We start from the raw sequence: 117,502 nt of genomic DNA, 5'->3' as shown, positions 1-117,502 counted from the left end.
CTACCAGGCTATTCTGGGGTGCCTGTCTTCCCGGTACGGCCATTCTGGGGTGCCGACTACCCGTGCGGCCATTCTGGGGTGCCGTCCTACCCGTGTCAAGCCATTCTGGGGTGCTGACTACCCGTGTCAAGCCATTCTGGGGTGCTGACTACCCGTGTCAAGCTATTTTGGGGCGCTGACTACCCATCGGTCCTAACAACCGATCCTCGGGGACTATTTCACCCCCTACTGCTACTTACACACATATATCATACATAACATCTTATCAGACATATCTGGGGTATCTGGGCTACCCTTCGGTCCTAACAACCGAACTCGGGGACAGGTCCCCTCCTACTACCTCTATCGCATATAACATAACAAGCCAGCATACAAACATATCATCACGTACTGTCAGACATTTCTGGGGTGTCTGCACTACCCTTCGGTCCTGACAACCGATCTCTATTTATATAACATATCATGCTAGCATATAACATATCAGGTAGTAGCAACCTAGATGATATCACAAAGACAATCATCTAATCATACGACTCCTATTGGTGGGCCGACATTGTGGCTGTAGACCCACCGCTACTGGAAGGTAACTCACCTCGAAGTAGCTGCTGATCTGATCGGGAACTGACTGTCTACTGCTGCTGCTGCTGCTCCGGAAATCCTCCGACTGCAATTCCCACAACATACTCAATCAAACACTGCTAACTGACCTTTGGGTAAAATGGCCATTTTACCCCTGATCATGCCCTAAGTCAAAGTCAGAGTCAACTTTCAGTTGACCCGACTTGCCGAGTTGGCTCGCCAACTCGCCGAGTCCCTGTCCAATCCACTGGCCTGGATTCCGTTTCTACTCGTCGAGTTAGGCATTGACTCAACGAGTTCTCCTTCCAAGTTGATGTTCAAGTCCTTCATCCTACTCGCCGAGTTGTATGAACAACTCGGCGAGTTCATCTTCATCCGATGAACACTTATGCTGCGACTCGCCGAGTTGTATGAACAACTCGCCAAGTCTGATCTTGATCTAAGGAGATTGCCTTGAACTCGCCGAGTCAGGGCAATGACTCGCCGAGTCCCTTCATGGATGAGTTCGGCTTCCAACTCACTGAGTCACACCCCGTGACTCACTACTCTACTCGACACAACGAAAAGGGGACAAACTCGGAGACTCGCGAGCAGACTCGTCGAGTCAGATGAACGACTCGCCGAGTTGCTACCATGCAGTCTCTAAATGGTCCATTTTGCTTGGATCCAGCTTATGTTATCCACATATATGGGGCCCTGTGGCCTGGTTTACACGTAAAGTTTCCAACTTTACATGTAGATCACCACCAATAAAGGTTCTAAGGCTTAAAGTGCCACAAAAGGGGTAGATCTAGGGCTTTTGTGCAATATGACTCCATAAAGGCAGTAGATCCAAGCTCCAGGGACTGAATAGGGTCTAGATCTAAAGGATAGCAACTTGAATCAACCAACAATGCACAACTAAGCTTGGGACATGGTTCAAGGAGGTCTTTAATGGAGTAATAAGCATAGAAACAGAGGAAAACGAGTTATACCTCCAAGAAACTACTGAGAGAACACGAAGATGCTTGGCTTCCTTCCCTTCCTCTTCATCTACTCCACTTCCTTCTCAAATTCTTCAAGAAACACACTAAAAAGCCTCAAACTCACAAGAACAAGAACTAGAACGCATGGAGAGCTTATGAGGGTGAATGGGGCGGAGTTGGGGCGCAAATGGTCGTTTAAATAGGGTGCAAACCCTTGGAAATTAGGGTTTCTGTAACGACCCGTCTCCGGTATGATGATTCCTTGGTATTTATTTTGAAGTTTTGCAAGAGGGACTCGGCGAGTTCATAGCCTGACTCGCCGAGTAGGGTCGGGATTTCGAGCACGTGTTAGCTGGCGACTCGGCGAGTCCATATTCTGGACTCGGCGAGTCTGTCCGTCTGGGAGAAACCCTAAATCCCCGGGTTGCCCACTATTTAAGCCACTTTATGGCCTCCATTCTTGCCTCCTTCACCCTCAGTAAGCTGTGAGAAACCCTATTTCGACCTTGAGTGTTTTAAGTGATCTTGTGTGCAATTTGTGAAGGCTTGAAGAAGGAGAAGAAGAAAGGAGCAAGGAGAAGGATTGTAGAGCAGAGATTCAAGGGAAAACAAGAGCTCTTTGAGCCGGGAAGATACCGGAGCAGCAGCAGTTAGCTTCCAGAGCCACACACACAGCAGCCAGTTCACGAGGTGAGTTTCCTTCCAGTAGGAACGTGTCTAAGGCCACAATGCCGACCCGTTTAGCTAGTGGTAGTATCCGGATTTTGATCCGATGCAGTAGTTAGCATGTTTGATGCCTTCATGGCTCAGACAGGATTTATGTGTGTTCATGCTAGTGATATGTTTATGCTATGTTCAGTCAGCTTCGGACTTCGGTCCGATGTCAGCTTCGGACTTCGGTTCGATGTAAGGGACAAGGTCCCAGTCAGCTTCGGACTTCGGTCCGATGTCAGCTTCGGACTTCGGTTCGATGTAGGGGACAAGGTCCCAGTCAGCTTTGGACTTCAGTCCGATGTCAGCTTCGGACTTCGGTCCGATGGAGGGGGGGCAAGGCCCCAGTCAGTTAGCTTCGGACTTCGGTCCGATGTAGGGGACAAGGTCCCAGTCAGTCAGCTTCAGACTTCGGTTCGATGGAGGGGGCCAGGCCCCAGTATGTGCTTGATATGTTATTGTATGGTAGGTGGTAGTTTGGGGGAGCTCATTAAGCTTCGTGCTTACGGTTTCAGTTTTGGTTTCAGGTACTTCCGCAAGCAGAGGGAAGAGCTCGGGGTGATGGCATCGCACACACCACAGCTTCAGCTTTTATCCTGGGAGTTGATTTAGTTTTTGATTTGATATGACATAGTTATGATACAGTTTTTCCGCACAGTGTTTTTATTATGTTTGGGATACATCACGTATGGTTTTATGATATGACACTCAGATTATGGTTTTTGGTTATATTGGAAAATAAAATTTTTGGGTCGTAATTTTTGGGTTGTTTCAAGTTGGTATCAGAGCCCTGGTTTGAGGGATTCGGATACACTTCCGGGTGTATCTGAACTCAAACTAAGGGGAAATAAGAAGATTTAAAAAAAAAAAAGGAAAATGTTTCTAAAGAATTTTGAAAAGCACTTAGAAAGAAAGAAATTTTTAAAAACGAGATAAGGGTGTGGTGCATGCGATCAGCCGAGCTCAAGTAAGTACTCCCAAATTACCCATACAAGTTATTTGTTCAGTTTCAGTTTCAGTAGAACAGCATGCTAGTATAGGACTAAGGATCTAGGAGGATGCCTTATGTGCCTGCTTTATGTGTTACAGCTTTATGAGTATTGCATGCTAGTATTGAGTAGACAGCAGTAGGATAGCCTGTTTAGGTTATGCCTGATAGTATGAGCTTAGCATTGTATGCTAGTACAGTTTCTCGTTATGAGAATAGTTTTGCCTGAGTATGTTTCCTTTATCCGAATGTTGCTTGCTTCGTGCTTTGAAGGGTGCTGAGTAATGGGAGTTAGCCATTAGGTGAACACGTCACACCACATGTGATCAGGGTTGAATAATCCCAGAGTGCTGGAACTGGCCCTATTGCGCAGCTCTTATTTGAGTCCAACCGTTATAGGGACGAGTCTTTTACTTGAAGGATTATCTGATCCTCGTCACATGTGACAGTGTTCAGGTGGTGGCTAATTAGCATTATAAGGAGACCTTCAGCAGCTGAGGACTAGTTGAGGTGAGCCTAAGGTTTTCCTAGGGCAAGCCTAGGATGAGAGTAGCAGAGATCAGTAGTAGTAGAAGTGACTTGGTGGAGTCAAGGCAGTTCTTGAAGAAAGTACGGATAGATGTGGAAGGTAGTATGGGCCCGTACTACTGAAAGCAGAGGATCCGTACTCGAATCAAGAAAGGCTGAGACAAGACCAAGGAGCTAGTTGTAGTATCAATGATCCCTTGAGATATTTCGGTTTTCTGATGTAGTTGTGATGTGTTTCAGAATGGTGGTTTTACGTTCGAGACCAGCAGCCAGCAGTGGAGGTGCCGGGGACGGATCAGGTTCAGGCTCGGGGGATGAGCGCATGGATGAGCAGACCCGAGAGTTTCTTTCTTCGGAAATTACACGCATTATTATAGAGCAGACTCCTGTGATCTTCGGTTCGATCAAGGAGGGGATTCTAGAGCTGATGGATGAGAGATTGGGCACCTTCCGTGCCGAGGTGGCGGCCATGATGGGGTCGCGCACCCTTACTTTCAGGGAGTTTAGGGCATGTGGAGCTCCGGACTATCATGGGGCGCGGGACCCCATAGCGAGTACCAGATGGTTGGCGGATGTGGCCAACGCTTTCCGCACTAGCAGGTGTCCCGAGGGGGACAAGGTTAGATTGGCATCCTATCTTCTGAAGGACAGGGCACGGGATTGGTGGGAGGAGGTCGGACACTCCGTTGGAGATGACGCAGCATTGGACGCCATGACTTGGACTGATTTCTCTACCAGGTTCAGGGCAGAGTTTGCACCGGTTATTGAGGTGCAGCAGTTAGCTAGGGAGTTTCAGGACCTCACCCAGACTACAGAGACAGTGGCGGAGATCACCGCCAAGTTCAGGGAGAGGGATCTTCTCGTTCCTCAGTACGTAGCTGATGAGGAAATGAAGAAGGCCCGTTATCATGAGATGTTGCGGAGCGATATCCGCCAGTTTGTGAGCCGGTCCAGCTGTAAAACGCTGGAAGATATGATTGCTAGGGCTCGGGAGAGGGAGATTGATCTCGAGATGGAGAAGAAGAGGAAACCGGAGGCGGTTTCGGGTTCAGGCGGTTCGGGCAAAAAGCCCAGGGTTTCAGATCACAGGTCCAGGGGACAGCCGAGCCACGGTCGATGTGGTAGGTGTGGGAAGATGCACGAGGGAGCGTGCAAGGCAGGGAGTTCCGGCTACTACAAGTGTGGTCGGATTGGACATTTGAGTGGGGATTGTACGGCTCCTGCTACTGCCGTTGCAGCATTAGATCTTATTTGCTTTCAGTGCAATCAGAGGGGACATAAAAAGTCCCAGTATCTGAGCTTAGCCGCAGCAGGGAAGGTGGCTGCACCTGCCCCTGCTACTTTGAGGATTACAGATGGCCGGCAGGGCCGAGCTGATGCGCCAGTGGCGAAGAGTAGAGCGTTTCAGATGACAGCAGAGGAGGCGCGAGCGACTCCTGATGTGGTGACGGGTATGTATCTTCCCTTCATCTCTTTATTATTATTATCGTTTGAATATTGCTTATGATTGTATGTTTTATTTAGGGTCGTTCTCTGTGAACGGCATTTCTGCTATGGTATTGTTCGATTCGGGGGCTACCCGAGCATTCGTATCGCTTGCGCTTAGCAAGAGATTTAGTAGAGCTCCTGGGGAGCTGGATTGTCCATTAGAGGTTGAGATAGCAGATGATAGCACCGTGAGGGTCGGCAGAGTGCATAGAGGGTGTTCCCTTCAGTTGTTTGATGAACAGTTTTCAGTGGACCTGGTACCTATTCCCCTGCGAGGGAATAAGGTTATTGTGGGCGTGGATTGGCTAAGCCCCAATGGGGCGGTGATTGATTGTGAGCTTCAGCTAGTGAGGGTTCGCACTCCCAGTGGGGGAGAGTTAGTGATTCAGGGCGAGAGGCCATAGCGAGGACCGGCCTTTTGTTCCGCCGCAAGGGCGAGGCACTATGTTCAGCAGGGTTGCGCCGGCTTTGTAGCTTACGTCTTGGATGCCCGGGAGAAGGGCAAGACGACAGTTGATGATGTTCCTATAGTGCGAGACTACCCGGATGTGTTTCCCGAGGATTTGTCGGGGATACCTCCTGAGAGACAGGTTGAGTTCAGGATCGACCTAATTCCTGGTGCGGCTCCGATAGCCAAAGCACTGTATCGACTAGCTCCCCATGAGATGCAGGAGTTGTCTGCACAACTGCAGGAGCTGTTAGACAAGGGTTTCATTCGGCCGAGCAGTTCGCCTTGGGGAGCGTCGATCCTGTTTGTGAGGAAGAAGGATGGGTCGCATCGTATGTGTATAGATTATCGGGAGTTAAATAAGGTAACGGTGAAGAACCGTTACCCACTTCCGAGGATAGATGATTTGTTTGATCAGCTTCAGGGAGCGTCTTGGTTCTCCAAGATCGACCTACGCTCCGGTTATCATCAGATGCGGGTTAGAGATGAGGATGTACAGAAGACTGCTTTCAGGACCAGGTATGGTCATTATGAGTTTGTGGTGATGCCATTTGGGCTCACCAATGCTCCAGCCGCGTTCATGGATCTCATGAATCGCGTGTGCAGGCCGATGCTGGATCGGTCAGTGATAGTATTCATCGATGATATCTTGGTATATTCCAAGACGTAGGAGCAGCACGAGGAGCACCTGCAGGAGGTGCTGGAGGCTTTGAGGAGGGAGAGACTTTACGCAAAGTTCTCCAAATGTGAGTTCTGGTTGCGCGAGGTGCAGTTCCTTGGTCACCTCGTCAACCAGAAGGGTATTTTGGTAGATCCGGCCAAGATAGAGGCCGTGATGCAGTGGGAGGTCCCGAAGTCTCCATCTGAGATTCGGAGCTTCCTAGGGTTGGCAGGGTATTATCGGAGATTTATTCAGGACTTCTCCAAGATAGCAGTGCCGCTCACCCGACTGACCAAGAAGTCGGTGGTATTTCGTTGGGGGCCTGAGCAGCAGGCAGCGTTCGAGACCCTCAGACAGAGATTGTGCGAGGCTCCGATCCTTACCTTGCCAGAGGGAGTAGAGGACTTCGTAGTCTACTGTGATGCCTCGATCACAGGTATGGGAGCAGTATTGATGCAGCGAGGCCATGTGATAGCTTATGCCTCGAGACAGTTGAAGCCTCACGAGGCTAATTATCCTACCCATGATTTGGAGCTGGAGGCAGTTGTGTTTGCCCTCAAGATTTGGAGGCATTACCTTTATGGGGTCCGTTGTACTATTTACACGAATCACAAGAGTTTGAGGTACCTCATGGATCAGCCGAGTCTGAACATGAGGCAGAGGAGGTGGTTGGATGTGCTAAAGGATTATGATTGTGAGATCCTTTACCACCCAGGGAAGGCCAACGTGGTGACCGACGCCCTAAGCCACAAAGTGTCAGCAGCCCTTATCAGAGATATGTGTTTGAGGATGACAGTGATCACTCCGTTGTTGGAGCAGATCAAGGAGGCTCAAGTGGAGGGCCTCAAGGAGGAGAGACAGAAGTGTGAGAGGATCGTGGGCCGAGTAGCCTCGTTTGATTATGATAGTCGGGGATTGCTGACGCTTCACGGGAGGGTGTGGGTACCGTACTGGGGTGGAGTACGGCAAGTGTTGATGGATGAGGCTCATAAGTCTCGGTTTTCTATCCACCCAGGGGCGACGAAGATGTATCGAGATCTTCGACCTGATTATTGGTGGCCCTGCATGAAGCGGGACGTCGCATGGTACGTTGAGAGATGCCTGACCTGCCGGAAGGTCAAGGCGGAGCACCAGAGACCTCACGACAAGATGCAGCCGTTAGACATTCCCGTGTGGAAATGGGAGGACATCACCATGGATTTTGTCACCAAGCTCCCCAGGACCGCACGAGGAGTGGATTCGATATGGGTAGTAGTGGATCGGTTGACGAAGAGTGCCCATTTTATCCCGATCCAGGAGAGTATATCGGCGGAGAAGTTAGCCGATATCTATGTGCGAGAGATTGTGGCATGTCATGGAGTGCCGGTATCGGTGGTGTCAGACCGAGATGTCCGTTTCACATCCAGATTCTGGAATCGGTTCCACGACGAGATGGGTACTCATCTCCATTTCAGCACCGCTTTCCACCCTTAGACGGACGGGCAGAGCGAGAGGACGATTCAGACTCTCGAGGACATGCTTAGGGCATGTGTTCTAGATTTCGGTGGCAGTTGGGATACGTATCTTCCGTTGGCAGAATTTTCGTATAACAACAGTTATCATGCGAGCATTTTCGTATAACCCCGATTTGTTGGGGCGAGGTCGGTCAGCGGGTCATCGGGAGCACGGAGGTGGTGCTCAAGACGACCGAGTTGATCTAGCAGGTCCGTAGTAGACTGCAGACTGCGCAGAGTCGGCAGAAGAGCTACGCCGACAGGAGGCGTTCGGACTTGGAGTTCCAGGTGGGGGATATGGTCCTCCTGAAGGTCTCACCTTGGAAGGGTGTCATCAGATTTTGGAAGAGGGGCAAGTTGGGCCCCAGATTTATTGGTCCTTTCAGGGTTATGGCCCGGGTGGGTCGGGTTGCTTATCGGTTAGATCTTCCTGAGGAGCTTAGTCAGATCCACAACACTTTCCATGTGTCTCAGTTGAGGAAGTGTTTGGTGGATGAGTCAGCAGTCGTTCCCCTAGAGCATATTCAGGTTGATAGCAACTTGAATTATATTGAGAGGCCGGTCGCGATTCTGGACCAGAAGACCAAGACCTTGAGGAACAAGGTAATTCAGTTAGTGAAGGTGCAGTGGCAGCACCGGAAGGGGTCTGAGTGGACGTGGGAGGCTGAGGAGGAAATGAGAGAGCACTAACCAGAGATATTTGCAGATTCAGCCGTAGCAGACTTCGAGGACAAAGTCTGAGATAAGTGGGGGAGAATTGTAACGACCCGTCTCTGGTATGATGATTCCTTGGTATTTATTTTGAAGTTTTGCAAGAGGGACTCGGCGAGTTCATAGCCTGACTCGCCGAGTAGGGTCGGGATTTCGAGCACGTGTTAGCTGGCGACTCGGCGAGTCCATATTCTAGACTCGGCGAGTCTGTCCGTCTGGGAGAAACCCTAAATCCCCGGGTTGCCCACTATTTAAGCCACTTTATGGCCTCCATTCTTGCCTCTTTCACCCTCAGTAAGCTGTGAGAAACCCTATTTCGACCTTGAGTGTTTTAAGTGATCTTGTGTGCAATTTGTGAAGGCTTGAAGAAGGAGAAGAAGAAAGGAGCAAGGAGAAGGATTGTAGAGCAGAGATTCAAGGGAAAGCAAGATCTCTTTGAGCCGGGGAGATACCGGAGCAGCAGCAGTTAGCTTCCAGAGCCACACACACAGCAGCCAGTTCACGAGGTGAGTTTCCTTCCAGTAGGAACGGGTCTAAGGCCACAATGCCGACCCGTTTAGCTAGTGGTAGTATCCAGATTTTGATCCGATGCAGTAGTTAGCATGTTTGATGCCTTCGTGGCTCAGACAGGATTTATGTGTGTTCATGCTAGTGATATGTTTATGCTATGTTCAGTCAGCTTCAGACTTCGGTCCGATGTCAGCTTCGGACTTCGGTTCGATGTAAGGGACAAGGTCCCAGTCAGCTTCGGACTTCGGTCCGATGTCAGCTTCGGACTTCGGTTCGATGTAGGGGACAAGGTCCCAGTCAGCTTTGGACTTCGGTCCGATGTCAGCTTCGGACTTCGGTCCGATGGAGGGGGGGCAAGGCCCCAGTCAGTTAGCTTCGGACTTCGGTCCGATGTAGGGGACAAGGTCCCAGTCAGTCAGCTTCGGACTTCGGTTCGATGGAGGGGGCCAGGCCCCAGTATGTGCTTGATATGTTATTGTATGGTAGGTGGTAGTTTGGGGGAGCTCATTAAGCTTCGTGCTTATGGTTTCAGTTTTGGTTTCAGGTACTTCCGCAAGCAGAGGGAAGAGCTCGGGGTGATGGCATCGCACACACCACAGCTTCAGCTTTTATCCTGGGAGTTGATTTAGTTTTTGATTTGATATGACATAGTTATGATACAGTTTTTCCGCACAGTGTTTTTATTATGTTTGGGATACATCACGTATGGTTTTATGATATGACACTCAGATTATGGTTTTTGGTTATATTGGAAAATAAAATTTTTGGGTCGTAATTTTTGGGTTGTTTCAGTTTCATCAGACAGCGCGGACTCGCCGAGTTCATAATATGGACTCGCCGAGTCGCCAACTTAACCGCGCCCCAAGTCTCGTCTCTACTCGGCGAGTCGGGCCCCCAACTCGCCGAGTCCACGGCCAAAAATACAAAATACTCAGATATATCTTACGTACCAGGAACCAGGTGCTACAAATCTCCCCCACTTATTTTAGACTTCGCCCTCGAAGTCTGCTGCTCGATCCTAAAACAGCTCGGGGTAATGCTCCATCATCACTTCCACCGGCTCCCAAGTCCACTCTGAACCCTTGCAGTGCTGCCATTGCACCTTCACTAGCTCCACCCTCTTGTTCCTCAAATCCTTCGACTTCCTGTCGAGGATTGCGACTGGGCGCTCAATGTAATTCAGGCTGGCATCAACCTGAATATCCTCCAACGGCACTACTGCTGAATCGTCCACTAGGCACTTCCGCAGCTGAGAAACATGGAAAGTGTTGTGGATCTGGCTGAGCTCGACTGGCAGATCCAGCCTATACGCCACCTTGCCCACCCGGGCTACAACCCTGAACGGTCCGATAAATCTCGGGCCCAACTTGCCCCGCTTCCTGAATCGAATGACGCCTTTCCAAGGCGACACCTTCAGGAGAACCTTATCCCCGACTTGGAACTCCAAGTCGGATCGACGCTTGTCGGCGTAACTTTTCTACCGACTCTGACCAGTCTGAAGCCTGCCCCGAACCTGCTGGATCCTCTCGGTCATCTTGAGCACCACCTCGGTGCTCCCCATGACCCTCTGGCCAACTTCACCCCAGCATATCGGGGTCCTGCACCTCCGTCCATACAACATCTCGAATGGGGGACGGTCAATACTCGCGTGGTAGCTGTTATTGTATGAGAACTCGGCCAAGGGAAGATAGGTATCCCAGCTACCACTAAAATCTAACACGCATACCCGCAACATATCCTCCAAAGTCTCGATGGTCCGCCCGCTCTGACCATCCGTCTGCGGGTGGAAGGCGGTGCTAAAATGCAAACGAGTGCCCAACTCGTCATGAAATCTCTTCCAAAACCTGGAAGTAAAACGCACATCCCTGTCCGAGATAACCGATACTGGCACCCTGTGCCGCGCCACGATCTCCCTGATATAGATGTCGGCCAATTTCTCGGCCGATATACTCTCCTGATTCGGGATAAAGTGAGCACTCTTGGTCAATCGATCCACGATGACCCAAATCGAATCTACTCCACGTGCGGTCCTGGGAAGCTTCGTGATAAAATCCATCGTGATATCTTCCCATTTCCACAACGGGATATCCAACGGCTGCATCTTCCCATGCGGTCTCTAATGTTCGGCTTTGACCTTCCTGCAGGTTAAGCACCGCTCGACGTACCATGCCACATCCCGCTTCATGCAGGGCCACCAATAATCTCGACGAAGATCCCTATACATCTTCGTTGCCCCGGGATGAATAGAGAATCGGGACTTGTGCGTCTCCTCCATCAAGATCTGGCGCACGCCTCCGTGATAAGGCACCCACACCCTGCGGTGTAGTGTCAATAATCCTCGGCTATCATAATCGAAGCAGGAAACCTGACCCACCACACGCTCGCTCTTCCGATGTTCCTCCTTGATAGCCTCCTGCCGAGCCTCCCGAATTCGCTCCAATAGGGGAGTCACTACGGTCATCCTCATGCAAACGTCCTTGATCGGCGCCGCCTTGCGGCTAAGCGCATCGTCCACCACATTGGCCTTCCCCGGGTGGTATAGGATCTCGCAATCATAATCCTTTACCACGTCCAACCACCGACGCTGCCTCATGTTCAGATTCGAATGGTCCATGAGGTACCTCAAACTCTTGTGGTCCGTGTAGATGGTACATCAAACCCCGTAGAGGTAATGATGCCAAATCTTGAGGGCAAAAACCACCACCCCCAACTCCAAATCATGTGTCGGGTAGGTCGCCTCGTGAGGCTTGAGTTGCCTCGAAGCGTAGGCAATGACATGCCCCCTCTGCATCAGTACCGCACCCAACCCTGAAATGGACGCGTCACAGTAAACCACAAAATCCTCCACGCCCTCTGGCAGGGCTAAGATTGGCGCCTCGCACAGTCTCTGTCTCAGCGTCTCAAACGCAGCCTGCTGCTCGGGTCCCCACCGAAAGACCACAGCTTTCTTCGTCAGTCGCGTCAGGGGTACGGCTATCTTGGAGAAATCCTGAATAAATCTCCGATAGTAGCCTGCTAATCCTAGGAAACTCCGAATCTTAGATGGAGACTTCGGAACCTCCCATCTTATCACGGCCTCGACCTTGGCCGGATCGACCAGAATCCCGTTCTGGTTGACAAGGTGTCCGAGAAATTGCACCTCGCGTAACCAAAACTCACACTTGGAGAACTTGGCATACAAGCTCTCCCTCCTCAGGGTCTCCAACACCTCTCTCAGATGTTCCTCATGCTCCTCCTGAGTCTTGGAATAAACCAAGATGTCATCAATAAAGACTATCACAGACCGATCCAGCATCGGTCTGCATACGCGGTTCATGAGGTCCATGAACGCGGCAGGAGCATTGGTGAGCCCAAACGGCATCACCACGAACTCATAGTGGCCATAGCGCGTCCGAAACGCGGTCTTCTGCGTATCCTCCTCCCTGACCCTCATCTGATGATAACCCGATCGCAAATCAATCTTGGAGAACCAAGATGCTCCCTGAAGCTGGTCAAAGAGATCATCAATCCTCGGGAGTGGGTAACGGTTCTTCACCGTTACCTTGTTCAGCTCCCGGTAATCTATACACATCCGATGCGACCCGTCCTTATTTTTCACGAACAGAATCGGGGCTCCCCAGGGTGAACTGCTCGGTCGAATGAATCCTTTGTCTAACAGCTCCTGCAGCTGTGTAGACAACTCCTGCATCTCAGGAGGAGCCAACCGATACGGTGCCTTGGCTATCGGAGCCGCACCAGGAACGAGGTCAATCCTGAACTCCACCTGCCGCTCCGGAGGTATCCCAGGAAGCTCCTCTGGAAAAACATCTGTGAAATCTCGCACCACCAGAACCTCACTCACTGTCGCCTTACCCGCCTCCCGGGTACCCATCACGTACGCGACATATCCAGTGCATCCCTGTTGAAGGTATCGTCTAGCCCTCGCTGCTGAACAGACTGAGGGTCCACCCTGCGGCCTCTCGCCATGAATCACTAACTCTCCCCCACCTGGGGTCCTGACTCGCACTAACTGCTACGCGCAATCTATCACCACCCCATTAGGGCTCAACCAATCCATGCCTATAATCACCTTGTTCCCACGCAGCGGAATGGGAACCAAGTCTACCAAGTAGCGCTCCTCAAACAAACGCAATACGCAATCCCGGAACACCATCGATGCTCGCACCGATCAATCATCAGCAATCTCTACCTCCAAAGGGCAATCCAACATGCCCGAAGACTTAGTGAACTTCTTGCTAAGCGCAAGAGAAACAAACGATCGGGTAGCACCCGAGTCGAAAAACACCTGAACTGGGATACCGTTCACATGGAACGATCCTAACACACACACACGTATATATATATATATATATATATATATATATATATATATATATATATATATATATATACCGAGCACATATCAATATCATAACATCATACAAATAAATGAGAGGGAAAGAATCATACCCGTCACCACATCGGGTGCGGTGTGTGCCTCCTCGGTAGTCAGCTGAAATGTCTGGCTCCTCACCACCGGAGCCTCCGCCTTGCCCTGCCGGCCATCCGTGATCCGCAGGGTCGCTGGAGCTGGCACCTTCACTGGCGCTGAAACTGTCAACTGGGGGCAATTGGCCTTCTTGTGGCCCCTCTGGTTGCAGTGGAAACACAGCAACTCAGACGTCTGAATAACTGTTGCCAGAGCAGTGCAATCCCTGCTATAGTGCCCAGACTTGCCGCACTTGTAGCAGCCTGATGATCCCAACCTGCACGCCCCCTCGTGCGGCCTGCCGTATTTCCTGCAGTGGCTCGGTCCTGACTGGCCTTTCGGCCTACCATCTGATCCCTTGGGCTTCTTCCCCGAAGCCCCTCCTGTCTGTCCCTCCTCTGACTTCCGTTTTCGGATATGCTCCAAATCTATCTCCCTCTCCCTCGCCCTGGCAATCATGGAGTCCAAGGTGGGGCAAGCTGAAAAACCAACGTGCTCCCAAATATCAGCTCAGAGCATGTCATGGTAGCGGGTCCTCCTCATGTCCTCATCGCCCGCATATTGGGGCACCAACAGTGCCCGCTCCCGGAACTTGGCGGTGATCTCCGCCACAGTCTCCGTCGTCTGTCTCATGTCCAAAAACTCCCTGGCCAGCTGCTGAAGCTCGACATCCGGTGAAAACTCTGCCCTGAATCTGGTCACAAAATCTGACTAAGTCATAGCCTCGATAGCTGAGGCTCCCAACGAGTCACCTACTGACTCCCACCAATCTCGATCTCGGTCTCGTAAACACCCTGCTGCATACCTCACCTTCGACCCCTCGGGGCAGAAGCTAATCAACTGTGCAGACTCGATGTCTGCAATCCATCACCTGGCAACAATGGGGTCCTTCACCCCGTGGGAATCTAGCGCACCATTGCCCCTGAAGTCCTTAAAGGACAGCGTGCGAGATCCCGACTGGCCAGATGCCATGTCGCTCCTGAACGCCCTGAGGCGATCTTCCATCAACTCGATGATCCCTTGCTTGATCGACCCGAAGATAATGGGGGTCAACTCAAGGATGCCTCTGGTGATCTCTGACGCGATGAACTCGCGTAGTCCCTCATCCACTGGCTCGGAACCTGATCCCGAACCTGACCCCTCTCCAGAACCGCCATCTATCGGCCTCGATCGTAGTACCACCATTCTGCAATACATAAATAACAATCATTAGTGATACTGACACTTCTTGAGGGATCACAACCACTTACAAGTTCCCTGGTCTTATCTTGGCCTTCCTTGGTTCGGGTACGGATCCTCTGCTTTCAGTAGTACGGGCCCATACTACCTTCCACATCTATCTGTACCTTCTTCAAGGATTGCCTTGACTCCACCAGATTCCTTCCACTACTGTTGATCACCACTATACTTATCCTAGGCTTGCCCTAGGAAATCTCAGGCTCCACCCTACCAGGTCCTCAGCTGCTGAAGGCCTCCTAGTAATGCCAGTTAACCATTACCTGAATACCATCACATGGGGTGAGGCTCGGATAATCCTTCGAGTAACAGACTCGTCCCTATAACGGTTAGACTCAAACGAGAGCTGTGCAATAGGGTCAAATCCGGCACTCCAAGATTATTCAACCCTGATCACATGTGACGTGACGTATTCACCTAATGGCTAACTCCCACCACTCAGAGTCCCACAAAGCACAAAGCAAGCATCATTCGAACTAAGGGAACAATCTCAAGCAAAACCGCTCTCATAGAGAGAAACTGATCTAGCATACAGAGCTAATACTCATACTCTCAGGCATAACCTAACAGGCTATCATACTGCTGTCTACTCAATTCTAGCATGCAATTTTCATACACTGAAGCACATAAAGCAGGCACATAAGGCATCACTACTAGATCCTTAGTCCTATTCTAGCATGCTGTTCCACCGAAACTGATAAACACAACATAAGCTTGTATGGGTACTTTGGGGAATACTTACTTGAGCTCGGCCGGTTGCGCACATCACACACTTCGTTCTTTCTCAAACCTTTTTTTCTTAATTCTTAGAAAACATTTCTTTTTGGAAAATCTTTTACTCCCTCGATTTGAGTTTAGACACCCCCGAAGGTGAGTCCGAATCCCTCAAACCAGGGCTCTGATACTAACTTGTAACAACCCAATTTTCACGTCCAAAAATTTCGTTTTTAAAAACATTACTTTAGAAAACGTTAATAATTGAAAACATTGTTTGATCAAACCACATCACAACGTAGACCATGTCTAAAAGCCAAATCATACAACCATTTGAAATATCAGAGTATAAATCCCAGAGAAATCTAGTAATGCGGAAACCAGTGTGTGTGTATGATGTGCCGCTATCGCACCAGCTCCTTCCCCTTTGATGAAGAGGTACCTGAAACCAAAACTGTAAACTGTAAGCACAAAGCTTAGTGAGTTCCCCCATCGTACCACATACCATACAAACACATAACATACATACTGCCAGGCTATTCTGGGGTGCCTGTCTTCCCGGTACGGCCATTCTGGGGTGCCGACTACCCGTGCGGCCATTCTGGGGTGCCATCCTACCCGTGTCAATCCATTCTGGGGTGCTGACTACCCGTGTCAAGCCATTCTGTGGTGTTGACTACCCGTTTCATGCTATTCTGGGGCGTTGACTACCCATCGGTCCTAACAACCGATCCTCGGGGACTATTTCACCCCTACTGCTACTTACACACATATATCATGTATAACATGATATCAGACATATCTGGGGTATCTGGGCTACCCTTCGGTCCTAACAACCGAACTTGGGGACTGGTCCCCTCCTACTACCTCTATCGCATATAACATAACAAGCCAGCATACAAACATATCATCACGTACTGTCAGACATTTATGGGGTGTCTGCACTACCCTTCGGTCCTGACAACCGATCTCTATTTATATAACATATCATGCTAGCATATAACATATCAGGTAGTAGCAACCTAGATGATATCACAAAGACAATCATCTAATCATACGACTCCTATTGGTGGGCCGACATTGTGGCCGTAGACCCACCGCTACTGGAAGGTAACTCACCTTGAAGTAGCTGCTGATCTGATCGGGAACTGACTGTCTACTGCTGCTGCTGCTGCTCCGGAAATCCTCCGGCTGCAATTCCCACAACATACTCAATCAAACACTGCTAACTGGCCTGGATTCCGTTTCTACTCGTCGAGTTAGGCATTGACTCGACGAGTTCTCCTTCCAAGCTGATGTTCAAGTCCTTCATCCTAATCGCCGAGTTGTATGAACAACTCGGCGAGTTCATCTTCATCCGATGAACACTTATGCTGCGACTCGCCGAGTTGTTTGAACAACTCGCCGAGTCTGATCTTGATCTAAGGAGATTGCCTTGAACTCGCCGAGTCAGGGCAATGACTCGCCGAGTCCCTTCATGGATGAGTTCGGCTTCCAACTCACTGAGTCACACCCCGTGACTCACTACTCTACTCGACACAACGAAAAGGGGACAAACTCGGAGACTCACGAGCAGACTCGCTGAGTCAGTTGAACGACTCGCCGAGTTTCTACCATGCAGTCTCTAAATGGTCCATTTTGCTTGGATCCAGATTATGCTATCCACATATATGGGCTCCTGTGGCCTGGTTTACACGTAAAGTTTCCAACTTTACGTGTAGATCACCACCAATAAAGGTTCTAAGGCTTAAAGTGCAACAAAAGGGGTAGATCTAGGGCTTGTGTGCAATATGACTCCATAAAGGGAGTAGATCCAAGCTCCAGGGACTGAATAGGGTCTAGATCTAAAGGCTAGCAACTTGAATCAACCAACAATGCACAACCAAGCTTGGAACATGGTTCAAGGAGGTCTTTAATGGAGTAATAAGCATAGAAACAGAGGGAAAACGAGTTATACCTCCAAGAAACTATTGAGAGAACACGAAGATGCTTGGCTTCCTTCCCTTCCTCTTGATCTACTCCACTTCCTTCTCAAATTCTTCAAGAAACACACTAAAAAGCCTCAAACTCACAAGAACAAGAGCTAGAACGTATGGAGAGCTTCTGAGGGTGAATGGGGCGGAGTTGGGGTGCAAATGGTCGTTTAAATAGGGTGCAAAACCTTGGAAATTAGGGTTTCATCAGACAGCGCGGACTCGCCGAGTCGCCAACTTAACCGCGCCCCAAGTCTCGTCTCTACTCGGCGAGTCGGACCCCTAACTCGCCGAGTCCACGGCCAAAAATACAAAATACTCAGATATATCTTACGTATCAGGAACCAGGTGCTACATCAACGCTTTTGCTATTATTCTAAATATGTGACAGACATTATTACACTCATTCTTGTATATATTACAACACAAAAGGCCAACTTTACCTTAAATATTTGCATAGCATCGAGTGATTTGTTATTGCATGGGATTAATTAGTGCTATAATACAACACAGGTACGCAGTCCAACCAAAAAAATTTGGCAGAAGTCATAACAGAAGGCAGAAGGCGTAACACAAATAAGAAGAAATTGGGTAACAAACATAAGGCAAAAGCCTAATCAGGTAGAATACAGAAGAATAACAACCAAACCAAAAAAAAAGAACAGTTGAAGAAGAAATTGGGTACCTGGTGTTTGTAACAGAGAAGAAGACAAGGCAGAAGTTGATCGATTAGTAGAATTAGGGAGCATATCCTTTTATTGTTAGGCTAAAGGATATTTTAGTCATAATCTAACCTTTTATCTTCCAGCCATTTTCTTTCTCTCCAATTCCGTCCATTTTGGGAGGAAAGTTTGGAACGATACAAATCCTCCCATATCTGTTCTCTTCATCTCTTCTCTTCAAAAAAAAAAAAAAAAAAAAAAAACTAGGTAGCACCCAAACTTCTCTTCTTTCCTTCCAAATCCTCTCACTTTCGTTCTCTTCTTTCGTTAAGTGATACTCAGGAGCAGGGTGTAAAGGGTAAAGAGTAAATTACACAAATCGTCCCTCGTGCAGGTGTCAACAGGCACGTTTGGTCCTTATTTTCAAAAATTAACTCGGATCATCCCTCGTTTGGTTTAAACTTACACGCTTCATCCCTTGTTAGATTAAATATACACAATTCATCATTTACCATACAGAAAATGACTATATTATCCTTAATAGTTCATTTTGTATTTATAAAAAAAAAGGAAAAATAAAGGGTTAATGTTATAAAAGCCCTAAATTTTTAACCTGTAATTGGAAAAAGCCCTAATATTTTTATTATTATTGCTATGGTCACAACTTTTTCACAGATTATTGCTCTAGCCCACTTAACGAGTTTTATGGTTAACTTGGTTATATTTTTTGCAAAATCAGTCCTAAAATGTTTCAATTTAGTCCCTGAGGTTTGCAAAAAATTACACCACATGGCTTTTTAACTTTATTTTTCATTTTTTGTATACTTTATTTATTTTCAGTTTTTTTATAAATATATATACATTTTTATTTGCTTTTTCTATATACTTTATTTATTTTCATTTTTTAACTTTATATTTCAACAATTTAATTTTTTTTTATCTTTTATACCTTTTGTTTTCTATTTTATAGTGCATATATAGAGTATATTAGAGTTTTTTTTTTTGTTTTTTTTCATATTTCTCTTCATATTATATTTTAATTTTTTCATCTTTTTATTTTTTTCTTATTTGTTTTCCAATTATTTGTTTTTATTATTATTATTATTTTTTGTATTTTTAACTTATATGGACCGAGTATTTTGAAAATCTTCCAAATTTAAAAAGCATGCACTTCCTAAGTCATTTTACAATGTAATATACAAGAAAAACCGATACTTATACATGAAATATATAATATAATTCCTACATAATATATGAACTAAAAACACACATGACTATTTGGTTTCCTAAATGCTCAATTTTTACTTTGCAAATCGTTGAGTCCATTCTGCAGCTAATGCATCATGTTTACTTCTGTCTACCAAGTACAAATGTGTCTACCAAGTACAAATGAGCAATTCCTGGAACTTGAGGTTTATCTGCAACGATTGAAAAACAAAATTATCAACTTTATCCAAATTTCAGATTTTTAAAGATGCTAAAAGATTATAATATAACAATTCAGCTAGGGAATTTAAGGATTAAACTATAACAAAAAGAATGAAATACATACAAGGGTTAGGGTTGGTGAAGATTGATCTCAAAGCAAGTAGCACCTTTGAAATTGTTTAAGCACGACTCCAACTATTTTCTTCCAAGATATCCAAGCTAACATTGCCTGTTGAATCTACATTGCAATGATATATTCGTGTTTTGAAATACAAAAAATAAAAACAAATAAGAAAAAAATATAAAGATGAAAAAATTAAAATATAATACGAAAAGTAATATGAAAAAAAACTAAAAAAAAAAACTCTAATATACTCTATATACACTATAAAATAGAAAACAAAAGGTATAAAAGGTAAAAAAAAAAATCAAATTGTTGAACAATAAAGTTAAAAAATGAAAATAAATAAAGTATATAGAAAAAGGCAAAAAGCAAATAAAAATGTATATATATTTATAAAAAATCCGAAAATAAATAAAGTATACAAAAAACGAAAAATAAAGTTAAAAAGCCATGTGATGTAATTCTTTGCAAACCTTAGGGACTAAATTGGAACATTTTAGGACTGATTTTGCAAAAAATTTAACTAAGTTAACCATAAAACTCGTTAAGTGGGCTAGAGTAATAATTCTGTGAAAAAGTTGTGGCCATAGCAATAAAAAAAATATATTAGGGCTTTTTCCAATTACGAGTTAAAAATTTAGGGTTTTTATAATATTAACCCAAAAATAAATTATAACTCTTATTTTCATATTTATTTATATCTTTTAAATAATTACACATATAAGCTCTACCCAACCCCCACCCAATTACCTAAAACTCGTTGAATTACCCTAACCCCTCCTCTCCCGTTCCTCCACCTTCTCACCTCCCCCTTGATGTCAGAATATGGCCACGGGAAGTCTTCGCCTCCAATCCACCACCGTCCTCCCAGCAAACTGACCTAATCTACAGGTTTCAGGCGAGCGTTTCTCTCTCATAACGATGGTTATTTGCGCCGCTAAACTCCGTCATCACCACATTTGAACCTGTCGTCAATGGTTACTCCTTCTGGCGAACCTTCTCTCTTCACCCATCACCGTCTCCAGCCCACACTTTCACATTCTCACTCACAAATCTGCTCAATTTATACACAATCGTCGCTCGATTTGTGGTTCGATTTTCAAATTTATGGTTTTACAGGTTTCAAGTTTCTTCTTTTCATATTTGATTTGGTTTGGTTTAGTGAGTGTTGATTATTGACAGTTTTCAGAAGTAGAGCATGGTAGTTACTACAAGTAAGGATGGTCGTTGTTGGATGTTGTTTTCATGGGGGCAGAACGGAAAGGGGAAAAAGAAGGGGGAGAGGTGGGTTGGGTGTGGTGAGTGAGGGTTTGATGGCGTCGCCGGAGGTGTATTAGAGCGGCCGAAGTTGTATTGGTGTCGTCGGAGTATTGGGGTCGACCGATGTGGGTGGTAACGGTAGATCGTAGATGTACGAAATAAGAAACGGGGGTAGAGATGAGTTTCATAGTGTGTAGGGTTTGGGCCCATTTATTTTTTATAAAGTAATAATAATAACTATTTTTAATAATAAATAAATCAATAAATAATTAATAAATGACAAATAAATAGAAAATAAATCAAAAAAGAAATAAATAAGGGCAAAATGTTCATTTTATGTCTAGAGGGATGAAGCGTGTAAGTTTTTAACTAATGAGGGACAATCCGAGTTAATTTTTGAAAATAGGGACTAAACGTGCATTTTGACATCTGCACAAAGGACGATTCGTGTAATTTACTCAAGGGTAAATTACACTAATCACCGCGGTGCATGTGTCACGCATGCGTCAAAACATAGTGTGTTTTTTCTTGTATGTTTAGTCCCACTACACATAAAAATACCATTTTGTCTTTATTTATTTATTTATTTTTTATTTATTTTCTATTACTTGTTATTTATTAATTATGTATTGATTTGTTTATAACTTATCAATTATTTTTTTATTTAATTTTTAGAAAAAGAAACAATCCTTAAATTGGTTCTAACCCCTTTGGCCATCAACTACCAACAACTATAGCCACTTCCGGCTACCAGCCACCATCCACTTCTGGTTATCAGTCACCTTCGACCACCACCCATTAGCATCGGACACTACAACTTCTATTCATCTATCTATCTCTCTCTCTCTCTCATACACACACACACCTCTCTTTTACATATCCCCTATTTAAAATTCGATACCTCCACCTTACACCACTAACACCTCATAAACAACCCCCAATCGACTACCACTAGAAACGCCTATCCATCGCTACTTAACCAAACCAAATGTAACAACCGGATTTTAGGGATAAAGGTTAATCTTGGTTTTCAAAGGGGGACTCGACGAGTTAAGGGTCCAACTCGCTGAGTCGAGTCGGGATCCTTCGGGGGATTTAATGAGTGGACTCGACGAGTCGGAAGGAACTTATGACCTTGGGTGCGCCTCATATCCTCTGTGAGAAACCCTAAATCATCATGGGAGCTTGGGGTGAGTTCTTATGATGAAATCAAGTGATTTAGTGAGTTATGTGGAAGGAAAGGTGCATGAATCAAGCAAGGAACGAGATGGAGGCTATGGATCTAGCTTATCTTCTCATGGAGCTGCTGTGGAAGGTATGACCTTGCATCCTTTTCACCTAATTGTGATTAGACCTCTAGATCTTGGGAGTTTTAGGGCTTAACTCACCTCCTTTTATCTTTGAGCTAAGTGAGACATGATCTGAGGTGGGAAACCTCATATCTGAGCCTTGAGAGGTCCTTAGAGGCTAGATGCCTCGGCTTTAGTGGCCCAAATGAAGGTTGTTGAGAAAAAACATTCATGAAGAGTGTGTTTTGGTGTTTTGGAGCTATAACACCGTGCATTAGCGTAAAGATCAAAACTTTACGAAAGTATTAAGCCTTCGAATGGTAGATCTATAGATTAGAGTGTTAGATCTGGTTGAAATCGTCTAGATAAGAAAAAGTCTGAATGGACTCGCCGAGTCAATGAGCTGACTCGACGAGTCGGCTAGGGTTTCATGTTTGGACTGAATCGCAATTTAGCCCGGCGAGTCGTGGGGTCGGCTCGATGAGTTAAGCTGGATCTTCAAGAGACTTCGGGAAGGTGAGTGAACTCGACGAGTCACAAAGGTGTACTCGCCGAGTCGGGCCAAGTGGGACTGTTGACTTGAGTTGACTTCTGTTGACTGTGGGGTCTTGGTCAACATAAGTAATAGAGACCATGGAGGGGTAAAATGGTCTTTTATCCACTTCCCAATTAGAGAGGGAAAGAGTAATCGTCGGTTTAATTAAAGTTGAGATTTCGAGTGTTAATTAGAGATATTTGCCTTATGTGTTAGGCGGTGGCGATTTCGAGATTCGAGTGTGAGGATAGCTGCTTTCTGCTTGTCAGGTGAGTCTTCTCACTATACTTTACCTAGAGTGGTAATTAGAGTTATATGACAGAGTATCTTGTATGCTATTTATGTGATTGTGATACACTGCATTATTTCTATGTGATTCATGTCGTGTATGTTCCAAAGTTTACAGAGTTAGAACCGGAAGGTTCACAAAGTTAGAACTGGAAGGTTCACAGAGTTAGGACCAGAGGGTCCACAGAGTTATAGCCTCGAGTGGCTAATATGTGTTGTATGTGGTATTTTGGGGAACTCACTAAGCTTCGTGCTTACCGTGTTATGTGTTATGTGTTTCAGGGTTTCCTCTCGGAATCGCGGGATGACACCGGATTGATTGTACACACCAGAGAAAGAGTTATGAGGATCCTGGATTATTAATGGAGTTGTTCTTTGTAATGGAATAAAAGAGATTTTTATACGATATGTTATGAAGAGTATGCATTTTAAAAATGAAAAATTGTTTTAAATTTTCACGTCGTTACAAGTTGGTATCAGAGCCTTGGTTTGAGGATTCGGATGCACCTTCGGGTATGTCGGAACTCAAACTGAGGAATTAAGGAAAGTTTTTCAAAATAAATGATTTTTCTAAAACGAGCAGGAGTTTTAAGAGATAGCGAGAAAGAGCAGTGTGTACAATCAGCCAGATCCCGAATGGTGATTTCCCAAAATACCCTTACCTTATGTGTTATGAGATATTATACATGCTAGAGACAGACTAGGTATTTCATATTTTAGGACTAGAGTGGCCTGATTTGTGATGCCTTAGTCTAGGAGTTGTTGTTATCTGTGATGCGCTTTCGAGTATGTGATGACGAAGAGTATCCAACGGGAATCCTTGTAGAGAAGGGACTTGAGTAGAGAAGTAATCTATGAGAGATACCTAGATGAGCATTTATGGTACCTACTGCGATAATAGTTAGACACTTGCGAGGGGTAGAGTTACTTGATTTCGGTGATATCTTTTGAGCGTGAGTAGAGCCAGTGGAGTTGTACCAAGAGTGGTTTCTCGTGTTGGTAGAGATTATTCAATGCCCGAATGCTGCTTGCTTCGTGCTTTGTAGAACTCTCAGTGATGGGAGACAGCTACTAAGTGAATATGACGATATTCAGGAGGTAGGTGTTTGGCATCATTAGGAGTTCTTCAGCAGCTGATGGCGGAGAAATGTGAGAGCCTAGGAAGAGCCTAGGAAGTGACCTTAGTCAGAAGAGTATGCTGGCGGAGTAAAGCCTTTCGCTGGGAAGCGAGTACGCGTATGGGGATTGGTGATTGAGAAGGTTGAGCAGCTACTTAGGGAATTTGGGATAGTCCGTGTAGAGAGTATGGGTAGATGTGGCAGGTAATATGGGCCCGTACTACTGAAAGCAGAGGACCCATACTCGATGCAGGGAGTATTCCAGACATTCTGAGTAGCAGATCGAGAGGTAATGTCATGGTTCGGGTACCATGATCAGTAACAGATCGAGAGGTGATGTCATGGTTCGGGTACCATGATCAGTAGCAGATCAAGAGGTGATGTCATGGTTTGGGCACCATGATCGGTAGCAGAGCGAGAGGTGATGTCATGGTTCGAGTACCATGCTTCGTAGCGGATAGTGTTTGTGATTTTTCCAGTTATCTTGTCGTGTTTGGGTTATTCTATGATCGGATGCGATAGAATATGGGGCCAGAGGGACATGTTGAACGAGTGTCAACGGAGCATACCTTGAGAAGATATTTGAGTTGATTTCCGAGAGATTTTTAGTGAGATGTCCGTTAGAGTCGCAAGACTCGAAGATGAGTGGAGATGATATTATATGAAGGATTGCGGCCTAAGTTGAGCAATCAGCCGATAGTGGAGACGTCACCTTCTGTGATCTAAGTGGTACTATTTCTGTTTCCTGTGGGAAACATAAGAAGTGTCGAGATTTTCGGTTTTGAGATTTGGGGGTAACCCCTGCGGGGTAGCAGTGATGGTGATCTTCCACCGGAGTATTTGGCAGTATGTCTGCCGAGAGGTAATGATATAGCATGAGCAGGCCGACGGTGGGAACTAAGATGGTCAAGGACCAGGACACACCCTACTCGAGCATAGCAGGGCACGTGTTAGTTGTAGCAATGGATGATCAAGAAGAGTATATGGGGGCGATGGCTTTTTGTCTATGATGGGTATCGAGAGTGGAAGGGGAGTCTCTGCTCTTATGATGAGTGATGTGATAGAGCATTGGTTGAGGAGTCGTGTAACGTTCCAAAAATCCGTACCAAAAATTTTTCTTTAAATCATTACAAAAACCATGTTTATAAAAACATATCATAAAGCATAACATAATTCAGAGTATTAATCCCAAAACATGATTTCATTATCAGAGTAAAACATCCCAGGCTGACTAATCAATGGTGTGTGCCATGCGATCACCCCGAGCTCTTCCCTCCGCTACCGGAAGTACCTGAAACCAAAACTGAAAACCGTAAGCACAAATCTTAGTGAGTTCCCCCAACATACCACATACCCTACATGAACACATACAACATATACTGGGCCACGCCCGCTACAACGGCCCTGCCGCTCCAGGCCCTGCCTGGCTTCGAGCCCCGCTCGAATACATATATGTTTCTCTTAGGCCTCGCCTGTCACTGGGCCTCGCCCGCTAACATATATTAACACATAAACATATCACAACACATAAGCTAACATATACTAATGAATCCTATCCGGAGGCCTCGCCTATCTTGGGCCTCGCCCTTGTCCTGCTACTGATGAGTCATGGAACCCCGTCCACGCTCTTACTGATAGTGAGATACGGGCCCAACCCACATTCACTCTTTCCTTAACTTGGGCCTCGCCCCTGCTCTACTACTAATGAGATGAGGAACACCGTCCACACTCTGATATTGGTGAGATACGGTACCTCGCCCACACTCACCTCCCTACCAGGCACATACAAGTATCACACAGACAACAAGTATACTTTATCATGAAAACCATTCCTTGGGCACCTGCCCGCTATCAATGGACCTTGGTCCTAAATATCATACTGGCATACTATGCCTAGGGCTAACCCCTGGGTCTTCTTACTCATATATACATGGGTCGGCATTGTGGCCTTAGACCCATTCACACAAAGGGAAACTCACATGTACTGCTGAACTGTGCTGATAGCCCTCTGCTGCTAACTGGAACTTCCCCGATTGCTGCTTCTTCGGCTCCCCGAGCTACCAAGATCACAATATCACTTAGCCCAATATCATAATCACCCTCAGGGTAAAATTACCATTTTACCCTTACCCCATAATGGTCCACAACTAGGGTCCAAAACATACTATAAAAAGGTCCAACATTAGGTAGGCTTTCCAAGCCCACTATTGACCCATAAATGGCCCAATTTGCTACACTGGGCCCAATCCCCTTATTGGGTCTTACCTTAAGCCTAATACATATACTTGGCCCATAAACACTGACTTTGATAGCCCACCAAGGCCCAAGGACCTATAGTCCAAAACAAAGCCCACACTGAGGCCCAAATGCTCAAAACCCAACTGGCAAAATTACATGGGGCGTTCTCCTATGTATACTTAGCGTACAGGCTTGACAACGCGTACGTTGGGCATACATGCACGTACGCTCAACGTAATACCCTGATAAGCCAACTTTCTAATAAGTGCTTAATACCTCGATTTAGAAGCTACAAACTCATATCCAAACCTTATTCCATGTCTTAAGCCATAAAGTCGCTGAATTGGTAACTTTATATGGCCCAAACCAACTCAAACTCCCAAAATAATCTTCTACTTCCATAAAGGGGACTAGATCTCATGCATGGACTTAATAGAACCATAAAGGTTGGAATTTTACTGCTTATGTGACTCATATGACTCTAAAGGAGGCAACCCTGGTCTTAGAAACGTGCCTAAGTCTCAAAGACCCAATCTTGGGACCAAAAAGTCCATAAACTTGAACTAAAGGAGATCTAAGAGATTAATCATCAAGCTCAAAACTTTTTACCTTGAATAGGTCCGAAATGAAGCACTTATCCCAGATCTACAAGCTCTAGCCTCCAAGGTTCTTCCTTGACAACCTTCTTATTTTCTCTTTTAAGCTTTAAACCACCAAAATGGGTTCTCCAAGGTCAATATCTCACCAAATGAGGGTATGAACGTTCTAGGGTTTCTTCTGAGGTTGGGGAGGCTCATATGGGGGCTAAGGTTGAAACCATTATGTCCTTTATATAGTGCTCAATCCCAAAATTAGGGTTTCATAACTTTTAGCGTACGCTGGGCGTACGCCTTGATCATCCGCGACCAAGTTGCCCCAGTACGCTGGGCATACCCACGCGTGTTCCAAGCATGCATGCATGGGCTTCCATGCGAACTTTTCTTCATAAGGGCCATTATTTCCAAATCTTCAAAGTTCCATAACTCCTTCATTCTAAATCTGTTTCTGATGAACTTTATATCCACAGAAAGGTGGAGAGAAGCCCTACGCTTCGCACAACACGCCCCGGCTCGGAACCTTCTCAAATAATACCTCTAAATTTCATAAAGGACTAAAACGCCTCTGGCCTTGGCCACCGAACTCCATAAATGAATATTTTAGAACAGGGCGTTACAAGTCGAGGATGAAGAGAATGATAGTTAATTATTTCCAGATTAAGAGTCAGAGTTAATACTGGACAGTTGGGGAGGTCTGGTGATGGGAGGGTGTGAGTTTCTGAATGACTAGAGACAGTCATGATGGGAAGTTCTGAGGATTTCATCTAAGATTGGGGTTATTTGGGGTTGCTTGATCATTGCCGGGAGATCATTGAGCGTGCGTAGCACCTTCCAGGAGTAGGTGCGATGTTACTGGTGGGAACAGTCTGTGGGATAGATTGTTGGTGCATCAAATGATGATGGTTCAAACCCTGAGTGGGGGAGAACCGGGTATTTTAATGAGAGAATCAGAGGTTGGTTCAAGAGCGGTTAGAGAATTGGATATAGAGACATGTGGTACGGATTCAGAATACCAGCATTATTGGTGGTTAAGGTGAGGTGCGGAGTAAGTTTATGCATGAGGCTCGTGCTCATGAAAGGATGAGTGTCTCCACGGCTAGTGGCCGGTGGTCAGGGAACTCGTAGTGGTTAGAAATTCTTCGAGGTGGTTTGGCTTGTAAGGTTAGTTCGGCGGTTGGTAAATTTCGGTCCGATGTATGGGCTGTTATATGTAGTTTGGGAAGAGCAGATGTGGAATTAGACGACCCACCTCAGGGTCGGTCAGTGTATTCTTGCATGAGTTTTGAGCAATAAAGGAGGGAGTTTCGGATGGTTGTCATCATGTTCCGAGTCATTGTCGATTCATCAGTGTTTCAATTGAGAGTTGGGATACTCTGAAGTTGTGCATTGTGTGAAATGAAGGATAGTTATGATATCCCGAGGGAATGCATGGAGGTATTCGTGTATGATGTCGTAAGTATGGGATCGGTGGTTGAAGTAGGACATTGTGATTTTCTGCGATGGTGTTCCGGGGTATCCGAGTATGATGCCCTGAATTCCGAATTATTTTAGAGTCGTAGTTTGAGGCGGCAAGTGGTGAATTAAGTATCTACGGTTCCAGTGGGAGCCCTTCGGGTATTAACATCAAGAAGGATCATTTAAGAAGGTGGATTGCATCAGGGAAAGGTGTTTTGTTATGGCGGTTGTCGTCAGATATTATGATGCGTAAATTGGATGAGTGTGGGGTACCTATCTATGTTAGTCCGCGGAGCATGAGTTAGAGGATGCAGTGTGGTGTTAACGTGAGTATGAGACTGTGGGATGATAAGAGAGAGCACTGTTAGTCAGTGAGAGGGTGTTGTGATACTGTGGGGAGTCGTAGTACTCACTAGTCAGCGAGAGGGTGTTGTGATATTGCGGGGAGCCGTAGTATTCACTAGTCAGCGAGAGGGTGTTGTGATACTGCGGGGAGCCGTAGTACTCACTAGTCAGTGAGAGGGTGTTGTGATACTGCGGGGAGCTGTAGTATTCACTAGTCAGTGAGAGGGTGTCGTGATACTGCAGGGAGCCGTAGTACTCACTAGTTAGTGAGAGGGTGTTGTGATATTGCGGGGAGCCGTAGTATTCACTAGTCAGCAAGAGGGTATCGTGGTACTACAGGAAGCCGTATTATTCGCAAGTTAGAGCATGACGCAGAGGAGTGTTAGGCTTGGGTAGCCTTATTATTGAGTTTTTGGGACCTGGTGGTCGGATCAGGAGCGAGACTGTGGTCTCCTTAATGATCAGGGATCGTTATATACTAAGTTAAGGTGTGGTTATCACAATTAGAAGGAATTGGGGAAGTGACGTACGCATGGGTTGCAAGTCATGAGTCATGGGTTGAGTGGTTCATAAGGACGGGTGGTTCCAATTCTGGGTCGGACCAGACTCTCGAGTTTGAGTTTGGCTCTAGTGGTGCCTTGAGTAGGCGAGATGAGATTCTAGATTCTGAGATGGGTCCCAAGTTGAGAGGTGTTGTTATCCAGCTCATGCCTTAGACCTGTGTAGGTCAACACTCGGGTACGGGAGGTACCACGAGGCGCATGTATCTAGGGAGTGGTGTTTGACAGAGGTCGAGGGTGAAATGATTTAGTGAGTTTGTGTTATTCGTTGGGGTAAAGAGAGCTTCGTGACTTGTGTGTCACCGGGCCGAGATTGTTGTGTGAGTAGGAAGTCGGTGAGACATTGCGGGGCATGTTATGGGTGACCTTTGGAGGTGCAACTGTGGAGTCAGGAGTTGACTTAGTGCCCAGTATTGAAAAGGGATACGAGAAAAAAAGTTGGGGCTTTTGAATGTGATGTCTGAGGACACGTCTGAACGAGTATGGTTTTTCCCTTGTGTCCGAGGGCAGAGTGTTAAGGATTCTACGTTGGATGGGTTCTGATAGCAGTTTAGTGGATGAGCCCTAGTGAGGTGTGGACCCTTCCGTTTCTTGGGGTGTGATTCGGATCTTTTAGCATGTTGGTATGAGTGAGCGGTATCCGATTGTTGGATTCGGTCTTGTGAGAATCAGAGGATCAGTGGGTTATCAGGGTTGACATTCGAGGAGCGAATATCATGGTGATCGCTTAAGTAGGTGGTCTGGCGGCGAGTTAGGCCACTAGAGTTTCCAGATATTGGGAAAGAGTGTATTGCGGCTGAAGAGTTGGAATAGTTCTGGATTTAGGAGTTCTGTGTGATTTCAGTTGTCCATGGAAGAAGATATCGGTTTGGCATGAGATCCTTTCGGCGGTGCCTTCGGGTGGTTGGGTGTAATTCATATGTGGTTAGGGAGTGATTTCGAGGGCGAAATCAAATTCAAGTGGGGGAGAATTGTAACATCCGAATTTCAGGGATATTATTGTAAAGGTTAATCTTGGGTTTCAAGGGGGGACTCGACGAGTTGAGGGTCCAACTCGCCGAGTCGAGTCGGGATCCTTCGGGGGATTTAATGAGTAGACTCGACGAGTCAGAAGAGGGACTCGCCGAGTAGATACTGGTCCGAGAAAAACCCTAAGTTCCGGGTTTGGAGCGTATTTAAAGGAACTTATGACCTTGGGTGTGCCTCATATCCTCTGTGAGAAACCCTAAATCACCATGGGAGCTTAGGGTGAGTTCTTATGATGAAATCAAGTGATTTAGTGAGTTATGTGGAAAGAAAGGTGCATGAATCAAGCAAGAAACGAGATGGAGGCTGTGGATCTAGCTTATCTTCTCATGGAGCTATGGTGGAAGGTATGACCTTGCATCCTTTTCACCTAATTGTGATTATACCTCTAGATCTTGGGAGTTTTAGGGCTTAACTCCCCTCCTTTTATCTTTGGCTAAGTGAGACATGATCTGAGGTGGGAAACCTCAGATCTGAGCCTTGAGAGGTCCTTAGAGGCTAAATGCCTCAGCTTTAGTGGCCCAAATGAAGGTTGTTGAGCAAAAACCTTCATGAAGAGTGTGTTTTGGTGTTTTGGAGCTATAACACCGTGCATTAGCGTAAAGATCGAAACTTTATGAAAGTATTAAGCCTTGGAATGGTAGATCTATATATTAGAGTGTTAGATTTGGTTGAAATCGTCTGGATAAGGAAAAGTCTGAATGGACTCGCCGAGTCAATGGGCCGACTAGACGAGTCGGCTAGGGTTTCATGTTTGGACTGAATCGCGATTTAGCTCGGTGAGTCGTGGGGTCGGCTCAACGAGTTAAGCTGGATCTTCAAGAGACTTCGGGAAGGTGAGTGAACTCGACGAGTCACAAAGGTGTACTCGCCGAGTTGGCCCAAGTGGGACTGTTGACTTGAGTTGACTTCTGTTGACTGTGGGGACTTGGTCAACATAAGTAATAGAGACCATGGAGGGGTAAAATGGTCTTTTATCCACTTCCCAATTAGAGAGGGAAAGAGTAATCGTCGGTTTAATTAGAGTTGAGATTTCGAGTGTTAATTAGAGATATTTGCCTTATGTGTTAGGCAGTGGCGAGTTCGAGATTCGAGTGTGAGGATAGCTGCTTTCTACTTGCCAGGTGAGTCTTCTCACTATACTTTACCTAGAGTGGTAATTAGAGTTATATGACAGAGTATCTTGTATGCTATTTATGTGATTGTGATACACTGCATTATTTCTATGTGATTCATGTCGTGTATGTTCCAGAGTTTACAGAGTTAGAACCGGAAGGTCCATAGAGTTAGGACCGGAGGGTCCACAGAGTTATAGCCTCGAGTGGCTAATATGTGTTGTATGTGGTATTTTGGGGAACTCACTAAGCTTCGTGCTTACCGTGTTATGTGTTATGTGTTTCAGGGTTTCCTCTCGGAATCGTGGGATGGCACCGACTTGATTGTACACACCAGAGAAAGAGTTATGAGGATCCTGGATTATTAATGGAGTTGTGCTTTGTAATTGAATAAAAGAGATTTTTATACGATATGTTATGAAGAGTATGCATTTTAAAAATGAAAAATTGTTTTAAATTTTCACATCGTTACACCAAACCTGAAACCTAGGCGGCGGAGTTAAAGAACCCTCAGAAGGTGGCAGCATTCCAACCCTGAGATGTGTAGATCTGAGACGATGAACGTTTTCAAGTGCGTCGATAGTCACGAAGATAAAGGCGATGATGACGAAGACAATGATGGTGTAGAAACTCAGACGACGTTCGAAACGGTAATCGTCGATCGAAGAAGAAGTATTCAGATCTGTGAGCTTTGACGAACTACACCTCCATCTCCAAATTAATGAATCCAACGAACCATCACTACAAGATTTGCAAGCTCCAACGAACCAGCACCTTAATGAACCCTTAAATCAAAGAAGAATGAGGGAGAAAGAAAGGATGAGGGATTTGTTTGTCCGACAATGTTTCTCAAAGTTGAACTCAAACCCAAGGAAAAAGAAGATGGTAGGCTTTGTTTCTGAAAAAAGGAAGCAGCAATCGACGATGGTGGCCAATGGTGACATGAGATGGTGGTCCGGGAATAGTAGTGTCCCTTATGCTTTCTTGAGCTAATAGAGAAAAAAGAAAAAATGGAATTACTTTTATTATATATATATATATATATATATATATATATATATATATATATATATATATATATATATATATATATATATTAAAGTTATGATAAATTTCAATTTCAACAGTAAACTGTTGAATTTTCACCAAAAATGGTCCTTAGAATGTTTTAACTATTTTAGTCGTCCAACCTAATTTATTTGGAGGCGGGGTTTTGGAAAACTATTTTGGTCCCTTTAGTTGTTCCTATAGGTTTGTTTGTTTCCTTCTTTTCCAGGGTCCTTTAGGTCATTTTTAAAACTGGGGATTCACACGTGTTCTATTTGTACTTCTCCGCCAGTGTAATCCAATCGGATTAGGATCAGTGTCGTTACTTCCTTCTTCTTTTGCTGCTCATTTCCATTGATGTCCATGTCGAGGCTGTCATGATATTGTTCTGCATCTAACTTCTCCGAGCATCGGGTTCCGGCGAAGGATGAAATACAACTCGTAACTTGGCGGGGCAGCACAAATGGTGTTGCAGCCATGGCGGTGTTTGATCTCCTTTCTCCGGTTCCAAACTTCCGATCCATTTTCCTTAAAACGCTTCCATTTTCAATTGATTTAGATCGTTCTGGTAGCGTTGCCTCTGATTTCTTCCGATCATCTCTGTACACATTCTGATTTCTTCCGATCATCTCTTCCGATTTCTTCCGATTCCAATCCTATAAACATTTCAACTGAACTGCAAAAAAAACATCGCAGGTACCTTCTCTTTCTTTTTCATCTTCTACGCGATTTCTTCCGATTTTTTCAGAACATCTATTCTGATTTCTTCCGATTTTTTCAGAACATCTATTCTGATTTCTTCCGATTCCAGTCTTATAAACATTTCAACTGACCTGCAAAAAAATTGTCACAGGTATCTTCTCTTTCTTTTTCATCTTCAACGCCATTTGACCCTGTTTCTATGCTGTAAATTCCCAAGATTCCTTGATTATTTTCTCTTCCACAGGTCTGATTTCTATTTCTCTTCTTTATTATTTGTTTTATAAACTCAAACCCACCGGATTCAAAGCAGGAAAGGGGCAAAGAGGGTATTTGGCTAAAGCTCATTTAGAGATTGAGGGCATGGCCTTATGGAATGAGATGTCTTCTCTTGTGGAACGTCGTCCCACTACCAACTTTAATTCACGGAGGTAAGTATCGTGGCTTTTCAAGTTTCATAGAGATGATCCTATATGCTTGCTTTGGTATCCAGTGGGTTGTGCCTTGTCAGTATTAATCTGTTATGTTATGAAATCAAATAAGGAGGCTCAAAATATCACCACCCCAATACAACTACTAATAAGGACATCAGAGCTCAAGCCTGAAATAAAAGTCCAACAATTGAAATTATTCCAAAACAGCAAGAAACTTTCAACAGTAAAACAGATTGGTGACTTTTCATTTATTTGGTACCTCCCAAGGAGCAGGAACGTTGAACTTAAGTGGCTGTATGGTATATTACAGTTACAAGGGATATAGATTTATTCCAGTTTTTAAATCTTATATATTTTTGATATAAATGCATTGATGTGGGATAACAGGGTATATCAGATAAAAGTTTGCAAATGGTTGGAGACAATTATCAGCATCTGGACTTGCTAGATATCACTAGGTATGTTGTGTTGGTCAAGGCTTTTACCTGATTCTTGAAATAAAAAGTTTCAATCTTTTTCATCTTAACAACTTTATCAAAGCAAATATTAAACTTTTATGAACTCATCATTGAAAATATCCATATAAAGGTCGTCTAATGTCCCATATTTACTTATATATATTACTTCATACCGTGTTACTTCACTTACTTGATTTGATGATTTATGAAGAGTTCGTTTATTTTTTTTAGCTTTAAAGATGAAGCTTATAAGAACCTGTCACTCTTCAGCAATCTTAGATTCTTAGATCTCTGTGTTGTGTTGCTCAGGTATATTATATGATTGTTTTACTTTTTACGTATGATTCTCCAAGAAAAAATAATTTATTTTTTTCATTTTTTTTACAAACAGAATATATCTAATGAAGGCCATTTCTCTAAAGCCAAATGCAACAATATTTGTATCCTCAATTTGACATGGTAATCTATATTAATCATAAATATTCATAATATTTGTGTTTTTAATGTTTTTGTATTGTGCTCTCACTCCAAATGAAGATGTTTTGGTTCTTAGTAAGTATATAATCATTTTGCATATATTGCTTTTTTTTTATACTGTTTGTTTATTATATCAAACGCTTATAATATTATATTTATTTTAGCCATTGTATTTTCTTCTTTTTTTGTAGTTAGATATACAGCTAAGCTATAAGATGGAACTGTGTTTGAGAAAAAGGGTTTTGATGGAGACACTCCATTAAACTTCATTACAGATGAAGGTTAGTTAGTTACATGAAAAAAAATTTGTTCGTTGAAAAGACATAAATACCGTCTACATTGTATATATGTGACAACCGTCAATTTCCGGTCAAGTTAAAGTCAACTAAAGTCAACAAGTCAAACCGGTCAGCTCAAATAACCCTTATGTACTAGGGTTTATGTTAGGTAATTACTATACAACTCGTTGTTCTAATGAGAAATCATAAATTGAAAAGTACGTACATCTAGATTTCCTTAACCTAAAACTGTGGTAAGTAACAAACCAAACCGATAAAACAATGTTGCATACTCATCGGGAGTGTGTAAGATCCTTAAACATGGTTTAACGGAGTTTACGTACCTTGCGTTGCGAAGCCGGACACTCACAAATGTCACACACGAAACCTCTCTCAATCGTTTTCACTCTATCTCTCTTTATCGAGATTCTATCCTAAATCTCTCCACGTATGTCAAATCTCTCCCAAATCTCTCCAAGAAGGAGGAATCTCTCCCAAATCTCTCTCCATATGAGAAATCTCTCCAAGTATGTGAAATCTCGCCTAAATCTCTCCACGTATGTCAAATCTCTCCCAAATCTCTTTCTATATGAGAAATCTCTCCAAGTATGAGAAATCTCTCCCACATCTCTTCACGTATGTGAAATCTCTCCCAAATATCTCTTAAAAGTTCCTTAAACTTTTTGTAGTCTTTTGGGCCATCCCGACCCTTAACCAGGTCGAAAACCGCTTAAAACGGAGCAAAAACGGATAAAAAGGACTTAAGGACCCGAAACCCCTCTTAAGGAGCCGAACCCTCTTAAGGACCCGAAACCCCTCTTAGGAACCGAACTTGTCAGAAGCAAACTACACCCCTCGGACCGAAGGCTCGCATAGACCAAACCCGAAGGTCCCTTCGGACCAAACCTCCCTTTGGACCAAGCCTTCCATTCACTTTCGCTCCATTTCGCTTTCGGCCCAGCAGCAGAAGGGACCGAACCTTGGCCCAGTACCGAGAGGTCTCGCAGGGAAGCCCATTTCATCCCGGTTTTCGATTCCAACTTCGTTTTGGCTTCGTTTTTCATCGTTTTAACGTGGATTTTCACCAAAAACTTTATTTTGTCAATTAAAGCCCCATAATTCATTAATTCCCACGTTTTTGGTGCAAATCTTATCCAAGAAATGAGTGGGTGAAGTACAAAGGTTGAGTGTTGACTTTGCTTTACCTTATGACACAAGCAACCACCCCCACACCCACTCTATGACCAGCCACACCTCCCCACCTTACCTAGGTCACTTTAATGTCTTTTCCACTCATTTACCAGCCCCCCCCCCCCCCCCCCACACACACACACACGTCCTTAGGGATGGAACATCCATCCTCTCTCCTCACTTCTCTCATTTGCTCTCATTTCACCAAAGGTCCAACTCCACTTTTCTCTCAAACTTTCTCTCTCAAATTCGAGATTCCAAGGCTGATCATCAAGTGTTCTCCCACTCTTGGTAAGTATAATTCATCCTCCTTGTGATTAATACACTTCATTCTACTCCAATCATCGATTTCTTACACAAACTCCATCATTTTGATGTTAGATTCTCAAAAATCTTCAAGGCATCTTCAAGTGTTCTTAAGTTGAACACTTCCCTTCTCCAACATTCATCTACTGAAATCACATAAGTGAGTTTATACCCCTATATTTTCATGTTTTCTTAAGTTTTAAGGGGGGGAATACAAGTTAAAACACCAAGAACACAACTAAACTTATTTAACAGCCTTCATCAGAAAAATTCAACTCCATTCACGGACTGTTTTGGGCAATTTAAACAATTTAGTTTTCAAAACTGTTTTAGGTGCAAGTAGTTCCAGTTCTTAGCTTTAAAATGACTACTTGCACATCTCCATACGATTTTTCTACAATTTATGGTGATTTTTACAAAACTGCCTATCGTTTCAAGAGCAAATCCGGACCAGTCTGTGATTATGAACATTTTAACACAAGTTAAAGGCTTCCAAAAATCATGATAAAAATTATGAACAAACTAGACACATTTTAGGAACTCCCAGAATTTATGGATTCACTTTTCGATTTCGTATGATTTTTCTAAAACAGTGCAGAAAGGTTAAAAACTAGTTAACAGCTTATAACTTTCATAACACTTTGTATTATGTTGAACAAAATGTATAACAATAAGTTCTAAATATTGAATGTGTTTTCCTCGTTAGTTTATCATCATAACTGAAATTTAGCCATTCATGATAAGATTCTTCATTCATTTATAACACATATATTAAGCTATAATAAGCATAGTTTATGGATTCGTAGCACTAATGTGTTTTCATAAAAGAGTTCTTATACATTACAAACGTTTTGGATAAACTATAGGTATAGTTTATGTATCATTTACTTTTCAAATTTATTTATCAAAGATTTTCAGTTTAGTTCACGTAAATCTGTTAATGAATAAATTTGTGAGTCATTCGCTTCGGGTTACTTCCAAAGTAACAAAGTCAAAAAATCCTGTAAATTGTAACTAGAGTCTCTTGTAGGGAGAACGTGATAGTTGTGTATAGATCTATATTGGGTTTGACAAACCCACACCTGAGCTGCTTGCAACAGCTAGACCGACAGGTCTATGGTGACAAGTGTCATTTAACGGCGACGCCTGAAGAACGTCGTATTACGAGGCCGTCTATGTCAAGTATGGTTATGATAGCTCACATGTGGTATTAACAAATCATAAGATTTACGGGTTCTAACTTTAAATTAGCGAGTTATGTCAATTTAACTCACATAAATTACCTTAAGTATGGAAAAATACTTGTACGCCTTCATATCAAAAAGGGTTTTATGTCGATTTAAAATCAATTTTTACACCAATAATTACAGATTTTATTGTATACTTTCGGTCTTGGTATTTAAGATTACACATCATTCATTACGGGATTCTTCTCAAACTAAAAAGGGTTTTACGCCAATTTAAAACCACTTTTATATCTTTAAGTATTACAAATACTTGTTCATTCCCGGTCCTGGTATTTAGGACCACATAACTTTTATAAGGAAAATATTGGATTTTTCTTGGTAACATACAACTCATTACAAAGATCGATTTTCAAACTCTTACTATCAAAAGCTTATGAACTCACCAACCTATGTGTTGACACTTTTTCAAAACTACTTGTATTCTCAGGAATTCAGTGAAACAGAAAATCAACAGCGTTTTGAGGATGGGACGATGAATCGTCAAACAGTTCATTTTGTTATCATAATATAATTGATTTGAATCATGTAAACATATACTTTGGTGTAACTTTTTCAATTATATTTATGATGGTTGTATTTACTTTGAGCACTATTATACTCGTTGTTGTGATACTATACATGAAGTCCTCCACCCCCGGATGTTTCCGCCATCCTTGGTTTGGGGGTGTGACAGATTGGTATCAGAACATTGTTTATAGTGAACTAAGTATATCGAACCATATAAGATATACAAACTATAAATGCATTGGGACTAAGGTCTCTGATTTAAAGTTTTCAAAACAACTATCCTTTTAGAAATAAATAGTTTCTTGTTAAAAGTATACATGCATGCATACATACTAAGGTCAGCAGCATTCTAGAACAAAACAAAAGTAATGATTGTTGAATATCACAGGCAAGCTCAGGGATGTATGGTCAGTCTTGGGAGTGGCATAGCCTGATCAACTATGCTGGTCCGAGGAGTGATTAGCACATGCCCAAGAATGGTTGTGATATGGCGACAAGTCTACAAACTTACCAACACTACCACAATGAGAACATTAGAACAGAACATGAGTTTAAAATACTATAGGAGTATTTTGTAATATCATAACTTATATGAAAACTAACTAGATCCTTAATAATAGGTCTATAGTCACTAAATGGATACTCTAAGGTTATATATAACTTAGAAATCATAGACTTAGAATTTGTGGTCATTGCCTTACTTCCTTTTCCTTGTTTGGATGTGGACCTAGGGTAGGATCACTTATTCGAAGGTCTATCATATCTTGTTATATGTAATTAGTATGCACTATGTCATTATAGAAGTAACTAATAAGGATCACCCCTATAAGTAATTAATTATAGAGTTAGACGCCTAGTAATTATCTCTTCCACTCTTATTCTCGCATGTACAACATAGCAAGATCCTACTTACCGGGCGACCCCTACTTTCCCAATCCGAACCCGAGAAACGGTGAATGGTTATGAGAAGAATCAGAAGCGGAACTGGAGGTAATCAATCCTCCATGCATAACAAGGGTTTCCGCGAACCGTTTCGACTACATCGAACCTGTGCCCCGTTGGGCAACCGTGATCGAGGGTTGAATGTCGACAGCAATGACAGCAACCACCATGTGGAGACTAACGAGGGTGTTATGACCTCAACCATGGGGGACCGACTGACAGAGCCCTCCCGGCGAAGACCCGGCAAATCGCGAACATCGGGGATTAAAACAGGAAGACTACAACCCGAGTTCGGAAATTGCGCGCTACTACAGACCCTACTGTCTCACGTACCCGAGACTCGGAGATAGACTACTATTTCAGAGGCCAACATTCTTTTTAGAACCTTATCGCAGCTCGGGCAGAGGCAAGAGAGTAACAGGATAGACACACGACATCCTAAGAGAGGAGGATTGCAGCCAAGCATTGATTGGCAGAACTACAAGGTGCATCGACTTTGCCTCAGGCATCGCAAGGGACGCATCATCGTGAGTAGAGTTCATACCGCTCACAAGACCTCGTAAAATAGGTTCATGAGTATGTGTTGGTGCTACTCTATTCTAGGCGTAAGCACGACACTGCGATTTAAGCGGTCATACTAATCGAGAGATCTAGTTGCCATCAAAACTTTTCCTTGCATGGATGTGAGACAGACCTGCATCGAGGTCAAAAATGTTTGCTGAGACCACAATCACTAGAATCATATTAACAAGATGGGCTTAGGACCTAGCTTGGGTCAAATTACAAGGTTTCACTTGGATACAGAACTACTAAAACACATGAGTTTATCATATAAAGACTCTCGTTATGAACTGTTTACAAAACACCCTTAACAACCGAATTACGTTACAAATTGATATAAGATAAACTTAGTTAGAAAGCTCGCGATGTATAGTCATCCTAAGAACTCATTTCCGTCTCACCTTTAAACACCTTGGTTGAGAGGTGCCTTCTTCGTAGACCTATAGGGTGCGATCATACCAACGCTAATGCACCGGATCCCATCAAAACTCCTCAGCTAAGTGTGTTTGAACAAACATGATCTTAAGATGAGTAAATCTTAAAACGCCCGTATGAAACCTACTTCTACCCACTACCATAACTCTGTCTCAGGAACGTTAGCAGAAACACCGAGAATAGTTCAGTAAAGTGAGAAATTTATATGTGTATATAAATGGTAAGGATATAACTAGAGATAATCGTCCCTACTCACGACATCTTTTCTCCTCATGCAACATGATTATGTCTTCACAAGACGGTAACCAGCCAACTAGCAAAGCGCCAACCCTGCAGATAGACTCTGCTACTTTTCAAGCTGCAGTCACGGTAGCCATGACAGCCGTCATGGCGCAACTCAATGCTAACAACGCCAGTAGAGATGGGAGCGGTACCGACAATACAGATTGTTGTATCAATCAGGAACACCGGCAGGTATCTGCCAACGAAGGCGCCTCAGGCCACAAACCTACGAATAAGAAGCGAAAGTTTTGGGACAAAAAAAAGTGTAACCTACCTCAAGAATTCGCTGGAAGAAAGCAATTCGTGGCTGCACCTGCCATTACAACAACAGTTACGACACATGCCTCGACACTAGTCACGGGGTCTGCCACCCAAACGCCGACCAGACCATATAAGGGATCACTCCTAAAGTGTAACCAATGCGGCTTCCTTCACAATGGGGTTGGCCTAGTGATGCACTGTAAAAACTGCGACAAGAACGGACATACGGCCCGCTACTGCAGAAACCAAACCTAGCACCTCTCTTCAATCACCAGCACCAAGGTAGGACCAGTATGCTTCCTATGCGGTGAAACGGGACACTTCAAGAGAGAATGTCCAACCGAGAAGAATGACGGGGGAGCAGGAGAAGTGTGATGAACACACCAGCAGGAGCAACAAGGGAACCATATTAGGACTTTTGTAATGTTTCCAACAACAAAAACGTTTAAGTACCATATGTTTGTAACGAATTTGGTATGCTTGCTAAAATCACCGTCTTTCTAAAAGTAGTTAAAATACTCTCTCGTTCAAATCAAACCAAAGGCACTCATATATGACCTTAGGATCATCACCTGTAAGCTGTGATGATTTTTTATATACATCGGGGTTAATTATAATCAAAATACTAAAGACTTGAAACAAATAATTCTAACCTGACTCCTGTTCCATGTCTAGTAGTGGGAATTGAGTGGAGCCACCCACTCGACGATTTCACCAATATCAAATTACAGACGACGTACATATACCGCTCGATCACAAAGTGACCTGTTGGGGATCATGATATCAAGTATCATTACTAGCTATCGAAACACGCCCACTACCAGTGCTAGACACTGTGGTACGAATCATCTACAGTAATAATAACATCGAACAAAACGGAACACACTGAAAAGAAACCCAAGATACTCTATCACTCTAATAAGCACTTCTTACGAATACAACTTAACACATGTTTTATCTAAAAAGATACTGATGTCACCATTCAATTTCGATTGGTATAGTCCTCATCTTCCCGGTTTAACGGCTACGAAAGGACCCTTCACCTAACCCACTGAATATCGAAACCTTTGGGGGTGTGACAATATAAGGGTAACCTGGTCATTTGGTAGGAAACGGGTCCATGGGAGATGGATGTTCATGAAAGAATCGAAGCAGCTGGGAGGAAGAAAGAAGAAGGAAATATTCTTTGTAGGTGCTTTCAATTCACCAATCTGTTTTACTATTGAAAGTTTCTTGCTGTTTTGGAATAATTTCAATTGTTGGACTTTTATTTTAGGCTTGAATTCTGATGTCCTTATTAGTAGTTGTATTGGGGTGCTGATATTTTGAGCCTCCTTATTTGATTTCATATTACTGAATTTCTGATACTGAGGGATGTGAACGTTGTACAGGCAATCTTCTCTATAAGGTAAATCTCTTGACATGTTTCTCTTCCATATTTAACATAAACATGTTGATATGCAAATTTCTTATCAATGCATTCTACTTAAAAAATGTACCCAGATGCACTTTCAATTTGTGTCTTATATGCACATGTATTTTGAAAAATCTACCAGTAGTAGCAGTAAAAAATTGCTTTCTATTTGAATAACATTCTTATTATTGGATAGATGTTCAAAGTACAATGTTGTAAATTGTATTAGAAAGCAATAAAAAGTAGGATAGTGTGATAAACAAATCAATGAAATTACATCATTATTTCTTGCATTTAACCCTTGATTTTACCACTTCAATTCTACCTTCCAGATACACTACAAAGAAAAGCATCCGAACATCAAATTTGTGTCTATTCCCAACGACCCCTTCATGTTCATTGGAGCTGCAATCTTCTCCCCTTTCCCCAGGACTCAGCATCATTAGGTTATTTTTTTTATCAAACCCACTGGCATTTTTTTTTATTTGTATATTTTCTCCATTCGTGTGTTTTTTTGGAGTTTTACATTAGCTGTTGTATAGGTTCTGGTTGCTAAACCTACAAATTTAGTTAATTTCATGTGAAGATCGGCTCAATTAGTTAAAACATATGAATTCTTCCTTTTTGTTGCTTTAATATATAATCTTTCAACAATTCATATATTATTAATTATTCTTAATTTCTTACTTTTACTGAAAGATTTACACTTCCACACTAGATACACTTGGGAAGGCAAGAAAACCTGCGGAATGAATCATTAAATGTATTTCACACAATGCAGGTAACAAATACAAGTTGTGAGTGAATTTTATAGTTTAAAAATGAACATTCATTTTATAAATTTTAACTTTTTGTTCTATTTCTATTGCCTACTGTAGCAAAAAATCACCCATATTCAAACCTTGTAGCTTATTGTTTCATAGTTGGCACCCTTGGAGAAGCAGGTGATGTGAGAGAACTTTTTCAGTGATCAGGGGCGGATCTGTAAGTCGATAAGGGTATTTTCTACTTATTTCAAATAAAGTAGTATGGAAATTTGGAATTTACACAATATTTGAGAGGTAATATTTAGCTTTTCTTATTTTTTTTACGGAAACATGTGTTAAAAAAACAGATTTTTTTGTTTACTTGACTTTTTTTAACAGGTTTTTCTATTGCACTTCCTGTTTACTTTGCAACACAAATGGTTCGTTATTTTATAGCATACAACATATTTGACAATTATGCATTTGTAAACGGGCGAATGTACTATACTTTCACAAAAAGACGACACATTCCAACCCCGCAACGCGGGGACACCTTTTTAGTTGTTATTATTATTATTATTATTATTTTAATATAAAATAAATTATTATTAAATTAAAAGTAAAACAATGGGGACAATATGATCATTTTTTGTCTTTATTGGTAAAGGACATTACATGCAAACTTAAAAAAGAATGAGGGATGAAACATGTATGTTTCAAACAAGTGAGGAACGATCTAAGTTAATTTTTAAAAATAATGATTAAACGTGCATTTTGGCATATATACGAGGGACGTTTGGTGTAATTTTTTTTAAACGAGGGAACTATGCAACTTCTTAAAATCTATCTACAGTACACTTGTTTTAAATAATGGAATTATGCAACTTCTTAAAATCTAGGGATAACGATTTAAAAGGATAATATATTTTTCGATTTGTACACTAAATGGTCACTGAGATTTTTTTTTTCATCAACATTTACCTCTTCAACTTGTTAAACCGTACATATTCAGTCCTAATGACCGACTACTCCAAGTTAGCCGGTAAAAATGACCAGCTATTCTAGGTTAGTCCTTAATATTTTTGTGCACATTTAGTCCTTATATTTTTTTTGTTGCAAAAGAAGTCATTTTTATTTTTGTACTCAGTCAGTACTTATGAATGATTTATTTAGGTTTTTCTCACGACATCTTACGTGGGAAAATCATTAATGAGATGTTTGAGATTTTTGATGTTTATGTCCATCGCAATCTCGACTACTTGGTTGCTTATGTCATGTGTTCTGAGCATTATAACTTCTTCATATGATCTCGGATTTTAACGATCTTTATATCGATCTGTTTATAGTTTAGTCTAGTACAATTTTCTTTTAGCTTGCTCTCGTTAAAAAGTTGTAGTAGAGTCAAAAAACAAACGCGTAGATATAAAGATTGGTAAAAATTTGTTTTTAATTTGTTTAGACAATTTGATGGTCCCGATGTTATTGATAGCCATACTTGCTGCAGTTGTTGGAAACCAATTTCAAGGAAGAACACATAAACGTTGCATTACAAAAGGATGATCAAAATTTTGGTTTTTCTCTTTTACTTTCGGTATCAAAATTTAACAAATTACAAATGTGAGTTATGGTTCTTTATGTTAGAATACATTTATGCCTCTTTATTTTGGAAGAAATTTTAAGGATTACTTTATTTACTTCTTTACTTATTTACCTGTGATTTTGTTGAATACTAATTTAGCATAGATTTTTTTTAACCTTTATGAAAGTGAAATTCCTTTAAAATGGAGCTGGTATTGTGCGGCCACTGGCTTACACTCCTGATGACAGAACCTGTTTCGGTTAATTTCAGTTGAAATGAAGAGAAAGCCACTCCTGATGACAGAACCTGTTTCGGTTAATTTCAGTTGAAATGAAGAGAAAAATCACGACTTCAGTTTGGACATTAAGAAATTTTATTTATTATGCTATTGAATCAAGGTGAGGAATTTAGTATCTTAATTATATCTTTTAAGAGGAAACATCTCAACATGAAGTGATTTGTTTGTTGATTGTGTTATGCACCCTAACAATAGAGAGAAAGATTATAAGTTTGGGTTTAGGTTCATGTATATATTCAGTTTATTATTATTATTATTATTATTATTATTATTATTTTTGTGAAAATCTACCAACATATATCATTGTATTTTTAGAAATACAAGGTATAGCATATAGAGCATTGTAATTTGATTCTTTGTAAAATTACAAACATTTAACATTACATAAGTAAATCATTGAAAAGTTTGTTGCTATTTTCAATATTTTAATAATAGACTATGAAATACCTCTAACCACCGCAATTCCAACACCCACAATACGGGATTCTTCCATAGTTTTGAAAGAAAATGAAACCAACCATACATGAAATGAAACCAACTGCATAGATTTTTTAATAGTTATACATGAAATGAATACCGATTTGAATAAAAACAAAAATTGAATCCTAAAACGAGATATACAATTTGGTTCGGTTAAGTGGTCCACATTGCTTGACCCGGTGGAAGTCCTAGTTTACATACAAATTGCCAATTTGGCAATTTGGTATTAGTAGGGATGAGCAAAAGGACCGAACCGGACCGGACCCGGGAATCGGTTTCGGCCAAAATCAAGAGCCGAACCGGCCCGGCGGTTCTACCGGTTCTTGTCATGTCATCAAATGTTGGAACCGGTCCTTAAAAAATAGCATCATACGGTTCCGATTTTTACCGGTTCTATCGGTTCCGGTTATATCGGTTCCGATTCCTACCGATTTCCGGTTTCAAAAATCCACAAAAATAACGTCCTGGTCCCGGTCCGACCGGTTCCATCAGGTTCCGGTTCCGGTGCTGGTTCCGGTTCCGGTGCCGGTACCGGTTCCGGCCGGTTCCCCGGTCCATATGCACCCCAACGTATTAGGAATTCAGGATCCGGTTGGATGGATCAGAACCCGGTTTATGAAGTTTGTTGAAAAGAGCAATGGGCCTTTGCGGGCTCACCGGAAACTTCAAACCCGATACAAGTTTGGTAAGATTTCACAGTCGATTGTGACAAAATCCACAATTTCCTTCGGATAATCGTTATCTATAGTAGCAATACCTGCAGTCTGGTCTGTAGATGATGAAAATGGCGACCCTCGCCGGAATCGGGATCGGCTGTGGGACTCGAGTGGTCGTCCCGGAAGTTTTCCCTCAATCAAAGTTCATACTCCGTCCTTCTTTGTTACAAACCCGTAAAACCAGCAACACTTTTATCAGCATCTCCCTTGTTCCAAAACGAACTTTCTCAATCTCCGCGTCAGTTTCAGACGATAGCAATAGCTTCAACGACCGACAAGTCCGCGTCCGTTTCGCCCCTTCCCCCACCGGTAATCTTCACGTCGGTGGCGCCAGAACTGCTCTTTTCAACTACCTTTACGCTAGGTCGGTTGCTTTCTCCTTAATTTGATAAGAAGGTTCTATACTTCTATAACGAAGATTTCGAATCGGAACAGGTCTAAAGGCGGGAAGTTTGTACTGAGAATAGAGGACACGGACCTGGAGAGATCAACCAAGGAATCGGAGGAAGCTGTGTTGCGAGACCTCTCGTGGCTGGGCCTTGCTTGGGATGAAGGTTGTAGAATCCCTCCCATTTTCTTTCTCCCAAATTAGGGTCACTTTCAAATGGATCAAGGTTCAGCTTCGAAATCTGTATGAATTTTCATGGTTACGGAGAAAAAACCAACAAAATGTCATGCGATTAGAAGAATTTTTTGTTTAAAACTGAATTCTATTGGAAATTCTTTGAACTTTGATTCAACATTTGCTGTTGATCTTATAGGCCCTGGAGTTGGTGGTGATTATGGTCCATATAGGCAATCAGAAAGGAATGATTTGTACAAACAATACGCTGAGAAGCTTCTACAATCTGGTGAAGTTTATCGTTGCTTTTGCTCAAATGAGGTAAGTGTCCTTGAACTTGAGAGACATGTGTATGATGGATGTGAATCTTGAACTTTGTCATATTTATTGATGTGCACTGCCGCCACTGAAAGAATCTTATCCTTTTCCAATCTGCAATCTTATTTTTCACTTTGTCTTCTTTCTTCATGTTACAATAATGAACTGTAGAAGTGACAAGTGGTAGATATTGCAAGGAATTAACATCTGCCTATGCAACCCCTTAAAATCAAGATACTAAAACATGAATTTTGTGAATGGATTGTCTTTGATTCAAATCATACTGCATGTCCTTTCTATATGATGCTATGTTGGTTTTTATCCTGTTAAACCTTTTAGGAACTTGAACAAATGAAAGAAATTGCAAAGGAAAAACAACTACCTCCTGTATACAGTGGAAAGTGGGCCCATGCTACAGATGAAGAAGTTCAACAAGAGTTATCAAAAGGAACTCCATATACTTACAGATTCCGTGTCCCTAAAGAAGGGAGTTTAACAATTAACGACTTGATTAGAGGAGAGGTAATTAAATTTTGTACAAAAATTAATTTAATTACTTGTTAGACATTAAAAATTTGATATTGTTTAATGATATTGTGTAAAGGTTAGCTGGAATCTAGACACACTTGGTGATTTTGTAATTATGAGAAGTAATGGACAACCAGTTTATAATTTTTGTGTCACTGTTGATGATGCCACCATGGCAATAACACATGTTATAAGGTAAATCACTAAATCTATATATTATTATATATCTAATATTATTATTATATGATTATATTATATAATTTATATTACAGTATTGTATTAAACACTTGTGCTTCAGGGCAGAAGAACACTTACCTAATACACTAAGGCAGGCATTGATATATAAGGTAGTTTTATTTTAATATTAATAAAAATTTGATATGATGAAATTATTAATCTTTTCTTTTGTTGTTTTTTTTCTCATAGGCTCTAGGGTTTCCAATGCCTTCTTTTGCACACGTGTCATTGATTCTTGCCCCTGATCGAAGCAAACTGTCGAAAAGACATGGTGCAACTTCAGTAGGACAGGTACAAATGACCATTTTACCCTTGTATCTAGAAGTGATGATGAGTATTAAGTATTAACTTTTGAGATTGACATGACAGTATAGGGAAATGGGGTATTTACCTCAGTCAATTGTGAATTATTTAGCATTGTTGGGTTGGAGTGATGGGACTAATGATGAATTTTTTACCCTTGAGCAACTAGGTTAGTTCATGTAATCTAATCTGGTGTTAATGTTATACACATGATATGCCCTTTTTCGTCTTTTTACATAAATGTATTTCTTTTTTGTGTTACAGTTGAAAAATTCTCGATTAATCGTGTCAACAAAAGTGGAGCCATATTTGATTCAACCAAATTGAGGTAATGCAAATAATTCATTGTATTATTAATTTTCATCATACGCATTTTATAACTTTTGTATTTAAATTTAAAAAAATAAATAAAGATGGATGAATGGGTTGCATTTAAAAGCTCTTCCCATGGAAGAGCTGATAAAGACAGTTGGTGATCAATGGAAGAGCTCTGGCATCCTTAAGGAATCAGAAGGAATCTTTATAGAAGTAAGAAATTATTTTATTATATTAAAAAAAATATATCAATTGACATTACATTTAATAATTATAATTATTGTTTTTTGTATACAGGATGCTTATAAGCTTCTAGAAGGTGGGATTGATGTGATAACAGATGCAGAAAAGTTACTTTCTGATTTACTATCGTATCCATTTCATGATACTCTATCAAGGTATAAAATAAAATAATGCAAATTTTATAAAATTTACGTGTCATTTATATAAATTGTATTGTTTTTTTTTAGTTCTGAAGGTAGAGAGATGTTGGAAGAAGGGCTTATAGTGGTTGCAGAAAGCTTGTTAGCTGCATATGATAATGGGGAGTTTATGAGTGCACTTGAAGAAGGAAAATCCGGGTGGCAGAAATGGGTGAAAGCTTTTGGGAAATCATTAAAACGAAAGGTTAGATTATAATTATAATTTATAAAAAAAAATGGATAATTTTTTTTTTTTATCATTATATAATGATATAATATTTATAATGTGATAGGGGAAATCGCTGTTCATGCCTTTGAGAGTTTTGCTGACTGGAAAGCTGCATGGGCCTGACATGGGAGAGAGTATAGTTTTGATTCATAGAGCTGGGACCAATGAGATTGTGACACCTCAGCTTGGGTTTGTTACACTGGAACAACGCTTGAAATCATTGAGAGAAGTTGATTGGGAAGCTTTTAGAAAGGTGGATGAGCCTGCTACAGTTGCTTCTCATTGATTATATGTTTTTTTTTTTTGTGTTTGATTTTTTTTTTCAAATAAGTAATTCAGATTTTGTAGCTTAATAGGTCTATTATTGTATGTTCTTGTTGAGTTGCTTGCACTTTGCTAATAGTGGAAAAACATGAATACTCATGATATTGATATTGATATTGATACACCTTTAATTTCCATTAACAGTGGCACTTGTTTTTATATGGATTATGTAATTATTGATATTGATACATCTTTAATTTCCAGATTCCTAATCATGTGCCTCTAAAAGAAGCTGCTCATAGATAATAGCTTTCTGGACGTGTATGTCATCATATCATATCCTCCGACTACAACCATTATGCTGCTATTGTTAACTAGATGTTCTTGTCAATTAATGGTATTCTGGTATGAAAAAAATGGTGTTTGTATATGATTAGATAAAATTTGAGAAAAATAACTTTAAACTTGAGGAAGTAGAAGTAAAAGGTTGAATGCAAGAAACAACTACATATATTTTTTTTTATTTGTTTGTTATAACATTCTACTTTGATTTATTCTTATTACATTATTGTACTTTAAATAAGTTCATGAGACTTTTGATGCTTTTGTTTGTTCAATTCTTTATAAATTTAAATTATTTGTAAGAATAATATAATTGATATTTTTTTTTTTTCAATTTGATAAATTTTATTCAACATTCAACACAGTTAGTCGGATATGTAATAAAAAAACATAGTTTCAATCAAAGACAGATGTTGTCAGAGCTTCTGTCCATGTTAGGCTCTGACTCAGTCAACAACTATAAACAACCCCTAAGTTTGGTCATTGTGCATCTCTACCTCTGAATTGTTTGATTAATTTCGGGAAAAAACGTTAATTGTTTGGCTATTTTTTTGCAAAATGTTTAAGAAAAATGGCTTTTTCTTCTTTTTTTTTAATCATTTAATCTTTATTTTACATCCATAATAATACTAAAAATCAAAACTCACATATGTCAATTTTTTTTGTCACACCGAATGTCCATGTTATTGTCTTAGATTTCAAATTGGTTATAGTTACTAATACTATGTTGATTGTGAGAACCAAACAGTCCACATAAACTAAAGAACTGAGTCAAAGACTTTAGTCTTTATTATGTTGTGATTATTTTAGTTTATGCTTAATGCTGGTTTGATATGTGAGTTGACATGCCATTGAAGTTTAAGTAACATTTTTTATTAAAGTGTTTAGGCTAATCTGGGAATTTTCGATGTTAAAGTTAGAGACTTTTGTTATAAAGCAAACATTAAATTGTTTAAAATTACAGAATTTACGGATGTCACGTTGTTCCCGTAAGGGGACATTGGATTAACGATCAATGTGGGTTCATTTTACGTTTCTCCCACCAAGTACGATTTGTATGAGTTACTCTTATATATTATCTGTTAAATTGTAATTGTTCATGTAACGACACGACTTTTCCATCTAAATATTCTAGGGATTTATTAGAGTACTCTATAAAAATGCGGAATTCTAAATCTCAAAAACACTTTACATCCTAGGCTATAATCGGGTTTACGATAAATCCTAACCATAATTTAAAGCAACAAGGAAATACCAAAAATAAAAGTGACTTCTAGTCCAAGCCCTCGGTGCTTCTACCTCCTCTTGTACAACGACTACTACCTTAACTTGCAATAAATGAAAAATCTACAGTATCAGACCACAGATCTGATGAGTTATATCATACTTTGTTTTCATGTAGTCATACTTTATCTCTCTCCTTTCTTTCTTTTCATACTCTACCATTCTTCTCTTTGTTTCTCATACTCTTTAACTCTAATCTATTCTTCTCATCTCTTCTCATCGTCATCTACTCTATTCTTCACATACTTTTTGTTATCTCATCTCTTCTCACCTCTTGTCTCTCTACTCCCATATCCACTTGCTTTACCATTCTATTCTCATTTAGACACAAATAGTCTAATCATATATGATATTTCATCTATCATATAGGGGGACAACATAGTTCTGACTTACCGGTGTACAATAATTCAGACTTAGTCCTTTACTTTGATCCATCATAGATCCTTGTCACTTTTCTTTTCTTGAATTCCTCATGGATCACTATGATCCCTTATGGATCATCTACACTTAATCCATGCCAGATTATATACAGGTTCTTTAAAGAAACTCTTACTTTGTTCCATTCATGGAACCCTTTCTCAACCTTCTCCAACCACACATAATCTCATTCCCGCAGGAATCATCTATCTACATTTCCGAAGGAATCATCATCTTATTCCCGAAGGAAACATAATCTCATTTCCAAAGGAATCATAAGCTCATTCCCGTAGGAATCATCCTTATATATTCCCATATGAAACATCTTTTTATTTTTCTCATAATCTTTCATGTGAGTGATATGGTATCCCCGTAGTCTTATACCTCACATGTCTCGTAGCATTCTATCTCATCATGTCATTAATAGATCTTCCACTATCAATCTAGTACTTAATTCATTAAGTACTTAATTTAAATATTCATCTACTAACATATATGTATTTAACACAACACCACTAGCATCTAGCCATACATCCATACTCTATCATCATCTAATATATGATGGGTATTTAACACAATACCACTAACATCTAACCATACATATCTACTCATTTTACAAGATTAAAATTTATGTAATCACATTCCATCTTTACATAATATTTTGTAGGTATTTGACACATTACCATCCATATATAAACATGCATACATATACATTCATAAGATCATAAAACATATCATTATAATCCAGAGAGAGAGAGAGAGTATAACCCACCTTGTTAATTAGTGAAGACAAACTACCATTGGCTTCAAATCTCCAATTGATGCATCTTGATCTGTCTTCTTTGCTCAAGGCCTATTCATACAACATATTACGCTCCTTAAAACTTGTCTTAACCTATTAATAGCTTAATAATTCTATATACCAAAATAATCACTCAGTTGATCATAATTATAACATCTTATTTTCTATCTCTAAATCTTTTATACCTTAATGAATTAAGCAACACATACTACCTAATTCATTACAATCTGAACTCTATTGCATAAATTCATCTTCCTCACTAGTTAGGGTTAACCCTAATTTCACCTTGAAAATCACATAAAAAACATCTAAACACTTTCAATAACATACAAATCGAGTTATAAGTCGATTAATTCAAACAATCTAACTAATCTAACAATTTCACCATTAAAGCTCAAAGCTTCATAAAAGGAAGAAATCGTTACCTTAAGGGGGAAAGGATGTTAATCCTTGTAATCCATCATCTCTAGCTCATTTTAGCACTAAAATCACCATTCCTCAACTTTCAAACGATTTAGGAAAGTTTTTGGTCCGAGAATAAGCCCTTAACTAATTTAAATCTATTTTATGGTCTGCGAAACCGCGCGGCAACAACATGCCTACTGTGTTGTGGTGCGCACTATTAGGTCGCGGTCTCCCTTTGACCGATCCATGGTGCCTTTCTCAAACAACATCCTACTTTTGCCACCACAATGTGGTACCCATATACCACACCACAATGCAAAGTACATTGCCCTATATTTACGATGAAACTCTAATCCATTTATCGTTCTGGAAACCATGCTGCGGTGGTTGTACATCAACAACTTCTTAGCTGATTCCATTCCATTTTGGGGCATTTTTCCTCTAATCTTTTGACACTCATATCTTCTTCGTTTCAAACCAGTTTTCTATGATCTTTATATCCATGTGAAGGTAGGGATGAATTCTACAACTCCATTAAGTCACTTCTGACAGACTACATACATATCATAATCTATTAAGTCACAAACTTGGCCCTAAAAACATAAAATTCCCATTTTACCCTTTATAGCCTAAATGCACCATCCCTTGCATTTCTTCTCTTAAACTCACTTATCTCATCTTATAAATGCGACTTAGACTTATCTTGACTAATTTCATGAGATTATGTCTTCTCAGTTCATGAAATTCCTCTAAATGACCGATTTGCCCCTTTGGTCAAATATTGATCCAAAATCAAATCTCTCAAATTTTGGGTTCTTACAATTTAGCTTTAAATTGTCTGTTGATGGCTCAAAATACAAATTGTGGCGTTGTATCTTTATTGACATGTGCAAATATGCTAAAGTTCCTAACTATATAATCGAAAATTCTCAACCTAAAGGCGATGATAATGAGGATTGAGATGCCATTAACTCTCAAATTAAATTTTGGTTTTATTATACTTGTGATGCTAATCTCTTACAAATCATTACTAGTGACAATTGTGCTTCCAAAGATCTTTGTGACAAGCTACATGAGTTCTTCCTTAATGACAAGATGTCACATATGCTTTAATTTCAAGAGAAATTTCACAACACGAAGAAGAGTGCCTCATCCATAACTCACTTTTGCACGTCCTTTAAGATTGATGAAATGGAAGTGGTAATGCAAAATTTACGTCAACTTCCTTCAGGGGCGGAGCCAAGATTTAAGAGTAACGAGGGCTGACACGCTCACATCGTAATAATATATTAAAATATAATATTATATCCGAATAAAGTAATGTACTTTGAAATTTTAAAAGAAATTGACAAAGAAAATTTTGTCGATATAGAAGCTCCATCGACCATCATAGTATCAATTTTCAAAAAATTTCAACATACCATAAATATCGACTCATATTCATCTTCGAATTTCTTGAAAAAAAATCCACGATTTTTTCTACTAATAATTTACCATATGATTATAATAAACTAAATTATCAAACATAATCAAATTATAATTTATAAGTAACAAGAAATAAAATATACGATAAGAATTAGAAATTATCTTCTTAATTAGAGAATTGAAATTGTGTCGAATCTTGAATCGATATCTTATTGAAAATTAACCTTGTCGACGAGTAAAAATAACTACACATTATCTTGGTGATTAGTGAATAGTCAATTAACAAAAGTTATTTATGAAGAAATGAATATATAATCAACTGCTAATTAAAATAAGATAAATAGGTGGAGGCCGTAGGATTTAATATTTGATGAGATTTGTAATCGAGATTAAAATCAATTCAAGTATGAATTTAGAAAGAAGAATAACGATGAACACGAGAGTAAATATAATATTTGTTCAGCTCATATTATGCTTTTGATTTTACAGAGTACAAAGAATAATCTGTAAAAGTTGAGAGAAAAAGTTCTTCTACTCACTTAGTACAGGCCCCTATTTATAGGAGAACAAAAGCATAACAATACTAAGGACTAGACATTAAGACTACTCTTTATAATGCCTTAGTACAAATAACATTACATCCGAAGACCCTTCTTACGAAGACAAAATAAACTTCGTAACAATCTAACTGACACTTCGACTATTACAACATATAAGCCCTAACATTCTCCCCCTTTGGAATAAAGATCGAAGTCTTCAAGATGTCAGTGATTGAACGGCATACATCAGCACTCTTCGGATTTCCATGTACCAAGAGATAACTTTCTTTATCACTTTCTTATCTCCTTCCGAGTTCTTCTTGCAATGGTTCATACGAACAATTAAGTTCGTATATTGTGAGTTGGTGTATCTCTCCACTTCGCAAGTTTGAAATAAAAACCTTTTAGCTCTTCCAGTTTTGTCTTTTCCTGCAAAAACAATCCCCAATGTCTTTAAACAGATTTCACCGTCTTCGTAATTTTTCAATTCATTCTGCTTCTTCGAAGGTGCCATTGGTGCAGTTATGTCGAAGCCTTTGACAGTAGCAAGTTCGACATCTGTTTGAGCTAAGCACTCAAAATAATTCTCTAAAAATATTTTTATGTGCTTACACCCAAGACTGAAAACATCTGGTTCTGTTTCTTGGAGAAAAGAAAATGACTTATCTTTAAGCATCAAGGCAATGTTGATGAGATCATATGTGTTCATCAAAGGAAAGTCTGCCACTGTAAATTCCTGTAACTTTCCACTTGCTCTTGCCATAGTGTACTTCAAATTTTGAAACTTCCCTTCAAAAATGACATCCCTTTTTATAGATATCACCTTCTTGATCTTCTCCAAAAACCATACTTCTTCTTGAGCCTTCGCTAATACAGCATGAAATCTTATCTTCATCTTCTTTCCCTCTTCAATTTCCATTGATTTTGTTTCAGCCTTTAACTGTGGCATAACGAACATCATTTCATTGACTGGAAAGTCAAGTTGACCAAAATCTGTGTTCGTCACCACAAAGCTCTTCTTCAGAACCTTTTCAAAAGAATACATGTGATCAAACATCACCCTGGATTCTATTGTTTCGTAATTGAAAACTTTCGAAGGATCACCCTTATCAACATTCGAACCCTCCAAAGCTCTTTGTCTCATTATACTTTGAACATGTCTCATTCTGTCAACCTCAGCTGCCACCTCAGCTTTCTTCTCTTTATTTGACTTCTCAACCATAACTCCTTTTCCCTTGTCTTTAATATTTGACGGAGTCATATTCTTTGAAGAAGAGACATCACTCTGTTTCTCAATTACAATACCTTTTGATATAGGTTTTGAAATTGGAACTGTTGTAGTCACAGTCGAAATAACTGGAGCAGCTGAAACAACAGTTGGTTTTACTACCACTTTCGAAGGATACACTTTTCCAACTACCTTCGTATCTTCAGTTGTCTTCACTTGTTCCCCAGCCTTTGTATGACCAATCTTTTCTCCCCCTTGCACCCCTGTGACAGCAGGTGGGGCATCTGATACGTTTGGTAAAAGGCTTGAAATACGAAGTAATGGAGCTAAGTGTTTGTGTAGGATAGCTTCGAAATGAGTAAATTTGTGAGAAAGAAATTCTTCAGAAACAATTGGAGAGATAGATTTCGAAGACAGGTCTTGGAGTTCTTTCAACAACCTGACCAACTCTCCAAAATTTTGTTCTTCTTTGGCAAAAAGAGAGGTCATTTGAGGATTCATCTGCTCGAACATTTTGACACATTGTACAACCGCATCACAAATAATGTCGATCTTCTGATGTGCTGATTCATAACCTTGTTTAATATTCTGAACCTCCTTCGTCATGTCTTCACGAAGTTCACAAATTTGCATGTTAACATCTTCACGTACCTTCTTGACTTCTTGTACGAAGAGCACATGACGCTCATTCGTAACAATCTTCAGATCCTTCACCTCCATCATAAAATCAGACCTCAGGGAATTGCTTCGATTCTCTGTAGAAATATCATTTTGATCAATCTTCTCAAGAACTCTACTTTCTGAATCACGAATTAATCCTGATGCCTTCGAAATTACTCTGCCTTCCATTTCCTTCATTATTGAATCAACTTCCATGGTTGTAACTCCAGCACTGTCCACATCTGCTTGAGATTGCAAGATAGAATTCAATTTCGAATTCAAAATCTTGAACTGCTTCATGGTCATCAGCATATGATCAGGAAAATCTTCTTCGGCTTTATCAAAATGAAGAGCTTCGAACGTTCCTCTAAAGCCTTCGTTATCAGTTTCATCATCAACAGCCATGGTTTCATCAATAGGTGAGGATGGATGGGGTGGATCAGTTGATTGAGTTGAGAATATTGTGGTAAATGGTTGATCCATAATCGATTGAAATGTTGGAGAATCAGTTGTTGATGTAACCTGTGGTAAAGAAGTTGGTTCAAGAAGCTTCACATCATCAGGCTTCGAAATATCAGCAGGCTGACTGATATCTATTGCTTTTGGAATTTCATTCTCGGGTGTCTCAGGAACTTGCTCTACCTCTTCGATTCTTTGGTTTTTCTTCAAATATTTTGCAAGATCTTCAGCCCTTCGTTTCTTAGACGATGGAGATACCGGAGCTGGAATTTCCCTAACTGTGACCCCTTGATGTGTGACTTGTGTTGTCTTCACCAGCTGAGACTTTCTCTTGATTTTGATACGTCGAAAAACACCCGTCTTTGAAGGAATCGTTTCTTTCGATGGAGACGCTTCGATTATTGGTGTATCAACCACTGAGGTTAAAATTGGAGACACCTCATCGACAGTACCAGATGTAGCTATTGGCATTTGGTTCTTTGTTTCTGCCTTCACCCCTTTTTCCGAAGACCCACCCTCTGTCTTCTTCGATTTCTTAGACTTCTTCTTTTCTTTGTGCTGTAACATACCAGTAACAACAGTTGTGTCAATAGATTGCAAATATGACACCAAAACAGCATTCGTCGGATCCACCTTCTTAAGCATTGCATCCGGAATGCTAGCTATTGTTGTAAAGATAGCCGGATCATCATGCACCTCCTTCGGACTACCATACATGTGAAATACCGCTTTTTCTTCGTATTCTGGAACTTCGATTTTCTCCTTCTGATAAACATATTGTACTATCAGACTCCAATAACGAGCACAAGAAATCCCCTGCTTGGCACTCGTCTTCGAAATGCTAGTTAAAAACTCTGTCCACATTGTTCAGAGTAATCTACTTGCAGATCGTAATACAATCCAGCTACCATTGCATACACCTCCATCCTTCCTTTATCAAGACCCACAGTTCGTCCAGTAAGACATCGAAGGAAAATGCCAAACAAAAAATTCCATACCGTAGGTAACCCAGACTTCTTGAAATCACTGATACGCGTCAAAGGGGGTTGATGGCCCATTTCGTTGAACATGAACACAACTTGAGAAGAAGAAAGTTCATCATAAGGACTAGAATTTGGAATTCCCAAAATCTTGCAAAATAAACGCTTGGATACCCTAATTCTCGTATCATTCACCATAGTGAATTCCACACAACCTGTCTCCTTGTTGTATGATGCAGTAGAACCCGCCTTTGATAGCCAAGACATTGGAGCAGCAAAAGAATCAAACATTGCTTTAGAAAGAACTGAATTCTGTAAAGCAACCACAAGCATTTGGAGTTCCTCCGGATATTTTGACAAATCCGATTCTACTTGGTAGTTTGAACATTGGATTTTCAGAATCGGAATGCTAACAACTTCGTCTGTGGTTGGTGATGATGTAGTCGCCATTGTTGATGAGAATAGCAAAGAACGTTTGAAGAAGATGAGTTGCAAAGAGAATTTTGTGTTACAGAAGGTTTGATCGCATAAAGTGTTATTGATTTCTGATTTCCCCTTTTATATGTAACCCTAGAATTTTGAATTTGAAGCGGGATACAATAAATGCTTGCTGACATGGCACCTTGAAATACGGATTGTACTCATCAAAAAGTAACAAACGTAACTATCAACACGCCTTACACACTTATCATACACCATGCGTCACCAAGAGACAAGACTGTTTGGTATTCCCCAAGAGAATTGTAACCGTCGGATGCCTTCGGAATAGAGGTTAGGCTCTTTTACTTTGAGGTTTAGAAAGCGAAGTCATATGCCAGAATTTCGAAATCATCAGTTTAAGTTGGTTTTACTCAAACCTCAAGGATTTCGTATGTGCTGTGTTCCAAAAGAAATTAGTTGAGAAACAAAGAAAAAAATTTGAAAACTTGTGATGTCAAAAATTTATTTTGACACAAAAACAGTTTAATCCCAGGCAAAGATATCTTCGAAAATTATCAAGAGAGATAATTGGCAGCTTGCTAGGTTTCCCGTGAATTACAATCGATAACTTGTAGAGAAGTTTCGAAGGGTTTCTTTTATAGGGCAAATGGGTGGCTTCGAAAATTTCGTTACATATCAACCTTAACATAAGGTGATAAATTGTAAACAAAATTAGTTGTATAACCAATGTAGTCAGTGACAACTTGGTTGCGAATGATATTCAAAGTAACTAGAATTTTTGAAATATACTCACACAGAAATCATATTCATAAAAAAAAACTTTTATGCTGGATCTTGTTGGGAACAAACATCGTAGTTTTCAAATGTTTGATTAAGATCACTCAAAAGAAATGAATATGATTTTGAGTATAAAAGGTACTGAAACAAATGTTTCGTAATTTTTGGAACATGGTTTCACCGTCAATTCCTTAAGGTTTAGGATTTTTGGGTTTCACTTCCATCACGGACTCATGATGTTAGATCACAAACACAGACTTGTGATTTGTCTAGGTTTTGATTATTTTGATCAAAGACCTCAAGGACAAATCGCTTCGAAAATTTGGAATGTAAGAATTGTTTGGTATAAAAAGATTGGATAAGAATCGAAGTGTACCTCTGTTATAATGGACAAAACAGAAAACTCTTAACTCATTTGAGAAGAGTAAGGTAGCTCTTGATGATTTATGCAAATACAAGCCTTGTTGGGAAGAAATTTTCATGAGATAATTTCATCAAGGCTTTCAGTTCCCATACATAGAATCATACGAGGCTTGAGACAACATGCAACAACATGCTTCTAGGGACATCCTAACTAATCCAAAGTGTATCGAGATCATACCTTTCCATAGAAAACAGACACATAAATCCTTCGTATTTGAAACTTGACAAAACTTACAATACACATGTTAAAACCGAAGAGAACAAAAAAAATATTTTTGGTATATTTGAATTTTTCAAAAAAAAATTAAAAACAAACCAAAACAAAATCTTTTTGGATTTTTAATTTTTCAATAAAAGAAAATATTTTTGATTTTTCAGGTTTTTCACAAGAAAAAAATAAACAAACTAAAAGTCTAACCTTAGTTGAAATGTGTACAAATACGAAGCATTCGAACCGTTGACTTGAACAGTAATCTCTGATTATGTACTTCAACAAGAAATAAAGCTTCCGAATACGAAGCATTCGAAGCGTTGACCATGAACAGTAACCTCTGAACACTTAATCACCCTGTTCGTCATTGTACCAAATCATTCAGACCCATCACTCTTCGCTTTTATCATATGTGATTGAATTTCCATTAATCATACCCAATCCTTCTATGATACGAATAAATGATTTTTCATCCAATGCCTTTGTAAAAATATATGCCAATTGTTCCGTTGTTTTTACAAAATGAACTTCAATATTCCCTTCTTCAACATGATCTTTGATGAAATGATATCTAAGAGCAATGTGCTTAGTCTTCGAATGCTGCACAGGATTATGAAAAATTCTTATTGCACTTTGTGAATCACAATATAAAGAAATCTTTTTCATATTAATTGCATAATCTCGTAATTGACTTTGAATCCAAATTATTTGTGATGTACACGCAGCTGCAGCCACATATTCAGCTTCAGCTGTAGATATCGAAACACATGTTTGCTTCTTCGATTGCCAACTGACCAATTTTCCATCTAATAAATGACACCCACCAGTTGTGCTTTTACGATCAAGACTGCATCCTCCAAGATCCGCATCCGAATAAGCTTGTACAAAGAACCCTGTTTTCGAAGGATACCACAAACCTAACGAAGTAGTGTCTTTCAAATATCGAAAAATATTCTTCACTGCTGTTAGATGTGGTTCACGTGGATTCGATTGATACCTTGCACAATTACAAACATAAAACATAATATCAGGTCTACTTGCAGTTAAATACAATAAAGACCCAATCATGCTTCGATACAGATTGATATCAACAGCAGATTTATCTAACGAAGGAGTTAGCTTTATGCCCGTTGCCATTGGTATTCGTAACCTTGTGCTATTCGTCATTCCAAACTTTTCTAACAAATTCTTCGTATATTTCTCCTGATTAATGAAAATGCCTTCCCTGTTTTGACGAATATTCAAACCCAAAAAGTTATTAATTTTGCCCATCATACTCATTTCAAATTTGCTTTTCATCAAGTCTTCGAATTCTTTAGATAAAGCAGGGTCAGTTGAGCCAAAAATTATATCATCAACATAAATTTGAACAAGCATCAGATGATTTCCAATTTTCTTTCGAAATAAAGTGGGATCAACTGATCCTTGTTTAAATTTAGATTTTTTCAAAAATGATGTTAAAGTTGCATACCATGCTCTTGGTGCTTGTTTTAACCCATATACGGCTTTATCTAAAATATAAACATGATCAGGATGTTCTGTATTTATAAAACCTGGTGGTTGTTCAACATATACCGTTTCTTCGAGTTCCACTTTGCGAGTTCGCTTATTTAACACTCTATAAGCAACAAAATTGTGTGAATATCCCAAGAAAATTCCTTCATCAGCTTTTGTTTGAAACTTCGAAAGATTATCCTTAAGATTCATTATGAAACACCTACATCCAAAAACATGAAAAAATTTGACATTAGGTTTTCGATTATTGATTATTTCATAAGGAGTAACATTAAACCGTCTATGAATGAATGATCGATTTTGAGTAAAACAAGCAGTTGAAACAGCTTCAACCCAAAGATATTGAGGTAAATTCGAATAAGCCAACATTGTTCTTGCAGCTTCGCATAATGATCGATTTCTTCTCTCAACTACACCATTTTGTTGTGGTGTATAAGGAGATGAAAAATTATGCGAAATTCCTTTCTCCACCTAAAATGAATCAAAAAGATGATTTTTGAATTCGGTTCCATGATCACTTTTAATTTTTCGAACTGACTTCTTCAATGAAACCTCCATTTTCTTGATAAAATCAATCATCATTTGTGAAACTTCGGATTTTAACCTGAGAAAATAAACCCACGTAAATCTTGAAAAATCATCTAATATTACTAAAATGTACCTTTTCTTGTTAAGAGTAGCAACTGTTGAAGGACCACATAAATCAATATGCAAGAGTTCGAGGGGTTCAACAATCTTCGAATCTATTGTGATAGGATGACCTTGTTTGTGTTGTTTTCCTACTTCACAAGCTGCACACAAACTGTCATTATCATATTTAAGAATGGGTAAACCTCTTACCAGATCTTGTCCGACAAGTTTGTTGATGTTTCGAAAATTGAGATGTGATAATCTCCTGTGCCATAACCAGCTAACATCGGCAGCAGCCTTCGAAAGTAAACACACAACAGGTTTGCCTATAATAGGAACAATATCCAATGTAAACATATCACCTTTTCGTTTTGACTTAAGTAAAACTTCCTTTGTCTCAACATTCGAAATGACACTGCCTTCTTCATTAAAAAGAACTTGATTTCCAGTGCCCACAACAAGTTGTGAAACACTTATCAAATTGTGTTGTAAACCTTCAACAAATGCAACTCGGTTGACGGTGAAATTTTCATTCGTTATCTTTCCATAACCCTTGACTTTGCATTTGTGATTATTGCCAAACTTAACCACTCCTCCATTTTCTAGGCTTCGAAAATCACGCAAGTTTTCCTTCTTCCTAGTCATGTGACGTGAGCAACCACTATCAATATACCACTTGTTATCATATTGCTCGTCACAAAGTACCTGTAATTATTGAAAAAATTTAGGTACCCAAGCCTTGTTGGGTCCATTCATATTAGGTTTGTTTTTCAATTGTAAAGTACAACCATTAACCCAATCACAAACTTTTGTTTTGAAACTGTCAATAAATTTAACATTTTCATTCGAAGGGTCAGATATATGAGTTTTTATTATTTTCAAATTTTCACTAATTATACCCTTCGCATTTTGAGTTTGTGATGTTTCACTTTTTGCTTTTGTGACCGGCTGCCAAACTTTAACTGAAATATTTGATTCTTTGGATGACGAACTACCATTTGTTGAAGGATTAGCATACTTGTCATACGCCTCATGTATCCGTTCTTTTGAAAACTTACTTGATTGATATATTTTTCCTTTTCCTTCCAACCAATGATCAATATTTCTTTTCGTTGTTATTCCCTTCGCATATGAGACTTTGTCAGCTTGTTTCTTCAAAGGATTATAACATTTTGCTGAACTTGGAACATAATCCACTTTTGGTTTTGAAATATATGATTCATGATAAGATGTATTGATTTGTGATTTTGAAATCTGTGTTCCAACCTTTTTCTGAAAAATTTTTCTTGGTAGTGTTGTTTTTGTTCCATTTGAAACTTTTGTTTTAATATTTGAAAATGAATCATTTTTCTTTTCAAAACTTTGAGACTTTGATTTTTCTCTAAAAACTTTTCTTCCTCTTGAAAAATTTGTTGATATCATATTTAATGATTCAATAGTTTGCTAAAAAATTGTTTTTCTCACTTGACGTTTCGAAATATTATTTTCCTTTGAAAAATTTTCAACCTGAGCTTTAAATTCTTTTGAATTTAATTTTATTGCTTTGTTGACTGTTTTAACATCTGTTTTAACACCTTCGTGCTTTATAAACACATTTTCAGTTGGGTTAACTTTCTTCTTTTCAACTTTTGACTTTTCAACCCATACTCTTTTTGGTTTTTGATATTGAAATTTATATGAATTCTTTATAAGATTGTTTTCAACTGTGCTTTGATTCGAAAAGAAACCTTCATTTGAAGTTTGCATATTGTCTTCCTCAACCATCTTTTTGAATTCAGGCTTTATATTTTCAACATTACCTGTTGTTACGAAGACTTGATTTGGGAACACAATATCATCAGTGCATTTGAAGATTGGATAAACAACAATATTCGATTCAAGATAATGAGCACCTTTTTCACTAAGAATTTTCTCAAATTCTTGTGTATCCAAATAAACTTGATCAACCACCACTCGAGGAATTTCAATTTCTTTCGACCTTTGAATTGGCTTCGAATTTGTGTTTTCTTCCTCATTATCACTATCATCGGTTTGACTATCATGTATTTCCACAAACTCCATATCACAAACTTTCGAAGTTGAGGGTTCATCAGTGTCAATTTTTATGAATAAATCTTCACATTTTTCTTTCCCTTTAAACAAATTTGCTACATTTATGACAGACAATTGAGAACAATCTACATCTTCTAAATCACTAATATTATCAGAATTATCTTCAATATCAGCAAAATTAGTTTCACAATTAGATGTATAATTCTCAGTCTTTTTCAAAATTCGAAGTTGTTTTGATTTAGATAAGGTCTCATTTACAAGTTTTACTAAATCATTAGCATCAAGATAGTCTTCGACTTTAGCAATTCCAAATCTAAACCTATCATCTGGAACTTTGTTGAAATCAGAAATTTCTTTTTCACAGTCATATGAAATACTATCTACCTTAGCTCTATCATAAGCTAAAAATGGTAGTAATTTTCTATGTTGTTCCTTACTTATTTCACTCGAATGATGTAACTCAGTTAATTTTCCATACAATCTTTTTGCAGAATTACAAAAAAATATTTCTTTGTGCTAACAACAAGTTTATTTCCTTTGCTAAACTCTTCCTATCCTCCATAATATTCGAAACTTGCAATTCTAAGTAATCAATCCTAGTGACTTTTGAATCCAATTTTTTTCTTGTCTCTAGTAATTGATCACTTAACTTTTTCGCTTCATTGCTAGCAGATACAACAATTGAATCAAAGTAAGTAACAGTTTCATCAAAAGATACTAACTCAGAATTATATGCAGAAACTGGAATGTTAAAAGATTCAAGAATGTTACGTACCTTGGTAGTCATGGGCGACCTGTCAGTAGACTTCGAAACGAAGCATTGCCCACATACTTCGTAAGTCTGTTCTTCATCTGAATCCTCTTCCATCTTTGCATACATAGCTCCATGTGATGGATTTTTCATCTCTTCATCATCTGAACCCGAAGACCATATTTGATATGTGCCATCCGATTCAGTTTCTCCATGAGCCACCAATGACAAATTCTTTGCTTTCGACTTTACTTCCTCTAGTTTCTCAGTGTAATAAGCTTCATCCTTTGTTTTATTTTTCTTTTCCTCCTTCTTCCTCAACAAGCAATCTACTTCCAAGTGATTTGCTCCATAGCAATAATGTCAATTAATCCCTGTATCACCTTTCAACATCATCTTCATTTGCTCCATTTCACTCTTCGAATCAGTCTTCACTTCTTTCTTCTTCTCATCCACTTTATTTTTGTTCTCAAAACTACCCTTCGAATCCGATGACTTTATCTTTGGATTAAAAGGTTTCTTGAAAAATTTCTTTACTCGATTGTTTGAGTAAAATGCAACAGCCTCATCATCAGAATTCATCAGAAAACCTTCTTCTTCATCAGACTTCGATTTTTCATTCTCTCTTTCTGAAACCTTCGAAACAAGTGCCAATGGTCCACCAAGACTTGCAATCGCTTCCTCAGCTATTTCATTAACTTCATTTTCATGAGATTTTAATTGATTGTACAGGTCATTCAAAGTCGAAGTATCAAAACTGTGTTGATTTTTCACCATCATACTCACACTCCTCCACTCCTTTCGAAGTCCCATTACAAATATCAAGTTGTATTCCATTGATGACCTTGTAATACTATAACGATTACAACGATAGATTAGCTCGTTGAACCGATCATAGTATACTTCAATGGATTCAGATTCTTTCTGTTTGAAATCTTTGAGTTCCACCAGGCATTTTTTCACATATGTGATCTTCGTCTTTTCACTTCCTTGAAATTTGTCTTTGAGATTGTTCCAGATTTCTTTAGCTGTTGTGCATGTTCTGACATAATTGTACACAACAGGAGGTAAGGCACCTCTTAATTCCCTCATGTATTTCTTCTCCAGTTGTTTTAAACGATTGGATTGATTATCTACTTCCGAATTGCTTGAAGACACACCGATTGGATGAACTTGTGCAGGTTGGTTGATTTCTCCTGAGATGCATTTCCATAATTCTTCATCCAATCCGTTCAAGTAATCTTGCATACGATCTGCCCACTGATCGTAATATTCTGGAATAAGCATCGGAATCTTTGTGGATGAACCAAGCAAATGAGAAAATGATGTTATCGATTTCAGATTGAATGACGCCATTGTTGTACGGACAAAAACTTCAAGATGATACAAAAACTTTGAGAATATTGAAATCAAATTGTATATTTCAAATCAGAATCACACAAAGAACACTCGATTTACAAATATTTTTGCAGAATCAAATCCTAGATTGAGATCAAGAAGAATTTTTCACACTAAAAAAGAACGGAAGCTTTTTGAATCAAACAGTAGATTCAAAAATCTTTTTGAACGTATGAAAATCAGATCACAAAAAGGATTCCTGCTCTGATACCAATTGATGAGATTTGTAATCGAGATTAAAATCAATTCAAGTATGAATTTAGAAAGAAAAATAACGATGAACACGAGAGTAAATATAATATTTGTTCAGCTCATATTATGCTTTTGATTTTACAGAGTACAAAGAATAATCTGTAAAAGTTGAGAGAAAACGTTCTTCTACTCACTTAGTACAAGCCCTTATTTATAGGAGAACAAAAGCATAACAATACTAAGGACTAGACATTAAGACTACTCTTTATAATGCCTTAGTACAAATAACATTACATCCGAAGACCCTTCTTACGAAGACAAAATAAACTTCGTAACAATCTAACTGACACTTCGACTATTACAACATATAAGCCCTAATAATATTCATATCCTCATTGTTTTTTTATATAATAAATAAATGGGTTTTTAATATAATTAGGAAGGGCTATTAGGATCAGCTAATTAACAAGGGCTTAAAGGTTACTAATAGACTCATTTTATTTGTAATTTTGCTGAAGTTTGATAAGAGATTAGGGGGGCTAAGCACCCGACACCCCCTATTGTCTCTACTTCTGACTTCCTTCACCTTATTGGGATTTAATATTTAAAAGGCTAAAATATGTTTTTTTTCATAAATATGGGGATTTTTATTAATATTTTCTTTTAGAGAGGCATTTTTTTCCTCCTTTGCCTAGACTCAAAATTTGTTTGATTAACCATATAAAAAAAATATGAATATAGCATAAACAAAATAGGGACAAACTCTAACCTAATTCCAAATCATAGTATGGAATAAATAATCAACAATAAAAAATAAAAAAATAAAAACAATCCAAACATCAAAGTCATCATCACAATGGACAAGAAATAACTTAGCAAGTGTCACATTTACATAAGAATAAGAAGAAACACAATAAAAACAAAAATGATTTTTAATGAATATGAGATAATCTATATTTATATATTAAAAGCTTTTCTATATTTATCTACTTTTGATAACTATTTTTTCCCATTAAACCCTCTTTTGCTTAGGGTAACATTTTTTTTAATCTTTATGAGGAAATGTATATTATTTTATAAAATATACTATAACTTTATAGAAGAAACCGACACAAAAGTAATTCTTTATTGACAAATTTAATCAATTTAGGAAAGGAAGCGTTAGTTAAGAAGAAGAGTAGATTCGAAATGAAGTTAAGAGCTTTTCGTGCGTGGGTTGAATTTACAGGCGATACGCGTTTAGTATCAATTCAGATCAAATCTCAATCTCATTAATGAAATTGATTCCCAGATGGGATCATCTATCGTCAATCTCCCCTCTTCAACAACAACATCAACATCAAAACCAAAATCAAGATCTTCATCTTCTTCTTTAGCTCATCGCATTTGAGAATTCTTCCTGCCATCAACAGCAATGTCGTCGGGGTCTCAAACCCTAGGCGGCCAATCCCGCTGCGGATGGTTACTGGGGCCATCACTCGACAAGATCATAAAAAATGCTGCCTGGCGCAAACACTCTCACATCGTCGCTGCCTGCAAATCCGCCCTCGACAAGCTCGAAACCCTCACCGACGATTCTTCCTCATCAACTCCTCTATACGGCGTCTCCTCCGTCTCCGACGCTGAATCCTTCATCCTTCCCCTCATCCTAGCCATTGATTCATCTTCTCCTAAAGTCGTCGAACCCGCCCTCGACTGTTGCTTCCGTCTTTTCTCCCTCCGCCTCATCCGCTGCGAGATCGACCCCTCTGAACAACCCCCCTCCCTCATATTCCGTCTCATTGATTCTATATGCAAGTGCAGTGGTCTCGGAGAAGAGGCTGTTGAGCTCGCAGTCCTCAAAACTTTGCTCTCAGCCGTTCGATCATCCACTGTTTTGATCCGGGCCGAATGCCTTAACCAGATTGTGAAGACATGCTATAATATATATCTTGGAGGTGTCAATGGAACTAACCAGATCTGTGCAAAGTCGGTGTTGGCTCAGATGATGGCTATCATATTCGCAAGGGTAGAAGGGGATTCTCTGCTCGTCACCTTCAATACAGTATCCGTGACCGAGCTGTTAGAGTTCAATGATAGAAATCTGAATGAGGGGAGTTCTATACAGTTTGTTCAGAACTTCATTAACGAGGTTGTTTTCACTAACGTAGTCGATTCTGATCTTAATTCAAAATCGTTGCCTGAATTGCAAGACGGTAATGCCAGTGAAAAAGCTGAGTCTCCGCATGCTGAATTGCCAGATAAGGAGGATTTGAGTGGTTATTCTAAGATAAGGGATGATGGGGTCATGGTTTTCAAGAATTTATGTAAGCTGTCAATGAAATTTTCTTCTCAGGACCAGTCTGACGATCAGATCCTTTTGAGGGGAAAGATGTTGTCTCTGGAGCTATTGAAGGTAATCATGGACAATGCAGGTCCCCTATGGCGTACAAACGAGAGGCAAGTAACTGCATGTCTCTTAAATGAACACCTTTTCATGTTTAGATAAATGTCTTTATACCTCTTAACACTCTGAAGATTGCCTGATAACTTCATGTCACCAGAGCAAATATATGTTGCTTTGACAATGCCATTTTCATAAGTTCAGTTAGTACCTTGAGTCAGTAAGGTATAGGACAAGAAATTCAACCACCAAGCTGTAGACTTTTTCGTGCCTTTAATGGAAAAGGAACTAAAACTGCATGTAAAAGCTCTAAAATATCAATATTCTATTATGATTAATCAATTATCTTGATGTAACCTCCAGTTGCTTGTTTTTTATACTTATAGTTTGTTTTACTTTCCAGCAATAGATTAAACATATAAACTTTCTTAGGTTTGATGATTGCAATATCTTACTTCACAGGTTCCTAAACGTGATCAAACAGTTCCTTTGCTTGTCCTTACTGAAGAACAGTGCACTTTCAGTCATGTCAATATTTCAGCTTCTCTGTGCGATATTTCAGAGCTTACTAAGCAAATACAGATCTGTGTTGAAATCAGAAATCGGGATATTTTTCCCCATGCTCATTCTCCGTGTTCTTGAAAATGTCCTTCAGCCAAGTTTCATACAAAAGATGACAATCCTTAATTTACTGGATAAAGTATCTCAGGATTCACAGATTATGATCGACATTTTTGTCAACTATGATTGTGATGTTGACTCTCCAAACATTTTTGAAAGGTAACAAACTGGTTAAAGTTTCTAAAGCATCTCATGTTATCATGTTTTGCTATTTTTCAAAACATAATGTTTTAACAACATTAAAATGGAAAATACAATATTTAAACCTTGTTAATTCGGTCAGACATTTGCAGGACTGTGAATGGTCTTCTGAAAACTGCTCTAGGTCCACCACCTGGTTCCACAACCACCTTGTCTCCTGTTCATGATCTGACATTCAGATTTGAATCTGTTAAATGTTTGGTTATGATCATCAAATCAATGGGAGTTTGGATGGATCAACAGCTAAGAATAGGTGAATTTGGTGTAAAGAACAACACATCTGATAATAATGATAGTGTTCTTGAAAGTAGCATGAGTGTAGGAGGAGATGATGTAAGTCTTCCTGATTTGGATTTGCATCAAGAACCAAATTCTGAACATTCCACTGCTACATTAGAGCAACGAAGAGCTTACAAGATAGAACTTCAGGTATAAATATAATTTATCTTAAAATTAGGGTTTTAACTTTTTATGCACTAAAACTATAACCTTGATATTGCAGAAAGGTATTGCTCTGTTCAATAGGAAGCCTTCGAAGGGTATTGAGTTTTTGATAAGTAACAAGAAAGTTGAAGGGACACCTGAATCAGTTGCAATGTTTTTGAAAAACACTTCTGGTTTAAATGAGACAATGATTGGTGATTATCTTGGTGAAAGGGAGGATTTTTCTTTAAAAGTAATGCATGCTTATGTGGATTCCTTTAATTTTGATGGAAGGGATTTTGGTGAGGCTCTTAGGTTTTTTCTAAGGGGTTTCAGATTACCTGGTGAAGCTCAAAAAATTGACAGAATCATGGAAAAATTTGCTGAAAGATATTGTAAGTGCAACCCTAATTCCTTCACTAGTGCTGACACAGCATATGTTCTTGCATATTCTGTGATTATGCTCAATACGGATGCCCATAACAGCATGGTCAAAGATAAGGTCAGGATTTCAATTTTCAATTTTCAATTTCAACCTTCTATTTATTCCCAGTTTATAAATATATATTTTCTGATTTTGATGCTTTGGTTTGTTTATATGAAAGATGAGTAAAGCTGATTTTATTCGGAACAACCGTGGGATTGATGATGGAAAGGACTTAGCTGAAGAGTATTTGGGTGCTCTTTATGATCAAATTGTGAAAAATGAAATTAAGATGAAAGCAGATGCTTCATCAATACCACAAAGCAAACAGACAAACAGTGTTAATCGATTATTAGGGTTGGATGGTATACTTAATCTTGTTTGGAAACAAACTGAAGAAAAACCATTGGGTGCAAATGGAGCTCTTATTAGACACATCCAAGAACAATTCAAGGCAAAATCAGGAAAATCAGAGTAAGTTTGCTGATTCCGATGGAATTGAAATTTGCTATTCCATTCCATTCTGATTTCTTTGTATGTTTGTGTCTGCAGATCTACTTACTATGCTGTAGCAGATGCAGCCATATTGAGGTTTATGGTGGAAGTCTGTTGGGGCCCAATGCTTGCTGCCTTCAGTGTAACACTTGACCAGAGTGATGACAGGGCAGCAACTAATCATTGCTTACATGGCATTCGCCATGCTGTGCATGTGACAGCTGTCATGGGTATGCAGACACAGAGAGACGCATTAGTCACAACTGTTGCCAAGTTCACATACCTTCATTGTGCTGCAGATATGAAGCAAAAAAATGTCGATGCTGTCAAGGTATTCGCCTATTCGGTATTCCCTTTCTTTTTTCTTATTTTCCAAAAATCTTTAAACTGACATTTTAAATTAAAAAAAAAATATTGGTAGACAATAATAGCAATCGCGATAGAAGACGGAAACTATCTTCAAGATTCATGGGAACACATATTGACATGCCTATCTAGATTCGAGCATTTACAGCTGTTAGGAGAAGGTGCTCCATCTGATGCATCTTTTTTAAGTGGATCAAACATTGAAACAGAAGAGAAATCTGTAAAATCCAATTTCACATCCTTGAAAAAGAAAGGAACCCTTCAAAATCCAGTTGTAATGGCTGTTGTTCGAGGCAGTTCTTATGACAGCACTTCTTCCAATAATCACACATCAGGATTAGTAACCCCAGATCAAATCAACAACTTCATTTCCAACTTAAACCTTCTTGAACAAATTGGGAATTTTGAGCTTAATCACATCTTTGCTCATAGCCAGAGACTAGATAGTGAAGCTATTGTAGCTTTTGTGAAAGCTCTTTGTAAAGTTTCCATGACAGAGTTGCAGTCTGTTACAGATCCTCGGGTGTTCAGTCTCACTAAAATAGTTGAAGTTGCGTAAGATCCTATCCTTGTTCTTTTCTTTTTTCTTTTTTATTTTTCTTTTCAATGTCTAAATAAGTAATTTCACACCTTATGATTTGGATTTTTTTCAGGCACTACAACATGAACCGAATCAGATTAGTGTGGTCTCGCATATGGAGCGTGCTTTCAGACTTCTTTGTTTCAGTTGGTTTATCAGAAAACCTTTCAGTTGCCATTTTTGTCATGGATTCCTTACGCCAACTTTCCATGAAATTTCTTGAACGTGAAGAATTGGCAAATTACAATTTCCAGAATGAGTTTTTAAGGCCTTTTGTCATTGTCATGCAGAAAAGCAACTCTGTTGAAATCAGAGAACTCATTGTTCGTTGCCTCTCACAAATGATCCTCAGCAGGGTCGATAACGTAAAATCCGGTTGGAAAAGCGTTTTCATGGTAAGTCAAAGTCAAATTTAAAAAAACTAACTTTGGAAAAACTGAAAAAGTGAAAGTTTATTTGAAATATATATATATATGTGATTATATAGGCATTAACAGCAGCTGGAGCTGATGAAAGGAAGAACATTGTGTTGTTAGCATTTGAGACAATGGAGAAAATAGTACGCGAATATTTCCCTTACATAACTGAAACCGAAACTGCAACTTTCACTGATTGTGTGAGATGCCTCATCACCTTCACTAACAGCAGATTCAACAGTGATGTAAGCCTCAACGCCATTGCTTTTCTTCGATTCTGTGCTGTGAAACTTGCAGAAGGAGGACTTATCTGCAATCAAGAAACTGTTCCGGTTGATGATGATTCAACTTCAAGCATTCAAGTGGTTAAAGAAACTGCTGAAACCGATGGACAAACTCCCATGGAGAAAGATGAACATGCATCCTATTGGATCCCTTTACTCAGTGGTAACTAACTAACTAACTAACTTACTTACTTTCCTAATCCTCTAAACATGACAATGACATGATACTTTTCTTATCATTACTTTCAGGGTTATCTTCATTAACATCAGACCCAAGATTAGCCATTAGAAAAAGCGCGTTAGAAGTCCTTTTCAACATCCTAAAAGACCATGGACATCTCTTCTCCCGCTCATTCTGGATCACAGTCATCAACACTGTAGTTTTTCCCATTTTCAAATCCGTAAATGAAAAAAAGGAAAATCAACAAAACAAGACATGGGATTCGGAAACTTGCTCTGTAGCAACTCGATGTTTAATCGATTTATTCATAAACTTTTTCCCGATAATGCGTGGGGCCCATTTATCCTCGGTTATATCGCTACTAGCAGGATTCTTGAAAACCCCGGGTCAAGGCTCTGCTAGCACCGGAGTAACCGGTTTAATGAGACTCGTGGGTGAGTTGGGCGGGTTGTTGACTGAAGACGAATGGGCTTCTATTTTTCTTGCTTTGAAAGACACTTCGGGTTCCATGTTACCCGGTTTTTTCAAACTTGTTAGGGTTATGGATCGGATTGAGATGCCACCTAATGTTGGCCAAATCTACGATGATGCTGAGATGCTCAATGGAAATGGAGATGGAAATGGTTCTAATTCAATTCAAGATTATGAAGATGATAACTTGCAAACTGCGGGATACGTTGTTTCACGAATGAAAACACATATATCAACTCAGCTACTTATCATGCAGGTAGTTATTACTTATTACTTATTACTTATTAGTATTACACTTTCAAAAATATTCTTATTTTTAACAAAATAACAGGTGACAACGGATCTCTACAACATGCACCAACATTTACTAAAAGCATCAAGTGTGAAAATCGTGTTGGAAATCTTCTTACAAACCGTATCCCATTCCCAACAACTATCATCCGAAACAAATCTCCACAAAAAGCTCCAAAAAGCATGCTCCATTCTCGAACTATCCGACCCGCCCGTGATCCATTTCGAAAACGAATCATACCAAAACATGCTCAACCTCCTCCACCACTTACTAGCAACCGACCCGGATCTATCTTCCGAAATGGAGATCGAACCTCAGTTGTTTGCAACGTGTGAACAAATCATAAAAATATACTTAAACTGTTCTAAATTAGAAAAACAACAAGAACATGTTCATTGGATACTTCCGTTGAATTCAGCAGTGAAGGAAGAGTTAGGTGCGAGAACAGGGTTGCTTGTGTCGGCCTTGAGGGTTTTGAGTGAAGTGGAGAATGATATTTTTAGAAAGTATGCGGCTCGGGTTTTTCCATTGATGGTGGAGTTAGTGAGGTGTGAGCATAGCTCGCGTGAAGTACAGATGGTTTTGAGTGAGTTGTTTCAGAGATGTATAGGCCCGATAATAATAATGAAATCGTGACATGTTTTTTTTTTCTGTAATTATATATATTATACATTAAAAAAATATATATGTATTTGTAGGGTAGTGGTGTAGTTTTGGTTATGACATGGTTTGTTTATCTTGTGCTCCATTTTTGGGACTGTAGTGTGAGTGTTGTATTTGTATTTGTATTGTAGGGTATGGTATGGTATGGCATATGCTCATTCTTTTCATTCATCAATACAAACGACTTGCTAATGGTAAATTTGTGAGACAGTTGTGTTATTGATAGCTAATGTGTGAAGACAATATCATTATTGGTCCGCTGGACGTTGACTACTAAACATCACTTGCAAAAACATTTAGGCACTACCTTGAAAGCTAACAAACAGTTGGAAAACATTTTGTACTGAAGGGTAGCTGAAACTGAAAGTTGAAAAACTAGCTTTTGACTAATAAAAAATTATGTTTTATTAGTCTTGAGATACAAAAAGCATTATAAGAACTTTTTAAAACTAAACCAAAAACTTAATCATGCTTTTCATGTCAATAACTATTTTTAAAAACCTCTCTTTCAAAAAAAAAAAACTATTTTTAAAAAACTAACTTATAAGCTAAGTTTCATATACAAAATGTATCCTTAATTAAACTTAAAGTCCTTTAAAAGAAAACATCACTTACCAAAAAATTAGGAAAACCCTTAATATTTTCAAGATTCTCAATTATCTATCAGGTGTAAGCTCTAACTTGCTTTCCTTACCAATAATAATTTTAACTATTTTTTGATTCTTCCTAAGATGAAACAATATATTACTTCTTCATTAATCGAGTTGCTAAATGTTTTGCAACTTTATATTTGCGACTCATTCTATTTTGATTATAACATACACATATGTGCTACTTACTCAGGCCCTTAGGTATACCAGGCACGAGAGGGCTTCGTGGCCAGGTGGCAAGGCCACCAGGACTGTCCACATCGCTACCCTTCTCTTGTTGTGCAATGATCGTGAGGGATCGTTGTATGTGACACAACATACCACGACCAATGTAAGACTGCCATCCTACTGCATCTTTCTTCTTCTCCTTGTTCATCACTCTTCTTTGCATAAACCACAACAATAGTTGTTCATGTTGCACACACCATTGTTTGTGTGGAAGGAGAAGGTGGTGAAGTTTTCAAGAGATTTTGGTGAGTTTAAGGGACGTGGCGAGGTGAGTAACCGAGTATAACTCATGATTTTAGGTTTGTAATCAGTGAGATAAAATCTAAGTGATTGAAGTAAAAGTTTTCAAACATCGGTCTCACAGTTTAACATGTCGAAAATATTAGTAGTGCCTAAATGTCTTAACACGCATGGATAATGTGATTTTAACGATGATCAATGTTTTTCTATTTCATATCAATAGTGAAGTTTTTAGACCATTTAGGAGTTACTAAAAGAATATATATTTTTAGTTGAAGAAACTAGTGTAACTCGTTGAAACTTTATGAACTAAATAATATGTAAAAAAGGTTCAATACTTCAGTTTCCAAAAAATAAAACATATATTTTGTTTCTTTCTTTCCTTTTGGGACAACAAGAAAGTGAAAAATTTAAAGCCAAAATAGATCCTAAAGCACCGAACCTCAAGAGTAAAAACGCAGGAGGAGCAGAAAGCCAGAAACAAGGAAGAAGAGGAGGAGATCCGCAACCACCGATTCCAAATGCGATTCCACTCTTCGTTTCCCCTCTCATATTGATAGACCTGCTTGTTAATAGCAATACTCAATACTAATCGAACGTTCTCTTTCATCTAATCATATTATAAGAAACCCTAATACTGGAACAAAGCTCTCCGATTCCTCCTTGTTATTGTTCAATCCCAGCTTTTTCTATACATGTATTTATAATAGTCAGGCACATGAAGCTGTTCAATGCAGCGTATCAATGATGGTGGTAAGTTATTCCCTTGTTCGCTCCTCCAACTTGATCCTCTCATGGAACCTTGGTTTATGTCATGACTTTTATTGTTTATGCTTTGACATAGACTACAAATTCTCATTCGAAGACCTCAATTCCTACTGAAATACTTATATTACGTCATTCAAGCTTCATCCGTTTCGAATTGGACCTGGATTGGAATTGGACATGGAAAACGAGGTGATCGAATTCGACATAGGACTAGGAGGCGGTGGAGATGATTCAGTAGCGATTATCGACGATGAAGAGATGACTGATGATTCTCCCACCGCCGCCATGGTCGGAACCAGCAGTGGGAGTCTCTTCTTCGATACTTCAACTTACGTTCCTCAACGCGACCTGGATCTCGAGCCTTTTGAGGGGATGGAATTCGAATCTGAAGAAGCTGCCAAGGGTTTCTATAACTCATATGCTCGTCGTGTAGGGTTCAGCACCCGTGTTAGCTCCTCCCGTAGGTCCAGGAAAGATGGAGCCATCATACAGAGATCCTTTGTTTGTGCAAAAGAAGGATTTCGCAACCTAAATGAGAAACGAACCAAAGATAGAGAGATTAAACGACCTAGAACTGTCACCAGAGTAGGTTGCAAAGCATCAATGTCTGTGAAGATTCAGGATTCAGGGAAATGGATTGTGTCAACGTTTGTGAAAGAGCATAACCATGAATTAGTTCCACCGGACCAAGTCCACTGCCTGAGATCCCATCGCCAAATCTCTGGTCCTGCTAAAACTCTGATTGATACTCTTCAGGCTGCTGGAATGGGTCCCCGGAGAATCATGTCAGCCTTGATCAAAGAGTATGGTGGCATCAGTAAAGTCGGATTCACAGAGGTAGATTGTAGAAACTACATGAGGAACAACAGGCAAAGAAGTTTAGAAGGAGACATACAGCTTCTCCTTGATTATCTCAAGCAGATGCAAGCAGAAAATCCATCATTCTTCTATGCTGTCCAGGGGGATGAAGAACAGTCAACAGGTAATCTCTTCTGGGCTGACACAAAAGCAAGATCCAACTACACTCACTTTGGGGATACAGTCACATTTGACACCACCTACAGATCAAACAGGTATCGTTTACCCTTTGCACCTTTCACTGGAATCAATCATCATGGTCAACCCGTGTTATTCGGCTGTGCTTTTCTCATAAACGAATCCGAATCCTCATTCGTTTGGCTTTTCAAAACATGGGTTTCAGCCATGTCCTCCCGCCTCCCAGTATCAATCACCACAGATCATGATACAGTCATTCGATCAGCCATCATGCAAGTTTTTCCTGACACTCGTCACCGTTTCTGCAAATGGCACATCTTCAAGAAATGCCAGGAAAAGTTATCTCACGTGTTTCTCAAATACCCAAATTTCGAAGCGGATTTCCATAAATCCGTGAATTTAACCGATTCAGTTGATGAATTTGAAGCTTGTTGGTTGTCACTTGTTGATAAATATGATCTTAGTGATCACGATTGGCTTCAAGCAATCTACACCTCACGTAAACAATGGGTTCCTGTCTATTTACGTGACACTTTCTTTGCAGAAATGTCTATAACCCAAAGAAGTGATAGCATGAATTCTTATTTTGATGGGTATATAAACGCATCAACAACTCTAAATCAATTCATAAAGTTATACGAAAAAGCATTGGAAAGCCGAAATGAGAAGGAAGTGAAAGCGGATTATGACACAATGAACTCCCTCCCTCTTTTAAGAACTCCATCTCCAATGGAAAAACAAGCATCCGAACTCTACACAAGAAAAATCTTCATGAGATTTCAAGAGGAATTAATCGGGACACTTACTTTAATGGCATCCAAAGTTGAAGACAACGGTGAGGTGACAACATATCAAGTTTCAAAATTTGGTGAAGACAACAAATCTTACAGTGTCAACTTCAATGTTCTTGAAATGAGAGCTACTTGTAGTTGCTGTATGTTTGAATTTTCGGGTCTTTTATGCAGACATGTTTTGGCTGTTTTTAGAGTGACAAATGTTCTTACACTTCCTTCATGTTATATTTTGAAAAGATGGACAATAAATGCAAAGAGTAGTGTGATACTTGAAGAAAGAGGTAATGATGCGTTTTCTGGTTATTTGGAGTCACATACTGTGAGGTATAATACCCTTCGGCATGAAGCTTTTAAATTTGTGGAAGAAGGGGCTGAATCTGTTGATACATATAATGTGGCCATGGTTGCTTTGGAAGAGGCTGCAAGGAAAGTTGCCATGTCAGCAAAAAATGAAGGAACAGGTTTTATGGTTAATGGGCGTAGCAGGGAAGATTCTAGAAGCAATGGGACACTGACAAAAATGGATATTGGTAATCATTGTGGACATTTGGATCAGAATTTATCAGAGGTTAGTTTCTTTATATATAGCTTTTTGTATTACAAATCTTATGATACTGCAAACAAGTTTTCTTCTTTACTCTTCTTTTTGTTTTAACTAAAATCTTTATTTTGCATTTAATTTCTGCTGGATATTAAAGAGGACAGATGGTATTGAGATAAATAAGATTAGTAAGTTATATGATTGTTTGTTGTGTAGGATGAGATGGATAGGAAGATTGAAGAACTTAAGCAAGAGGTGGATTCAGGTAGGAGAAAGTGTGAAGTTTATAGGAGCAACTTGGTTTCAGTTTTGAGAGACATTGAAGACCATAAACAACAGCTATCACTTAAAGTCCAGATCATAAAGTATAGTATGAAAGATTGCTTGTAAGTAAACAAAACAAAGTAAAGTTTCTTCTTTTTCTCTTATTATAGCTATAGCTGTAGCTGTTTTCTTGGCTGAAAGAGTATTCTTTGATGATGCCCAATTGCCCATGCCCAACATATATGTATAGTTTCCTTATCATTATTATTATGATTATTCCATCCATTTTCAGCCTTCCCATCTCAATTCTTTTTCTTTTTCTTTTGTTTTGTTATGCAATATGTGACACTTGAGATAATAAACATGGAAGAAAATGAGATGAGAAGTGATTTTAATCGTTTACCATATCCATCATCCATCTCTTGGGATATCAAACAATATTTCACAATACCTTTCAAATTCCTTTGTGATTCCTATGACAAATTAAGGCTATTCATACATATGCATTTAACTTTTTAAATCAAAACATATGTCATCACTCATCATGTTACAATTTGGATTTTATCAATCAACTCATACTACTCCCACTAAGATAGAAATCTCATTCCTATCATATGCATGTCCATAGTGTATAACCTGAGAGAAGATTCGTTATGAGGATCTGCAACATTGTCTTCCATGGGGGTTTCACACACGCTCTATTTTATTTGTAAAAATAAATATATGTTTTGTATTTGAATAATTAGTGTAATATATAAAGTAGATAAAATAAACGAGTTAAAAATACGGTAAATAAAGTTAAACATGTGACATATAAGGTCTAACATAATAGATAAAGAAACCAAGGAGTATTGAATATATTCATCATTTATTGTCCTCACATGTATTTATTCATTGAAAACCATTTCAAGATTGTATCTATGTACATACTTTAACCAAGTCCAGTTAGTCATTTTGACCTATATATATATATATATATATTCTCCGTACATATTTCATAGAGAAACATCTTCCTAGACAATACTTGACTTTCTGCAAGGGTGTGATGTTTTTTTTTTTTTTTTTTTTTTTTTTCGATGAGTAAATATGTTGTCCAAATACAATATAAGGGAATACAATAAACTTCTTGTATCCAAATGGCTTATCTTCATTTTTGTGAAACCCAAAGTCTTTTTTCTTCTCATCAAATAGAAGATTCCAACTCTAAGAAGCTTGCTTAAATCCTTAAATGTATTTTTAAAGCTTATATATCTTGTTAGGATTCTTTGGATTGAAAAAAAAGAAAAAACAATCAAGTTGTGTTATGTACATATCCTCTAATTAGTTCCCATTAAGTAAGACTGTTTTGACATCCATTTGTCATATTCATAGTCATAATATGTAGATATGTCAAATAAAAACCTTACCGACTTTAACATAGCAACAAGTGAAAAAATTTCTTCATGGTCGATACCACTGAGCCTTTATAAATCCCTTGGTTACAAGCCGTTTCTTTCCATTCATCTTAGTTTTCTTATTGGAAACTCATTTGCATCCAATAATGTTATTTTGTCAGTTATGAATGATTTTTTTATTGGCACACATGAGATAAGCAAGTCTTATGTTTTTTCATTATCCACATATATTTTGTATCGGCTTTTAGTTTAAAGTTTTTAGTAGGCGGTTGTGTCATGTCATCAAACAATGTAAGAACTTACATGTTTATTGCACAAGAATTTATTTGAAGCTACTGGTTGGAATCACAACGTGCTACCCAACTATCATATCAAGCAAAATATAAATCCTAATCCCTAAACCCCAATCCAAATTTTTCTTTTCACTTTCTTCGGTCTTTTTAGAACCAACAATCTAGTTTCACGTCCCTTGATCCAAAGACGATATTCTTATGGCAAAGAAAAAAAGGCAATTGATGAAAAACAAGATTTCCTTCCGAATTTCTTTATTGCAACAAATATTTCAACTAATATGTGGCTTGATTTGATGTACATGGGTTTCACTTTTGGTGGAGGTTAAAAAGATCAAAGCAAACATGCTTTTGGCCAAAAACTGATGAAAGCAACTCATTCTTTTAAGCTTAGCCTTGCATTCTGCACTTTAACTGAGAGCTTCAGCTTCTGTTCCTCCATATCTTTCAAAACAGCCAATAGATTTGCACGATATACTTCACATTTTTTATTTGTATCCTCCAGCTCAGCACTCAATTCCCGAATTTTCTTTTCCTTCTCACCCTAAAAACACCAAAACACACTTCATGGATCTACATGATGACTTAATCTCTTAAGCTACATATACACACAAATAAAAATTGTAACTACAAGATACAAGTTACTTACTCTAGATTGATACGCCATTTCTTGACTTCCATTACCAAGATCCATCTCTCCATTTAACACCACACCATTGTTCATCAACAAACTTTGTCTCTTTGAAGCAGAAACTTTCTTTGAAGCCACTTGTAAAGCTTCCAATGCCACATTATAAACAGATATAGACTTAGCTCCTTCTTCCACATACTTTATAGCTTCATGCCTTAAACTATTATATCTTGCATTCAAAGAATTACAACAAGGATCATTTGGTAATTCTTGACCATATACTACAATTTCACCACCTCTCTTAGCATCCCTTGTCCACCTCTTCAAAATATACTGAGAAGGAAGTGTAAGGACATTTTTTGCTCTAAAAACCGATAAAACATGTCGACAAATAATGCCTGAAAACTCAAACATATGGCAACTGCAATTAGCTTTCATTTCAAATGAATTAAACCTCACAATATACCCTTTCTGATGTTTCTGTTCTTCCCCAAACTTAGCCACTTGAAATGTTGTGAAAGCTCCGTTATCTTCAAGCTTAGTTGCAGGGTTTGCAAGGGTCTCGACTAGTTCCTCTTGAAATTTCAAAAATGCCCTTCTGGTGTAAAGATTGGCAGCTTGTTTTTCCATGGGAGATGGGGTTTTAAGAAGTGGCATTGTGTTTGTTGTTTCAAAATCTGCTTTTAATTCCATCTCATTCCAATATGATATTGCAGCTTCGTATTGTTTGATTACAGATTGTATTGATGTTGTGGGGTCCATGTAACCATCAAAGAACAAATTTAGGGTTTGTTCGGGGATTTTTGTGTATAATTCTCCAAAAAATGTGTCTTGGAGGTAAACAGGAACCCATTGATGACGTGCATTGTAGATTGATTGAAGCCATTCGTTGTTTATCAGGGAGTATTTTTTAAGAAGAGATTGCCAACAAGATTCAAACTCTTCTACTTTCTCTGTTTCATGAATGCAATTCCCAAAATCTTTATCGAATGAAGGTCGTGTTTGATAAATATGAGAGAGTTTCTGTTGGGTTTCTCTAAATATGCTCCATTTACAGAATCGATGATGGGTTTGGGGCAAAACCTGTGAAACAGCCATCTGAATGTGATGATTGGGTTCGGTTGTGATGGAGACAGGGTGGTTTTCTGACATTGCATGGAGCCAATTGTGGAGTAGCCAAATGTAAGAAGAATCGGATTCATAATGAAGCAATCCACAACCGAATAGAACTGGTTGACCATGGTGATTGAGCCCAGTTATGGAGATCAATGGAACCCTAAACTGATGGGCTACGTATGAAGTGTTTAATCTAACAGTATCACCAAAATAACTGTAATTCATCCTGAACGATGAATCAACCCAAAAGATACTCCGATTAGATTGCTCATCATCGCATTGAATTGAATAGAAGAAACTGGGATTCTCTGTTTGCATTCGCTTCAGATAATCAATAACATGCTGATCACCATCACTCCCAAGACCCCTCCGTATACTCATCTGTCGATCGCCGGAATCCGGATGTAGGATCAAGCCTGGAATAGAGAAAAACCTTTTAAGAATTTATTAATTCGACAAAACCCTTTTCTCTTTTTGTTCTCGATCTAATTCCATCTCTCTCTCTCTCATATGCAATCTGATTCACTCGGTCCAGAGAAAAACAAAGGAAACAAACACGATACACGGAAAGCATCGTCTCTGGCATCTCCCCATTTGCTTCTCTCCTGAAAATACAAAGAAGCAGCTATCGGCTTCAACACAACGATGAATGTTTCACAGTAGGGTTTCGGATGAACATATTGTGGAAAATTGAAACCAAAAGGCAACATTGAACACCTTTAACAGAAGTATTATATCAAATAATGAAGTATACGAATTGAGGAATCGAGAAAGAAGTGTAATCACCTCCCGGATGAGTAGAACGGACGTCTGTGACTCGAGCAGGAAATTCGTCGGCGACACCTGTCAGTAGGGATTGGGATTTGGGAGTGACAAATCTCTTGCCCTATTATGGTTAAAGTTAACATAAAGTCATAAACCCCAAGCTACAGGCTTTTTGCAAATTTGAGTAACAATTTTTATGAGGATGATCAAGAAATGACCAAAATAGAATATCTCTTTTAACTTTGTCATAAAATAGTCATTTTATCCTAAACCCTAAAATGATATTTTTCCAAAATTCGTTTGCTTTGTTAAATAGTTTTACATATATTTTTTTGTAGTGATGACTAATGATAATCCATAAATTAATTTCGAAAATTCGAAGTATTATTCATTACATGAAAAAGTTATCATGTAATGACAATGACAAAAATTACCATATTATTATGAAAAATTAATATAAATTGTCATTTGTTATTAAAAAACCATCAATTTCAAAATCAGGCATTTTCACATTTTGGATGATATATATTGATTTTTCTCTCATTTACACCTAAAAACTTGTAATTTTGTTTTTTCTTTACCCCTTTAGATATGAAATGTTTGTTATTATCGGATTTTTAATTCAGTGGCATTTTTATGCAGTTATATTGTATTCTGCTTCAACTTGTGGTATGATTCTTTAATATTTTTTTTTGTTAGATTTAGTAAATAACGAATTACTTTCTTGATATTTTGGATTTAAAACATCCTTTTGAAAATTTCAAAATCGTTATTGGATTTCGACCATGTTCTTAAAATTTCGATATGCATTTTTTACTTTGTCATCATTAGTTTGAAATCCGACATATGAGCTCCAAATGACTTTTTATTTTTATTTATTTTATTAAAATTTTATATTTATTTGATATAAAGCTAATCCAATACTAAATTTGTTTAATCGAAAATGCAAATTTTGAGATATAGTTGTTATTTGGCTAAATATGAAAATATTGGATCATTCTCTTATATCTTCGGTAACCACATATATCCCTTATATTCCCAGTGATTATACATTTTTTTTGTCAAATAAGTTATTAAATTAATGATGACTGACTGACCAAGTTCTTTTGTAAATGAATCCACAGCAGGAAAACTTATTTTTTAAGCTATTTCATGTCACCTAATCTCAAATTAATCAATCTAAAAGCTTAAGAAATCTTCAGAGTTTTTTCACATTAACTTTTTATGGAACCATAATTTTGATTTGCTATAGTTTTATTGTTTATATAAGTTGGCTATGTAAGAGCTGTTTGAAGAATGCCTCCACCAAAATGATTGAAAAGGCTTTAGGAGAGAGCTTGTAAATTTATAATTCTTTAAGAAAAAGTTCTTTTGGAAAAAGCTTCCACAATATATGATAAGCTTTTTCTTTTTCACAGCTCGGTTGTCTTGGATAAGCTTTTTCTTTAATTGTGAAGTTCAAATCCACAAACTATTTAATCTCATACGATCATAGTGAACTCTAAAAATTCACTAAAGATTTTTTAATAGGAAATTGGACAAGACTTTCATATAATTTAAAAGTACTTACAGAAAATAATATTAAATTATTGGGGAAAATCAATATACTTCTACTGTCGAATCAAAATCAACTAGGACAAAATAAAAGCATTAGGAACTCTCGATAAATTAATAAACAGTTACAAATATATATAGTAAAGAAATAACTGCATTCATTTTTTTGGTCTATTCTGTTCTAACCAATAACAATCAAACCAATACAAAAATCCAAACATATAAACCATATAGCCCAACTCAAATTATCCAATCGAATAATTTGGTTTTATCTGAATAATGATGAACCTAGGAGATTATGACATCCGTTCCCACTAAACATGTCAACTTAATTATACACGCATAACAAATATTCAAGCTCATAATTCATATATAAAACCTGTGAATTCATATTTATCAAAATTTCATAATAAATATTGGAACACATCACCATCATGTCTCTGCTTAATTATCTAAAACAACTTGAGAGTATTCTTATTCCTTTACCACATTTGAAACAATAACAAATGCTATATACACACATACACATTACATACACCAAGAATCCCATATACCTGTAAGGCCATACCTTATCCCTTGATCTCTTAACTTTTCTAATCTAATCTTTGTATATTTTTCGATTTCTAGTTTTTTAAGCATATCTTTAAATTGTCCTCGCAACCCAACTTTTTCTTTTTACAATTTCTTTTGGATAAACACGGCAACTTCAATGTTGTAAAAAACTACACCCAACCGATTTCTCTATTAACATCTTTCATTTTCCCCTTCAAGTTTCCTCACATTGGCATGCCCCTAAAAGTTACATTTGTACACCAACAAAATTCATTATTGCAAAAAACCAATAGAAGAATACATAAAATACCACACACAATTGTAGAGTCAGCTTTATAGGACTGATAGTTTTTTTTTTTCCTATTAACATAGTACAACCTGTTATGTTCCTTGTATCACATTTTTATTGCAACCTTTGTCCCATTAACATGAGTATCAGTACTTTACTAGTTAACTGTACAGTATTGTACTATAGTATAGTACAATACTGCACGGCCAGTATTATAGTACTAGTAGTACAAAAATATACTACTAGTACTGCTAGTATTACAGTATTGTACTATATTAATAGTAAAATACTATAATACTAGTACACCACGTACCTCTGTCTAAATCAAGTTGTAGTGTTGTTGAGTGTGGAAAACCAGACAAGGTGTTCTCTTGTTTCCAAAGCCCTACACCATTTAGAACGACAATTTATATGAATCTTTTACTTTTATTTTTTGACAATAATCACATGAGATGAAATTTTTTGGGAAACCTGCAAGCTAAACTGATAGATTCTCTATCTAAGATTCCAACTGGGAAGGCTTTCTGGTCTTCTGAAATAACTGGCAAGTGAGTTACACCATACATATTCATAATCACTTCAGCTGAGTATAAACTCATCTCAGGTGTTACAGTTTGTGGGAATCTACACATGTCATTCTTCAGTGAACATAGTTCAGACACAATCAGTTCCTGAGGTATTTTGTTAGTTTGTTGTGATAATTTACAAAAGTCTTGTATGTTTTCAAGAGTGAGTAAACCTATCAAGAGGTTATCATCATCAACTATGAGAACACAAGATTGGTTATTTTCAAGCATCAAAGCCACTACTTCCATTAACATGGTGCTCATTACCACACTCACATACTCTCTTCTCATGGCTTCTGATACAAGAAGCTCTTTTGTCTCAAACTTATTATAGTTTTCATTTTCTTTCTTTTTTGAAAAATCATTTTCACTATCATCCTTTTTCTTTAAAGACCTTGATGTTATCCATGAAGATAACCCTACAGCTCCCAAAAGTGGCAACACTATTCGATAATCATGTGTAAGCTCAAATAAAAGCAACACTGAAGTAAGTGGCACTTGACACACCCCTGCAAGTGTAGCAGCCATCCCAACCTACAAAAATTTCCCTATTAATATTATTATTATCATCATTATTATTATCTTTTTGTAAAGTAATAAAAGCAATATATATTACAAGGCCATATGCTTGTGGTGATGCAACCTCCATGCCTGATATATGAAAGATTGAGTTAAACTGAGGAATGAAAGAACCGAATATTTTCCCATATGCCATTCCAGTAGCTGCACCAATGAAAAGAGATGGAGCATAATATCCTCCTACTAATCCACATGCTCTACAAAAAGATGTTGCTACTATTTTAACTGCTATTAGTTGTAATAAAAGATCAACTGAAAGACCTTTCACAAAAGGTCGAGTCTCTAAAAGGGTATCAACATTTTCAAAACCCCAATAGAGAATTTCTGGATACAACAAGGCTATGAGCCCAACTGTAAAGCCACCAAGTATTGGGAAAACTGGTTTTGGTATGGAGAAGGTGTTTTGAATCTTGTTTGTTGTCATCATCATCCATGATGTGCATGAAGAAAAGCTTAAAGATACAAGCCCACAGAAGATACCTAATAGAAGGTATAATGGAAGTTCTGAAACAAAAAGGTTGAAGAAGATGTTAGAGTTGGGACTTGGGATTACCTAGAAGGGTAAAATTGTAACTTTGAACAAATACCGGTTGCTGAACGGAAATCATAATCTGGAACAGTGAATGCAGGTTCAGATCCAAGGCCGATTTCTGATACTACAGAGGCTATCACAGCACTGAGAATAACTGTTGATGTTGTATTGGTGAGTGATAATGATGACTCAGCAGGTGATGGCCATAACACTGATTCAACAGCAAAAAAGCATCCAGCAACAGCAGCGTTGAACCCTGAAATCAAATCCCACAAATCGCAAGAAAACATGTTCTTGTGTAAGTAATCAATAGAGAACATGAACATGATCGATATTGGAAATTAGATCTCACAGAAGAAAAGAAAGTAGAATTAACCAGATGAAATTCCAGCAGCTGATCCTGCAGCTTTAAGAGAAAGTTTTCTTTGAGCATTTCTATCAAACAATGAACCGATTCCTTTAGCCACTGATGCGCCAATCTCAACACTTGGACCTTCAGGGCCAAGAGAATTCCCAGTTCCAAGTGTTACAGCAGCTGCTACCCCTTTCAGTATCGGTTTCATAACAGCTTTTAACCTATCTGCTGAATCTCCTTCATCTAAAAAGGTAGTTTGAAAAATGTTCAACAAGCTAACGATTAATCCTCCACAAGTGGGGATCAGTATTATTCGCATCCACATTTTCTCATGTGGCAACTCTCTTAACCATGAAGCACCTCGAGATGGGATTCCGTCCCAGCAAATATCACGGATTTCGTGCACCTAATACAAATTACTCATTAGCAGATTGTGACATTTTGATGCAAAATTACAAGAATTACAAGGGGAAATCGCATACCGCATTGTTGAAGAGAACAACACAGAGGCCAGTGAGGAGACCAACAAAACAGGCGGAGATAATGCCACTGTTTTCTCCTAAAAGGGTAGCTTCTTCCGCCCCCACTCCACCCAAATCTTTCTGACCTCCACGCTCCAATGGCAATTGATCATCCTTAGTAGCTCGAGCCGATTGTATTCTTTGGGGTTTGTCAGCTCTGACGATCCAAAAAATGGATAGAGGCCGGGGGTGGAAACATAAAGCATGATGAACATTGCGCTGAAGGCTACCAGCAGCGAGGCGAAAGACTGGGGATGAGAGTGATGATGAAGTGTGATTGTTATACGACGCTTGATGAAGAAGATTACGAGCATTAGCAATTGGAATTACAGTCCGCATAATCCAAAATGCAAGAGAATGTTTGGTTTTTCGTACAACTCTAACTCTCTGCAAACTGCAAACGACCACCACGTCTTTCGGCCTTAACGGATACGATTTCTGTCATCTTATTATATTTAAGTTCTATATAGTAACTAATAGCATTTTCTTTGGAAAATGGAGTAATTTAAACATTATAAACAACCATTTTAATAAAAATAATTAATCTCTAAAGAAAACATTTAATTCTATATAAAAAGAGAATCTTTAATTTTATATATATTAAATTTCAAATTAAGAATTTTATTAATGATAATTAAATCTCACCAAAAATAAGATGAATTAAATTAGGAATTCTACTAATGATAATTAAATCTCGCCAAAAATAAAATGATTTAAATTAGGAATTCTATTAATGATAATTAAATCTCATCTCTAATCTCTAAATATTATTAAAAGAGAACCTTTCATTCTATACCGAAGAAATCATAGTCATTGATTGGATTTCAATCCTATATTTTCTACCCTCGGATTATTTGCTGACATCATCTTTGTCTACCCATTTATTTTTGTCCACAAATTTTATAAAATATATATTACATTTCAAATTAGGAATTTTATTAATGACAATTAAATCTCACCAAGAATAAGATGGATTAAATTAGGAATTCTACTAATGATAATTAAATCTCGCCAAAAATAAAATGAATTAAATTAGGAATTCTATTAATGACAATTAAATCTCAGCAAAAATAAAATAAAAAAATACTCCGCCCCACCCCTCATTACCAATACCCCTTGTTCTCTCCTTCATTTTCTTTATATGATTTATTTATCCTAAGTTTTGTAGTGGAGAAGAAAATAAAGGGAAGAAGAAATAGAATATATGTGGGCTCCAATCTATGTGTATTAGTCTTGTATTTGATCATCATGGAAGAAGGAGGAATGATATATAGATAAATTTTGTTGGATTCTATTTTAATTTGTTCATAGTTTAGATCGATTTTGGGTACGTTTTAGAATATGTTTCTTTTATTCAGTTTCATTTATGAGGTTCCAATCTATAAACATTTCGATTTAAGTTTAAATCCATAATGGTTACGTTTTATGGATCTGTTTCGATTTTTGTTCTTATAATGTAACACCGAAATTTTCAAAACAAAATTTTCATTTAAAATTTCTTATCTCTTTAATACTTTTCATAGAAATCCCATTTTGTTTAAATTACAATACATGACTCTTTTGTTCAATCAATTGATAAACCAGGATCCTCAAACAAGCGCTTCCTCTGGTGTGTACAATCGAGCCGGTGCCGTCCCGTGAACCTGAGAAACCTGAAGCACATAACACAAAACACTGTAAGCACGAAACTTAGTGAGTTCCCCAAAATACCGCATACAACACATACGCCACTCAAGGCTATAATACGACCCCCTGGTCAATGTGTCTCAGCAGGACCCTCCAGTCCCGTAGCTCAACATATAATACCACTCTAGGTAACGTATAGTGAGAAGACTCACCTCGCGTATCTCGGTAACTCGTAAATCTCGTAACTACTAGTGCTCGATCTCCCGAGCTATCGTCCTCCTATAACACAAGCATAAATCTACTTAATACCACCTTGACTCTGGCTGACTAATACTATAAAGTCAAACTAGTCAACCCTGGTCAACGGTCAACGGTTGACCCGACTCACTGAGTCTGGTTTGGACTCGCCGAGTCCCGACGGGAACCCGATCCCTCTGAATCTCTTCCGACTCACCGAGTTACTCACCCGACTCGGTTACTCAGTCCCTGGTCTGAAATCTCTGATTAACCCGCACCAACTCGGCGAGTGCATTCCATGCACAACCTCAAACGACCTTCTAAGGTCAGATCCACTCTAGTAACTCATAGATCCAGTCCCCTTAAGCTTATTGACCACGTAAAGTCCGAGTCTTGGTGCTCATTAAGCATCAAATAGCTCATTAATGGAGTTTTAGCCTCAAATACATTGATCCCAATCCAAAACCTCCATGGATGCACATAAAGCTTGGGCAAGGAGGTGCTCTGGACCTCTATGGGTCCATATTCAGAGCCATAACTCGCCAAGGGACCATAAGGATGCTAGATCTAGCCACAAATGGGTTCAAAAACCCTAAATCTATATGAACATCACAATAACAAAGAAGGATTCGAATGGTACCTCAGATGTGATGTCCTGGACCTTAGTTCTTCAAGAATCCACCCCTCTCTTGCTTCCTCTTGGCTAGATCTCCTCTTCCCTTGCTAGACAACAACCCCAAGAATCAACAATGGCTCCTTTCCTCACTTGAATCACTCAATTGCTCTAGGGTTTCACTCTGGGGACTAATGAGCGCAAATGACGACCATAAGGCCCTTTAAATAGGCCTCAAACCCGAGAAATTAGGGTTTCATTAAACAGCGCAGACTCGCCGAGTCCGGGCATCAATCCGGGTGAAAACCCGTGTCTCAACTCGGCGAGTCTACGCACCAACTCGCCGAGTCCCTTCACAAAACTCAAAATAAAAAGATTAAATTAATATACCTGAAATCCCAGATGTTACAATTCTCCCCCACTTAAATTAGGCTTCGTCCTCGAAGCCTGCTGCAACACACAATTCCAAATACCATTCCCACAACGCATCTGCTGGAATCAACCGACTCAGATTCCTCCAAACACTGTTACTAAAACCCCTATAAATTCTGACTCCTTCTCACAGAGTCGCGACAATCGCTTCAAGCTGGCCACCAGATTCTGTCTCTGATTGCAACCCTTATTAGCCAAAGATCACCCGATGATACATTCATCACTCCGAATCACAACAATCATTAAACCCTTACCAAGCTAGATATCACCCTGAACCACCGGGTCCTGACCCGGTACCGACTGCTGGGACTTATCCCGCTTCCCTTTGGAATCCAACTCTTTTCCTTCCGTGCTGACAGGATGACACACCATGCAGCTCCTGAGCAACTCCCATGAGCTCTCCTCAAAATCGCGTATACGTGCTGAGCCTGCTCTACATCCTCAGGTTGGAAAAACCCGACACACTGACGATACCATCAGACATCCCCAGGATGAATTACCACTATATACATAACCTCCTGTTCACAACCATACTTAACTCCAAGGCTCTATAATTGCATCTCTTACAAACTCCTCTGGTTCTAAGCCACCGAAGATTCTTCTGCAACCTCAACAGACACCCAATCTGGATGTGCCTCCATACCACTGGCACAGACACAGTGTTCAACCACCATACTCTTAATCATCCATTTTCACTACTACTTTCACTTCCGTGAACCAACACTCCCTCCCGGAGTTACATACCTTTCTCTTTCCTTACCCAAGGAAATCTACTTGTCAACCTTGCCACTTCAGACAAGTGCCACGGTGCTCACATCCCACTCTACACTATCCCTCGAAGGGTAACCGCTACTCCATGTGTTGCACATGCTCTGAATCTGCTCGCAAGGACTCTCGGGTCCATGCACTACCTCTCCCTAGCAACTGGGGGTCCGACACCTCCTTCTATACAACAACTCAAAAGGTGGCATACCAATGCTCGATTGATGGCTGTTGTATAGGAAAAACTCAGCCAATAGTAAATACGAGTCCCAACCCACTCCGAAATCTAATACACATGCCCGAAGCATGTCCTCGAGCGTTTGAATCGTCTGCTCGCTCTGAAGTGTCCTCAGACATCACCATGATAAACTCTAGCTCATTTCTCATATCCCACTTCGATACTGAGCACCATGTCAACTTTTGACTCCATAGCTGAACCTCCAAAGATCACCTATAACATGATCCAAAATATCTCACTAGCTTCCTCCCCGAGACCACTAACCCGACCCAGTGACTCACAAGTCACGAAATTCTTTTTTCCTCATATGAAAAAAATACAATCCAACCGAGGATCGACTCAACTCTGACCCCCAGCTCCGCCTTTGGTTCAACCATCAGGCTCCAAAAACTCTATACTAAGGCTACTCAAGCCTAAAACTCTTCTGCATCATACACTGATCGGCGAACACTCCAACATCACACTCTCTTGCCGTCTAGTGAGTATTACGGCTCCCCGCAATAACACGACAACCTCTGACTAGTGAGTACTACGGCTCCCCGTAGCATCACAACACCAACTGTCAAGTGAGTACTACGGCTCCTCGTAGTACCACGACTCCCTCTCTCTGACTTGTGAGTACTACGGCTCCCCGTAGCATCACAACACCAACTGAAAACTGGATACTACGGCTCCCTATAGCTTCACCCCATACTCTCATTCTCATCCCAACGCCACACTATGACCACTCACTCATGCCCATAGACTATCATAGATAGCCACACACACTTGCCCCACATATGCATCACAGTCTCTGGCGGCAACCGTTATAACGAAAATACTTACCTTTGCGGAGATCCCCTAAACTCCATAAATAATTCTTTATTTTACTCAATGCGCAACATCAGTGCATCCAAACACTCAATTGGAATACAACGAAAGCGCTAATGCTTCAGAACACGCTGGTGATCCTCCGAAACCATTTTCCCCTATTGCTCAACTCCAAGCAAGAATACACATACCGGCCCGGGAATTGACTGCTCGATAATCTTCTATCCAGAAGTTCTCAACCACCCATACCATCATTACGAGTCTTCCCTTTGAAACGGCCCTGGCCAACACCAAACTCCCGACCATTTGCCAACTGCCGAGGAGACATCCATCCTTTCTCAGACACATACCACATGCATTAACTCGCTCTGCTCCTTTCCTTGATCATCAATGACCCTGGCCTCATGAATTCGAGCTGCAGATTCCTGTATCCAAACCCTAACCTCTCTTGCACAAATATTTGGTTCCCTTAATAAAATACCCGGTTCTCCCCCACTTAGGGTTCGAACCATCACCAATTGACGCACACACCATCCCACAGACTGTTTCCACTAGCAATATCACACCCGCCCTTAGGAAGTGCTATGCAACGTCCGATAATCTCCTTTAAAGAGATCAAGCAACCTCAAATACTCTGAATCTCAGAAGAAATCCTCAGGAACTTCTCATCACGACTGACCCTAGTCGTTCAAAGTCTCATACCATCCTAATACCGATCACCTCAACTGTCCAGTAATATCACTGACTCTTAGACTGAAACAATAAATCAGCGTACTCCTCAACCTCGATTTCTCAACTCAAGTTCCATCACCTGAATCATCACAAGAACAGAGACTTCACTCCCATACTTAATAATCATCATAGACAGAAGAGCTGCCGCCCTGATATACTCATCTGGATTGCCCACTGATATCGCTACCACACGCCCTACTATACTCAGATAGGGTGCAACATGGTCCTTGACCACCTCAGTCCCAACCGACTACATGCTCATGATATATCCTTACCTCGCGGCGAACATGCCACTTGATACTCTGGTGGAACATCGACATAAATGTCATTCCGCAGGGTTTTACTCCTAAACCCCAAAACCGAAATCTCACACTTCTCCTACTTCCTAAAGGAAACGTAAATAGCACCCAACAAGTCACAGAAGGTGACATCTCCTCCATCGGCTGATTGGTCACTCAGACCGCAATCCTCCATAAATGCCTTCTCTACTAATCCCGGAGTCTTGCGACTACCCCTGGCATCTTACCAAGGTACTTTGAAATGCTCTCGACCTCCCTCTCAAGGGATGCCTTTTCGAACTCAATCATGGCCCTCAGGCCTAAAACCCCACCGCATCCATACCCCACCAATCAATCCTGATCGGATAACCGGAGAATCACAAGCATCAATTGCTAAGAACCATGGTACTCAGCCCCTGACATCTCTCCTCAATCTGCTCCGACGTATGGTACCCGAACCATGACATCACTCCTCAATCTGCTATGATGTATGGTACTCGTACCATAACATCACTCTTCAATCTGCTACGATGTATGGTACTCGAACCATGACCTCACTCATTAATCTGCTATGATGTATGGTACTCGAACCATAACATCACTCCTCAATCTGCTACGATGTATGGTACTCGAACCATGACATCATTCCTCAATCTGCTATGATGTATGGTACTCGAATGATAACATCACTCCTCAATCTGCTACGATGTATGGTACTCGGAGCATGACATCACTCTTCAATCTGCTACTTAGAACCTTCAGAATAATCCCTGTACCGAGTATGGGTCCTCTGCTTTCGGTAGTACGGGCCCATACTACCTGCCACATCTACCCATACTTTCCACACGGACCATCCCAGAGCTCCTAAGTAACTGTTCAACCTTCTCGCCCACTAATTCCTCCATGTGTGCCCACGCCTCAGTGAAATGCTCTACTTCGCCTGCGTACTCATCTAGCTAAGGTTACTCCCTAGGCTCTTCCTTGGTCCTCCTACTTCTTCGCTATCAGCTGCTGAAGAGCTCCTAATGATGCCAACATCTACCTCCTGAATATCGTCATATTCACTTGGTAGCTGACTCCCATCATCGAGAGTTCCACAAAGCACAAAGCAAGCAGCATTCGAGCATCGAAGAATACATAGAACTCACTCTGGGTGATAACTCCACTTTCTCGGCTCATCCTCGAAAGTACCACCGAACTCTGCAACTCTACCCCTCATGGGTTCTAACTGGATACTCTCACTCATCACATCCTCAAAAGCATAACACATATAACAACAAATCCTAGGCTAAGGCATCACAAATCAGGCCACTCTAGTCCTAAGATATGAAATACCTAGCCTGTCTCTAGCATGCATAATATCTCAAAAAAATGCATCAGAAATATCTCATAACACAAAAGTAAGGGTAATTTGGGAAATCACCGTTCGGGCTCTGGCTGATTGTACACACTACTCTTTCTCGCTTTCTCTTTGAACTCTTATTCACTTTTAGAAATTCATTTCTTTTGAAAACTTTTCTTACTTCCTCAGCTTGAGTCCAGATTTACCCGAAGGTGCATCCGAATCCCTCAAACCAAGGCTCTGATACCAACTTGTAACACCGAAATTTTCAAAACAAAATTTTCATTTAAAATTTCTTATCTCTTTAATACTTTTCATAGAAATCCCATTTTGTTTAAATTACAATACATGACTCTTTTGTTCAATCAATTGATAAACCAGGATCCTCAAACAAGCACTTCCTCTGGTGTGTACAATCGAGCCGGTGCCGTCCCGTGAACCTGAGAAACCTGAAGCACATAACATAAAACACTGTAAGCACGAAGCTTAGTGAGTTCCCCAAAATACCGCATACAACACATACGCCACTCGAGGCTATAATACGACCCCGTGGTCGATGTGTCTCAGCGGGACCCTCCAGTCATGTAGCTCATTGGACCCTCCGGCCCGATCATAACTCGTTGGACCCTCCGGCCCGGTCATAGCTCGTTGGACCCTCCGACCCGGTCTGTATCGTTGGACCCTCCGATCCGGTCTATAGCATCATACCACACACATATAACACATAGCACATAATCTCATACATAACACATAAGACTCTCTGGTCAACATATAATACCACTCTAGGTAACGTATAGTGAGAAGACTCACCTCGCGTATCTCGGTAACTCGTAAATCTCGTAACTACTAGTGCTCGATCTCCCGAGCTATCGTCCTCCTACAACACAAGCATAAATCTACTTAATACCACCTTGACTCTGGCTGACTAATACTATAAAGTCAAACTAGTCAACCCTGGTCAACGGTCAACGGTTGACCCGATTCACCGAGTCTGGTTTGGACTCGCCGAGTCCCGACGGGAACCCGATCCCTCTGAATCTCTTCCGACTCACCGAGTTACTCACCCGACTCGGTTACTCAGTCCCTGGTCTGAAATCTCTGATCAACCCGCACCAACTCGCCGAGTCTGGGATTGGACTCGGCGAGTGCATTCCATGCACAACCTCAAACGACCTTCTAAGGTCAGATCCACTCTAGTAACTCATAGATCCAGTCCCCTTAAGCTTATTGACCACGTAAAGTCCGAGTCTTGGTGCTCATTAAGCATCAAATAGCTCATTAATGGAGTTTTAGCCTCAAATACATTGATCCCAATCCAAAACCTCAATGGATGCACATAAATCTTGGGCAAGGAGGTGCTCTGGACCTCTATGGGTCCAGATTCAGAGCCATAACTCGCCAAGGGACCATGAGGATGCTAGATCTAGCCACAAATGGGTTCAAAAACCCTAAATCTATATGAACATCACAATAACAAAGAAGGATTCGAATGGTACCTCAGATGTGATGTCCTGGACCTTAGTTCTTCAAGAATCCACCCCTCTCTTGCTTCCTCTTGGCTAGATCTCCTCTTCCCTTGCTAGACAACAACCCCAAGAATCAACAATGGCTCCTTTCCTCACTTGAATCACTCAATTGCTCTAGGGTTTCACTCTGGGGACTAATGAGCGCAAATGACGGCCATAAGGCTCTTTAAATAGGCCTCAAACCCGAGAAATTAGGGTTTCATTAAACAGCGCAGACTCGCCGAGTCCACCAAGGCGACTCGCCGAGTCCGGGCATCAATCCGGGTGAAAACCCGTGTCTCAACTCGGCGAGTCTACGCACCAACTCGCCGAGTCCCTTCACAAAACTCAAAATAAAAAGATTAAATTAATATACCTAAAATCCCGAATGTTACATATAATTTGTATTGTTGATTTTGATTTTTTAAGTTATAGGTACCTGGAGAGCAAAAGGATGGATATAGCAACATCACTACCTCTCATCCATTGTTTCGATTTGGAAGATATGTCCACTAGGTAGTGAATTTGTATATGTCGATATATATATATATATATATATATATATATATATATATATGTGTGTGTGTGTGTGTGTGTGTGTGTGTGTGCATTTAGTCAATGATTTTTTTGTGGCCTACCGGCTTGTAAATGTAAGATTTACTCCAGTCAATGTCTATAATGTTTTACCCATGTGATCCCTTCCTGGATTTGGAGATGGAATTCAAACCCTTATACTAGTGAGTGATCCACATATATTCTACAACTCCGCAAAACCGAGTGGTGATATGTGTTTTGATTTATTGTAAAAAAAACATCTTTTTATAAAAATAAAAATTAGGCTCTCAGAAATAAGTTATTCACCAATCGTTTTTTAATATTATAAAATAAAACATCTTTTAGACTCAATATAAAAGAAAAGACAAAGTTTTAGTATACCATGTAAATAGATTACATCGATAAATTTTATTGGAAAATGTTTAGATTGATTAATATTGGTTAATTAGTGGGTTTTTTTGTTAACTTGTGTTGTCTGGGCAGGCCAAGAAGTATAGTAAGAACCTTGCACAACCTTATTCTTTCGTTTAACTGGTTTGAATCTTCTTATTGAGTGTTGGGTCAATATTATGGTTTATACTTTACTTTTCTAGGAAAATGTATTTTTATGTAAATGACCGTAAACAGGTTAGTGTTTACGGCCGTAAACTCATTTACGACCCATGTTCTCCGACCCATGTTCCCCTTGTATATATATAGGTGTTAGGGGTGAGGAGTAGGGATTGATGAACGTGAGAAGAGAATAGAGGAGCTTATGTGTGTGTATTTGAAGGTGTTTTAGAGAGAGAAAAGATAGTGTGTGTTAGTGTGTGCGTGAATCTTGTATCCGGATCTTCATTCATATCAATACATACAAGATTCATCATATTCTTCTTCTCCTTTGATTGAGATTCCGCACCATCAAACGGATTTGATTGATACACAACCAGATTGGGGACTTACAATTGGTATTAGAGCAAGGATTGTATCAGTCAATTTTGTCAGATCTGGAGCTTATTTGATCTTATTTTCAAATTTTTTTTGCGTTTTTGGATAGAGCTCTGAAAATTAGGGGGGGGGGGGGGTTGTTCTTCGCGTTTTTGATAAAAACGAGTTTTTAATTGAGTTTTGGAGCAAAAAAAGGTGAAAAACACTATTTTTCACGTAATCTGTGAAGAGTTTACGACCTTTGAAGGGTTTACGGCCAGCGGCGGTGGCGTTTACGGCTAGGGTTTCCCGGAGTTTACGGCCGCCGGAGGTTTGCGGCTGGAGTTTGCGGCTCGGTCGGATCGTGTTCGGATCGGCTTGGACGACTTGGTGGCTTAGGCTAATCAGCAGTCTTCGCATCGTTCAATAAAAAAATGGGGGCGGATTTGGGGCTGCAGAGGATCGAACCCCCGACCTCTGATTCCTCACTTCAGCGTCTTACCAACCCAACTAGCTAACAACTTGTACAAATCATTCACGACTTAATTTAAAAGGCTTCGCTGCTGCAACCAAGTTTCACATTTTTTACACTTTTAACCCAAAAACTCAATTTCTTTTATTTTTAAATTCCTTTTTCTTCCAAAATAAATAATAATAATAATAATAATAATAATAATAATAATAATAATAATAATAATAATAATAATAAATAATAATAATAATAATAATAATAATTAAATAAATAAATAAATAAATAAATAATAAAAATAATAGTTTTTAATTTTTGACTTTTAACTTAAAAAAGTGACTTTGACTTTCAGGTTTGACCTTTGACTTTTTCGTTTAATTTTTAAAATTTCAAATTTAGCATTTCTGTTTGACTTTTAAGTTTGATTTTAAAAGTTTGACTTTTCAGGTTTATAGTCAAAGGGAATTTTTAAATTTTAGTTTGACGTTTAAGTTTTATTTTAGCTTCGAGTTGTGCTTTTAATAGCTTTTGAGGTCAACAAGGGATTTGAAGACATGAAAGAGAATCGTCAGGAGATGTTAAGACAAAACTTCAACATGTTCAATTATATCCCTGGAGAAACCCTGGAAGCTCAGTTGCAGTGTTTTACTACACTTACTACTGAGATGAAGACAACTGGGATCTTCTTGACTAAATCTGAGATAAACAAAAAGCTACTGAATTCACTTCCGAAATCATGGGATATGAAAATAGCTGTCATCAAGAAGACAAAAGATCTCAATTATCTTAGTATTGCTGATGTAATTGAAGAGCTTGATGCTTTGAAATGTGGAAAAACAATGAGTTCTGCAAACATTCCGGTCAATGAAGTTTTATGCTCTCAATCATGTGAAGCTATGATTAAACTTCTTCGTGAACATAATGATTTGCTAAAAAGGGAAGTCGAGGACCTAAAATACGAAGGATATTAACTTAGGAAAGGACAGAAACCCCTGAAGGCTGAATTAGAAGCAAAAACCAAAGACTTTAGGAAGCTTCAGGAAGAGTATAACAACAAGTGTGAAAATTATGACTATATTAAGAGACAACTTGCTGCTGTAACTAAAGAACTTGACACTTTGAAAATAAAGTGTGGAAAAACAAATGTTAGTTTCAAAAATTATACTGCGTCAAGTCATACAGTCGAGTCCTTATTTGAAGCCCAATTAAAATTCAAAGATAATCAAAACAAAGGTCTAGGGTATGATAGTGTTCATCCACCTTTCAATCATAACTACACATCCATTCCTATGACACACGAAGAAATTAACAGGAGGCACATCTTCATTATGGCAAACCAGCTGGATTTGTGTCAGGAGGTATTCAGGTTGAAAATACTAATGTTTCTACTTCATGTGCAGGTAAAGTAGTAGAAGATGAGAACAAGGAGAAGACTACTGAACAAACCAATTACTCATTGAACTCAGAATCTGTTGCTTCAAATTTTGTTACTCCTAACAAACCTGCCGTTGAGAAATACAGGCCACCAATTCCAGAGCAACAGAGTGCTTGTTACAAGTGTGCATGTGTGATCAATGAGAGACAAGGCAAGGATACGCCACCAGGGGCAGGAAGAAATAAGTTTACAGTGAAGAAAAAGACATGTTTTCACTGTGGAACACCTGGACACATTGCCAGAAATTGTCCTAATCGCGCATACGTTCCCTACTACGCACAAGGATGGCAAAACGCGCCAAGTGGGAGATACTTCAAAAGAAACCCTTCCAGGTCACATTCAGACAATGGTGACTGGAACGCATAGAAGGCCAAGAATCAAACCCACAAGGCCAAGAATCCGAATCCCAAAGGCAAGAAGGGAATGCCGGCCAAGAAGCCCAATCCAAGAGATGCTCCAATGAAACAAATACCGGTTAGGTCAAAGTCATCTCATCAGCCGACATCAAGATCAAAAGCAAGTACTGAGCCACCCATCAGATCGAAAAAGAAATGGGTTAAACCCAACTACAAATGGGTTCTGAAGGCTCAATCTCCCAAATCTTCTAACATTTCTAATATTTCTACATCTTCTGTTTGTGATAAGCAGGATATGTCATGGGAGAGAGTACCTTGCATTGATGACAAAGGTCGACCCAGTTTCAAAATGGATTGGGTTCCAAAGACCAACTGATCCCGCTTTGTGTCGGAGCAGCTATGGAGGAATATCATCAGACTTCGGTTTGTTGGTAGTGACTGTCCCAGGCACATGATATGGAGGCATCTCTCAACTGTACAACACTCAGAACATTGTTTGAGAGTATGTGTCTTTGCGGGAAAGGAAGAAAGGAAGGGATCATATGGGGTTTGTGCTTAACGACATAAAGAATTTTTGGATTTGTTCTGAGATTATACGTGCTGTTCTCAGACCTTCTGATTGGAAATTCAATCGGTGAATTATGGTTTGCGTTTTCTTCTCTATACTCATGAGTTTATCTTACTCTGATTCGTTTTAAAGACAATTTTTCATTTTCTAAATAGTTTTTCGTTAGTAGTTATTATTGGGAAGTGATATCAAGAATGTGATAACGGGCAGTCTAAAACACGTGTAAAGGACTGAATTTGAATTGTCTAGACTCTGTGTTCAATGTGTTGGTAGGTACGAAGGATTTGACAGTGTGGATTTAGATAGGTTTGTTTGGACTGACCATACGACGCTCGGGTAGATTGAGCAGTGAGATAAACACGAGAACCTACATGATACACTAAATTAATACGCATCTAGAACAATGGTTCAAATTTTCCTTGATGTACAGACTTATGTCCTTAATTTTGGTTCTGATAGGGCGACTGGGGGGTTCTGATAAAGTAGGTCTGTAGGAAATTATTTTCTTGCTTTCTATCTGTCAGTCATATGTTGCTTCCTCTGCGTGATTGGAAGAGATCCGACCTGGAATGCAACATATACAACTCTATTTCTATGCATCTTCTTTATCTATGAAATTATTCCTATATGTTAGCCATATGCTGTCTCCTCTGCGTGATCGGAAGATCCGACCTGGAACACAGCATATGCACCCTACTATTTCTATAACCCTCTATCTTAGTTAGCCATATGTTGTCCCCTCTGCGTGATTAAAATACATCCGACCTGGGATACAACATATGCACCCATTTCTAAATCTGACTTCCTCCTTAATAATTGTTTACTCATCTAAAGGAAGGAGTTCTTTGGAAGTTCTTGATAACCAGGGTATATCGGGAAGTGGGGAACACGTTCTAGTGCAACTAAAATTGAACCATTTAGAGGTTGTCTGTAGATCTTGCTGCTTAATTTAAGTGGACAACAATACCCGTGGTCGTCGTCAGCTAAATGGTTTATTTAGCAAAAGAATATCATTTCGTTTTCAGCGGAGGAAATTCCCCATAGTTTTTTATTTTGTTACGGCCATTAACAAAAGTCAATTACAATAATTATCAAATGTTGGATTATACTTGTGTAGGTCCATCTTCACTCATTTTCAGTTATATGTTTTTTGTTTCTTGCGTCACAAGTGAAAAATGATTGAAGGTACTCATATATGACGAGGGAGGTCACCTAACTAATACAAAAAGTTTTGTTTACAAAGTGGTCCTTCAACGATTATATATATTCAAGTGTTTCATTGTTTTTTCTTCAGACATTTCAATGATACCAATAATGCTAAGTCTGTTTCTGTTATTTTATCTTCATTTTCTTATACCTTTATATGTACATTTTTATATGTTCCCCCGAGTTTTACGCGGGTCATAATCTAGTATATATATTTTTTGAAAATAACAACTTGATCCGGAATACCATATTCCAGAGCACAGAGTTTTGTTCCGGATGTGTGATACGTAATACGATATTCCGAAGTATTTATGATATTGTTCCAGAGTGGGTACCGGTTGGTGGGGATGAGGTCTGAAATCTGACACTTCGTATCTTCCAGATTGAAAGGTGTATTCCGGACTGAAGTCCAGAACGGTCGTACGCTCCGGAGAGCTAGAATTAGGGTTTTTCTACATTTTTCTTCCAAATATGCAATACATTTGTGTGTTCGATACTTTCCATAAACGTTCTGGAATAAGTACGTATACGGGTTTCTTTCGAGTTCTAGTTTCTAGTGGAGGGCAATAGCAACGTATCGATGGATGTATGCAATATCTTGTTCCGGATTACACATGCTTTGGTGTAGATATAAACAATGATATCAACTTCGTTGGGTTAGTTATGTTGGTTGTTTCCAAGTACATGTTACACACTAATCGAATCCGTCTATCTTTTTAATGTCCTAGATCAAATATAGGTATGCAAATTCTTGATGATAACGATGTTAGATATTTTCTTAGTTCTGTTACTACTATGCCTCCCAACACAGTATAATTGTTTGTTGTTAATAATGTTATATAAAGTGTTACTAATCGATTTCCTGGGGAAAATCATTATGGAAATGGTTCTTCTGGTGCTGGAAGTAACAAAATTTATAATTTATTACCTATGACAACCAATCATGTTCCTTCTTACAATGACCTTATACATGGGGGTGATTATAGGTCTAAAGGTAAGGTTGTTGTTCACACTGACCTTACTGTTGATGTTAATGAATCTGCGAATGATGAGGCAAAAATAGTGATGTTGGTTGATGATGGTAATATAATTCCACATGGGGAGCCAGTTGAACATTTTCAGAGTTACACTGAATTTGATGGGGATGATGATAACGATGGAGAGGAGGAAACTGATCCCTTACAACCCCGAAAAATCACAATAGGAAAATTTTCATTTTTATTTTTTCGATTCTGAAGAAACACAACACCCCCATTGGGGTATGCCTGAACATTTATCACTGCCCGAATTAGCTCAACAAAATTATAAAGGTGCCACAACGCACAACTATAATTCCCATATGAAGTTTTGCCAACTCTTCAAAATCTAAGAAGCACTTAAGCTTAAATTAATAATGAAAAGTGTTAGCGAAGGTTTCCAATATAAAGTGAAAAAAAATCTACAAAAGACAGGTTTGAAGCTGTTTGATATATGGATAATTGTGACTGGCGGATTAGGGCAACAAACCATAATACTACTAATACATTTCAAGTGGTTAAACTATCGGAGAAACATACTTGCTCAAACACACAACTACGTCCCTATCATCGACAAGCCAACAAAAAGGTATTGGGTCACTTCTTGAAGGGCATATTAGCTGATAGTACCGATAATATGTTGCGGGAGAAACATATACAACGAACTTTAAATAGACCGTCTTTGTGTACATATTTCATACTGACAAGTATGGAATGCTAAAATGTATGCTCTAAATCTATTGAGAGGGACCCTTGAAGAAAGATTTCAAAGACTACCTTTATACTATTACAACTTGGAGAATAAGAATCCAGGGACGGTTACACATATAAAGACGAGTGATGATAGCAAATTTGAATACTTTTTCATGTCTATCGGTTGTGCGATAATATATTTTATATACATACTTCTTTATATTTAATGTCCATACATATGTGTTCATTTTAATTAGATTATTAATTACTTTTTAGGTTCGAGCGTTTCAAAGATATTTGCGTCCTATTATTATCATTCACGACGCACACCTTAAAGGGGAATACTTAGACACTATGTTCTTAGTAGTAGGCATGGATGGTAATAACCAAATCCTCCCCATTGCATTTGGTGTTGGGAAAACTGAAAGTGAAGAGTCATGGATTTGGTTTTTATCAAGACTCCAAGAATGTATTGGGGACATGCCATCTTTAGCTATCATATCAAATAGATTAAATTCAATTGAATTGGCCATTCAAGCTATGTTCCTAAATGCATATCATGGACTCTACTGTCTCCATTTGTTGATGAATATCAGAGCAAAGATCGCCAAGCAAGAGAGAACAAAGATTTTATTTTGGGATGCTGCAAAGGCTTAGCGAAAATCTGATTTCAAAAAAAGCTTGAGTAGGCTACGTCGTGCACTAAATGATGATGGTCTGACATGGCTAGATAGAATCGGTAACGAGAGATGGGCAAGGTCATGTTTCCATGTGGTTTGGTACAATATTATGACATCAAACAGTTTCGAGTTTGTCAATGCATTACCAAGAGATGCACGGAAACTACTAATAACAATCTTGCTCGATTTCTTTCGAGCAACTATGCAACAATGGTTGTGCCAGCGACGTAATGTTGGAGGTAAGTGTTTCCCTATATTGTAATACTTCAATGATAATTGTAGTGTAATTTACTATGCACTACAACATATACATAAATGTTTGTTATAGCTATAAGCAAAATAGATGTTATTGAGTATGCTGAGAAGGTCATCGACAGGAGGATCAACAAATCTTCTGCTTTTCAGGTATACCAGATTGATCAAAGCAGATATGAGGTGACTGACCAAATGAAAAATGGTATATTAAACTTGGAAAGTCATTATTGTATGTGTGGAAATGGTAATTATCGGGTATACCTTATGGCAATATTCAAGGAACTGATATCAACACTGTAGTGCATGGGTGTCGTCGTATTTCATAATGGAAACATATCGATCAACATATGTAGAGATTGTGTTTCCTATGCCAGTTCTAGCTGAATACGAAGAACCAGATGAAGTCATGGTTGTTTTGCCACCATTGAAGGACAAATAACAAGCCTGGAAACCTAAAAACCATAATCGTTTCCCATCCCTAGGTGAAGATCCGATTCAGAAAAAATGTAGTCGTTGCCAAAGGATCGTTCACACAAACAAAAGCTGTGAAATTTCATTTCCTACAGATTCAATAAAAATTGAATCTTCAAGTAGGACCAAATCAAGTGGAAAAAGTAATGTTAAGTCTAAAAGTAGACATACTAGTAAAAAAGGTAGCCAATAGTATGATACTATTGATTTAAAGAACCTATAGTGATGTTTGTACGATATCATAATATTCTACAAAATGTTATTTGAAAGGATAAACTTGTTTTTGCTACATCTTCAAAAGGAAATTGTTTTAAAGCATTGACAAATAAAAGCATAACTCATACATTAGCGTAATATGCAACATGTATCCACTGGACACTGTGAATCCACTACCTAGCAGAATGCTCCTGTGCGGTAGGCTGCAACAACTTGCTAGGGGGACGTTGCATAAAAACAATATATAAAGGTTAATCGTACGTTATTTATGTCATATGAACTTGTAAATTATATGGTGGTCTAAACTACATACATTAGTAACATCGAGAATACATTGACAATCAGGTGCATGCAAACGCCTCATCCTAGGTGTGACATCCCTATTTTCACGACCAGTAAATACCGATTTGTTTATGCTTTATTTGAAAATCAGAGTATACTTTTGAAGAAATATGCGGAATTTGTTCCAAAAAATATGATAAAGAATCTATCAAAGCATTTCCGAAGAAATGTATTTTCATTATATTTAAAACCTCGGAATGTCATTATCAATACAGATAAAAAGCATAAACAGAAACAACATAGGCCTTACAGCATCTATTTATTCTAGAGGCCTATAATCCATTTATCTCTCATCAGACCATCACTCATGTGCTCTTTTGCCACTACATGTATACAAGAAACTGAGTGGGTCAAGCTTGGGAGCATGGTGAGCACATAGGGTTTTCAACCCACAATAATTAAGTTTATTAATTTCATCAAATCATTCAACCCAATTACCCATTCCGGTTATCCTCACATTACGTCCCTAAAACATCTATTATAAGAGACCTAGCCTAAGGATTTTCATCGGGGTGACATGAAACATCCCAAAAATACGGACCAAAAGTTTCGTTTTAAATCATTAATAAAATCATAGTTAACAATTCATCACATAAAAATCAGAAGTCATGTATCTCAAAATATCATAAACATCTGTCAAACATATCAGAGTAAAAACATGTCAGGCTAAACAAATGGTGTGTGCACTGCAGTTAGCCCGAGATCTTCCCCTTGCTACCGAAAGTACCTGAAACCAAAACTAAAAACTGTAAGCACAAAGCTTAGTGAGTCTCCCCAAACTACCATATACCATACACATAATCACATAAACTGGTCCCCCGCCCCTTCCTCGGGCCCTGCCCAACATTGAACAGAGTCTGGTATTAGGCTCGACCTAGCATCAAGCCCCACTCGGTATACATATCTGTTTCTCCCAGGCCCCACCTGTCAATGGGCCCCGCCTCCTATACACATACAGAAAATAACATATAATCATGCTAGCACACAAGGAATCATACATAATATTATGTATTCCAATCCTAAGGCCTCGCCTATCATAGGCCCTGCCCCTACTCTGCTAATGATGCGATATGGAACAATGTCCACTCTTAGCTAGTGATGAGATATGTGACCCCGCCCACACTTATCTCCCTACTAGGCACATACAAGTATCACAAAGACAACAAGTATAACTAAACATGCATTCCTTCATCAGGTACCACCCGACATCGAACCGTATTTTGGAAACATACATATAAACATTCCTCGGGCTTTTCCCGGCATCGGACTGAAATCCAGAAGCATATAAACCAAGCACATGTAAAAATCATGAAGATATCAAGCATACAAACATTCCTCTGGCACCGCCCGATATCAGATTGGAATCCGGAAACATAATAACCTACATTGGGCATTGCCCGACATCGGACCTTAGTTCGGAACATACTAACATACATAAATGAGCTGACATTAGTGCCTTCAACCCATTCCTATAGGAGAAAACTCACCTCACAAAGCTGAATGCAGAATCCACGGATAAACCTCTGGCTTTTAGCTGGCAGATCCCCGAACTGCTGATCTCTCGACTCCCCGAGCTATTGATCATCATACAAATTAGATAATTTCGGGATTCTCATAACTTAACCATAAGTCCTCACTGGGATAAAAGACTATTCCACCCCTCACATACTTTTGTCCCAAAATGAACTCTACCCAAACCTGGTCCCAAAAGATAAACACTTCCACAAGGCCCAATAATCATTCTTAGGGTAAAATTACCATTTTACTCCTGATCTAATTTAGTCCGTGCCTAAGGCCCAAAACCATAACATGAAAGGCCCAATACTAGGTAGACTTCCCAAGCCCACTAATGGCCAACCAATGGCCCAATTTTCTAAATTGGGCCCAACCCCATATGGGCCTTACTCAAAAGCCCCACAGTTCCTGTCCAATAATAATAATTTTCTAATGGCTCAAATAACCAAGCCCATTGGGCCCACTAAAGCCCAACTACCAACTGGTCCCTCTAAGGCCCAAATTCCAAACTAGACCCAAAAAGGCCCAACCCCAACTCCTTAGGCCTAACTGGAAAATTTAATCAGATTAGTCCTCTCATGGCCCAAAACAGGAAGCCCAAACCCCAAACCAAGTTCCAAACCAAAAGCCCAAAAATTCCTCTGGTGACACGAACTTTGGGTGTTCCCTTATGGTACGCTGGGCGTTCATCACCGGACCATCTGTCGGGACACTAAGCCGGAACGCGCGACGTTCCCCATCCTTACGCACGACGTTCCCGTCCAGAAACCAAAAACACACAAATGACTTAATACTTTAAGTCCAAAGCTTAAATCTTCAAAATAGCTTCCTATCAGAGTCTTAATCCATAAAGTCCTTGACTCTGCACCTTTTTATGGCCCAAAAAGGACCCAAACATCCATTAAGGCTTCCAATCCATAAACCAAGACCCAAAACCTTTGCATGGTTGGTCCTCAACCATCAAGTTACCCTTTTTATGACTGTAACAACTCAAAAACGTGAGGATCTTCAATCCTAGGCTTTTGGAGTAGCTCAAACTCCCAAAGAGCATCCATATGATCATAAGAAGTCAAACCAAGCCCTAATCTAGATCTTAAGCTATAAGATAGCAAGATAGAAACTTTATACCTTCTGAGGCTTGCAAATGAGCTGGAGAACCTGGATCCAAAAGCTCTTCCTTCATAAACGAGACTCCAAGGTGGTTACTCTTCTTCAAGAACTCCAAAATACACTCACGGATGGTCTTCCAAGCTCACACACTCACAATTAGGGTTAGGGTTTCGAAAAAGAGGCTTAAGGTATAGTGGAGGCTAAGAGAATGAAGAGCCTTGGGTCTTAGGTTGCTTAAATAGTGCACACTTAGGGTTTTGAGTGCAGACGGAAAAAGCATTACGTTCCTCCCTGGTACGCCCCATGTTTTTCTTGGCGTCCACGTCCAACTTCATGCACTGAACGCTGAGCGTTCAAGATATGAACGACCCGCGTTCGAGCCTTGCCCCTAACACCAAACTAGCAATTAAAGTCCTAGGCTTGAAAAACTTCCATGCTTAATTAATTCCAGCTTATGCATGCCATATGAATCTTATAACTCCCGAGATGTTACAAATCTCCCCCACTTAAACTAGACTTCATCCTCGAAGTCCGCCGCCGCAAATCCCTTCGGATACCGCTCATATGCTACTTCTGCTGGCCTCGTTACCTTATATCAGATGTCACCCCTACAAGATGAAGCCTTAGGAGCACTATGACCTTGATAAAAACTTGGGTAACCAATGATTCTGTGCAGAAAACAACCTTCCCGAGATAACCGAACCCAAACCAAAATTCCAACCCGAAGAAAACAACTATTGAACTCCCATAAAACCACCTCTACCTATCCGAAATTTGAAATCTATAGTGGTCTGTCTCCCTGACAGACTGCCCACTCATAACCATTTGTAGGACAATTATACTTGACAGAAGACTCAGATAATCCTTCGAGTAGAAGATTCATCCCTGCAATGGTGAGACTCAGACGAGAGCTGCACAACAGGGTCAAATCAATTACTCTGAGATTGATTAATCCAACTGTAAGTGTCTTCATTCTTTCGATCCGCAAGTTACCCCACACACAAGAATCCTCACATCACTTCTTCTGCCCGAACATCGTGTTGCCTCTCATCCACTTTCCGAATGAACCGAGACCTCCCAGGCCCCAACTTAATTGTCAAATATCTAGAATATCGGATTCCCACCCAGTTGCTGAGCCAATGAACACTCTCTTAGTCGCTTCCCGTGACTTCTGAAGAAAACTTCATCTATCAAAAATTTCCTATCCACTGCCACTCTTGGCTTTATAAATACTGGGATCCCCAATCCCATTCCTTGACCCAACGGTCACTGCCAGTTCCCACCTGCAATGCTATAAGCACACGGGCCTCACCCACGGGTCCCATGAAAATCGCATCATGGAGTGGCCTTGCCCATAGTTCCCACCTATCTAGGGCTACACAGGCCTAGCTCCACCTCAAATTCCCACTACCTATCCTTTCCTGATTCTGATCATGTTGTGGCCTCTCCACGATCTTGCAAACTGATCCACCTGGACCTAGCTTATCTGAATGAACCTGTAAATGCTACAACTTATCATGTAGTCTAACAACACTTCCTCACACTATCTGTCTGCATGAAGAATGTTACGGCTGTCCCGTAGTCGTACAACACTTCCATGTTATATGGCTACTGGTGAATGCTACGACTATCCCGTAGTCTTACAACACTTCCCATGCTAAATCAACCGATGAACATGGTCTTACCACTGATTACCAATCTGAACACATCCCAAGTCGAGCACTCACGTGTTCTAACATCCTGACTGAAATCGTATCCTGACGGGAATTCCTAGCCTGATTCCCCAACACCTGCTATCAAACACTAAGAAGATGTGAACCCAACATTGGGGAAGTTTACCAAACTTCCAACTCATACACTCCTCGAACCAAATAGCCACTTTGGCCGTCTTCCTCCCTAATGGAAAGGCGAACTCATCCTAGTTTCGCATCTACTTATGTTCCTGGATACCTGAACGATTCTCCCCCACTCTGATTCAACTAATATCTTACAACACACAAGACAGGAAGGATTCCCAATCCTTCTTACCATTCAATGATCAATCTGTTTGAGACTAATGCTTACCACTGTTAGTGTTCCCAAAACTAACCAACACTAAAGCAATACGACTTGTGAAGACTAAGGAAACACCTCCCAAGTTCCAATCACACTTGCTACATCTACCACATCCTAAGAACCCACTATATAAGGAGATGACCTCACACTACTCGTCTAAGACTCATGGTATGAAAATGACATATAACCCAAGCATAAGCTGGAAGTATAACTCCAAGATACAATTACTCATATAGATGCAAGACAATGGAAATAAAATCATAAATAAAAACTGATAGGAAAGCAAAAGATACACACCTTCAACATCGGAAGCTGCTCGTGGCCCCTCTGTAGTAAATAGGAAAGCCCTGCTCCTCGCTATAGGCGCCTCTGCCCAACCCTGACGGACGCCGATGATCCTCAACATCGCTGGGGCAGGTGCTATCACCTGTCCCACTGCATACAAACTCAGACATTGGGCCTTCTTGTGGCCTCGCTGACTATAATGAAAGCATATCAGGTCTGATCCCTGAGTGATGGTAGCAGTACAATCCCTGCTATAATGACCGATCCGATCGCACTTGAAGCAACCATAATCACCACCACTGTTACTCCTACATGCAACCTCATGTGTCCTGCTACACTTGCCATAACGGTACGATCCTGATGACCCCTCAATCTAGAATCTGATACCTTGGGCTTCTTGCCCGATCCTGCGGATGTCTGAACCCCATCTGACTTCCTCTTCTTTTCTGACTGTAAGTTGATCTCCCCCTCCCTGGCTCGAGCGATCATATCCTCCAGCGTCTGGCAGTTGGACTGGCTCACAAACTGTTTGATGTTGCTCCTCAACATCTCGCGATATTGATCCTTCTTCATCTCCTCGTTCGCCACATACTGCAGGACAAAAAGGGTCCTCTTCCTAAATTTAGCGGTGATCTCTGCCACCATCTCCGTAGTTTGCTGGAGGTCCTAGAACTCTCGTGCTAACTGCTGCACCTCAATTACTAGTGCAAAATCGGCCCTGAACCTGGCCGAGCTGTCACGCCATGTGATCGCATCAATTGCGACATCATCTCTAATACCATGTCCCACCTCCTCCCACCAATCATGTGCTCTGTCCTTCAGAAGACAGGAGGTGATTCAGACCTTGTCCCCCTTGGGACACCAGGTAGTGCGAAAAATATTGGTGACATTTGCCAACTACCAACTGCTAGCAATAGGGTCCTTAACCCCATGATAGTCTGGAGCTCCACAAGCTCTGATGTAACAGCCCGGAATTCCAAATATTGATATAATTATGATTTTGGGGGTGTTTTAAGAAGGGACTCGGCGAGTTGGAGCCAGACTCGCCGAGTAGGACCGCAGACTTGGTCGCGGGTTCGCGACTGGACTCGACGAGTCCAGATATGGACTCGGCGAGTCGACGCTGTTCAACAGAAACCCTAGCCGTTTGGTTTTGGATCGTATATAACGCCTCTTAGGCCGTCATTGTCCGTCTTTTGGCCGATTGAGAAGAACCCTAATCGTTGTGGATGTCTAGAGCAGGAGAGAAAGCTATTGGAACTTGGAGGAACTTGTTAGGCAAGAAGAAGAAGAGTTTGGCCAAAGGAATATCAAGGAGGATCGAGTCCTGAGGTTTGGGGACACAGAGAGTGCGTTTTCAGGTAATACTCGGACCATTTCTGTTATTTTGATGTGTATACGAATCTAGGGCTTATGAAACCCATTTAGTGATTAGATGGGTTATTATGTTATTACCCAGACGATTATACCCCAGTAATAAGATGTTTAGAAGTCCAGAAAGTCCCATGATTGTATATCTCGGGACCATACGTATTTCAGGAAGCAGTTGCTCGTCTGCATGGCATGGACTCGCCGAGTCCAATGATCAGACTCGGCGAGTAGCTTGAAGATTTACTGGGACTCGTCGAGTTGTTCTTCAGACTCGGCGAGTTGAGTCGGGGTGGCCCCGCGATTCTTCCAGGAGGAACTCGTCGAGTAAAAAGGGGATACTAGACGTGTAGAAAAGGAATCTTAGGGAATCGGTGAGTCAAGGGCGAGTGGACTCAGAGTCGTCGAACTCGGCGAGTCTTGGGGTGACTCGGCGAGTTAGGTCGCGGGTTAAGTGAAGTTCTGAGTATGGGGACTCGGCGAGTCATAGGGTGGACTCAGCGAGTAGGGTCAATCAGGGGTTGACTTTGACCTTGTCTTTGATCAAGGATTGACCAGTGGTTTCAGGGGTATTTTGGTAATTGTTGTTTATTGTTTGAGTTCAGTGCATTGGTGACTATCCAGAGGTGGAGATCGTATCAGTGATCGGAGCAGCTTGAGCTATCTGTTCAGTCGGCAGTTTCGAGGTGAGTTATCCTCACTATATCGCTAGGGTTTATGGCACCAATGCCAACCCTTTTATCGGATGGGAATCCGGGTAGTTGTCAGTTGTTATATGTTATGGGCCGGAAGGCAATATATGTTACAGGCCGGAAGGCATTACTATGTGGACCGAAAGGTCATGGCCTGGAAAGGCGTATGTATGCATTTAGTATGTTGACTGATTCATAGAGTAATGTTATGATAGTGACCGGCTAGACCGGTATCTTGTTAGAGTAATGCTATGATATGTGATCTGTTGATCGATTGTTGTCTATGAACTGCTATATGATTGTTTGTTATTTTATATATATGCATTTTATGCTTATGGGCCGGAAGGCGATATGTTATGGGCCGGAAGGCAATATGTTATGGGCCGGAAGGCGATATGATTGTGTGATGGACCGGAAGGTCGGCGTGGGTAGGACCGGAAGGTTTACCCAGCAGGGACGGAAGTCCCCTGAGACACATGGACCGGAAGGTCAGGGCCTGGAAAGGCGTATATGTGGTTGGTATTCTGGGGGTATCTCACTAAGCTTTCGGGCTTACAGTTGTGGTTTTATGTTTCAAGTTCTCAAGAGTCTGTGGCAAGGCAAAGGCGTGATCGTACCGTTCCTCGCGTTGGTGTTTTATGATATGAACTTGGGAAATTACTCTGTTTAATAATGTATTGAAAACCTTTTTGCAACAATGTTAATAAAATGGGTGATTTTGAAAAATTTTAATTGTTCTGAAATTTTGGATGTTACATCTGAACTCCTAGAATGTCATCGTACACGTCATAGCCGCCATCTCAGTATGGAACGTAATCAATCTCTCATCAAGAATCTACAAGATACCCTCCTTGACCGTACTGAAGATCACAGGAGTGTGGTCAGGGATACTGCATGTAATCTCAGTTGAAACAAAACTCTCTCATCTGATCATCAAGATACTCAGCTCAAGAGCCCGAGCCAGATCCCTCGCCAACACTAAAACCACCAAATGGTCTAGTATGTTGCGTCACCATGCTTCACTATTGAGGGATCACACACGCACTACAAGTTTCTTGGTTTTATCTCAACTCTCCTTGACTTGAGTATGGATCCTCTGCTTTCAGTAGTACAGGTCCATACTACCTTCCACATCTATCTGTACTTTCCTCAAGAATTGCCTTGAATCCACTAAGTCCCTTTTACTACTACTACTCCCAGCACTAATCTCATCTTAGGCTTGCCCTAGGGTAATCTCTACCCTGCCCAATCCTCAACTGCCGAAAGATTTCCCATCAATGTCAACTAGTTACCTCATGAATATACCCACATGAAACAAAGATCAGATAATCCTTCGAGTAAAAGAATCATCCCTAGAATGGTTAGACTCAGACGAGAGCTGCGTAATAGGTTCAAGTCCATCACTCTGAGATTATCCAGCCTGTGCCCCATGTGACTTAGCATATTCACTTAGTAGCTAACTCACAGCGCCAGGAGTCCCACAAATCACAAAGAAAGCAACATTTAGACAATGGAAAATCTAACTAGTATAATCCAATCAAACCATTCTATCCTCTAATCAAGAATCTGTACTAGCATGCAATTCAAAGGCTCATACAATCAGACATTACCTAAACATGCTATCCTACCACTGGCTGATCAATTCTAACATGCAAATCTACAAGCTCATAAAACCATACAAGGCATCTCTCTTATATCCTAAGCTCTAATATAACATGTGAATCACATAATCTTAACATAAATACGTATGGGTGATTTGGGAGAGCTTACTTGAGCTCGACTAATTGCATGCACCACACCGTTTTCTCTTTTCAAAATTCCTTTCACTTTTCAAGATTCTTTTTATAAAATGATTTTCTTTTGAAAAATTTCATACCAAGTCCTCAGTTTGAGTTCAGACACACCCGAGAGTGTGCCCGAATCCCTCAAACCAAGGCTCTGATACCGACTTGAAACATCCCGAAAATACAGACCAAAATTTTCATTTTAAATCATTAATAAAACCATATTTAACAATTCATCACATAAAAATCATAAGTAATGTATCTCAAAATATCATAAACATCTGTTAAACATATCAGAGTAAAATTATGAAATAAAATTATCGATGACATCCTGGTCTATTCCAAGACTCGGGAACAACATGATGAGCATCTGAGAGAGGTATTGGAGACTTTGAGGAGGGAGAAGATGTATGCAGAGTTCTCTAATTGTGAGTTTTGATTGCACGAGGTGTAGTTTATTAGACACCTTGTCAGCCAGAATGATATTTTGGTTGATCTGGCCAAGGTTGAGGCGGTGATGAGGTGGGAGGTTCCTAGGTCTCCATCTGAGATTCAGAGTTATCTTGGATTGGAGGGTTAATATCAGAGATTCATTCAGGATTTCTCCAAGATAGCGGTTTGTTTTACCCAATTGACGAAGAAGGCCATGACATTTTGTTGGGGGCCTAAGCAGCAGACAACTTTTGAGACTATGAGATAGAGATTGTGTGAGGTGCCGATGTTGACCCTACCTGAGGGTGTAGAGGATTTTATGGTTTACTGTGATACATTGGTCATCAGTTTTGGTGCAGTTTTGATGTAGTGGGGTCATGTGATCACATACACTTCGAGGCAGCTGAAGCCTCATGAGGAGAACTACCTTATGCATGATTAGGAATTGGAGGCCTTGGTTTTGGCTGTCAAGATTTGGTGACATTACCGCTATGGGATCCGTTGTACTATTGACATGGATCACAAGATTATAAGGTATCTGATGGATCGACCGAATCTGAACATGATTTAGCGTAGATAGTTGGATGTGGTGACTGATACTCTCAAACACAAGGCGGTTACTGCCCATATCTGGGATGTATGTTTGAGGATGACCATGATTACCCCACTCTTGGAGCAGATTCGAGAGGAAAAGGTTGAGGCCATGAAAGAAGAACACCGGAAGAGTGAGTGCATAGTGGGTCAGGTGGCTTCCTTTGATTATGATATCTAGGGATTATTTACCCTTCATCGGAGGGTGTGGGTTCCATATTAGGGTGGAGCGCATCAGGTTTGAATGGAGGAGGTGCACAAGTCGAGGTTCTCTATTCATCTCGGAGCGACAAAAATGTATAGATATCCATGGCTTAACTATTGGTGGCCATGCATGAAACGGGATGTGGCCTGGTACGTGGAGATGTGCTTGACTTGCAGGAAGATTAACGCCAAGTATCAGCGACCCCACAACAAAACGGAGCCATTGGGTATTCCCTTTTAGAAATGGGAAGATATTATGATGGGTTTTATCATGAAGTTACCTTAGACGGCGCTTGAAGTGGTTTCGATATGGGTCATCGTGGATCGATTGACCAAGAGCACACACTTTATTCTAATCCAGGATAGTATTTTGGTTCAGAAGCTAGCCGACATCTACATTCTAGAGGTTGTGGCATGGCATCAGGTGCTGATTCCCGTGGTTTCTAATAGGGATGTTCAGTTTACTTCCAGGTTCTGGAAGAGATTCCATGAGGAGTTGGGTACTCGCCTGCACTTTAGCACGACTTTTCATCCGCAGACTGATGGTTAGTATGAGCAAACTATCCATACATTAGAATACATGCTGCAGGCATGTGTACTAGATTTTGGTTGGAGTTGGGATACATATCCTCATTTGGTGGAGTTTTCATATAACAACAATTATCATGCCAAAATTGATCGGCCTCGTTTTGAGATGCTCTATGGGATGAAGTGTTGGACCTCGATACGCTGGGGTGAGGTTGGTCAACGAGTCATGGGTAGTATAGAGGTGGTACTTTAGACGATGGTAATTCAACATGTTCGAGGCATACTTCAGACAAGACAAAGCCAACAGAAGAGTTACCCAAATAGACGTCGATCGGATTTAGAGTTCCAGGTCGTGGACATGGTACTCCTAATGGTGTCACCTTAGAAAGGTGTCATCTTATTCAGGAATCAGGGTAAGCTAGGCCCCATGTATATTGGTCCTTTCAGGGAGATAGCCTAGGTGGACAGGGTAACATATCTTTTGGATCTGCCGTAGGAGCTCAGTCAGATTCATAACACTTTTCATGTCTCTCAGTTGTGGAAATATCTGGTTGATGATTCCAAGGTGGTTGTGTTAGAGGACATTCAGTTGGATGACCGCCTTAATTATAGAGAGAGAACAATGGCGATCCTTGACAAAAAGACGAAGACTCTTTGAAACAAGGTTGTGGAATTGGTAAAGGTGCAATAGCATCACAAAAAGGGGTCAGAATGGACATGGGATCTTGAAGAAGAGATGAGAGAGCATTACACATAGTTGTTTACAGAGGCTGACGAAAAGAAGTATTTGGGTAAGAGTTCTGACCACATAATTTTCCAGTTTTTGCTAAAACCTTTGTAATTTAAGCTATAACCTTTTGCTTTCAGTGTAAATTATATTTATAGTCATAAGTCGTTATTATTATTTTATAAATAATATTTATTAGTAATTCTAAGTCATTATACTAATTTATCTACTTACGGGGATGATGTCTAGGTTGAGTTTAATGAGGTGTTTAAAGTGGGTTTCCAAACAGTATACTCTATATACCAAACGGACCCTACCTACGATATGATCCTACATGGTTGTTCCTTAATTGATAGATCTTGATGTAGACACTGGGATTAGTGAGGAATCTAGACTATCATTTGTCGCCAAGAATGTAAGACTTAGACTTAGTAATGTGAATCAAGGTCACGTCAGAAGAAAAGATAAAGTACCAAGGTGAAGTTCTGCCCAAATTCTGATTCATCGACTTTTATCAAGTGAGTACATAGTTAATTTCATCTTACACATAGATATGAAATATTTAGATAATTAAATGCTATGTGTGCTTATGTGTAAAGATGTTCTATGTTAGATGAAATATTATAAAGACAAATTTTATATGATATATACCGTATATTTATTTTATAAATTTAATACATTGGGTAATGAAGGGTAGCAATAGATGCCATTGTATGATGAAAAATAAGATTCTATCGTATGATGAAATATCTAGGCAATGATAGAATGTCACGACTTTAGAAATGGTACTAGTGTACCAACAGTGTAGAACTGGTACTAGTGTACCAACGATGCAGAACTGGTACTAGTGTAGTAAGGATGTATGAATGGTACTAGCATACCAATGATGTAATCACTTAGAAGAGTATAGGTGACCACTACTGGACTAATTGATGAAAGTCCTGTGGATCTCATGCAACGATGGACTTCGTGCCCATTTGATATACTCTAACCTACTTGCATGTACTGTAGAGAAATCCATGTAACAATATTGTCAACAACGATGATTAAGATGACCGTTAGAA

The 117,502-nt window shown here is 39.6% G+C and overlaps 5 protein-coding genes and 1 long non-coding RNA gene across 26 annotated transcripts; 4 read left to right on the top strand and 2 right to left on the bottom strand.

Moving 5' to 3' along the window:
- The first annotated feature begins 32,835 nt into the window (after positions 1–32,835).
- On the top strand, positions 32,836–44,960 carry LOC145069318 (uncharacterized). Of its 18 annotated transcripts, none has more exons than XR_013689439.1 (12): positions 32,836–33,255; positions 33,341–33,505; positions 33,572–33,689; positions 34,080–34,150; positions 34,382–34,459; positions 34,542–34,609; positions 34,819–34,908; positions 38,077–42,045; positions 42,384–42,497; positions 42,770–42,832; positions 42,930–44,414; positions 44,647–44,960. It is a non-coding gene; the product is annotated as an uncharacterized LOC145069318 (long non-coding RNA). The 18 variants fall into 18 exon arrangements; XR_013689434.1 differs by having other exon boundaries at positions 44,564–44,960; XR_013689449.1 differs by having other exon boundaries at positions 32,837–33,255; positions 38,077–41,825; positions 42,029–42,045; positions 42,930–44,905.
- An 857-nt stretch (positions 44,961–45,817) lies between these two features.
- On the top strand, positions 45,818–49,249 carry ERS (glutamate tRNA synthetase). The gene is made up of 13 exons (XM_079013331.1): positions 45,818–46,234; positions 46,306–46,424; positions 46,632–46,753; positions 47,090–47,272; positions 47,355–47,473; positions 47,577–47,625; positions 47,705–47,806; positions 47,885–47,987; positions 48,083–48,146; positions 48,232–48,346; positions 48,431–48,531; positions 48,604–48,760; positions 48,849–49,249. Exons 1-13 carry the CDS (start codon positions 45,930–45,932, stop codon positions 49,068–49,070), a joined length of 1,761 nt encoding a protein of 586 aa, XP_078869457.1. The 5' UTR covers positions 45,818–45,929; the 3' UTR covers positions 49,071–49,249.
- A 17,900-nt stretch (positions 49,250–67,149) lies between these two features.
- On the top strand, positions 67,150–73,946 carry LOC145069483 (brefeldin A-inhibited guanine nucleotide-exchange protein 1-like). Of its 2 annotated transcripts, XM_079016409.1 has the most exons (11): positions 67,150–68,418; positions 68,825–69,142; positions 69,277–69,613; positions 69,687–70,109; positions 70,213–70,505; positions 70,584–70,857; positions 70,948–71,447; positions 71,546–71,867; positions 71,960–72,335; positions 72,422–73,080; positions 73,156–73,946. In XM_079016409.1, the coding sequence occupies exons 1-11, from the start codon at positions 67,394–67,396 to the stop codon at positions 73,750–73,752; spliced, it is 5,124 nt and encodes a 1,707-aa protein (XP_078872535.1). In that variant the 5' UTR covers positions 67,150–67,393; the 3' UTR covers positions 73,753–73,946. The 2 variants fall into 2 exon arrangements, with proteins under 2 accessions (XP_078872535.1, XP_078872536.1); XM_079016410.1 differs by lacking the exon at positions 67,150–68,418 and having other exon boundaries at positions 68,959–69,142; positions 69,267–69,613.
- Positions 73,947–75,293: 1,347 nt separating this feature from the next.
- Positions 75,294–78,558, top strand: LOC145066323 (protein FAR1-RELATED SEQUENCE 5-like). Of its 2 annotated transcripts, XM_079013550.1 has the most exons (3): positions 75,294–75,650; positions 75,742–78,023; positions 78,213–78,558. In XM_079013550.1, exons 2-3 carry the CDS (start codon positions 75,843–75,845, stop codon positions 78,384–78,386), a joined length of 2,355 nt encoding a protein of 784 aa, XP_078869676.1. In that variant the 5' UTR covers positions 75,294–75,650; positions 75,742–75,842; the 3' UTR covers positions 78,387–78,558. The 2 variants fall into 2 exon arrangements, with proteins under 2 accessions (XP_078869676.1, XP_078869677.1); XM_079013551.1 differs by having other exon boundaries at positions 75,294–78,023.
- A 1,608-nt stretch (positions 78,559–80,166) lies between these two features.
- LOC145068486 (protein FAR1-RELATED SEQUENCE 9-like) lies at positions 80,167–82,626 on the bottom strand. Of its 2 annotated transcripts, none has more exons than XM_079015457.1 (3): positions 82,478–82,626; positions 80,594–82,296; positions 80,167–80,488 (listed from the first exon to the last, which is right to left on the bottom strand). In XM_079015457.1, exons 2-3 carry the CDS (start codon positions 82,070–82,072, stop codon positions 80,321–80,323), a joined length of 1,647 nt encoding a protein of 548 aa, XP_078871583.1. In that variant the 5' UTR covers positions 82,073–82,296; positions 82,478–82,626; the 3' UTR covers positions 80,167–80,320. The 2 variants fall into 2 exon arrangements, with proteins under 2 accessions (XP_078871583.1, XP_078871584.1); XM_079015458.1 differs by having other exon boundaries at positions 80,594–82,107; positions 82,478–82,622.
- A 1,749-nt stretch (positions 82,627–84,375) lies between these two features.
- CLC-E (chloride channel E) lies at positions 84,376–87,846 on the bottom strand. Its single transcript, XM_079015373.1, has 7 exons — positions 87,366–87,846; positions 86,905–87,289; positions 86,584–86,784; positions 86,034–86,500; positions 85,323–85,951; positions 85,165–85,236; positions 84,376–84,802 (listed from the first exon to the last, which is right to left on the bottom strand). The coding sequence occupies exons 1-6, from the start codon at positions 87,741–87,743 to the stop codon at positions 85,176–85,178; spliced, it is 2,121 nt and encodes a 706-aa protein (XP_078871499.1). The 5' UTR covers positions 87,744–87,846; the 3' UTR covers positions 84,376–84,802; positions 85,165–85,175.
- Positions 87,847–117,502: the final 29,656 nt, after the last annotated feature.

This window comes from Lactuca serriola, chromosome 8, assembly GCF_051521515.1.
Source record: "Lactuca serriola cultivar US96UC23 chromosome 8, Lser_US96UC23_V15, whole genome shotgun sequence".
Lineage (NCBI taxonomy): Eukaryota > Viridiplantae > Streptophyta > Magnoliopsida > Asterales > Asteraceae > Lactuca > Lactuca serriola.
Note: the sequence above shows the minus strand (reverse complement) of the source record. Positions and strands in the feature narration are given on the sequence as shown.

Excerpts from the sequence above, each read along its gene's own strand:
- LOC145066323 (XM_079013550.1), top strand. The coding sequence starts at position 75,843 with ATGGAAAACGAGGTGATCGAATTCGACATAGGACTAGGAGGCGGTGGA. Across the intron at positions 78,024-78,212 it reads TGGATCAGAATTTATCAGAG|GATGAGATGGATAGGAAGAT; the intron begins GTTAGTTTCTTT and ends TTTGTTGTGTAG.
- LOC145069483 (XM_079016409.1), top strand. The coding sequence starts at position 67,394 with ATGTCGTCGGGGTCTCAAACCCTAGGCGGCCAATCCCGCTGCGGATGG. Across the intron at positions 70,858-70,947 it reads AAAATGTCGATGCTGTCAAG|ACAATAATAGCAATCGCGAT; the intron begins GTATTCGCCTAT and ends AAATATTGGTAG. Across the intron at positions 71,868-71,959 it reads GTTGGAAAAGCGTTTTCATG|GCATTAACAGCAGCTGGAGC; the intron begins GTAAGTCAAAGT and ends GTGATTATATAG.
- CLC-E (XM_079015373.1), bottom strand. The coding sequence starts at position 87,743 with ATGCGGACTGTAATTCCAATTGCTAATGCTCGTAATCTTCTTCATCAA. Across the intron at positions 87,290-87,365 it reads TTGTTCTCTTCAACAATGCG|GTGCACGAAATCCGTGATAT; the intron begins GTATGCGATTTC and ends AATTTGTATTAG. Across the intron at positions 85,237-85,322 it reads TCTATCAGTTTAGCTTGCAG|GGCTTTGGAAACAAGAGAAC; the intron begins GTTTCCCAAAAA and ends TAAATGGTGTAG.
- ERS (XM_079013331.1), top strand. The coding sequence starts at position 45,930 with ATGATGAAAATGGCGACCCTCGCCGGAATCGGGATCGGCTGTGGGACT. Across the intron at positions 46,425-46,631 it reads GGGCCTTGCTTGGGATGAAG|GCCCTGGAGTTGGTGGTGAT; the intron begins GTTGTAGAATCC and ends TTGATCTTATAG. Across the intron at positions 48,347-48,430 it reads CAGAAGGAATCTTTATAGAA|GATGCTTATAAGCTTCTAGA; the intron begins GTAAGAAATTAT and ends TTTTGTATACAG.
- LOC145068486 (XM_079015457.1), bottom strand. The coding sequence starts at position 82,072 with ATGAGTATACGGAGGGGTCTTGGGAGTGATGGTGATCAGCATGTTATT. Across the intron at positions 80,489-80,593 it reads AAATGGCGTATCAATCTAGA|GGTGAGAAGGAAAAGAAAAT; the intron begins GTAAGTAACTTG and ends TGGTGTTTTTAG.